General features: G+C 49.8%; 6 protein-coding genes and 1 non-coding gene across 20 annotated transcripts in view; 4 read left to right on the top strand and 3 right to left on the bottom strand.

Moving 5' to 3' along the window:
* The window catches only part of FAM227A (family with sequence similarity 227 member A), a 49,871-nt gene extending 6,572 nt beyond the window's left edge, over positions 1-43,299 (bottom strand). The window contains exons 1-13 of the mRNA XM_040233289.1: positions 43,023-43,299; positions 38,134-38,370; positions 35,971-36,053; positions 28,946-29,092; positions 25,290-25,391; positions 24,668-24,772; positions 20,604-20,727; positions 18,533-18,640; positions 17,340-17,419; positions 8,733-8,802; positions 6,087-6,181; positions 2,944-3,101; positions 976-1,128 (exon numbers count right to left, since the gene is read on the bottom strand). Coding sequence (XP_040089223.1) covers positions 976-1,128; positions 2,944-3,101; positions 6,087-6,181; positions 8,733-8,802; positions 17,340-17,419; positions 18,533-18,640; positions 20,604-20,727; positions 24,668-24,772; positions 25,290-25,391; positions 28,946-29,092; positions 35,971-36,053; positions 38,134-38,275 — 1,367 coding nt within the window. The 5' untranslated portion in view covers positions 38,276-38,370; positions 43,023-43,299. The remainder of the gene's footprint in view (positions 1-975; positions 1,129-2,943; positions 3,102-6,086; positions 6,182-8,732; positions 8,803-17,339; positions 17,420-18,532; positions 18,641-20,603; positions 20,728-24,667; positions 24,773-25,289; positions 25,392-28,945; positions 29,093-35,970; positions 36,054-38,133; positions 38,371-43,022) is intronic.
* LOC120859014 lies at positions 15,625-15,731 on the top strand. The gene has a single exon (XR_005720029.1). It is a non-coding gene; the product is annotated as a U6 spliceosomal RNA (small nuclear RNA).
* Positions 43,300-43,566: 267 nt separating the features above from the next.
* CBY1 (chibby family member 1, beta catenin antagonist) lies at positions 43,567-52,190 on the top strand. Of its 8 annotated transcripts, none has more exons than XM_040233331.1 (6): positions 43,567-43,696; positions 46,477-46,592; positions 48,784-48,868; positions 50,003-50,108; positions 50,196-50,314; positions 51,544-52,190. In XM_040233331.1, the coding sequence occupies exons 2-6, from the start codon at positions 46,579-46,581 to the stop codon at positions 51,622-51,624; spliced, it is 405 nt and encodes a 134-aa protein (XP_040089265.1). In that variant the 5' UTR covers positions 43,567-43,696; positions 46,477-46,578; the 3' UTR covers positions 51,625-52,190. The 8 variants fall into 8 exon arrangements, with proteins under 8 accessions (XP_040089265.1, XP_040089270.1, XP_040089267.1 ...); XM_040233332.1 differs by having other exon boundaries at positions 43,582-43,696; positions 48,693-48,868; XM_040233335.1 differs by having other exon boundaries at positions 43,582-43,696; positions 46,477-47,365.
* Positions 52,191-59,101: 6,911 nt separating this feature from the next.
* Positions 59,102-60,991, top strand: TOMM22 (translocase of outer mitochondrial membrane 22). The gene is made up of 4 exons (XM_040233337.1): positions 59,102-59,253; positions 59,478-59,596; positions 60,045-60,162; positions 60,402-60,991. Exons 1-4 carry the CDS (start codon positions 59,143-59,145, stop codon positions 60,474-60,476), a joined length of 423 nt encoding a protein of 140 aa, XP_040089271.1. The 5' UTR covers positions 59,102-59,142; the 3' UTR covers positions 60,477-60,991.
* Positions 60,574-76,823, bottom strand: JOSD1 (Josephin domain containing 1). 3 transcript variants are annotated; one of them, XM_040233321.1, is made up of 5 exons: positions 73,664-76,823; positions 72,448-73,258; positions 65,637-65,765; positions 65,311-65,505; positions 60,574-64,664 (listed from the first exon to the last, which is right to left on the bottom strand). In XM_040233321.1, exons 2-5 carry the CDS (start codon positions 72,630-72,632, stop codon positions 64,565-64,567), a joined length of 609 nt encoding a protein of 202 aa, XP_040089255.1. In that variant the 5' UTR covers positions 72,633-73,258; positions 73,664-76,823; the 3' UTR covers positions 60,574-64,564. The 3 variants fall into 3 exon arrangements, with proteins under 3 accessions (XP_040089255.1, XP_040089258.1, XP_040089257.1); XM_040233324.1 differs by lacking the exon at positions 73,664-76,823 and adding an exon at positions 73,586-73,642; XM_040233323.1 differs by lacking the exon at positions 73,664-76,823 and having other exon boundaries at positions 72,448-73,316.
* Positions 76,823-99,125, top strand: GTPBP1 (GTP binding protein 1). 2 transcript variants are annotated; one of them, XM_040233285.1, is made up of 12 exons: positions 76,823-77,540; positions 80,134-80,245; positions 86,285-86,465; positions 87,001-87,349; positions 90,191-90,314; positions 91,115-91,229; positions 93,047-93,191; positions 93,309-93,491; positions 94,272-94,407; positions 95,025-95,203; positions 96,413-96,613; positions 97,494-99,125. In XM_040233285.1, exons 1-12 carry the CDS (start codon positions 77,349-77,351, stop codon positions 97,584-97,586), a joined length of 2,010 nt encoding a protein of 669 aa, XP_040089219.1. In that variant the 5' UTR covers positions 76,823-77,348; the 3' UTR covers positions 97,587-99,125. The 2 variants fall into 2 exon arrangements, with proteins under 2 accessions (XP_040089219.1, XP_040089220.1); XM_040233286.1 differs by lacking the exons at positions 76,823-77,540; positions 80,134-80,245 and adding an exon at positions 85,989-86,182.
* Positions 99,126-101,355: 2,230 nt separating this feature from the next.
* SUN2 (Sad1 and UNC84 domain containing 2) lies at positions 101,356-119,622 on the bottom strand. 4 transcript variants are annotated; one of them, XM_040233281.1, is made up of 18 exons: positions 119,371-119,622; positions 115,435-115,603; positions 114,379-114,566; positions 113,857-113,994; positions 113,073-113,168; positions 112,627-112,720; positions 111,594-111,664; positions 109,673-109,800; positions 107,843-108,100; positions 107,296-107,373; positions 106,803-106,846; positions 106,082-106,247; positions 105,488-105,709; positions 105,084-105,168; positions 104,604-104,719; positions 104,314-104,481; positions 103,881-103,973; positions 101,356-102,976 (listed from the first exon to the last, which is right to left on the bottom strand). In XM_040233281.1, exons 2-18 carry the CDS (start codon positions 115,560-115,562, stop codon positions 102,863-102,865), a joined length of 2,187 nt encoding a protein of 728 aa, XP_040089215.1. In that variant the 5' UTR covers positions 115,563-115,603; positions 119,371-119,622; the 3' UTR covers positions 101,356-102,862. The 4 variants fall into 4 exon arrangements, with proteins under 4 accessions (XP_040089215.1, XP_040089218.1, XP_040089216.1 ...); XM_040233284.1 differs by having other exon boundaries at positions 105,084-105,165; positions 119,371-119,596; XM_040233282.1 differs by having other exon boundaries at positions 119,375-119,595.
* Between the last annotated feature and the right edge of the window lie 19,353 nt (positions 119,623-138,975).

The raw sequence follows: 138,975 nt of genomic DNA, 5'->3' as shown, positions 1-138,975 counted from the left end.
CACAAGGGAGGCACATTAGGGGAAGAAGTGGTAATTGACATCCCCGAAGAGTCCTAGCCCACCTACAACTAATATTCCACACGGGCATTTGTCATCTTCCATTATTGTTATGGAATAACAATAAAGACTGTTCAAAAATTTAAACATATATAAAAGTAAAGAAAGTTGTATAATTAATATCATTTACCCATTATCTTGCTTCAAAAGTTATCAATATGAAGTCAATCTTGATTCATCTATTATCTCCTTTGTTTCCCTGTCCCCATGCCAAATGGGTTAATTTAAGGCAAATCTTAGACACTGTGTCATTTCAGCCATAAATACTTCATGATATATCTAAGACACAACTCTTTAAAAAATAACTACAAAGTTATTGTAATATCTTTAAGAAAGGCACACTCTAATAAAAGAAATTTCTTAATATCACTTAAAACCGGGTCAATGTTCAAATTTCCCCAGTTATCTCATAATTGAGATAATTATCTCAACTGGTTGACTTAAGTCCAGATCCAAACAATGTTTTGATTAATATATCTCTCCAGTGTCTTCTAAACAACAACAGCTCCCCCTCCCTCCTCTTCTATTTTCCTTGCTTTTTATGTGTTGAGGAAACCAGTTTATCCAGTTTATTTGTCCTATAGAATTTCCTATTCTAGACTCACCAATTGCACCCCTGGAGATATAGATATATGTGCCCAGGAAAAAAGACTGGATGGATTTATAGAAAAATATTGGCAATGTGAATGTGTACCTGTAGGTGTTTTTCCAGGTTCTTTGTTTTCATTATGAATAAACGTTTTTGTAGTCAGGAAAAAAAATAACTTGTTAAAAAAAAGACCTGGTCTCTGTTATTGTGGAATTTACATTCTGAACGCACAGGTTACAGGGCTGGACCCCAGTTACAAATTAGCGTGACATGCTGCAATAGACAAACGCTGAAACCACGCCTCTTTCCCTCCAAGGCCCCTTAAATACCTGAGGAAGTTGTCCTGCAGCTCCTTAAGGTACTCGTCAAAATAATTCCACTCACTCCAGTGAAGCCAGTTCAGTTGGTGGAAGTTTTCCCTCCGCTTCTTCATGTTGCTCAGTGTCAAGTTGATGACCTCAGCATAGGTCAGGGTGGACTCAGTGGCTTTAATGTCAAGGAAAACCCCACACCGTCCGTTGGTATTGACTCAGCTTTGTTGGTGGGATATGTCCAGGGCATGGGGAGGAGGGAGGTGAGATGCCCGAGTAGGGAAACTGACCTGCTTCTAGAAATCTGAGCAGGAAACCCTCCATGGCCTTGATCGTGGCCTGCTTGGGAAAGAAAAAGCCTAACCTCGCCATGGCTCGGCCACTCTCCCATCTTTAATAAAGTCCTTCTCCCCTCCTGCTGATGGGAGGGCTCTGTGCTATGCTCAATCGGTAAGCTGTGTCCGATCCTTTGCAACCCCATGGACTGTAGCCCGCCAGGCTCCTCTGTTCATGGGATTTCCCAGGCAAGAATACTGGAGCAGGTTGCCATTTCCTTCTCCAGGGGATCTTCCTGACCCAGGGATTGAACCCACATCTCTTGCATCTCATGTATAGGCAGGCAGGTTTATTTTTTACCACTGCATCACCTAGGAAGCTCCTGGAAGGCCTAGAAGTGCTTATTTTAGACTACCACCTAAAATTCTTACTCTGTTATCAAAGTGGTGAATAGAAAGGGATTCCAACTTTCCTTTCCTTTCAGGCCCAATTCTGATTCCCTATCTCATGTTTGTATTAATATGGTGAAAAGTTCTCTCTACCTTCCCCTCCCTTCCACCCCTTCTGAACTGGTCAGAATCTCAGTTACACTCATCACGAGCTGTGGGACATCAGACAATGTATGTCACCCTCTGTGCCTCCATTGCCATATCTATAAAATAGGGATAATAATACCTACCTCAGATGCTGTTAATGATAATAATGATGGTTACTACTTTTTTTTAGTACCAGCTCTATGCCATTTAATCCTGGTCACAACACTATTGGTTTGGTGTGACTAGCCTCATTTTAGGAATGAGTTGATAAAGATACTGAGCTTAGAGTTGAAGGTGTGCACATGAGATCTTGAAGCCAGTGGGCTATTGAACTGGGACTCAAATCCAGGGGTGGGCATTCCCAACCTAGGCTCTTTCTACTACACTACACTGTCCTTACAGAACAATGAGGTGATATAAGGGAAAGCATTTTATAAATAACAAAGTACTGTGCTGACAAGTAACATTCATTCAATCACTTGTTACCTGCCAGGCGCTGTACCTGTTCTCTACATTACAACCCTATGAGGCAGGTACTGTTATCCCCATTTTATAGGTGAAAAAATGAGGCTCAGAGAGAAGCTGGAACTTGTCTAAGATCACTCAGCTGGTAAGAAGTTGAGTTGGTTCCTGAATCCGGGTCTATTTGATCCCATGTTCTGACCCTCTATGAACACATATCACACCTGTTTTCTAAAGATCTGGGTTTTGACCATATCTTTAGGATAAATGTCAATGGGGCCAGGAATTTGCTAATGGGTCTTGCGGAGGGGTGTGTGTGTGTGAGGAGGATGCTAGAAGAAACACACACCTAGACACCAAAATTCCTGATCAATATATACTGTGGGGTCAGTGGGCATCTGGGTGGCATTAGTAAATTGCAAAGTATGTTACAGTCCCTAAGTAGCCCATTCTTTATGGTAGATAGGAAGAGATTTTGCACACAGGGAAATCTGACTTGCCCAGGGTCCCACACAGCATGAGGCAGGTTTTGAATTAAAATGAGCAAGATTCTGACCCATAGGGATGTATCAATGGTCACCCTTGATAGGTCCCTACTGTGTGTCAGGTGCTGTGCTGAGGGTTAGATGTGTCTTTCTTCACCCTTACTTCGGGGAAGTTGGGAAGCAGGGATCTGGAGTGATGTGTGTCTAACCCACGGTGGAAAGGATATGGGATGGTCTTGGTTCTTTCTCTCCTGACCATCAACAGGTCTTGGCCATGCTGCTGCAGGGTGGAGTAATTCAGGAGGAAGTACACAATCAGAGGGCTCTTCCCGTAAATATTGAAGAGGTTTGGAGTCAGCGGAGGAGTTTTGCAGGCAGGGTAAGACTGAGTAGGAAAGAGAGAGGAGTAAAATAAAGGATATTGTCATTTTTACAGTATATATTAAGAAATGTAAAAGTACCCACATCTTTTATCTAGGAACTCATTTTAGGATGCTACCCTAAGGAAAATTACCCACAAGCAAAAAAGATTTAGGCACTATGATGTTTACTGCAGTGATAATTACTACAGCAGAAGACTGAATAATCTAAATGTTCAAGGAGATGTTGATATCTCTACCCAAAGGAATAGTATGCCACTATTAAAATATTTACTAAGAGCTGGTACTAAAATACAGTTTCAGATGCGATAGTGATTTTAAAAATCAAGATAAAAAATTAGGTAGATAATATTATGTATATTGTATAAAATAAATATAATTATATGAAATAAATCAAACAAAAAAAGACAGACGAGAGACTAGAAGCCTAGTTCCTAAAATGTCAGCAACTCACTCAGCAAATATATAATGGGTGACTACATGTATACACACTGATCTAGACACTGGCCTATCAGCCGATAATAGGACACATTCCAGCCCTAAAGGGCTTGTATCATAGTTGAGAGAAAAACAATAAACTAAACAACAAGTAAGAGAGTACATGACATTATGGAATAATAAGGGCTTCAGGTAAGAATCAAGCAGATCAAGGGGTGTGGGTGGTGGTATGGGAGACTGGGGAGGAGAGGAATCTTTGCCATGGAGTGGTCAGGGAGGGCTGCCTTGAGGAGGAGCGATCCTGGCAGACCCTGAACAATGGAAGGAAGATCTGTGCGATGTTCCAGGCAAGGGGGACAGCAAGTGCAAGAGAACCCCCAGACAGACAGGAGCTTGGTGTGGCTGAGGGATGGAAAACAGGCCCGAATGGCTCAAAAAAAGAACAAATGATGACACTGAAGAAGGAGTGGGGTCTCCGGGCCACAGAAAGGAGCTAGAATTTTCTAAGTGTGACTGAAGCCACCGGGAGGGTTTTGAGCTGGGTTACAACATGATCTGATTAATTTTTTTCTAAAGCTCCCTTTAACTGATGTGTGGAGAAATGACTGCAGTGGGTGAGCATGGAGACAAGAAGAGCACTTAGGAGGCCTCTACAGTGGTTTGGTTAGTGCTGGGGCTGGGGCTGGGTAGTTGGGAGGGAGGTGAGAAGTGATGGAATTTGTGATTATACTGTAAAAGCAGAATTGGCAGGATTTATTAATGGAGTCAAAGTAGGTGTGAGAAAGAGGGGAGTCAAGGATGACTCTAAAGGGTTCGGTGCCAGTTGCCCAGCAGGGAAAGTCTGGGGAAGAAAAGGTTGACAGAGTAGAACAATCAAAAGGTCTGTTTGGGATGTTCTGTATTTGAGATGCTGAATAGAGATCAGGAAAGAGAACTGGCAGGGGCTGACAGTGATTTGTTTTCTTTCTTTATATTCCTCTGCCTTTTCTCCAAAATGTCTGTAGTGATGGTGTACTACTTTTGTTATTTTTTTAAACAAGTTTTATTTTGAAGAAGTGGTTATAATTTAACCAGACAAAAATTCTGTCTCATGAATAAACGCTGTAGCAGCACCTAACCACGTTATTCTCTAATCCTATTTACTTTGTTTTATTTTACTTTATTTTTTAATTTAAAAAACACATGTATTTATTTACTAAATATTTATTTGGCTGCACCAGGTCTTAGTTGCGGCATGTTCTTTTAGTTTAGTTGCAGCATATGGGATCTTTTTTAGTGGTCGCATGTGGGAGTTCCCCAACTAGGGACCAGACCTGGCCCCCCCGCTCCCCCCGCCCCCACATTTGGAAGGTGGGAGTCTTAGCCACTGGACCACCACGGAAGTCCCTAATCCTATTCATTTCCATTGTTTAATGAGATTTCCTCTATCTATAGCAGGCTCTCTCCACCTTGGCACTTAGCCATTTGGGGCCAGATAATCCTTTTCTGTGGGAGACTGTCCTGGGCACTGTAGAAGGCTGAGCGGCATCCTTGGTCTCCATGGAATACATACTAGTAGTACTCTGCCCCCACACCCAGTTGTGACAATCAGAAATGCCTCCAGACATGGCCAAATGTCTCCTGGGGGGCAAAACTGCCCCCAGTTGGGAATCACTACTCTTTAGCAAGATCCTACTGGGATAACAGAAACTTGGAGTCAGAAGGGAACTCATAGATCATTTAGTCCCATAATTCCTAAAGCCCCATCTCCCAGTGAGGGCCAGTCTGTGCCATTATGAAATAGCAACCCAGTATTCCAGTAATCTTGCCTGGAGAATTCCATGGACAGAGGAACCTGGTGGGCGATAGTCCACAGGGTCACAAGCAACTTCACACACATGCACACTTATTTGGCTGTGCTGGGTCTTTGTTTCAGCATGCTCTGAGCATCAGTTTCCTCACTAATAAACTAAAGAATAGCAGGAATAATTGTTTCAAAGGATGGTGACAGTAAAATAAAATATACTGTATGCACAGGTTTAGTATGGTGGTGCCGGTGGCTTAGTTGCTAAGTCGCATCCGACTGCTGCAACCCCATGGACAGTAGCTTGCCAGGCACCTCTGTCCATGAGATTCTCCAAGCAGGAATACTGGAGCGGGTTGCCATTTCCTTCCCCATAGGTTTAGTATAATGCCTGACATATAGTAAGTGTTTATTACATGTTAATTATCATCACTACCTCAGATAAACCTCCTAAGACCACCAGGACCTAGGAATTATTGTCCACGTTTTATAGAGTAGGAAACGGAGGCCTCTTTCCGTTACACCCAGGCTCCTGAGTTTCAAGCAAATAATTTAAATCTGGAGAAATCCAGGCTAAATGCTCACTCAAACTTGTGCCCGCTTCAGTCAGTAATTATCTGCAGGAGATTTCCTTACTGTATTAACCAAGTCTACAATCAGAAACAGCCCAGTTTTTACTCTGCCATTTTCACAGACCTAAATTTTCTAGCCAGAACTCCTAGCACCTTTTAAGCCATCTCTACTATGAAACTTGCAATCACGTGCTCACCTGCTTAGGAAGCATATTCTCAAGTTCTCTTGCTGCTGATATCCTCTTGACTTGTTTTGTGGGTCTCCTCAAAACCGGAGTCTGATAGGTATGCTCTGTCAGTACAATATTAGCAAAAAATGATCAATAGAATTGTCAGCCAGGATGAGAAAAGGAAACAAGAATTTAAATGACTGTGGATTTTTTAATCAGACCATTGAGACCAGAGGCTGTGGAACAACATTGAAAAGTACAGAAAGAAAAGAACTGTCAACCCAGAATTCTATATCCAGAAAAAATATCCTTCAAAAATGAAGGTGAAATAAAGACATTATCAGAAGAAAGAAAACCAAGAGAACTAATTGCTAGCAGGCCTATTTTAAATGGAGGATTTTTTTGGTGGAGGGAGGGGATGTAAGAAGGAAAATGATTCCAGAGGGAAGCCTGGAACTTCAGAAATGAAGGAAAAGCAACAGAAACTGTAAATACCTAGTTATCTATCATAAGTACAATACATACAGTAATATAGAATATAAATAATAAATATATAATATATATCGTAAACCTATCTGGTTGTATATAGTAAATATAATACTGTATTTTTCTCCTCTTACATTCTTTAAAATATGTATGAGGATCACTTTGGAATGCTGTATGGCAGTTCCTCAAAATGTTAAACATATGACCCAGCAATTCCACCCTTGGTGTACATATATCCAAGAGAAATGAAAACATATATCTACACAAAACATTTGCATATGAATGTTCACAGCAGCATTATTTATAATAGTTACAAAGTACAAATAACTCAAACAGAAAAAAATAAAATCACTATAACAGTTGTGGAATGCTTAGTGTTCAGAAGAAACTCTATAACATTTTTCATATTAGAAAAAGGCGTTTCATTTCTACTCAGTTCAAAATATTTTCTAATTTCCTTTAATTCTTCCTCTTTGACTCATAAGTCTACATGAATTGAATATATATGTAGATTTGGGGGACTTGCAAAGTCTCCCATAAATATTTACCTCTATTTGGAACCCCCTCTATACCTCTCAATGAGTGGTCCCCAAGTTTGAGGGTTTTTTAAATGGTTTTACTGAGATATAATTTACATACCTCTTTGCACCTCCCTTTCTCCATCAAGAAAAGATTGCTTAACTTTTCAAATACTGATGATGTGTGAAATAATCTAGAATGATACTTAAGAGTTTATGTTCCAACACAGTCTTCTTAGGTTCTGTATTTGTCTATTTGGCATCCATTAATTACAGGGCCAAACTAATGACCAAAGTTGTTTACATCTCCCGCCATGAACCAGAGGCCATATCTGAATCACCTTCTTTATCTAACTCTCACAGTTCAGTTCAGTTCAGTCGCTCAAAAAGTCGTGTCCGACTTTTTGTGACCCCATGCATGCCAGGCTTCCCTGTCTATCACCAACTCCCAGAGCTTACTCAAATTCATGTCTATCAAGTCAGTGATGCCATCCAACCATCTCATCCTCCGTCATCCCCTTCTCTTCATGCTTTCAATCTTACCCAGCATCAGGGTCTTTTCCAATGAGTCAGTTCTTCGCATCAGATGGCCAAAGTATTGGAGTTTCAGCTTCAGCATCAATCCTTCCAATGAATATTCAGGACTGATTTCCTTTAGGATGGACTGGTTGGATCTCCTTGCAGTCCAAGGGACTTTCAAGAGTCTCCTCCAATACCACAGTTCAAAAGTGTCAATTCTTTGATGCTCAGCTTTCTTTATAGTCCAACTCTCACATCCATACATGACTACTGGAAAACCATAGCTTTGACGAGATGGACCTTTGTTGGCAAAGTAATGTCTCTGCTTTTTAATGTTGTCTAGGTTGGTCATAGCTTTTCTTCCAAGGAGCAAGCATCTAACTCTCACACCAAGCCAATATTTCTCCTGACTTAAATCATCCCGGTCCAGGTGTCAGACAACTAGAGACAGCCTTTATGCCCTAAAGCCCACCAGAATTATTCAATATAGCCAATCCTATGCTGTTTACACTGTCATATCTGGCCTTTCCTAAGGAAATTCCAGTAAAGGCTGTGGCCTATGCCTTCTCCTTACTCCCTTCTGCCTCCTGACAACACTGGAGCTTCCTCCTATAGCCCTGCATGGCAAGCTATGCCTCCCATTTCTAGAACTGAGAATATGAAGTGTCTTTTAATGGCACTGACCTATGTAGTCACTTAGTCACCTTTGTGTTGGGCTGGCCAAAAGGCTCATTTAGATTTTTCTACACTATCTTACAGAAAAACCCAAATGAACTTTTTGGCCCACTCAATAAATTAACACCCAAGCACAAACAGGTTTCTAATTCGATAAATTCTGTTTTCTGATGGGGGAGAGGAGCAGTAATCATCTCTTAGGTTTCTTTTTCCAGTGCTGTCAATCTCTCTTCCCCACAGATATCAACACTGTGAACTCATTATCACAAAAGTGGAACTTAATTAGTGATAACCGAACTGAAAAGACAGTTATGTCTTCTCATAAGATGTTACCTACTTCCAAGACCCAAGGCTAGAACCATAAGTGTAAATGAGGACAGCAGATTAGGCTTTTAAAAAAACAACAAGAAACTAGGGTTTTGAAGATAATAACTAAATCAAAAGCCTACATTTCCCCTTTGGGTGGTTAATGTACCTTTTGGGCCATCCACTGAATTTTTCTGGGCAGAACAGGCTCTCTCATTGGTTGAATTCATATCAGCAGACTCCAGGAGAGAGAAAACACACACAAAAATCACAGAAGAACAAATTTAGTAAAACTGGTAGTGAGAGGAATACAAAAAGTACACATGCAATTTCTTAGGTATCTTTCCTTGTTCTCAGCAAAGGTACGTAAGGGAGACCTTTCAGGCACAGCTCAACAACTCAGCCCTCCATCCTGGGAGCATGGGGGAAAGAGACGTAGAAAACATGTGAGCTGGGGCCTGAGGCAGGCTGGGGTTCTAGTCTCTGCCCTGTCACAGTGGCCTGTGATCTTGGGCAAGTCAATGAATGTCTTGATTGCCTGGTTTCCTCACGGGGTTCTTAAGGGGATTAAGTCAGCTAATGAATGCAGAGCGCAGTTGTTGCTCATGCTTGAAGTGCTCTCTGCAGACATTGCATGGTTGTTTATGCAATCACTCACCACACCTCCTTCAGAAGACATTTCATTGAGCAACTACTAATGTGTCTGGCATTGAGCCAAACCTGAAACCTAGTCCCTGCTGAGAGGAGCTATGAGTCTAGCCAGGACGATAATAGGAAACCACAATTATGCTAAGGTAATTGGAAAGTACCACATATTTGTTACAGAAGTAATATAACTCGGGATTAGGTTTGCACATGAGTGACAGAGACTTGAAATTAATAGTGATTCTATTAGTAGCAATGTCTCTCCCATGTAACAGTCTGAAGGTAGGCAATTCAGGGTTTATACATTATTTCTCCTGTGATAAATCTTAGGGACTCTGACTTCTTCTAGCTCTGTTCCACTTTTCCTAAGATAGGACCTTCATTCTTAGGGTCCAAGATGGCAACTAGAGCTCCAGTCATCACATTCGCATTCCAAGCAGCAGAACAGAGAAAAGGACAAAGAGATGAAGGAATCTTCCTTTTTTTCTAGGAAGACTCCCAGAAACTGCCACCTGGCACATCTGTTTATATCTCATTTACTGGATCTTAGTCATATGGCTACACATGGATGGAAGGAAGGTAAGGAAATGTAACCTTTCCTTTACAGGTTCTCTCTTTTTAAAAAATTATGTTATGTGTGTTACGTGTTTGACTGCACCTGTTCTTAGCTGCAGCATGTGGGATCTTTAGTTCCTGCATGTGGGATCTAGTTTCCTGATCAAGGATTGAAACCTGGCTCCCCTGCATTAGGAATGCAGAGTTTTAGCCACTGGACCACTTGGGAAGTCTCTCTCTTTTCTACAGGGGGAGGAAACAACAAATATTGGGAAACAGCTGATAATCTGTCACAAGCAATACCAGCAGAGTATTCTAGGAAGCCCCAGTGGGAATGCTTGATTCTGTTTGGGGCAGAGCTGGAGGGCTTCCAAGGAGAGAAGACATTTTCATTCTGTCTTTAAAGATGAGTAGGAGTTTGGCAGTCTTAAACAGATGGCCCACCAAGTGGCAGACAAACAGCCCTCCAGCCTCAACAATCATCACTTTGCTTTTACATAAATATGATATTTGAATGGGAAGAAGAAAGCTAAAAGGACTTCCCATCCACCATGCAGCTGGTTGTCCAACAGCAGCTGCGTTTTACAGTGTCGAAGTGGTTACTTGGATTTGTTAGAGAAAAGACACTCCCAGAGCTCAGTGAAGCATCACACTCATTGATTACAGGCTTCAGAGAGCTCTGTCATGGAGCGGACAGTAGTCACAAGGAGATGGACTTGGTTGAAGTCATTAGACCTTCGCATTTGTTGGAGAGGCAGTAGGATGATGCAGAAAGAGCTCAGATTAATAGCTTTCTATGTCAGCTGAAGTTAGTCATGTGGCCTGGGGCAAGTTTCACCAGTTTCAGTCTATTTCTCCTTTTGTTAGATAAAGATAATAACGACCTACCATGCAGGGATGCTGTAAACGCTAGGACAGGATACACACAAAGAAAATTTGCACCTGGTGGACTCTCCAAATTATCTTCCCACCCATTCTCATGTGTTCTGATCAGCAAACCCCTCTCTGAGCATGGGAGGCACTGTTGTTGGGATGGGGGCGTAAATTAAGACCCCTCTGGGACCCCCTTCCCACCGCAGCACAGTGGAGATGGGACCGTTCTGCCCTGTCACCCTGCCACTCAGATTCTGCACACTGAAGGCTTAGCTGTGATGGAATAGAGCAGCAGGGAGACCAGCTTTTGAGCCACTGTTGACACTCAATCTTGGGATGCCCAGAAACGTCTGCGAGAGACGTGGGCTTGGCAGATCTGGTATCAGCAGGTACAGGAATGAATGTCAGGAATTTGGGTCATTATTGTTAAATGACCCTTATGTACCTCTGCTCTGGAACTTGAGGAAATTCTGGTTAAAATGAGAAAACATTCTGACAGGACATGGCTAGACAACAATTTATGGGATGGCACCTCTCCCTGGATTGAATCTTTAAGAATTAGTACCAATCATGGGCTTCCCCGGTGGTCCAGTGGTGAAGAATCTGCCTGCCAATGCAAGGGACATGGGTTCGATCCCTGGTCCAGGAAGAACCCACATGCTGCAGAGCAACTACACCCGTGCGCCACAACTATTAAACCTGTGCTCTAGAGCCTGGGATCTGCAGCTATTGAAACCCTTGAGCCCGGAGCCATGCTCCACAACAAGAGGAGTCCCAGTTGGCAGCAATTAGAGAAAGACTGTGAGCAACAGAAACCCAATGCAGCCAAAAACAAAATTAATTAATTTTAAAAATACCAGCCATGATGCCCATTTCATAAACAAGAACACAAAGGCTCAGATTTGCTCTAGAACTGATAAAGCTATCTACCTGATAGATGGCCTCACCTAGATGAAAATTTAGCTCTTCTGAACCAAGCCTAGTATGTCTTCCTGCCTGGGCCTAGGGCTGCACAGTGGTCATGCACTCGTAGTTTCCATATTTTGTCACAAATATGTAAAACTTGGGAAGAAATTGTTTTTTTCTGTAACCCTGGCCTCTCTTTCAGTCTATGTTTCACTACCCATGTGACATCTCCACTTGCACCTCTCACAGGCATCTTAAAGTTAACAAGTTCAAAACTGAATTCTTGATAGTCTCCTACCCCAGATCTTACACTTTCCATCTCACAAACCCCGCACCCTGTTCAGCTGCGTAAGCCACACACTGGAACACATCCTTGACTCCTCTCTTTCCTTTTTATCCACCCCACTCCCAAAGCCATCCATTAGCACGTCCTGAAAGATCAATATCCCCAAAACACATTCTAGGCCTCTCTGCTTCTTGCTTCCTGCTGTCACTGCCTCTTCCTTGAAAGTCGCTCAGTTGTGTCTGACTCTTTGCGACCCCACGGACTAGTCCATGGAATTCTCCAGGCCAGAATCCTGGAGTGCGGAGCCTTTCCCATTTCCAGGGGATCTTCCCAACCCAGGGATCGAACCCAGGTCTCCCACATTGCAGGCGGATTCTTTACCACCAGAGCCACAAGGGAAGCCCTTAGACAACTACAAAAGCCTCCTAACTGGTGTCCTGTCTCCTCCCTTCATTATATTCTCCATCTTCAGAAAACAGTGGGATCTTTTAAAAATAGAAATCAGATGTCACTCCCCTATTTAAGCACATTCCTGTAGCACTGAAATTATATCCATACACCGTACTGTGGCCGAGCCAGAATATATTGCAGAATATATATTGCAAAATATATACTGCAGAATATAGCCCCTGCTGCTTTTCCAGGATCAATCCCTGCCCCTCTTCCATACTCACACTGGGCTACAGGATCACTGGCCTTCTCCCTGTTCCCTGAAAATATCAACTCCCCACTTTTGCTTCAGGGCCTTTGCACATGCTGTTCTCATTTCCTGGAAGGTTCTTTCATTCACTTTTCTAATGGCTGACTCCTTCTCGTCCTTTGGTTCTCAACTCATATGGCACATCGTGGAGGTGTTATTTGTCACACGTTCTCGATGTACTCCATGAGCTTCCCTGGTGGCTCAGACTGTAAAGAATATGCCTCAGTGAGGGAGACCCGGGTTTGATCCCTGGGTTGGATGATCTCCTGGAGAAGGGAATGCAACCCATTCCAGTATTCTTGCCTGAGAATTCCATGGACAGAGGAGCCTGGCAGGCTACTGTCCATAGAGTCGCAAAGAGTTAACTGGACACAGCTGAATCACTAACACTTTCTTTTTTTTTCCTCCATGTAGCTAAGACCCAGGCCCCAAAGTGACTGAAAGACTTCAGCTACTCTCCCAGCTTCTTCTGTGGCTGAGTGCAGACATTTTACCTAGGCTCTCGCCCTCAGATGCAATGCACCTGCCTGAGGATTTAAGATGGAAATAGGGAACGTGAGGAAGAGAGGAACCAAGCAGACTTTAGCTTCTGGAAAGACTGTAATAGGAGCAACTGGTTTTTCAAGGAAAGAAGAGTGGAGTTCTGAGCATTAGTCCCCACTACTATAGGTCAGTGCACAGCATTCTTGGTGGCACGGCCTCTGAAACTAATGCCCTGGCCCATCCTGGGGAACCACATACCACTAATACTCTTTATTATAGCACTAATACTAATTATAGGATTGGAGGTAGGAGGAGAAGGGGATGACAGGACGAGATGGCTGGATGGACATGAGTTTGGGTAAACTCCGGGAGTTGGTGATGGACAGGGAGGCCTGGTATGCTGCGATTCATGGGGTCACAAAGAGTTGGACATGACTGAGCGACTGAACTGAACTGAACTGAATACTATTTATATTACTATTATTCCACTAATACTAGTACCACTAATACTCTTTATTATAATATATTCTTCCTGTTTAAAGCAGCTGGATTAGCTTCTGTGTTTGCAAATAAAAACTACAATGATGATGACTCCTTATAAAGGTCTTATTTGACTGTTCTCCCGTATTTATTAAGTGAACAAGTGACTCAGTCTCTAATAGGTAGGAGCCCTTACTTATAGCTGAGCCTCACAGGGGAAGCCAGATACATAGTTGGATGCTTTTTTATTCCCACTCTGCAAATTCACAACATGAAGCTGGAATAGGGCATACCACAGGGTAAGACTTAAAACCTGCTGCTCGTCCGTTCAACTGTGGACTCCCAGACAGATTGCTGCCACTGAAAAGCACATTTTGAACACAGCCAACTGTCTCCCTGAGCAGATGGGAAAGCGTGTCTGCTAAAAACAAGAGAGAAGCTCTGTCCCCACCGTGGAATTCGATGACTCCCTCCATTCTGGTTTGCCCAGTAAAACTTCAGCTGCTTTTAAGGTTGGAAAGCTTTTGATTATTTCTATTCTGGGGCAGAAAATGGACTCTCTTAGCTGGGTTTCTGAAATAACTGTCGGAAGATTTTATGTATTCCAGTACAAAGAAAATACATTTGCTTGACACAGTTGTGACAGGCAGTGCAAAAACACTGAATAATATTTTGTTCTCGGTCTGGGAGTGACAGCTGTCCCTCCACAGTGACTGTTCTGTCTATACTTCTGGAGGCTGATATTTATACTGTGTGTGCATGCTCAGTGGTACTCTTTGTGACTTTTTGCAACGCCATGGACTGTAGCCTCCCAGGCTCCTCTGTCCATGGACTTTCCCGGGCCAGAATACTGGAGTGGGTTGTCATTTCCTACTCCAGGGGATCTTCCTAACTCAGGGACTGAACCTGAGTCTCCTGTGTCTCCCACATCGGCAGGCAGAGTCTTTACCACTGAGCCACCTGGGAAGCCTCCTGATATTTATAGAGCAGTGGGACACCTGGGTTCGACCCCTGGGTTGGGAAGAGTCCCTGGAGGAGGGCATGGCAATCCACTCCAGTATTCTTGCCTGGAGAATCCCCATGAACAGAGGAGTCTAGCGGGCTACAGTCCATGGGGTCGCAAAGAGTCAGACACAACTGAATGACTAAGCACATTATATGCTAAGCAGAGGGTGAAGAGTTGACATGATGACCTCCTCTGTGAAGTCAAGAGACAATTGTTGAGTATCTTTGTGCTCAGCCTATTGCAGGAGCTTGAGATAGAAGAGGGATAAAGGAAAAGAGGTCCTGTTCTCATAGAGTTCATATTCTAATAGGGGGAGACAGATACTGAACAATATATAAATCCTGCAGGAAGAATAGCAGGGGGCTTCCCTGGCAGTCCAGTGGTTAAGACTCTGCATTTCCAATGTAGGAGGTGTGAGTTCGATCCCTACTGGGGAACTAGGAATCACACATGTCATGTAGACAAGAAAAAAAATAAAAAGAATAGCAGGGAGCATGATATGTACTGTACGGGGAATCATAGGCAATATGATAACAGAGAGTGACTGGGGGGCCAGGGACATCACTAAGTAATGACAGAAAGTTGGAATCTGAAGGGCAAGAAGGAGCCAGCCTCTCCCTCAGGAACCCTCAGGGAAGCACGTTCCAGGTAAAGGTGACAGCTGATGACCCAACTGGACACAGGCCTGGAGTGTCCCAGAGGCAGAAGGAAGTGCAGCGAGGGAATGGAAGTGAGGAGGCAGGAGAGAGAGGTGGAGGTGGCTGAATTCTGCAGAGCAATTCAGGCTGGGTTCAGGGGACTGGGGGCACTGGAGAACTGGTGAGGTTTAAGCCAGGAACAACCTCAGCTAGTGTGTGTCTGAAAAAGGTCACTCTGTTGTTGTGTAGAGAGCAGCTAGGGCTAAGAGTCAAAGAACAGAGCTCACGAAGAGGCTACGGCCATGGGCCAGGAGAGGAGTGTCGCGCAGGTTGGGAGTCAGGGCTCGTCTCCCCACGCCCCTGCTTTGCTAAGTTGAGGGCCTCCTGGGAAAGCCAACAGGGCAGTTGGACAGACCAGATGAGTCCTGAGCGTGGCCAGGGTTTAGAGGGAGATTTGGGCGTTACTGGCATGCAGGAAACCAGCAGACCGTGCTCGCTTCGGCAGCATATACACTAAAGTTGGAACAATACAGAGAAGCTTAGCATGGGCCCTGTGCAAGGATGACATGCAAATTCATGAAGCATTCCATATTTTTCAGACATAAAGAACAGACTTTTGGACTCAGTGGGAGAAGAAGAGGGTGGGTGGGATGATTTGAGAGAATAGATAGCATTGAAACATATACATCACCATATGTAAAATAGATTGCCAGTGGGAGTTTGATGTATGACGCAGGGCACCCAAAGCTGGTGCTCTGTGACAGCCTGAAGGGATGGGGTGGGGAGGGAGGTGGGAGGAGGGTGTTCAGGATGGAGGGGACACATGAATGCCTATGGCCACTTCATATTGATGTATGGCAAAACCCATCACAATACTGTAAAGTAAGTATCGTCCAATTAAAATAAATAAATACATTTTAAAAAAAGAAAAGAAAGCCACTAGACCAGACGAAATCACCTGGAAAGGATATCTAGATAGAGAGGGAAGGGGCTAGGACAGAACTGACTGATGAGATGGGGAGCTAGCAAGAAAGATAAGAGGAGGGGCAGCCGGCCAGAAAGGAAGACACTCAAAAAGTCTGATAACAAAGAAGCTAAGAGTTAAAAAAGGATTTCAAGGAGATGAGAGCAACCAGCCATATGAAACAGACCAGAAGAGGGAACAGACTGGGGGCCAGGCCAAGTTGGCCAGAGCAGGTGCAGAGGAGCACAGCAGGCAGAAACCATAGGGTGGCTGAGGAAGAGATGTGGGGGCAGACAAGTCTTTCAGGAAATTCTGGGGGACAGGCAGCAAGAAACGAGGGTGCAGAGACAAAGTGGGTTTTCTCTGTAAAGGCAACAGATGCTAGAGGACTGTTCAACGATGGGAGTGAACCAACAGACCGCAGCGAGGGAGGTGGAGGAGCTGAGCGGGGAACGATGCTGCAAAAAAGATGGTGCCAAGTGCAGGAGTGGAAGCTGAGGGGTGAGGTCCAAGCACAAGGGCGAGGGCCCTTCCTCCTAGACAGCAGACTGCGAGGGTACAGACGGGGGCAGGTGGTCTCGGGGCAGGCAGGCGAGGGCCTTCCTACTGACTGCTTCTTCTTTGTTGTCTTTTTTTTTCTATTTCTCTGGTTAGGCCCTGTGGCAGGCATGCAGGATCTTAGTTCCCTGACCAGGGAACGAACCCCTGCCCCTTCTGAGGCCTGGAAGGCTGAGAGAGGGCCATGTTTAGGGTCGATGGGGACAGGATAATGTAATTAGATTTGTGTTTTGAAAAACTTGAAGGGATATGAGAGCCTGAGGCAGACGGGAGCCTCCTGCAGTAGCGAAGGGAGCTCAAAGTGGGGTGTTGGAAGTGGAAGGCAGAGGGGTGGTGGTGCCCGGCGCGACACAGGAGGGAAGATGAACCAGGAGGAGAGGAGCAAGGAGGTGTCGGGAGGATGTCCAGGCTATGGAATGAGATGAGGCTCACTGGGGAGGAGAAGATACAAAGATACGTGTGCTGCAGCTGACACTGGAAGATGGTTTCCTTTCCTCTCTCCTCCCAATCCCAGCACTTCCGGCTGCCCTTTAGCACCCTCACTCATCCCTGCAGACCTGAGGACCCAGATCCAGGGCCCCTCCCTGAGATGACGGCGCAAGGAGTGCAGAGATGTGCAACCAACCAGAAGTCACTGAAGCTTAGGGGGCTCCAAAGATCTGGGTGTGGGCCTCACACTTACATGATGGCAGCAGGTCCTCCTGTTCTGAGTGGCTTTCCAGACGGAGTACCTCTTAGCAGTGAGGAAAGACAAGTCTCTTCCTAGGGAAGAGGAAAGAAAGTAGTTCGTCAGTTCCTTCTTATCTTGAGGGTGACACCAGAGCAGTAACTCTGAGACGGCCCCTCCCTGGAGGCTATGAAAGTGAGAGTCACTCAGTCAGGTCCGACTCCTGTGACTTCATGGACTGTAGCCCGCCAGGCTCCTCTGTCCATGGGATTCTCCAGGCAAGAATACTGGAGTGGGTAGCCATTCCCTTCTCCAGGGATCTTCCCCACCCAGGGATCAAATCCTGGTCTCCCTCATTGCAGGAAGATTCTTTCTGAGCCATCAGGGAAGCCTGGAGGCTACAACAGCAAGACGACTGGCATCGGGCAACCCAGAGCCTCTCTGTCATTCTACCTGCTGAGTGACCTCGGGCAAATTACCTAACGTTTGATCCTGTGAAAGGGTGTGAATACTAACTACTTCAAAGGGCTGAGGAGCCAATTAAAGGAAATAATGTCTGCAGAGGGTAAACAGGGCAAGCACTCAACTCACAAGAAGAAAACAAAAAGCATTGGCTTTAAAAGACAAAAACTCAGAACCTTGCAAAACTGAAATAAGTAAATCTTGAACTAAACACTTAAAAGAGTAACAACCTATCAAATTCTTATGATGTTAAATTTAATATTCACTGAAATGTCATTAATTGTGAAGACAATTTCCAGGTGAGATTTTTTTTTTTCTTTTTACTTTGAAATTCCTGGGTGTCCATGATGTCTGCTGGAGGCTAGTTTAGGGTACGTGAGAGCTAGCCTTCAGAGAGAACCAGGTCAGAGGATTTCGGTATTAAGGTCCCTCCCTGCCCAGACTAGGGGCTTCCCAGGTGGCACTAGTGGTAAAGAACCTGCCTGCCAATGCAGGTTAGATGTAAGAGACAATGGTTTGATCCCTGGGTCAGGAAGATCCCTTGGAGAAGGGAATGGCAATCTGCTTCAGTAGTCTTGCCTGGAGAATCCCATGGACAGAGGAGACTGGAGGGCTACAGTCCATAGGGTTGCACAGAGCTGGGCCCGACTGAAGCGACTTAGCACAGCACAGCAAGTGCCTGGACCAGGTGGCAGGTGGATGTGGCAGTGGGCACTGGGGATGGTAGTCCCTAGCTGGCACCTTACCCTTCAGCAGTCTTCTTCTCTGCAACATTAATTCTTCTCTCCGGAACCTCTCTGGATCCAGTTTTGAGTAGTCCCAGCTGTTATAGCTGTGTGGGCAAGGATATATACCTGAGAAGGAGTTAAGAGCGGTCATGAAAACTGATGCAGAAGAGGAAGGGAGGCAGGGAACATATGCTGGTCCTGGGGGGCCTGGGCTTCCTGCATGAGCCCTCCCCCATGCTGGCCTTGTAGCCTGGCACGAGCCACTTCCTCTCCGTGAGACTGGTTTCTTCATTTGGAGAAGGGAGATGTGAGGCCAACCCTGCCCTCCCGACGGCGTGAGGGTCAGATCACACCACAGACGTGTGAACCTGCCGCGTGCTATGTAGGTGTGAAGGCACTGTCACTGTTTTTCCTGTCTATCTCCTCTGCTCTTACTGGAACTCCTTGAAGGCAGGGGCTGGGTCTGGTTCATCTCTGCACCTCCAGGGCTTAGTATTGGATCTGGCACATGATAAACAGGTTCTTAGTAAAGCTTTGTTCAACATATTATTATACTTGGTTCAGTACCAGAAATGGCTTTGCCTGAAATGTCAAATGGTGATGCTCAGGGGGCTGATACCTTTCTTTTAAGGAAACCATGTGTTTCAGAGTCTTGATTTCTTGGAATCTGAATCCTCAGACAGTACAGAAATTCCACTATCTCCTTCAGTTATTTGACGTAGGAAGGAAAAGCCCAAAGATTACTTAAAAAAATTCAAGCCCTTATACTAAGCTCCTGTCTCCACTGGACAAAGTAAGCAGGCAGGAGGCTTATTACTGGGGGTCAACTGGGGAAGGAGGCACAGCCTTGGACAAAAAAGGGAATAGGAAGAAAGAACAGAAAAGATAGAGTCAGAAGGGGAGGTGAGACGGTGCAGTGGTCAGACTTAGCTTCACAGTGGGGGCGCCTGGGTCTGAATGCCTGCTCTCAATGCTGCATGTGTTAAAAGGGCTGGGAATTATGTGAGGTGAAGGATGTGTTAACTAATCTGCTTGTGGTAAAAACTTCACAACATATATGTGCATCAAATATTCACACTGTACACCTTAGACTTCCACAATGTCATATGTCAATTCTATCTCAGTAAAGCTGGGGGAAATTTTCTTCCCTGACACAAATGATTCAGGGGGCCTAGACTGCTTATAAAACAACGTAGCTGATGCTAACCATCTGCTTCCCTGGAATTTTGGTACATGATAGACAGAGGTGCCTACATGAGCAGCCCCCAGTAAAAAACTTTGGGCACTGTTTCTCTAATGGACATCTGGGCAGAAACCATCACACACATGTGGCTACATGTTCATTGCATCGGGATGAGGGGCTCTACATCAATGGGAGGAGGAAGCCTGCACGTGAATTCCTTCAAACTCTGCCTGTCTGTCCCCTTAGGATCTGGTTATGTATCCTCACTCCATTGCAATAATAATTCTTAGTTATAAATACAACTGTATGCTGAGATCTGTGAGTTCGACCACATCTCCTGACGTGGAAGTGATCCTCAACACAGGAGGAAATGTAAAAAGTGCTTACTTAGCACAGGGCTCAGTCCACAGGGGACTTCTCAGCTTTCAGTGACTTTAGAAGATATCTGGGTTGAGATAGGGCGAGTGAGGAAGGAGACTGAAAAATAGTTGAAAAGCAAACATCAAACTGGCACTGTGGTGTGCTGCAGGGAGATAGAGAGACAACCCTGCGTCACACGGGGTCACACTGGGGGTGGAAGGTAGGACCACCTGGCCAGCACACGGCAGGGGGTCCTGGGTCCACCCACCTACAGCACATGGTTACCGGGCAGAACTGCTGAAACCTGCTCCCTGCAGATGCAGCCAGGGACAAAGGGGGACGAGGACTGTCTCAGACTGCTTGAGGAAGCAGGCTCATGGGTACTCCTTGGGATCTAACTGCACACTTTACTTTCCTGCTTGTCAAGGAGAGAAAAGGACAACTGCCTCAATGAGGAGGTGTGATGGCAAACAGGAACCTACCTGGGCTCTGGTGGAAGACGTGTATCTGGAATGGCTTTCCCAGGAGAAAGCAGCCCCCTCTCACCTGAAATCCACAGGCTCATCGTGTTGCAGATGTCAGACTTGAACTCGTGCGTGTTGAACCAGGACTGAGGGAAACAGCAGCAGAAGCTGGTGTACAGGGCTTTGCTCAGAAGCGATGGCAACCTCTAGGGGGCAAAAGGAGCCCGGGCAACGTTCTGGACATTTCCACACCCAGCAAAGAGCCCCTGACTTCAGAAAGGACCTGTGATAAAACGTTCTACCTGGCACTGGGCTACCTTCCTGATCACATGCTTAGCGTTCGCGCTCAGTCGCTTCAGTTATGTCTGACTCTCTGCGACCCCGTGGACTGTATCCTGCCAGGCTCCTCTGCCCATGGGATTCTCCAGGCAAGAATACTGGAGTGGACTGCCTTCTCCTTCCAGGGGTCTCCCTGCCCCCGGGATCGAATCCACACCTCTTTCGTCTTCTGCATTGGAAAGTGGGTTCTTTTTCACTAGTGCTACCTGGGAAGTCCACGAGGGGAGCAACTTCCATCTGCAGCTGCCACATATCTAGGTGGAGCCCTTATCCTATGTGGAGACCACACCTCGAACATCGTGCTGTGGTGGCCAACAACCTTCCCCTCCTCCGGTTCCTCTGCACATGGTCTGTGGCTCAGCCCTTTCTACCACCTGGTCAAAGAGTAGCTCAAAGATGACAAGTACATTTGACATACCCATCTTGCTCCATCCCAGAGATAATCTTAAGTCTTACTGAGTTTTTTCACACAGTGCACAAGTGGTACTTCTGTTTCTTTTCAGCTATGCTTAGGCTCTAATTATACATTTATATCTGGCTTTATTCATTTAACATCATAACATAAATACTTCCCCAGGTTATTATAAACTCTTTGGAACTTTTTTTCAAAAGTGACCTTCATAATATTGTGTGAGTGGCCATTTCAAAATTTACTTAAACATGACAAGATATTGTCATATTTCTAAGACTTTGCATTACAAATTATGCAGAGTAATTATATTTATTTATGAAGTTAGCTCAGTATCTGGCGCATATTAGGCAGTTAAAAATTTGTTGAATGCATGAATGAAAGCAGCTTTTACTATTTATTAGGTTACGACTTGCATTAGATGGTATGATAATAGTAATCATGGAAGCTGTTATATACTGGGGGCCCATCAAGTGCTGGGTGATGTCAGATGTCTTACAAACACAATCTCATTTAATCCTTAGGACAACTTGGTGAGAGAGGCAGTATTAATATTATCCCCATTTTATGGATGATGCAACTGAGACACAGACAGCCTAAGTGACTTGTTAAGCAGACGCTTTATCAGTATAAGTGCCTTTCAGCACATCTGTATCAATTCACTTTCCACTCAGACTGTCCAAGGGAAATTCCTATATCCTTCATAATCCTGGAAGTGATACTTTTTAATCTATGCAATCTAGCAGGTAAAAAGGAGAATTGAATGATTATTGCTTTAATTTAGATTTTTGATTGTTGTCAAAGATGAACTTTTTCCCCATTTGTATTTCTTCCCTAGTGAATTTCTGGCTTATGTACTTTGTCCATTGGTCCATTTTTCCTACCAATTTGTAAGACTTCTTTATGTTGTACGGCATATATGCTAACAGTATTTTTGCATTATTTCTCATTTGCCTCTTTGCAGTAATTTAAACAATTTATATACTAATAATTAAATCAGTCTTTTACGGTTATTCCCTTGGGGTCATATTTAGAAAGTCTTGCCCCATCCTCAAATCCTCAAATCATATAAATGTTCACTCATATTTTCTTCTAGCAACCCTTTTAGTGTGTATAAATATACATACACATATATGTATATACATGCTGTTGTTCAGTCACTAAGTCGTGTTCAACTCTTTGTGGCCCCATGGACTGTAGTCTACCAGTCTCCTCGGTTGATGGGATTACCCAGGCAAGAATACTGGAGTGACTTGCCATTTCCTTCTCCAGGGGATCTTGCTGACCCAGGAGCTGAACCCATGTCTTCTGCTTGGCAGGTGATTCTTTAACGCTGAGCCACCTGGAAAGCCCACATATATACATACACAGTGCTGCTAAGTTGCTTCAGTCGTGTCCAACTCTGTGCGACCCCAGAGACCGAAGCCCACCAGGCTCCCCCATCCCTGGGATTCTCCAGCCAAGGACACTGGAGTGGGTTGCCATTTCCTTCTCCAATGCATGAAAGTGAAAAGTGAAAGGGAAGACGCTCAGTCGTATCCGATTCTTAGCGACCCCATTGACTGCAGCCTACCAGGCTCCTCTGCCCATGGGATTTTCCAGGCAAGAGTACTGGAGTGGGGTGCCATTGCCTTCTCCATACATACACACATATATAAAAAGTATATATGTATATTCCTAATTTTGAAATCACATATTTAAATGCTATAAAAATAAATAAAATAGAGAAGGAAGTTTCTTATAATCTCATTTCCTGAGTTTTCCTGGATCAGGAAGATCCCCTGGAGAAGGGAATGGCAACCCACTCTAGTATTTTTGGCTAGAGAATCCCATGGACTGAGGAGCCTGGTGAGCGACAGTCCAAGGGGTCAAAAACAGTCAGATAGGACTGAGCAACTAACACTTTCACTTTCATTCCCTAGAGATGAGCATTGCTATGAGTTCAGCAAATATTTTTCCAGACTTTTTTTCCCACTCATAGGTACACATACATATATATATATACTTTTTATAATATGGAGTTGTATAAGTTGCTTTGTTTTTCACTTAAAATATATCACTATATCTTCCCAATCAGTATATAGAGAGCTACCTTATTTTTTGTAACTGCTGCATTCAGTTCAGTTCAGTCGCTCAGTCGTGTCCGACTCTTTGTGACTCCATGAGGTGCAGCATGCCAGGCCTCCCTGTCCATCACCAACTCCCAGAGCCGACCCAAACTCATGTCCATGGAGTCAGTGATGCCATCCAACCATCTCATCCTCTGTCGTCCCCTTCTCCTGCCCTCAATCTTTCCCAGCATCAGGGTCTTTTCAAATGAGTCAGCTCTTCCCACCAGGTGGCCAAAGTACTGGAGTTTCAGCTTCAACATCAGCCCTTCCAATGAACACCCAGGACTGATCTCCTTTAGGATGGACTGGTTTGATCTCCTCGCAGTACAAGGGACTCTCAAGAGTCTTCTCCAACACACAGTTCAAAAGCATCAATTCTTCTGCACTCAGCTTTCTTTAAGGAGAAGGCAATGGCACCCCACTCCAGTACTCTTGCCTGGAAAATCCCATGGACAGAGGAGCCTTGTAGGCTGCATTCCATGGGGTCGCTAAGAGTTGGACATGACTGAGCGACTTCACTTTCACTTTTCACTTTCATACATTAGAGAAGGAAATGGCAACCCACTCCAGTGTTCTTGCCTGGAGAATCCCAGGGATGGGGGGAGCCTGGTGGGCTGCCATCTATGGAGTCGCACAGAGTCAGACACGACTGAAGCGACTTAGCAGCAGCAGCAGCTTTCTTTATAGTCCAACTCTCACATCCATACATGACTACTGGAAAAACCATAGCCTTGACTAGACGGACCTTTGTTGGCAAAGTAATGTCTCTGCTTTTGAATATGCTACCTAGGTTGGTCATAACTTTCCTTCCAAGGAGTAAGCGTCTTTTAATTTTATGGCTGCAATCACCATCTGCAGTAATTTTGGAGCCCAAGAAAATAAAATCTCTCACTGCTGCATTACAAGTCAGTATATGAAACTATCAGGCTTCCCAGGTGGCTCAGTGGGTAAAGAATCTGCCTGCAGTGCAGGAGACGCAGGAGACGTGGGTTTAATCCCTGGGATGGAAAGATTCCCCTAGAGGAGGGCATGTCAATCCACTCCAGTATTCTTGCCTGGAGAATCCCAAGGACAGAGGAGCCTGGCAGGCTACAGTCCATAGAGTTACAAAGAGCCAGACTCAACTGAAGCAACTTAGCATGCAGCATGCATGCATATGAAGGAAGATACCACAACTTACTACTAATTACTTTCTTATGGGGAGAATGTTAAGGGCATTAACTTGGAATGGGCAGTGAATAATTGTCTAATATGATTTGGTTTTCCTAAATAGTGGTTGATGCTCACTTTTAAGAGAGCCTCTTCGTAATGGGTCCTGGATTCACAAAACAAAAGCAAAGCATAGTTCTGGGCTATCCGGTCGAACAGCTTGCTCTGGACCTCCTTCTTTGGCTACCAGGAATACAAATAGAGAAGGAATTACAAGAATTACTTGTTGAAACAGTCAAGGGCTGAGAACCTTAACTAAGTGTTTCTCTCATTTTTAGGAATCTTATTTGCAAGGTATTTAATCTCATATTATTTATGAAATGCTATACTAATTTGCTTTAGGACCTATAGAACATGTACAGAGAGGCAAGGTGTTGAGAAAAGCACCCAAAACTCTGAGCCAGGAGGTCCTGACTTTGCTCTCTGCCCTGCCCTTGACCAGCAACGTGACAGGGGCCAGTTCCTAAAGCTCAGGGGTGCTGCAGGCATGGTGCGATGCTTCCAGCCCAAGGTGTCTGGAGAAGGCATGGGTGGGAAAGGATGAGGGCAGCAGATGAGGCGCGGTCCATGGGTGGTCTGTGGAATCAGAGGGGCTGAGAACCCATGTTAAAGAGGCCGGGGTTTAAAAACAAAAAAAGAGGCTGGGGTTTGTCCCACAGAAAACTAAGCAAGGAAGAGAAGCAACCCAGTTTGCATTTACCTGGTACCTTTCGTGAAAGAGCCACCAGAAGCTATCCAGCCATATAGCTCTCACAGAAGGGGAAGAGAGAAACTTCTCTAATTCTCGACCTGAACAGAAAGACTGGAAGAGAAACACAATTCATGCTCTTGTTGCGTATTTATTTATTTATTCTTTGAAATTTACCTGGAGCTACAGCCAGATTCATAATCATCTCCACTCAAACCCTTCCTTTCCGCCCACATTCTATGGCTTGTTATTGTTATTAATCACACCACCTCCTCGCCAATCATCTTTGGAGTCAAAATACTTTGGGGTCAACTTAGAAAAAAAAAAAATCCTAGAGCCTGTTATACAGAGTAAAGTAAGTCAGCAAGAGAAAAACAAATATCATGTATTAATGCGTATGTATGGAATCTAGAAAAATGATCTTGATGAACCGATTTGCAGGGCAGGAATAGAGACACAGATGTACAGCACAGACTTGTGACACAGAGGGGCAGGGAGAAGAGAGTACGCACTGAGAGAGCAGCACTGATGTATATACACTCCCACGTGTAAAATAGGCAGTGGGGGGCTGCCGGATAACACAGGGAGCTCAGGTTGGTGCTCTGTGACTACCTGGAGAGGCGGGATGTGGGGAGGGGGAGGGAAGCTCAGGAAGGAGGGAACAGCTGCCATGTATCTCGCGCTATTCATTCCTTATCTCACTTTTTCACCATCTGTCTCTGTGGTTGCTGGTGAATGATGAAACTGTTATCCCCAATGTATTCAAGAGGGAAGTAAGGATTGAAAGGTTAGAATTCTTGCCTAAGCTTATACAGATGGGGAGCCTCCAAAGCAGGCAGCCTAGGACTTCCCTGGTGCTTCCAATACAGGGGGCGAGGGTTCAATCTCTGGTTGGGGAACTAAGAATCCCACACGCCACATATCGTGGCAAAAAAAAAAGCAAAAAGCAGGCAGTCTGGCCGCAGAGATACTGCATGGGCTGCCTCTCTTTTTACCATTTGGAGGAAGAGAGTGTGTCCCGGATGCAAAGGGAAAGACTTCTTGGCAGTCCCTTCAAGCCTACAGAAGCTGCGGGCAGAGTGCATAAGCAAGCCACCTTTGGTAGCAAAGAGCGCTCTGAGCCCTGCTCTCGGCTTAGTCCTCTCTACCACTCCTCATGTCTCCATGGAGAGGCAGGACAGTCAGAGGGGTGGAGGGCGCAGACTGACACCGTGCTGCCTGGATTCTCGTCCAGCCCTTGCACTAATTGGGTGCAGGGCCCTGACCATTACTGAATCTGTCTGCACTCATCTGGGAAATGGAGATGGTGACGACAGTCCTGACCTCCAGAACGGCTGTGAGGGTTCAACGAGTGAACTCACGGTCTAGGGGTGGCCCCCAGGTTCTCTGAGTCAGAGGCAAAGCTGGCTGCTGAGGGCATAGGGAGGGGATGGAGCAGAAGATTTGAGGAGGCAAATAAATTTGGCATGGCCCCCAAGCAGGATGGAAGAGGGTCCTTTTAAAGGCAGGGCACAAATCTGTCTTGGGTTTCCTGGGAGCCAAAGAAAAGCAGGAGCCAGCATCAGATAGAAGACTAAAAGCATTCCAGGAAATGCAGTTTTTCTTGGGATTAAGGTCTAAAGAAAACATTTCCCAGGGGACCTGAGAAATGGGACATTAGTTATCACAGCAGTCACCATCCTGGGGGCACCCACACAGCACGTGGAATGAGAGCTCAGGTTCCAGAGAGGGTCAGTGGGCCTGTCAAGGGTACAGGATGGGGAGAAGGTGGCACAGGAACAGTGGACCCATGAAACACACCATCCATTTTCCATGTCTTTCTTCCTCTTTTAAATTTTAGAAAAAGGAAGAAGAAAAAACTACAGTCTTGTATACCTGAAACTAACACAACATTGTAAATCAACTATATTGCAATAAAGAAAGAAAAAAACTACCATCTTATCACTCAGAGAATGCTGGTGATATCTCTGAATGGTTTCACCTCAGATATTCCTGTGTGCTGACATAACAACATTGTACTGCAGAGTTTCACATACTGATGTTTTTCATTTAACATCATTTAATGTCACAGCACAGTATGTTAAAATACACTCTTTATAAATACTCATTAGAGTGGCAAAGTAGTCCATGATATATAAACCAAAAATGATTGTACTGATGTTCTATCATTAAACTCTTCTAATAACATTGATAATAAAAATGATCATTTTTTGAGAAGTTATGCCTAAGTGCTGTGTTGTGTGCTTATGTACATTATTTAATTTTACAATAATACTTCAAGGTAGAGGCTACTGTATTGCTATTTACAGAAGAATAAATGAGAGTGCAGACAGCTACTTAATCTCAAAGATGTACTGCCTTCCAGGTCCTTGTTATCACAAAAACCATGTAGTGAACATCTTTTTTACGATGCTTTGAGTGCCTGCTGCTCCTTCACCTCTCTGCTAAAGAAGGCAGGGGGTCCAGGACCTGATCCCAGGGTGCCCACTGCCTGCCCTGGGCACCAGCACCCGGTGAAAGGCAGCCATCCGCTTAGTGACTACAGTCCATGCTGGAGCCTGGCGCTGGAAATCCAGCAGACACCACCATCATACTGGGCAGTGACTGGCCTAAACAGACCATTGCTCTTAGGAAGTCAGCTTGCAAGATGGAAGAGAGGGAGAGACACGGCCTGAAAAGAGGGCAGCAGGGAGAAAATCATGAAGAGGAGGAGAAGGCAGAGAAAGGATAGGAGGAGAGGGAGGCGGGACAGAGCGAGATGCGGGTGTGGTTTGAAGCAGTGAGAAGTACAGACGGAAGAGACTGAAAAGCTGGGTGCCAGGAATGGCGGGGGGAGCTAGTTAGGAGCTGAGGGGTCAATGGTCGCAGCTGTTTTGGGGACCCTGGGGCTGTGCAGTTGTGAGGGGCATTGAGGCACAGCTGGAAGATGGCTGAGACAATTTTCTGGGCCTCCTCCCCTTTCAATCCCTGCTCACAACTATCTTCCAGCTCCTGAGGGGCCAGCATTGTCTAACACACATACAAGCTCTTCTGGGCCTTAGAATACTCCCTTTCCTCCTTCCCTGTGGCTCAGCTGGGAAAGAATCTGCCTGCAATGCGGGAGACCTGGGTTCAATCCCTGGGTTGGGAAGATCCCCTGGAGAAGGGAATGGCTACCCAGTCCAGTATTCTGGCCTGGAGAATTCCATGGACTTTAGAGTCCGTGGGGTTGCAAAGAGTTGGACACGACTGAGTGACTTTCACTTTTACTTTTCTCCTTTCTAAGGAACCCGGCTCTCCAAGCTGGTGACTCACCACCCCAAGGGGTAACCGTGGGGCAAGTAAATATTCTAACTACTGTCTAATTAAGAAAAAAAATTAAGGTTACCCATATACAACCTAGTGACTGACAACAGAACAAACACACGCATCATTAATTAACATGTATCACAAGGCTGTGACCTCAAAATGCTACACTAATAGGTCACGCGATCAGCACGGTTAGGAGCCCAGAGCACTGGGAGAAAGGATTTCGGTTTCCTCATCGGTCAGTCTAATCTCAGCTCAGTCACTTGCAAACTGTGTGGCCCTCAGCAACTTCCCTGCCCGACTCAATTCCCTGGGGTGTAAGACTGGGACAGCGGTGCGTCCTGTGCAGGCGGGCGCCCCAGAGGGCTCTCTCTTCTTACCTTGCCACTAAGGGGGTTTTTCTCAGCCAGGATCACGTTGCCCACCAAGTCACAGAAGTCCACCCCGTTTGGAAGATTGTTTGGCCTAGAGTCGTCAAAGGATGGGTACTGGTAAAGCTCTGCCAGGAGATTTTTATCTGCTGTTTTCTAAAGACAAAAACAGAATATGAAATGGGGTCCCTCATTTTGACAGTTTAAAACAACACAATATCTTCTTTTTATCATGGAGATAATATTAACAATCTTCGAGAATGTTGAAGAGAATGAGAGTGCGTGCGTGATCCCAGCAGTTCTTATCCAACAGATATTTACATTATGTCTATTTTCCTTTCAGGCTTTGAGCACATGTATACAAATACATATGTGTTACTTCAATCATTTTACGATACATATATGCATACACACTTTTATATCTTGCTTTATCCCCTTAGATTTTTCACATTGTCTCACTGTCTTCAAATTTATCATATAAAGTAGTCTCTCTTGTTAAGATGTGCTATAATTTAAGTAACTACTCACAGATGAGTTCAGATTAGTATTATTACTAACTGGGACCACATGGTTCACCTCTTTGACGTTATTTACTTGGCATCAATTTCTCAAAAAAGGGCATGAATTTCTCAAAATGGCACTATTAGGGTCAAAGGATATGACCACCCCAGCTCTACGGTTCTTAACATATATCATTAAATGGATTTTAGGATAAAAGTATGACTATAAAAATGTAAAAATACAGAAAAGTAGGAAGAGGAGATCAATAACCACGACCCAAAGGCTCCTCCTGGAAACGTCCTGAGGGACTGAGTTCCTCAGTAACTGGGCGATGGCCTTGGCAATGGAGAACTGAGTGATCAACTGTGCTGACTCTGCGTCAGATGTCAGCTCCCCCACATACTGGCTCTGCCGCTCTGGACAGGACATTTAGACCTGCTCGGCCACCATCATGGGTCGTATGACAGTTTCGATGTAGACCCACAACCATCGGGCTCTATGCTGTGTGGGAATTTTCCAGGCTGTAAGGTGAAAAAGGGTAACATATTCTCTAGCATTTAAAGGCTTGAATACACACATGAGCTGGGTAGTTTAAAGAGGGAGCTTAGGAGGATCTTGCCTCCCAGAGGGCGCTAGTGGTAAAGAACCGGCCTGCCAATGCAGGAGTCAAGAGACAGGTTTGATCCTTGGGTCTGGAAGATCCCCTGGAGGAGGAAAAGACAACCGATTACAGTATTCTTGCCTGGGAATCCCAAGGACAGAGGAGCCTGGCAGGCTACAGGCTCACTGGGGTCGCAGAGAGTCGGACTCAACTGAAGGGACAGCACTTAGGAGGATCTTAACTGGGGCGGCTATGAGATGGGGTCAGAGCGCTACTGGAGAGGCCGCTGAGAGGGCAAGACCCCCTCTGAGCGAGAGGCAGGGGGCTCTGTCACCAGCAAGCTGCAGGGCGCTGGACGGGTCCTCTGACTGCTCCTGACTGTCAGCTCCCTGGGGTGTCTGCAGTGACCCACAAAACCCCCACTGCTGTGGGAATGCACCCCTGGGAGCTCTGCAGCACGGTGGCTCTGTGTGAACTGAAGCTGAACTCATTGTTTCTAAGGATAAACAGCTTCTAAGTTCTAAAAATAAACGGACAACTGACCTCTGGAATCCTCTTGATTCTACCTTTTTGAGGTGTTATGTGAAATTCTAAAGTTATTAAAATATATTGGTATTGTTCAATCACCAAGTTGTACGTGACTCTCTGTGATCCCATGGACTGCAGCATGCCAGGCCTCCCTGTCCCTCACCATCTCCTAGAGTTTGCCCAAGTTCACGTCCTTTGAATAGGATGTTAAGATTGGTTAAGATTTTCTAAAACAGGTACTCTGCCATTTTCCTACATAATTACCATCCAGGTGCCAAGGGGCCTTTCCTTGGGAATAAAATGTAGTTCAGGCCCAGTAGAAACCGACCCAGCAAGAGATCCCTTACCCTTTTGATAATGAAAGATTTGACATTCCTGAATTCTGAGCCCTTGCAAATATACTGTGATTTTCCTTCGCTCTTTTCTGCAGGAGAATGAAAGAAGAGAAATAGGATGTGAGTAATCACGGGGTCTGCCCACGGCTGTGTGGTAACCATACCTGTGATTTTTCATTCATCCTGAGCAGCTAGATGGCATACGCACTATTAGTTTGTCTGAGCTGCTGACTTGCTAAGACTCCCCTCCTTATTTGATCAGACTGCTTTTGAGCTCAGAGAAGCAGTCAGGATGAGCAGATTAAACATGGGTTTTGAAGTCAGTCTGGGGCAAATCTAAGACCTGCGGTGGACAAGCCTTATGATTCTTGGAAAGTGGTTCCCTTGCCTTCTCTCAAGTATAAAACACGTTCGAAGGCAGCTGCCTCACAGGTAGGGGGTCTTAGGAAGCTTTAACAAGGGGATCCGTATGAAAACACCTGGTGCAAGGTGTCCGCCAGCAGGTCATCTCGAAATAGCATTGTCCCTCCTTCCTTGCCTGATGCCAAGAAGTGAGATTAAAGGCTCTCTTGGAAGAGGCCAGAGATACTCTCACCTGAAACTCCGGATTCCTACTCAATTACATTTCAGACACTAAAAAAAATTCAAACCCCACAAAAACACCATCAAGTCTACAGGAAAGGAGTTTTGCCTCTGTCTGCCAAGCCGCCGCAACTTCGCTCTCTTTTTAAAGCCTTCTTCTCCATCTCATATTTCTCAATTGCCTTCAAAAACCAAAAAAGAAAAGGGGTTTTAGTGCAAATCTGAGGGGAGGGCAGGGGTCAGGAACTAGGCCATTTCTCCTGCCGGTGCACAAAAGGCCTGGAGCAAAGTTTGTGGCAGGGCCTTGCTGTCTCCCTGCTAGGTGGTAGGGCCTTGGTGCCCATGTGTGTCACTGACCTCATCCCCCTGAGGGTTACCACCACTACATCCCCCACCCCACCTTCTCCCACGCTGCCCCTCCTCCTGGCCACACTCCCGAGGAACACAGGATCTGGAGCAGGCTTCCGATCATGGCTCCACGGGTGACAAGCTGCTGTTTAACCTCTGAACAGAGGGATAACAACACCTACCTCCCAGTGCTCTCATAAGGCTGAGATACTACTATAAAGAATCTGATGCGTTTTAAAACACAAGCATTCCGTAGGCTTTCAGATAGGAGCTGATTAATAAAGAGTAACTATTATTATTATTATTAATCATCACCATATCCTGAGCTCTCAAGAGATTTCTCTTGATCTCTGATTCCTCCTCCCCACTCCCCCAGCCCTGATAAAACGGAGGAAAGAAAACCGAATGTCAGAGAGCCAACAAAGTGCACTGTCAACCAGGCCAGCGCTAAGCTGGAATAAAGAAGTTAACCAAGTATGATTCTGTGTCTTTGCCCTCAAGGAATTTTCAGTCTATTCAGAGAACCAAATCAACATACAGGGGACAATTAAGACTTAAACGTTTAGGATTCAAATGAGTGGGATCAGTATGGGCTGGAGCAGAGAGGACCGGCCAGAAAAGGTCGGGTACAAGTGTTGGGGATAAGGGAGGAGGCAGCTCTCCTTAGCTTGATAAACCGTGAAATGCTTCTCCAGCCTCCCGCTACCTTCCTCCTGAACTGGCAGCTCTGGCCTGCGAGATGAGCTAAAGGTACTGGAATGTGTGCAGGTGTGTGGGCCTGCCGGGGAAGGGTCACACTGATGTCTTTGCACCAACACTGTTGCCCCAATCACGTGCATCAGAGAAGGCACGATGGATGAATGAATCGGACGGGTGAGTGTCAACGTGACAATACAGCCATGCCCCTGCCACCCACCAGGACGTCACTGTAGCTGACACTGGCAGGGCCAAGAAGGGTGCGCACGATTTCCACAGAGAAAGAACAGAAAGGAACTTTGAATCCTGGAGGAAAAGTAAGTTTTAGGGCAAAAAATGATGAGACCTGAGTTTGCATTTGAGATGACAGAAGGACCTACAGGTAGGGCTGTTCCCTAGGAAGCAACTCCCAAACCTGCCTGGTGACCAGCCTTGCTAGGGAATTATGCAGATATACGGATTTATTAGAGATGTTTATTCAGTCCTGAAAATTCAGTGGAAGGACTGATGCTGAAGATGAAGCTCCAATACTTTGGCCACCTGATGAGAACTGACTCATTAGAAAAGACCCTGATGCTGGGAAAGACTGAAGGCAGGAGAAGGGGACGACAGAGGATGAGATGGTTGGATGGCATCTCTGACTCGACGGACATGAGTTTGAGCAGGCTCTAGGAGTTGGTGATGTACCGGGAAGCCTGGCGTGCTGCAGTCCACGGGGTCGCAAAGAGTTGGACACAGCTAAGCGACCGAACCGAACTGATTGCTTATTGGAATAAATATCATTCCTTATTGGGTTTTGAACTGTTTATTTATCGTGGCTCTGACTTGTTCTCTATTTAAATTTTTAAAACCATAAATATGTTACATGGTACAAAATCAAACACAGTAAGAAGTCTCCTTTCTACTGCTCACTCAAGATTCTTAGTATCTTGCATAGCTGTCTAGAGGTTTTCTAGAGGTATTCTGTACTGATTCAGATGAGAGATCCACGGCACACAGGTCTGCACCTGGCTCTTTTCACTTTTAGTTTTTCAGAAAGCTCCCAGGGGAGTCTGATGATGTTAGGTTTAGATATCACTGCTCTAGGTAACTAGGAATCTGAGACTGAAATACAGGTGAGCAGCTCAAATTTGCAAACATATCCTTCATTCCACAAATATTTCCTGAGCATCTGCTAAAAGTCAGACACTGGGCCAGTGTTGAAGACGCAGCCATGAGCATCAAAGCCCATCTCTGCCCTCCGAGGGCTCAGAGACTAGCGGGAAGAAGCCAGTGACTGCGAGGTGACCAAGGTAATCAGTGCTACCGAGGGTGTCAGGAGTGCACCCGGAAGGGGCACCTACACTGGTCTCGGGGTGGAGGGTGCAAGGAAGGCCTTTTCAGAGGCTGTGGCCTATAGGCAGAGGAAGGTATGCCCTACTCCCTACTGTGGGAGTGAATGGTGAAGCTGCAGTGGTGCGTGTCCAAGCTCCTGAGGGAAGGAGACTGGAAAGCAGAGCTAGGCAAGTTCATGGCCAGAGACTGGAGGAGAAACCCACACTCGGGGTGTGGGAGAAGGAACAGAAACAGGACATGGCTAGGGAGTAAAGCAGGCAGGGGCCTCTGACCTCAGAAGGAGATGGCTCACCCACTACACATCTACTGAACACTTTTATGCGTCTGGTGCTGTGCCAGATGCCCTCTGGTTGGGCAGCGTGGAGCCAAGAGACACCAGTCTGGCTCAGATGCTGACGTGGGAGGAGCAGTCCCGGGGTCAAGGCTGATGTATAAAGGTCAGGGCACACTTCGGTCAATGGAGGTTGGGCAGGGTCACCAGGGGAGGGCTCTGGGGGCAGCAGGCAGTCAGCACCTGCCAGGTCTGATAGGCTGCCTGGACAGAGGAGCAGGAAGGACAAAGCCCCCCTTCCTCCAGGTCACGTGAGGACCCATAGTTGCTCCTGCCAGCCCCGACCTGGCTCTGACTGGCAGTGAAGAACGCCGAGAAGCTGTGCCGATGCTGGGCAGCCTTGAAAAGTCACCAGATCCTGCTACTGGAAGGATAATATTCATTTTCCTGGCTCTAAAATTATCAGAACAACCCCACAGAACTGACATATAAATACAGGCTTGTTGTAAAATACCCAAACATTACCGACATACTTGGAGTAATAACTACTCATCTTCCATCCCATTCCCTTTCCAGAACTGACTCCATTTGGCATGTATCCTTCCAGACTCTTTCCCTACACATTCACATATATAACGTCCTTCCTGAGAGCCAGGCACCATCTAAGGGTTTTTGAGAGTCTTAACTCATCTATTAAGATGAGCCAGACCATAAAGAAAGCTGAGCGCTGAAGAATTGATGCTTTTGAACTGTGGCGTTGAAGAAGACTGACTCTTGAGAGTCCCTTGGACTGCAAGGAGATCCAGCCAGTCCATCCTAAAGGAGATCAGTCCTGAATATTCATTGGAAGGACTGATATTGAAGCTGAAACTCCAATACTTTGACCACTTGATACATTGGAAAAGACTTTGATGCTGGGGAAGATTGAAGGCAGGAGAAGGGGATGGCAGAGGATGAGATGGTTGGATGGCATCACCAACACAATGGACATGAGTTTGAGTAAACTCTGGGAATTGGTGATGGACAGGGAAGCCTGGTGTGCTGCAGTCCATCGGGTCACAAACAGCCAGACACGACTGAGCAACTGAACTTACTTACTTAATTCATCTAATTCTTGCATATATAATAATACATCTATGAAGTTGATATAGTATCAATGTTATCATCATTTTACAAGACACTGGGACTCATAGAGGCTCAATAGTTTACCGAATGTCAGAATGTGAGAGAACAGTACAGCAGCAGGAATTCAAACTCTGACAGTCTTATTCTAAGCCTCTGGAGCGACATACAACCCTCATGCACATGTACAGAGCATACATACAGAGACAGAGTGCTTTTGAACTTAAACAAAATTGTTCCAAATAGTGTGTGTGTGTGTATTTTGCTTTTATTCACAATTCAGTTCTAGGCTCTGCTCGACAGGGGGTAAGGGAGAACTAAAGCTCGTGATCTCCTTCCAGCTTCAGTAAAGAGTGGCTAAACCTCTGTGAAAGGCAACTTGATCGTATCCATCAAAATTTTAAATTTCACTTCCAGGGCTCTATCTGGCAGAAATACTTACAAATGAGTCCCAAGATACATGTACAAAAATATTCACATGTTTACTATGATGAAAATGCCACTGAAATAAGGAATAGGGAAGAGTCAAATTGATTTTGCTGTAGCCAAATCTGATATAAAAAAATAGGACTTTTATATAGATAAAAATAAAAGTTTATGAATTTAAAGAAACATGTCTTTAAGACTTCTATTGTGCAAATGTGCTTTCAAATTAATAAAAGGGTCCCTAGAATCCTTTCTTCCTGGAAGCCTTACCTTAGCACTCAAAACTCACCAGGCTGTGCACCAGCGGGTTGGGACTCAGATCTGCGTCAGCAATCATCTGGTTCACCTGCTGAATGGAGCCAACCAGGCACGCTGGGAGGTGGGCCTGTTAAGGAAACTTTCTGGGTGATGATTACACATAGACACAATAGGCTGAGGGAGCCCGGCCGGGACAGCAGCTCACTGCCTTCCTGTGCTTTCCCCCCACTCCATTGTTTTCTCTGCAAACATTCACACTTCTTTTATCTTGCCTTAAATGAGCTGCTTTAAAAATGGTAAACAAAAATTAACCGTATTCTAAACACCTTGAAAAGCAGAAAAAGAATCACCCATTATGCTACCAACCTAACAACTTCCTAGGATCTGGGGAGACTTCCTCCTAGCACTATTACATACATACCTTTTTATATAATTATAATATCAGTGTGTGCCTGTGTTAGTTACTACTCTGACTTCTCTCCCACTCATTATTACGATCATTTTCCATAATCTTTGTAATATTTTAAATGGCAGTATACAAATTCATTTAGAGAATGCATCTTAATAGACTTAACTGTCCCTTGGGTATTGAATATTTAAGCTGTTTATATTTTTTGCAACTATAAATCACGCTGTGATGCACACAGTCACACCGAGAGCTGTTTCCTTATTTGGGATTATTCCTTTAAGAGAGATTTTCAGGTGAAGGATGCCTGGGTCCAAGGGCATCTCGATCTTGTTTATCGCTGTTGAAATCTCTGCTCAGTTTGACGCCCCTCTTGTTACCCTCTCCACGCCTGCATTTCTTTCTGTCGTAGTCTCAAGTGGTCTAGGATACATCCTTTGTAAAAGCCCCATAATCCATCACTCCTCACAGCCTTCACGTAAAGCCAGGCTCACTGTTACTTCCATTACCCTCAGGTGTTCTTACAAGTTGGAGGACTCTTGACAAGTGAAGATGCCAAGGAGAGACATGACAAATCACAGGGAGTGAAATGGATTGCTTAGGTTGCGATGAGTGTGGGACTAAGGAGAGGGCACATTAGGAAAAGGCCCAGGAAAGTGAGACCTTGAAGCAGACCTTCATGGGATCATTTGTGCTCCTCTTGAGAAGGGTTTCGGAGAGGGCTGGAAAGTGAGGTGATGCAGAGAGATACATGCAGCTTGGCTGGCAGGAGCATGACTCGAAAGTAAGTGAGCTCTACAGAAAATGGACAGACTTATTTATAACCTAAGACGGTCTCTATTTGCTGCATGAGTTTTATGGTCCCCCAGAGAGGGGATTCTGTGAGTCCCTGAGACACAAGGTTCAGGGTCAGAAGTGAGATCCGGATCAGTGAGGCCAGAGTCAGAGAAAGAAGATTCTGGTAGCGTCTGGATGATGCCAGAAGGGGCAAAGTCTGGCCCAGGTAGAGGTGCTGCTAGGTTAGAGAGGTCAAATGGAGTTATTTTTTAAAATTCTTTATTGAATGTGCTGCAATATCGCTTCTGTGTTCTGTTTTTTGGCCCTGAGGCATGTGGGATTTTAGCTCCTCGACCAGGGATCGAACCACAACCCCTGCACTGAAAGGTAAAGTCTCAACCACTAGACCACCAGGGAAGTCCCTCAAATGGAGTTTTAAAAAGAAAGAAAGAAAGGGAGAGAAAGAAAGAAAGGGGATTCCTTAGCAGTCCAATGGTTAGGACTAGGCCCACTTTCACTGCTGTGTGTGCCTGCTTTCAATCCCTAGTCAGGGAACTAAGATCCTGCAAGTCACATGGCACAGCCAAAAACAGACAAACAAATAACATTTTTTTAAAAAGAAAAAAAAAAGTTGAGGACTCAGCTAACTCTTCTGAGGCTGGGACTATAACTTAGTTTTTATCTCTAAGTTTAATTCTTTGGAAGGTAGAAGGCAAAGGAGACAATGGGGGGAAAAGAGCATTTCTTTCCCTCTTCTTCCCCATCTTTTCAACAAATATTTCCAGCATGTCTTCCTTTGGTGCTCTTTCTGCTCTATCTTAGTAAAACCAACTCAAGTCAAACACTCCTTCACAGCCTCAAATTCTTTCAGAGGATAGGTGGGGCTTAAATCATTGAAGAAAATCAACAAACACATAAGAAACAAGTTAGTAAGTGGCGTATGATAGAGCCCACGTCACACCTCTGTGCAGGCGCGCTGTCTCCATTGCAGACGGCACCACAGAAGGATACAGGGCACATTGTCCTTCAGATTCTTCCTCGTGGCATCCTTTAGTGCATTCTGCACAATCAGGGAAACACCCAGGTGCTCATCCAGTGGCACCACTGGCAAAGCAGTGAAGTTGATGACATCCAACCTCCTGAAGTGAGCCATCGTCCGCTTCCTTGTACACTGATAACAGTTAAGTTTCCACTTTTAAGAGCCTCTCATTCCTCCGCTATGGTCTTTTTCTCTGTTCAGCCAGCCTCCTGGAAATCAGAAATAAGCACAGAACCAACTTAGAAAGCTCACCCATGTTCATCTCGCAAGCAGGGCTGATGGCGAGGCACACGCCGCATACAACATGGGGAATAAAGACTTGTTAGAGAAACCCATTCTTTTTATTTTTTCCTTTGCTTCTTTTGTTTTTATTGGAATAGAGTTGATTTACAATGTTGTGTTAGTTTCTGCCGTACAGCAAAGTGAATCGGTTTTATATCTGTTCTTTTTTAGATTCTTTTCTCATATAGGTCATTACAGAGTATTCAGTAGAGCTCCCTGTGCTACACAGTAGATCCCTATTAGTTCTCTATTTTACAGACGCGTATGTGCATGCTTCTCAAGAGATACACATAACCTTTGAGTTGTGCAGGAACTGAGGTGCCCACAACAGGTGCAGCATTGTAACCTCAGGCTGAACACAAGATGCCTGGAGCGTGCGTGCTAAGTCGCTTCAGTCACGTTTGACTCTTTGTGACCGCATGGACTAAGGCCTGCCAGGCTCCTCTGCCCATGGGATTCTCCAGGCAAGAATACTGGAGTGGGTTACCATTTCCTTTTCCAGGGGATCTTCCTGACCCAGGGATTGAACCTGAGTCTCCTGCATTTCCTGCCTTAGGGGGTGGATTCTCTACCACTGCGCCACCGTATTTTTTATATTAGGGGTGTCGTATATTCCACTGTATATATGTACCACGTTCCTAACTGAAAACTTCAAGGGATATACACTTTTGCTTTCTACCTGCCGATCTCCACCATCACCCTCTGATGAAAATTATCCTAATTTTAAAATAAAGAGACTAGGAAATTCCCTGGTGGTCCAGGGGTTAGGTCTCAATGCTCTCACTACCAGGGGCCCAAGTTCAACCCCTGGTTGGGGAACTAAGATCCTGAAAGCAACACAGCAAGGCCAAATAAATAAACAAAAAGAGACTGCTGTTGTTGTTTAGTCACTAAGTCATGCCAGACTCTTTTGTGACCCTATGAGTTGTAGCCTGCCAAGATCCTCTGTCCATGGGATTTCCCAGGCAAGAATACTGAAGTGGGTTGCCATTTTCTTCTCTAGGGGATCTTCCCAACCCAGGGGTCAAACCCTCGTCTCCTAGATTGGCAGGTGAATTCTTTACCACTGAGCCACCTGGGAAGCCCGAAGGAGACCAGAGTGCTGAAAAGACGGGCTCCAGACCACCCAGCAAGCCAGATTTCAAACTAGAAATGCAGTCAAATCTCTTTGCCTCTCTAAGCCTTGCCTATGAAGTCAGAGATGTGGATTAGGTTGCTAGGACCCTCTTCAGCTCTCAGATCCTGGGCTTCTATGACGCTGGGGTGGGCGGTCCATCCCCTCAGCATGAGGCTCCTGATTGACCTGAGGCTTTCTGCTCCCTCTCCAGTGGCCCCATCACTGCTTCTCCTCCTGGATTTGGAATATGCTGGCCAGACTGCTCTCCGGGGTCCTTGCTTACTGGCCAGGAGGAATTTATCACTACCATCTGTGGGTCCTCCCTGTCCAGAGCCTGGGGGTATAGGCCTGGTTATAATGAAATAAAAGATTCAGATCTGCCCTCAAGAAGCTCATACATAATGGAAAGAGAGAGAAAAGGTATAGTTCAATGAAAAAAAATTAACCAGTGCCCTTCACCAGTCTCCTTGCCTCTCTTTTGGTTCCTGCCTTCTGCTCTGCTCTGTCCCCGCAGCCAGCCATCCTATACGCCTGCTGCACTCAGCTTCTTCCTGGTCTCTGCTATGCTGTGTGCTCTATGCCTTTGTACATGCCGCTGCCCCCATTCAATCAGCCCAGGTGATATATCCTTTAGAAAACCTTGAATGACTCCAGGCCATTAGTACCACACCTTCTCGGTGAAGGCCAGGATTCTACCTTCAACTATTACAGCACTTTAATCCTGAACTAGAAGAATTTGCTTCCGCATCTTTCTTTATTAGGCAAATTACCCTCTAGGAAGTAGGTTCAGTCAATATTTGATTCCTTTTTTTTTTTTTTTACATTTACTTAGGTGCACTGGATCTTAGTTGTAGCATGCGGGAGGTTTTGGTCAAACTCTTAGCTGCAGTATGTGGGATCTAATTCTCCAACCAGAGATCGAACCCAGGCTCCCTCCATTGGGAGATCAGAGTTTTAGTCACCGGACCACCAGGGAAGTTCCCTGAGTCCCTTTCTAACTCATCACATTTCTTTTTGGGCCAAAGAGGTTATCCATTTGGGTTGCCCCAAGTCAGCTGGATTGTAGGAAAGGTTGGCCCAGGCCAATACTCTGCTCCTAGCCTTTAGCCATACAGCACTTCTGAGTTTTCTTCCATGCCCCTGCCCCAACATGAACTGGAAAATTAAACACATTCTCTGAAAAGCCAGGCTTAGGGGGGGCTCTGTTAAGAAGCCTCTTGCTTTTGTTTAACATTTCACTGGAAGGAGTGATGTTGAAGCTGAAACTCCAATACTTTGGCCACCTGATGCGAAGAGCTGACTCATTTGAAAAGACCCTGATGCTGGGAAGGATTGAGGGCAGGAGGAGAAGGGAACAACAGAGGATGAGATGGTTGCATGGCATCACTGACTCAATGGACATGAGTTTGGGTAGTCTCTGGGAGTTGGTGATGGACAGGGAGGCCTGGCGTGCTGCGGTTCATGGGGTCGAAGAGTTGGACACGACTGAGCGACTGAACTGACTCACATCTAATGAGAGAACTGAATATTATGCTTCTTAAGAGAAACATTTAAAAGTCTGTGTTCCTTTCTGAATCTTTCAGCATACTATTTTAGGATAAGTATTTTCTGAAGCATGATAAATTTTTACTGTCACTACCTGGGGAGAAAAAGAGGATGGGGAGAACACTAACTTCACTGAATATCTACCCTGTGTCCAGGACTGTGCTGTATATATTAGGGGCAGATGAGTGGAAGAATAGAAAAACATTCTGCCCTCATGGAGCACATATTCTTGCACATGAGATTTGAAAGTCCTTTATTTAAAGTTAAATGTTTTAACTTAAATATGTTAAGTTAAAACAACGCTGGGGTTGTAGTCAGGCAGACTTTTCTTCAGTTTAACCTTCAGTCATTAAATGACTACCTACTGACTGCCCAACAGAACCAGCAATTCATTCTTACTGGGGGACAGGATGGTGAACTAAACCAGACTTGATCCCTGACCTAACAGAGCTTATGTCAACTAGAGGTGACAAGTGCTAATTAATTATGTGCTAGTGCTAAGCTGCTTTCAGTCGTGTCTGACTCTTTGTGACCCCATGGACTGTAGCCCACCAGGCTCCTCCGTCCATGGGATTCTCCAGGCAGGAATACTGGAGTGGGTTGCCATTTCCTTCTCCAGGGGATCTTCCCGACCCAGGGATTGAACCCGCGTCTCTTTGGTCTCCTGCATTGGCAAGCAGGTTCTTTACCACTAGTGCCACTTGGGAAGCATGAATTATAACTGACCACTGTGTCAAATGGCACCCCACTCCAGTATTCTTGCCTGGAAAATCCCATGGACACAGGAACCTGGTGGGCTACAGCCCATGGGGTCACAAAGGAGTCAGACACGACTTAGCGGCTGAGCACACACGCTGTTTCAAAGGGAGGGACCCAGTGCTGTGAGAGATGACGTAAGAGTGGAGACCAACCTAGTCAAGGTGTCACAACTTGAAGGAAGAGCAGGAGCTACTTAGATAAATGAGGAAGGGAAATACCATCCAAGCAGAGGGGCATAGAGTACAAGGACAGGAAAAGTCTAGACCTGTGCATCACAGTAGCCACTAGCCACATGTGACAATTGAGTCCTTGGAATTTGGTTAGTGTGACCAAACTACTAAAATCTTTTAAAAAATTATTTTATTTATCTGGCTGTGCCGGGTTTTAGTTGCAGCCCACGGGATCTTTGATCTTCCTTGTGGCACGTGGGACCTTTTAGTTGCACCATGAGAACTCTTTGCTTCAGCCCATGGGATCTAATTCCCTGAACAGGGATCAAACCTGGGCCCCCTGGATTGGAAACATGGAGTCTTAGCCACTAGACCACCAGGGAAGTCCTAACATCTTAATTTTAGTTAATTAAAATTTAAAACCTAAAGCAGAATAAATTAAAAAAATATTGATTGTATGTTGATCACATTTGGGACATATGAGTGAAAATAAACATCATTCATAGTAATAGCACCTGATTTTCAAAAGAATCTTTTAAAAATATGGCTCTGAGAAAATTCTAAATTATGTATGTGGCCCACATTATGTTTCCATTGGATGGTGCTGGGTTAGACCAGGCAGTTTGGTTCCAGGACATGGAAATTTCCCCTTTTCAATGAAATAAGGTATAGTTGGAAGAAAATTGCACTTGGAGCCAGAGACCCATGGGTCCTATCCCTCATTGGTTGGATGACCTGGTGCATTCACTAGGTACCCAGTAAATATCCCTTGAATGAGCCCGAGTTTCTTCGTTTATCAAATGGAATGTTTATCAAACACACACTGTTAGGATTTTAGGAGATCTGGAGTCTTTTCTCGAGTAGTTCCCTGCACCGTGCTCACGGTGCGACCTTGGAGCTGTTCCTGGCCTCAGTCTCCCCCACCTGTCAAAGCCGACGAGAGATGGGGCGTGGGAAGGCAGGGTCATGGTGTGTCTGTTCATCTTACCTGAAGACGGCAGGCGGAATCCGCGGAACTCGGCGGTGCCGATTCCGCCACGGGGCCCTCAGGGGACCCTGTGAAGTTCTGGATGGGACACCCGAGACCTGTTGGCCCCCACATCCACCAGGAAGGGGTACCCTTTGTTTTGTGATCTGGGAAGAGGAAGAGGAGGAGGGACGTCTGGGAGAGGCCCATTTTGCTGCTATAAGTCCTGACGTTCTCCCGGCAACGCGGGCCACATACAGCCAGCACCTGCATCTTTTCTCACAACAATGGGGGGCATCGCGAGCTTCGCGTGCACGCCGTTACCATGGCGACGGTCCCCGTAGGCGGGGGAGAGACCAGACCAAGGGGTTTACGGGGAGAGTGAGTGTGGTTTCTCGACCTTGCCTATAGCCCAAGTGACTCCAGAAGACACTGCTTCTGTGGAGTCTATTAAGTATATCAAGAGCCGTCCTCATGAGTTTCTGGCGCTTCGCAAAGGGTCGCGATGGGGACCGCCCGGCGCCGGGTACCCCCAAATCTCTCGGTGGTAGAATCCGGCGGGGCTGCGCCCGCGCATGCGCGTGGCGGCCGGACGACACCCGCTGTTGCTCTGGCCGCGGTTGACTCGGCCTCTGGTGGGTACCAGGCGGGAGGTCGGGGGTTTGCTTGGAACCCCCGACTTTAGGGCACGTCAGGTACGTCTCTGAGCCCGGCATCGCCCGAGGGTCCGAGAAAGGGTGGGACACCGGCGTTCCCCAGGGCCTCCCGGCAGCTGGAGCGACCGGAGGGCGCGGAGCAGGGGGCGGGGGCCGGGTTCTCCGCAGGCGGTGCACCGCAGTTGTAGTGTGTTTCCTGGTTTGTAAATTGGGGTGGTAATTCCCCTCGTAGGTCAGCGATGAAGGTACTTAACGAGAGCGCGCGAATGAACGCTCTCTGCGGCTAGTTAACAGCCCTGCGAGGTGGCCACGTCCCTGCGTGGCACGTCCTTGCTTCGCTCTGAAGTCTTTTGAGATTCCGGTGAAAGCTGGAGACTTCTTTCTCACTTTCTTGTTAGATTAAAAGAAAATACTGTATTTTATGGCCCATTGCAAACGGTAGCATTGCATAGTGAAGAAGTGATTACTATCATCAGCGCAGAGGCGTAGACCTTATTTGAAGCCCAGTTTCATCGCCTTCCCACGGCGTGACTGGAGGCACATTACTTAACTTCTCTAAGCCTCAGTTTTCTGATCTGTAGATGGGAAAAAACCACTTGATCTTCTTCCGCCAGGCCGGAATACTGGAGTGGGTAGCCTGTCCCTTCTCCAGTGGATCTTACAAACCCAGGAATCCAACCGGAGTCTCCTGCTTTGCAGGCAGATTCTTTACCAACTGAGCTAATAGGGAAGCCCTGATTGTAAATAAAGAAGCCTGGGGCCCAGAGAAGTAAGTGCAGGGGCCCAGTTGGGGTGAACAGCAGAGCGACCGATGGAACCCAGATGCTCTCCATTCGCTTCCGTTGTGCTGAGCCCTCCCTCTCTCCAGGAAATTTCACTGGAAGAGGGCTGCCTGGGGCCAGGGGTAGAGCTGGTACCTCTTGGTTCACACTCATGTTCCAGAATCTCAGAGTCTCAGCCGGAGTTGTTTGTGGATGAGTGGATCTGACTTAAAAGTTAGTCCAGACCCTTCCTTTTCCTTGTCTGTAATATATTGATGATGGGCGTTGGCTTAAGTGTTATGAGAATTATTAAGATCATGGGTGAAGTGCCCTTGTGAACACCTTATTTACCAGAGAGGTTTTGTTTCCTGAATGTTATTGACCAGAGATGTATTCACTTACATAACAAATAGCCGGGCATAGGCATTAGATTCTGCAAAAGTCCACCCAGTTAGCAAAAAGTTAAAACCTGGAAGACTAAAGTAGCTTGGCCTAGGTTTAGCCGGCAACTGAGAGGCAAAACTGGGCCTAGAACTTGGCCTGTTGTGTCCAGGTACTGTGCTCAGTCTTAGTGTTCTTAGCACCACTGGGGGCTTTGCACAAACAACTTGGCTTATTTTTCCTTCTTCAGATGTCTCCAGGTGCTTGGAGGGGCAGGGACTGCTTCTTATCTGGTTTGTTATACATTAGTTTGGTTTGTTTTCCTAAGTTACATGTGACTATATTATCATTGTAATAATTCATTAAATCCACAAACATATTTCTTTACTATAACTTTATATTGTAACATGAAATTGCCACTATTTGGCTATTTGGGTTTTTTAACCTTTAGAATGGCAAATTCAGGGATTAGGTTGGCAGAACAGGGGTTAGGATTCCATGCTCTCACTGCCAGGGGCCCAGGTACTATCCCTGGTTGGGAAAGTAAGATCCCGACACAGCTAAAAAAATTAAAATTAAAAAAATCTGTTTAAAAATGGCAAATTCAGTTAAGTCAGCCATCCTACTTCCTTTCCCAGATTTAACCAGTGTGTGCAGTTTGGTGTTTATCCTTCCACATCTTTTTTATCTAGAGACCTATATTCTTGCTTTTTTTTTTCTTTTTGTCTTCTCATGTGGGATTATAATATATACATTGTTCTGTTGCTTGCTTGTTTTTTTTTGGTCATACCATTGGCATATGGAATCTTTGTTCCCCAATCAGGGATTGAACTCATGCCCCCTGAATTGGAAGTGTGTAGTCTTAACCACCAGACCACCAGGGAAGTCCCTATCACTTGTTTTCTTAATGATAGAGTGTGTTGGATGTCTTTTCAAGTAAGTACACAGATGACTGTCTCTTTGTTTTTACTTACGATCTAGTGTTCCCTTTTAATAATGTGCCATAATGTATTTGGCTATACCAACCATCAGCAGACCTTTTGCACTGTTTCTTATTTTTGACTGCTACCAACAACGGAGAATATTTGTGTGAATATGTCCAGTTCTTTCTGGAGGATCAATTTTTACAAGTAGATTTGCTGGCCAAAAACTATGCACCTGAAAAACTTTACTAGGTTTCGCCTAATGGAAAAAATGATAGCATCTTATATTTCCACCAAGAGTATCTTTGTCTCCATACCTTCACCAACATGGTATTATTGATCTCTTAAATGTTGCCAACATGATGGATGAAAATGCTTCTTTTTATGATGTACCCCACCAGTTATTAATATAAGGATAATTTGGTATACATGTTTAGCCAACTGATGATGGCTATGAACCTTGGGAAAACTGGATAACTTCTTTGAGCCCTAGTTTTCTCATTTCTGATATGGACAGGAAAATTACCTTATGGGATTCCTGCAAGGAATAAAAGAAATATATGAACTGTCCCCAGCACTGGGTCCAACCTCTCATGGATACTCAAGAAGTGATATTAGTTACTTTTTGTTATGACCTTTTCTTTTTTGGGTTAAAACCGTTCTCCCTGGATATTCCTATTTCATTCCTGTTCTGCCCTCTGTGGACATAAGAGTAATTGTCTTCCCTTTCCATGCTTTTTCTTTCCTCCTGCAGAAACAATGCCAGGGCCTTCCACGGTGTTCTGGATGACATAGTAGCACAGCTTCAAAGACCTTCAGCATCTCAGTCCCCACTGCTGTCCCACTCACCATCAAGATGGAAGCATTCTGGTTTGTCCAAGTCCTAAAGTGTTATGCCCCAGCCCAAATGCCATCTCTCAGGCTGTGGGTCTACCACTGTTTTTTGGAGGACTGTTGCTTTACAGTGTTGCGTTGGTTTCTGCACAACACTGTGAATCAGCCATAAGTATACACATGTTCCCCTCTCTCCTGAACCTCCCTCCCAGCCCCAACCCCATCTCAACCCTCTAGGTTGTCACAGAGCACTGGGTTGAGCTGTGTTATATAGCAACTTCCCACTAGTTATCTTTTTTATATATGGTGATGCGTATGTTTCATGCTACTCTCTCAGTTTGTCTCATCTCTTTCCTGCACTGTGTCCACAAGTCTGTTTTTCTGTCTGTGTTTTTAATCACAAACACACACCAGTAAAACTCATGAGCACACACCCCTAAATGTCTTATGTATTTTATTTGTAAGTCATATGTACATATACTTCTATACATATATGTATATCTATATTGTAAAGCTTCTAAAGAAGCTTCTAAACTTTTGTCATTAATTTTACTGCTATTAATTTCTACATCACTAAAAACGGTACGAAGTTTTTTCTTTGTGTTCTTATTGAATATATGTCTTGCTAATTGTGATGAAAACCTACTATGAGTTATTCTTTTAATAATAGTTTATCTAAAGCCTTGTTTCAAGTAGTCTTGAGAAGTTCCCTCTCTTTTTGGCCAGTTTCTTGCTAGATAGGATAAACTCATTACCGTTTTTATCTCATAATGTGGTGAAGGAAGAGTTTATCCCTGGGAGTAGGAAAGGTGAGAGCTCTGCTGCTCTCTTTTTGCTCCTTTGTGCCTTCATTATTGTTACCGTCATTCTACGGGTTCTTGGAAGGAATCTTGTTGAGCTCTCTGTGTATTATACATTAAAATTGGGCTTCTCTGGTAGCCCATACGGTATAGAGTCTGCCTGCAATGCAGGAGACCAGGGTTCGATCCCTGGGTTGGGAAGATCCCCTGGAGAAGAGAATGGCAACCCACTCCAGTATTCTTGCCTGGAGAATTCCATGGACAGAGGAGCCTGCTGGGATATAGTCTATGGGGCTGCAAAGAGCAAATCACACACTTGCAATACAGGGAGAGAAATGAAGCGTGGCCCTGTGTCTCACCACATACAAAAGTTAATTGCAGATGAGTGGCTGTCCTAAATGTGAAAGCTGAAAGAAGAAAACTTCCAAAAGTTAATGTGGGGAAATATCATGACCTTAGGATAGGCAAAAAATTCTGAAATAAAAACCACTAATCATTAAAAAGGATTTAATAAGTCAGATCCCATTAAGATTAAGAACTTCTTTAATCAAAAAGAAACCAATAAGAAAGCAAAAAGACAAGTTCTCAGAAAAAGGCTTGTGTAGATGCTGCTGCCCCAGTTGTGAGTCTTACCAGTGTCCAGGAGTAAGGATCTCACGCCTTTTGTTGTTGTTCGGTCGCTCAGTCGTGTCCCAACTCTTTGCGACCCCATGAACTATAGCACGCCAGGCTTCCCTGTCCTTCACTGTCTCCCAGAGTCTGCTCAAACTCATGTCCATTGAGTTGATGATGCCATCCAACCATCTTATCCTCTGTCACCCCCTTCTCTTCCTGCCCTCAATCTTTCCCAGCATGAGGGTCTTTTCCCAATGAATCGGCTCTTTGCATCAGGCGGCCAAAGTGTTGGAGCTTCATCGTCAGTCCTTCCAAGGAATATTTAGGGTTGATATCCTTTTAGGATTGACTGGTTTGATCTCCTTGCTGTCCAAAGGACTCTCTTGAGAGTCCCTCTAGTGCCTTGGTCTAGACTATAAATCTAGTGATGCCAGTTTTTAACGAAACTTAAGACCAGCCAGTTAGGCACTTGTCTGTGGTTGACATAGACTAGTCACACAGACCTGTGTTCAAATATCAGTTCCCACTTAGGCCCTTAGTCGTTCTAAACCTCATCTGGCAGGTATACTCAGAGGAGCTGAACCAAGGGCGATTTTAAGGACTGAGATGTTGCCAAGGTCTGGGCATGCTGCCTAGCACATCATGAGCGCTCAGCACAGGGGAGCTGTCGCCAGGATAGTTAGCGGTCACATGACAGAATGTGTGTTTTACATGATGGCAGGACAGGGGCACAAGGGCACTGATGCAACTCTTTGTACCCCTTGACTTTTTCTGACCCTGGGAGAAGGGAGCATTGACCTTTCCTTCATCAGGCTGAAGATGCCTCTCTTTGGAAGTACGTTTAGTCCGAAGAAGACGCCCCCTCGGAAGTCGGCCTCTCTCTCCAACCTGCATAATGTGAGTATCAACGGTGGTGTGCAGTGTGAACAGAGCCTCGAGCCTGACCTCTTATGGGAAGTGTGGTCCTCCAGAGGCATCCTCTTGGGAGGGTATCCTTTTAATTCATATGATTGCTATTGCTGAAAGCATGTCTTAACTCCTATTTGGAAATTATTATCAGAGCTGTTCAAGAACCTTAAAAAACAGTCGTTCTCATTATGATTTTGGGGACCAAACAATCTTATCCAGTTTGACTTCAGTTGATTCCCAAGACTTGGCCAGGAATCAGTTTTTTAGTCATGTCTGAGAACAAATTCATTCTCAAAGGATGATGTTTTGCCAACATTAAAAACGTTCAAAAGGATTTGCCACAGCTCCAAAGGCAGTTTCCAAGCTCCTCCAGGGTAAAGGGTTTGCATTCATTTCTGTATATCCAGTACCAGCCCTGGCCCACGGTGGGCGCTCAGTGAGCTGTAGAAACATCGAAAAACACATTAAAGAACAGCTGCTACCACTAATTGGGACTTAGCATTTTATGCCTTTTCCAGGACATATGTAGCTCCATAGGAACAAGTGATGGCTCAGGCTTACATTTAAAAAGGAATTTTCACTTGACGAAAAATTTACAGCGAGACTTCTTAAACTGCCAAGTGCCCTGTAGATATGAAATAATTCAGTTTGCAAATTTCAGCATATATAGATTTTCTGAAAAACACCTATTATATAAAGCAGTACTTTTCTTTTATAGTTTAAAAGTTTTTTGGTACCTTATTTGATTTTCTGACTTTATTTGAAAAAAAATTATTAAATGTGCCGAGTTATGATTAGAGAAAAAGAAATGAATTGTTGGGGGTCACATAGTCGGGGATTCCCACAGGGCACAGGGGTAAAGAACCCGCCTGCCAATTCAGGAGACCCAGGTTCTATCCCTGGGTCAGGAAGATCTCTGGAGGAGGAAATGGCAACCCACTCCAATATTTGCCAGGAAAATGCCATGGACAGAGGAGCCTGGGAGGCTACAGTTGGTGGGGTCGCAAAGAGTCTGATGCAACTCAGTGCATGCAGGGGGTCTCACAGCTAGCAGAAGAGGTGCTGGAGCACAAGCCCATGTACTCTGGCTGCCTGATGCCAGCATGAATGTCTCACCCACAGTTGGACCGGTCCACGCGGGAGGTGGAACTGGGCCTTGACTACGGAACCCCCACCATGAACCTGGCCGGGCAGAGCCTGAAGTTTGAAAATGGCCAGTGGATAGCAGGTGTGCTGTGCTTCCTGCCGTTTTGCCCCAGCAAGATGGTGGAGGGCAGCCTGCACTTGGTGACCGTTGGTTGTGCCCTTCTGCCAGAGACGGGGATTAGTGGAGGTGTGGACCGGAGGGAGGCCCAGCGCCTGCGGAGACGGAACCAGCAGCTGGAAGAAGAGAACAACCTCTTGCGGCTGAAGGTGGACATCCTGCTGGACATGGTGAGGAGGGCGGCCGGGAGGGCGATGCCTTGGCTTTCCCTGGGCGGCTTCACAACGAGTCATTTCAGCCAGCCCACACTCTCGAGTGCCAGCTTGCCCAGGCACATTGCTCTGAATCCAAAGATACGAAACCAAGGCAGACACAGTCGCCACCCTCCAGGGCTCAGAGTCTAACTGAGAGAAGGACATAAACATGGTGACGGTCCTCAGGGTAAGGACAGAGGTTAGAGTCTTGTCCAGGCCTGGCATCCGCAAAGGAGAGAGAGCTTCATTCTGTCCAGTCAGGAGCCCATCAAGGGAAGGGATATTTAAGGAAAGATAAAGGGAGGAATGGCGGTCGGAAGGCATTCAGGAGTGAAGGACAGTCTGCTCCTGGCTAGGCAGGGACCTGCAGCAAGCAGCCATTAGCCAGAGCCTGGCGAAGACCTACGGAGAGCCACACTGCCTCTTGGCATCGGTTTCTTGTGGCTTTTAAAACAGCCTGTTGAACCTAGAGGTGTATGTGAAGCTTCGCCGAGAGGCAGGAGAGCACCCTGTCATGGTTAAGAGCATGTGTCTGTAGCTAAGCTGCCCGGGTCCCTGACCCAGCTTCGCCCCTGGCTGTGTGACTTTAAACAAGTTACTTAACTACTCTGTGTGAAGAAGCTTAGTGTCTTCAACAGTAAAATGGGCCCGAAAAGAGGATCCACCTCATTACTGAGTTAATACAAGTAAAGCTCTGGGAATAGCATCTGGCTCGGGAAGTACAGCTCTTCTGTTTCACAGTCAGCTGACCTCTGGAGTCTGTGTCTCTCCATCCCTGTCTGCAGCGTCTTCCACCCTCTCCTCCAGAGACAATTGAGGGATCCTGATGAAGGGAGTGGCGTTCTTTTTCAGCGATTTTTATGTGAGCCATGACTCAGAGGCAACTTAGTCCTTTAGCATTGAAATCACCAATATCTGCTCTTTTCATCCCCTGAAACGTGGTGTCCTTAACACAGTGAGTGCCACACAATCCTAGGTGACAAAAGTGATGAGAGAATGGATGGTGAATGTTCCGCAAGCTCTTGAGGCCCTGGGTCATCAGGAGATTACTCTGCCCAGTTACAAAGGGGTTCCCATCGTGGAGGCGCTGGCAGCGTTAGAGAAATGCCAGGGGGCCTTGCCCAGCGCACAGGGCTGACCTTGCCACCCTGAGTCATGGCCGTGAAATGTCCCTGTTGCTTAACGCTTTGCCGCTCTTCTTCCAGCTCTCGGAGACCACTGCTGAATCCCACTTAATGGAGAAAGAGCTGGATGAACTGAAGAGCGTCAGCAGGCGGAGAAAATGAAGACCCCCAAAGACATCTGTTCAGAGAACGGGGAAACCCATTCATCAGAAGAGGGGAATGTGGTTGAGGGTATTTTTAGCCAAACGGAGGGATCAGGTCCCGGTAGAGAGCATCATATAATGGGGCCAGAAGGCACCGGCCCCCTTGGGTTGGGGGTAGGCAGGTGACTGCAGTGGATTCCAGGCCAGTCCTGTGCTTCACGGCAGGGGAGACCTCCCCAGGGAGGTCTGGTTGTGACGGAAGCCTTTGGGTTTTCTCCAGTCACTTAACACCCAGATTCCCATGGCCCAGGCTCATCCTCCTGGGACGGATCATCCCATGCCCTCACGTCGGTGTTTGAGGTATGGCGCCCTTTTGTTGGGGGGCTCAGATGAGGGGCTGTCCTGTCTCTCTTTCCTCCAGCCCATCCTCTCGCTCCTCCAAAGAACACTAATTTCCCCCAGATCCACAACCTCCTCTGGCTTCAGCATCTCGGCAGCCAGCGCCAGCCTTCTACGGCAACACTATATTTTTGCGCTACTTTCCTCTCTACCCTACTTTTTAAAATTAAATAATGTTATCTAATCTGTGGCCAAAGTGACTGAAAAAAAGAAGCCTCAGTTTTCGAGGAAGTGAGTTACGGAGGCTGGGTTCTAATCCTGGGATGCGCCATCCGCTAGGTGTGGGGGGGATGTCCCCATCACAGGAGAAGCATTCCAGCTTCCTGGGCATCAGCAGAGGCTGAGCTAGAGCAAAAACGGTCATTCTGCCCAGATCCCCTGCCTTCTTTCTGGGTATTGGGACTCGCCTGGACCTGGCAGGGACTGAGCGGTTGGGATAGAGGGCTGGCTTCCCCAAGTGGGAGTTTGTACCCTTAGAGGGAGCCGGGCTTCTCTGGCTGGTGGAGGGAGCCAGCCAAAGTCAGCAAGAGGAAGTCCAGCTTCCAAAGTCCAGGGTGAAGACCGTAGGGGCAGGACACGGAGCTCCAGGCTTTAGACTGGGGATGGCTGCTGAGGTCAGCTGTTTCTGGATGCCCGTTACCCGCCTGGGACAGGGCTTTGGATCTTGCTTAGATTCTCTTTTGCTCCTCAGCTCAGCCCTGCAGAGCAGGGCATATCAGTCTGCATGCCTGTTGGCAGATAAGGAACCAAACTCAAAAGCTGGTCTGGAATCAGAGCGGAAGTGTGAGAGCCTGTGATCCACAGCACACAGTGAAAGAGGGGAGCTGGTGAGTGGCTGCCTCCTATAGTCCATCCTCAGGGCCAGCTCCCTGTGGGGTAGATAGAGAAGCCCCAGCCCATAATCTTCCTTCCTGGTGCAGGAGAGACTAACTTAGAAGACACTGAGAAAGGATACTGGATGAGACTGCACGTTTTCACGTGCAAATAATAGGATCAATGGAGAGTTTGCCTATCCCTCAACCAGTGTCTTAAGCAACCATTTACCATGCATCCTGGATGCTAGACGCCTGTAGACAGTGGGTCAGTGGTCTTAGGATGGTTCAGCTTATAATGTTTTGACTTTAGAATGGTGCAAAAGTGATACACATTTAGTATAAACTATATTTTGACTTATGATAGTTTTCCAGGCTAGCAAAATGGATATTCATTGGAAGAACTGAAGGTGAAGCTCCAATACTTTGGCTACCTAATGCGAAGAGCCAACTGAATGGAAAAGACCCTGATAACCAGGAAAGACTGAAAGCAAAAGGAGAAGGAAGTGGCAGAGGATGAGAAGGATGAGATAGGTTTATTGGGACATAAACCAAAGAAGGGTTATGTTTCTAATTCTCATGAAAAATTTTCAAGTTTGTTATCATCCCCTGCTTTTAGATGAAGAAACAAGCCCAGCAAGATGACCCAGCTAGAAGGGAAGGATCCAGGACTGAAAGCTTTGGAATCAGGAGGGATGTGTTTCATGGTCCCAGTGATGTGGGTCCTGGTTTCCTCTGCACCACCACTGGCACCTGAGGGGGATTCAGCCATGTGGGACAGCTCTGCGGTGAGGAAGCGCTTGTATTTAGGGTGAGGAGGGAAGCAAACCATTGGTGAGTTTCACCAGAGGAACGCCAATTGACTTTCATTTGACAAAAAAAAAATCCCTCTGGCTTCCCTGTGTGTGAGAACAGATGGGAGGGGGCAAAGCTGGGACCAGAGAGGTGGCAGTTTAGAAGAAGTGGTCAGATTCTAGGCTGGAATTGAAGGTGGAGCCACCAGTGTTTGCTGATGGATGTGTTGTGTGAGCTGAGTCTAAGGATAAGTCAAGAAGATGAGGATTTAGCTCTTAGCCACTACCTTTTTCCATCTCCATTTTTCCAGTATTGTAATGACTTCACTTTCACTTTTCACTTTCATGCATTGGAGAAGGAAATGGCAACCCACTCCAGTGTTCTTGCCGGGAGAATCCCCGGGATGGGGAGCCTGGTGGGCTGCCGTCTATGGGGTCGCACAGAGTCGGACACGACTGAAGCGACTTAGCAGCAGCAGCAGCAATGTCACATTTGATTAAGCAGTATTCATTGTTCACATGATACATACCTTAATATTGTTATAGATGAGATTTGGACCGTACTGTTTATTATCTTTGGGCGCAAAGGATAAGTCAAGGATAATGAAAATCTGTAAGAAATGGGAAAAATAATCAGCCATATCTCACTACCATAAATCTCTTTGCACGCCCCCCCCCCCCCACACACACTGAAATGCTGTGGTTAGGGAGTTCCCTGGTGGTTCCATGGTTAGCACTCTGCATTCACTGCTGAGGGCCTGGGTTCAATCCCTGGTCAAGGAACTAAGATCTTCAAGCCATGCAGTGTGGCCAAAAAAAAAAAAATGCTATATACCTTCAAGATCTTACTTTTCTGTCAGATACATCTATCAGATGCTGGCTAAAATGCTTCCTCCTCCAAGCTTTATTGACTAAATCTACTACTTGGAGGGGGCACCCAAGTAAATAGTGCTGTCTACTTAATGTTTACTATCATTTGTAATCACTGCAACCGTCTTGTAAATTTGTGAGCTGAGTGTCATTAGGGAAGAACTGTTACTGAAGAGCTGAGATAGAAAGTTCTGTGGGTGTGAGGGAGGGAGAGCAAAAAACCAGAGAAGTGGTTTCCCTGGTGGTCAGTGGTTAAGAATCCACCTGCCAATGCTGGGGACACAGGTTTGATCTGTGCTCTGGGAGGATCCCATGTGTCTCATGGCAACTAAGCCAGCCTAGAGCCTGTGGTCCACACAAGAGAAGCTACCACAACAGGAAGCCCGCGCACCTCAACAGATAGTAGCCCACTCTCACTACAACTAGAGAAAGCCCCCAAGCAGCAATGAAGACCTGGCACAGCCAAAAATAAAGAAATGCTAAAAAAATTTACAGCTTGAGGCCTAATAAGGGGATCCATATGCATAACTGTACAGATATAGGCTGATGTGTATGGTTTCCTGGGAGAGGGTACTTAGAACTTTTGTAAAATTCTCAAAGGGATCTATGTCCCTCACTGACTGAACCAAACCAAATTAGGCACTACCGTATTGCCAGTTTCACATTTGGACACGAGAGAGAGAGGAAAGGTGGGAGCTATGGAGTTGAGGGATAGGGGATAAGAGGAGCTGGGGGCAGGGTTCTAGAACAGCTCAGCTCGATCCGGATGGCAGAGTCACCCTTGTACCCAGCATGGGCCATCACTCCTCACTTGATGGCACCCGCAGCTTGTCCCTCAGCGGAGGCTCTGGGCTGCCATCCGTCCTCATGTGTCCCCTTTGCTTCCACAGAGCCATTTCTCCTTAAGATAATCAATGACGCTTCCCCTCCGTCCTCCCCAGCAGCTCCTCCTCGAATTCACTCTTGGGTTGGGGTAAGAAGATGCCCTTCCCTACCCCCGACACTTCTAGGGAGATTTTTGGAGGATAGTTCTGATCTTTTTTGTTGTTGTTCTGACATTTTGGCTTTTAATTAAAAAGTTTTTATAGGTGGCAAAACACATAAAAATGACCATCTTTGTTAAAGCATACAGTTAAGTCGTATTAATACGTTCCTCCTATTGTACAACCATCACCACCATCAAGGATCGAACCTGTGCCCTGCCCCCTCGCAGTGGAAGCCCAGTCTTAACCACTGGACCACCTGGGAAGTCCCCTGTTATTGGGTTTTGTGGGGGTTTTTTTGTTTTTAGATTTTATTTTTATATATTTATTTATTTTGGCTGCATTGGGTCTTCATTGTGGTAGTCCAACTCAGTATTTGCAGTATGTGAGGTCTTAGTTCTCAGACCAGGGATCAAACCTTGGCTTCCTGTATTGGGAGCACAGAGTTGTATCCACTGGACCACTAAGGAAGTTCCATAAGGCCCAATTAGGGACAGTTTACACAATCCAGATCAATGGGTCATCATGGCATTTTACAAGATTAAGAAGGAAGGTTATTTAGACTTCCCTGGGGGTCCAGTGGTTAAGTCTTTGCTCTTCCACTGCAGAGGGTACAGGTTCGATCCCTGGTCTGGGAACTTAAGATCCCACGTGGCTCAAGGCCAAAAATAATAGAAACTTTTTTAAAAAAGGAAGGCTATCTCCTAAAGAGTTGTGACCCTTGATGAGATTAAGAAGGAATATCTAGGAGGTCCCCAGACAGTCTATCTATCTCCCAAGGAGGTCTCCCAAACCAGTCAGTCCTAAAAGAAATCAACTCTGAATATTCATTGCAAGGATTGATGCTGAAGCTGAAGCTCCAATATTTGGCCACCTGACTCGAAGGGCCAACTCTTTGGGAAAGACCCTGATGCTGGGAAAGATTGAGGGCAGGAGAAGAAGGGGACAACAGAGGATGAGATGGTTGGATGGCATCACCGACTCAATTGACATGAATTTGAGCAAACTCTAGGAGAGTGGAGGACAGAGAAGCCTAGTGTGCTGCAGACCATGGGGTCGGACACACAGAGTCAGACAGGACATAGCAACTAAGCAACAACAGCAACAAGGAGGTCTAGTTAAAACAGAGTCACAGTTCAGTTCAGTCGCTCAGTCGTGTCCGACTCTTTGCGACCCCATGAATCGCAGCACGCCAGGCCTCCCTGTCCATCAACAACTCTCGGAGTTCACCCAAACTCACGTCCATCGAGTCCGTGATGCCATCTAGCCATCTCGTCCTCTGTTGTCCCCTTCTCCTCCTGCCCCCAATCCCTCCCAGCATCAGAGTCTTTTCCAATGAGTCAACTCTTCCCATGAGGTGGCCAAAGTACTGGAGTTTCAGCTTTAGCATCATTCCTTCCAAAGAAATCCCAGGGCTGATCTCCTTCAGAATGGACTAGTTGGATCTCCTTGCAGTCCAAGGGACTCTAGAGAGTCTTCTCCAACACCACAGTTCAAAAGCATCAATTCTTCAGCACTCAGCCTTCTTCACAGTCCAACTCTCACATCCATACATGACTACTGGAAAAACCATAGCCTTGACTAGGCGGACCTTAGTCGGCAAAGTAATGTCTCTGCTTTACAATATGCTATCTAGGTTGGTCATAACTTTTCTTCCAAGGAGTAAGCGTCTTTTCATTGCATGGCTGCAATCACCATCTGCAGTGATTTTGGAGCCCAAAAAAGTAAAGTCTGACACTGTTTCCACTGTTTCCCCATCTATTTCCCATGAAGTGATGGGACTGGATGCCATGATCTTCGTTTTCTGAATGTTGAGGAGCTTTAAGCCAACTTTTTCACTCTCCTCTTTCACTTTCATCAGGAGGCTTTTTAGTTCCTCTTCACTTTCTGCCATAAGGGTGGTGTCATCTGCATATCTGAGGTTATTGATATTGCTCCTGGCAATCTTGATTCCAGCTTGTGCTTCTTCCAGTCCAGCATTTCTCATGATGTACTCTGCATATAAGTTAAATAAGTGAGATGAAGTCGCCCAGTCGTATCCGACTCTATGCGACCCCGTGGACTGTAGCCCACCAGGCTCCTCCGTCCATGGGATTCTCCAGACAAGAATACTGGAGTGGGTTGCCATTTCCTTCTCCAGGGGATCTTCCTGACCCAGGGACCGAACCCAGGTCTCCTTCATTGCAGGTAGATGTTTTAACCTCTGAACCACCAGGGAAGCCAGGAAGTTAAATAAGCAGGGTGACAATATACAGCCTTGACGTACTCTTTTTCCTATTTGAAACCAGTCTGTTCCATGTCCAGTTCTAACTGTTGCTTCCTGACCTGCATACAGATTTCTCAAGAGGCAGGTCAGGTGGTCTGGTATTCCCATCTCTTTCAGAATTTTCCACAGTTTATTGTGATCCACACAGTCAAAGGCTTTGGCATAGTCAGTAAAGCAGAAATAGATGTTTTTCGGGAACTCTCTTGCTTTTTCCATGATCCAGCGGATGTTGGCAATTTGATCTCTGGTTCCTCTGCCTTTTCTAAAACCAGCTTGAACATCTGGAAGTTCACAGTTCACGTATTGCTGAAGCCTGGCTTGGAGAATTTTGAGCATTACTTTACTAGCTTGTGAGATGAGTGCAACTGTGCGGTAGTTTGAGCATTCTTTGGCATTGCCTTTCTTTGGGATTGGAATGAAAACTGACCTTTTCCAGTCCTGTGGCCATTGCTGAGTTTTCCAAATGTGCTGGCATATTGAGTGCAGCACTTTCACAACATCATCTTTCAGGATTTGAAACAGCTCAACTGGAATTCCATCACCTCCACTAGCTTTGTTCATAGTGATGCTTTCTAAGGCCCGCTTGAGTTCACATTCCAGGATGTCTGGCTCTAGATGAGTGATCACACCATCGTGATTATCTGGGTCGTGAAGATCTTTTTTGTACAGTTCTGTGTGTTCTTGCCACCTCTTCTTAATATCTTCTGCTTCTGTTAGGTCCATACCATTTCTGTCCCTTATCAAGTCCATCTTTGCATGAAATGTTCCCTTGATATCTCTAATTTTCTTGAAGAGATCTCTAGTTTTTCCCATTCTGTTCTTTTCCTCTATTTCTTTGCATTGATCGCTGAAGAAGGGTTTCTTATCTCTCCTTGCTATTCTTTGGAACTCTGCATTCAGATGCTTATATCTTTCCTTTTCTCCTTTGCTTTTTGCCTCTCTTCTTTTCACAGCTATTTGTAAGGCCTCCCCAGACAGCCATTTTGCTTTCTAGTGTTGGCCTAAGTGTGATATACCGACTCGATGGACATGAGTTTGAGTGAACTCCGGGAGTTGGTGATGGACAGGGAGGTCTGGCGAGCTGCAATTCATGGGGTTGCAAAGAGTCGGACACGACTGAGCGACTGAACTGAAGTGTGATATTTGGGAGCCTTGTTATTAATAAAATGCAGATTTCCGGGCTCACCCTAAGCCCACTGAACAGAATTACCGCGGGCACAGCCCACTCTGCCTTAACAAGTTTTCCAGTTGTGTCAAGTTTCCGTCCGCCTTTTCAAGGCCGGTGAAGTCAATCGGCCAGAGGGCGGCGCTCTTCCCCAGTCCGCCAAGCTCCGGCTCCCGGAAGAGCTGCTCTAGCCGCCTTCGGCGCTGCACTCGCCTCTTCTCTTCCGATTCCGGTGTCCCCCTACAGCCATGGCTGCTGCCGCCGCCGGGCCTGGGGCGCCTCTGTCCCCAGACGAATTGCTTCCGAAAGGCGATGCCGAGAAGCCTGAGGAGGAGCTGGAGGAGGAAGACGACGAGGAGGTACTGAGCGCCGCAAAGCAGAGGGGCTGGGAGGTGTGGGCAGGGAGTGGGGGTGTGGGATCCGCGTGCTGCGGAATCTGGACGAAGGCGCCTCGCGGAGCCCGGAGAGGTCCCAGCGGAGGCGTCTCCGGGAGGCGGGGTGAGGCCCTGCTGGGACCGGGTGTCCCGGCGTTGGGGGGTGGTCGCCGCAGCTTCGGCCCATATCCACGCCTCCTCCACCACAGCTAGATGAAACCCTATCGGAGAGACTGTGGGGTCTGACGGAGATGTTCCCGGAGAGGGTCCGGTCCGCGGCTGGAGCCACTTTTGATCTCTCCCTCTTCGTGGCTCAAAAAATGTACAGGTAAGGGACAAGGGCCAAGACATTGGGATGTGCCTGGCGTGATCGAGGTGCCCTGAATGAACACGGGCTTTGGAAGCAGCAAACCTGGGCTGGAGGCCACCTAGATCACTGAGTGACCTTGGATTGGTGCCACCCTAACCTTTCTTGGTCTTGATTTTCTCTTCTGTAAAGTGAGGCTTCTTCTCGGGTGGGGGTCATTGTGAGGATCAGATTATGTGAGATAATGTGTAATAAAAGCAGCATTGTGAGAACTCAGTTCAGACTCTTATTAAACGTACAGCCCCCAGACCTGCTTCTCCTGTTTGTGGCAGGAGTACGGTGCAGGGGTTGGGTGGAACACGTTTATCAAAAACGTAGGTGTGTGCAGGGTGAGAGGTTTGGTTACTAGTCCGTGCTTGGGGGACATGTCTGTCTTTGTCTCGCCGTCACGCTCACGCTCCCTGTGCAGGTTTTCCAGGGCAGCCTTGTGGATTGGAACTACTTCCTTCATGATCCTGGTTCTTCCGGTCGTCTTTGAAACTGAGAAGTTGCAGATGGAGCAACAGCAGCAGCTGCAGCAACGGCAGGTGGGCCCAGACCCTGGGCTTTTTGCCAGCAGTGGTGACACAAGTTTGTTTATTCCTCCAGCACCTGGGTAGGGCAGTTAATGTGCCATGCAGGATTGGGATCTGGCCCAAGCCCTTTGGGTACCTGAGCATTGTTTTCGCAACACTGTTTTCGTAGACTTTGTCTGCCCAGACAGGTATGATGAAAATGAGACCCTTGGGTCTGTACAATGCCTTACACTACTCCTTTTCTTTTCCAGATACTTCTAGGGCCTAATACAGGGCTGTCAGGAGGAATGCCCGGGGCTCTACCTTCACTTCCTGGAAAAATCTAGATTGCTACTGCTATATTTGACCTGTCTTGGTGGGAAGAAGTTTGAAAATTCAATAGTGTTTGAACTGCTGATTATTGGATTTTTTTTTTTTTTTTTTAACTTTGGCACATTGCTGTATAAACCTGGTGGCAGGAATTATCCCCACATTGGCTCGTGGAGACTCCTCACTTGCAGCTGTGCCCTCCACTGTCCTGACTTATTTCTCTCCTCAATGCTGATATCAGAGTGCAGCAACGCAGACGGTTACTCCAGGTCTGGCCACCCACCCCCCTCACTAAATTACTCCTGGTGGAAGATCTCACTATTCCGTTGCTGGGGTGGGAACTGATGCCGTGAAGGATGTGCTCCTGACCGTTAATAGAATGGAGATGTTGGCGAGGGATGTGCACACAAGATAAAATACAAAATGCGTTAATTACAGCTCTGCTGCAAAGCAGCCACTGTGAATTTCTGTGTATGTTGGAAAGGATGGAGGGAGGGCTGGCAGCTTCAGCCACCAGATGGGGACTGGAGGACAGAGCAGGAGCTCATTTCCTCCAATATTTTGGCTGTTAGACTTGTGTGTATGTGTGTCTAAAAAGGAAAAAAAAGTCAGTGCTCACATTTTGTATTTAAATATTAAAAAAAAATGATTCCAACAAAAAAATGTCTTCCAAGTGCTTGTGATACATACCTGGAAGTTACTGGGACCATTTTAGCAGGACAAAGAAGCTGCCTCTCATGTTTTCTCATCTAAGCCAGCAGCACCATTTAATACTGACTGACTCCTTAAGGCCAAAAAGGTAAAAAATTCCTCTTTGTCCAAGAACCTGAGTTCCAGCAATCACTTTCGGGTCTGCCAACAGAGGATAGGGTTCATGTACTTGCAGTCTACAATGACGTCGTTTCAGTCACTAGGTCATGTTTGACTCTTTGCGACCCCATGGACTGTAGCCTGCCAGGCTCCTCTATTTATGGGATTTCCCAGGCAAGAATACTGGAGTGGGTTCCAGGATCTTCCTGACCCAGGGATCGTAACTGCACTGACAGGCGGATTCTTGACCACTGAGCCACCTGGCGAATGCTCTAGTGGTTCAGCAGTTACAACTCGGCACTTGCACTGCAAGGGGTACAGGTTTGATCCCTGGTCAGGAAACCAGGATTCCACATGGCCATGCAGCAAGTCCAGAAAAAGAGAAAGTTGCAAAGGACTTGTAAAGAATGACAGTATTGATTTCTAGTCCAGGGATAGGAAGGGAGCAAGTACAGCTTGGGTTGGTTCTTTTTTAAAAAATACAACTGACCCTTGAAAAATAAAGGGTTGGGGGGACTAACCCTCCATGCAGTCAAGTCTGTGCGTTTCTTTTTTCAGTGACCCTGTGTCTGCAGTTCAACCACAGGTTGTGGTACTGTAGCAGTCATGGAAAAAATTTCATGTATAGAGTCGACCCACTTAGTTCAAACCTGTGCTGTTTGAGGATCAACTGTAATTGCTGATGAGCTCTTAATAGTGAATCCAGCTGTAGCCCTGTCTTTGAAATCTGTAGTTTTTCCACTTAACATTTTTATTGGCATTGTGCTAGTAACAATACTAAGCCTTTCATGTGGGTGGCTGGAACCGTATTATACAATTTAGGAGGTGGTAGTATTCTCATTTTGCAGAAGAAAACAGTCCCAGAAAGGTTAAATGATCTGCTCCAGGCTGAACAGAAAATGCCTGATCTGAATTCAAATTGAGACAGCCCCACTTAGAATCCTGCAATGTACCTGATGCTGGGGCCTCCCAGGCCCTCTTGAAATACATGATCTACTTGTTAATCAGGGAAAAATATGACTTGTCAGTAAAGAAAACTTGTACTTAGATGAAGGTTAGGGTTCTTCATATTGTGGAGCCTAGTTTTTAAGTTAAATTGAGAAATGTCTTAGATTTCTTTTGAATCAAGTCGTACTTGGTGAATCTTCTGTCTGGATTTTTGAAGTGAGAGGTTTGACCAAAGCACAGTATGTCTCTGAAAGAGGACTTAGAGCAGTTGTGAATGCCTTTTAAAACTAAAGTTCACATTTTAAAATGTACATGGTTACAGGATTCAGACATATGAAATTTATGTATGGAGTTTTCCATTTTTAATATTTGGTTAAACAAAATACATCTTTTGTAAACAAACCCAGCACAAGGCCAACAAAAAGGAATAAAAGCAAGAAAAAACAAAAAGCCTAGGGTTGCCCCTTACTGGGCATCAGGGTCAGGCCTGCCCACTTCCTTAAAGGAAGTGGGGCTTTCTGCCCTTGGGCATCAGCATAGGTCCCTGTTCCTAAGCACCAGAATTGGATATGAACAGAGGAACCAGCCCTGAAATGGTTAAGCGTCTTTGCATATCCCATTGGCTTATGGCCTCCAAGTGCGAGGACTCCTTTGAAGTGCCTTCTGCACGGGCCCAAGCAGACTGGTGGCGAGTTCTCCTCCTCCTCCCAGGAAATGGCTTACATCACTGACAGTGCCAATGGACCCAAGGTCCTGCTTGTGACAGTCAGCAAGGTTGGCTGTAACTTCTGGCTGGTGGTGGTTGGAATGTCATTGTGCAGGGGTGACGAGCTCCCTGTGGTGCCAAGCAGGTCTGGTGTAGAAAATGGTGCAGAAGACACTGTGGCCACTTGCTGAGAGGGTGAAACGCAATAGCTGCTTGGTGGCCTCTGTTACTCAGCGTTAAAAAACTGGCCTTGTGGGATTGAAGATACATGTGCAGAAAAAGTGCTGGTGTAAACATGCACTCCAGTCAGTGAGGAGAAAGCCTCAGCTTCGTCCCGTTAAGCTTGCTCAGGCTGGACATGCAAGCCCCAGGCTGGCTCTGCTGCTGGAGAGGAGTCTGGCCAGTGGGGCAGCTCTCACCTGCCAAGACCACTGATCTGTGAAGGGCTGAACAGGCCACCTCTGCCTACCTCCTGCCTTGAGACCACCACGGCCCCTTTGGTGACAGGCGGTGTAGTCTAACACTTTTCCTTCCGTTTTCCAAAGTTACCAGGAGAAAAGTGGCCTATAGCTATTTAAAGAGGTTGAGGGGGGGTTCAATTCTCAGTTGATCTGTAAAGGAGACTCCAGAGAGATGACAAACCCAGGTCCTAAGCAGAATGCACATATCTACCCAATGTGAGGGCTCTGCTTCTGGTCACCAGAGTGAATCCAAGCCTAAGACTTCTACTAATTTGAGCTGCTCAAATCTCTGAGGGCTTAGCTTCACAATACTTCCCTTGCCCAACACTGTCTCAAACTAGTAGAATTTGATGGTGAAGGCAGTCTTATTTTTTTCTGATTTTGCCAGGGCGGGTCAGCTGGGAAAACTGCCCTTTGGCCTGTCTTGTGTCCCCAAACCTCCTAACCAGTGCAGTGAAGTGGCAGGGACGAAGCTGGAGTGAGGCAGACAGGCTGTCTGTGCCTGTCCCCAGCCTGGCTTTGGCCACATCCTCTTAGGTATCTAGCTCACCCTGTCATGTTAGAATATTGCAGGATTCAACCACCCAGCATGGAATATTAGAGAACTTTTCATTATCAGACTTCAAGGATGGCCATAAACCACTCTTAAAAACGGGGTCAGGGTGGCATTGAGGGCTGGAGATAGCATGCTGTGCGGCTGCTGCAGCTCTGGAGATGGTTTCCTGAGAGGCCTTTCTGCTCTGAGGCCTTCAAGCCAGTCCCATGGGCTTTGTCTGGACTGTGTTCAGACTCACTGGCTGCCAGGCAAGGGGACGGGGAGGCAGCGTCCCCCGGGGGTCAGAGCAGCAATGTACTCCAGCAGAGCCTCTGCCAAGCCCTCACAGAAACCGGGAGAGGCAGCTGAGACCCACCTTCCTTTCTCCTCTCTAAAATAAAACCAAGGTCTCCACAGCTCACCCTAAGCACACAGAGCTCCTGCTTTCCTTTTCCAGGAGCAAGTAACGCTGGTTGGTCCTTCTAACAGTCCCCATGTCTGTCCTATTGCACTGTCAAATCAGAGGGGAAAAAAAACCCGATGAGATGTTTGGGGAAGTGGCAAGGGCAGACCCACGGTAGAGGCCGCAGCACAGCACGGAGGGTTTCAGGGGGCTGAGGTGGCAGGAGGCTGGCTGGGGGTGCATCACACGTCAGCCCTCCAACTCTGATGGGCCTCCACCTCTTCTGGTACCACCAGCAGGAGTTCACAGTTCTTTCCTCGCAAATGATGTTTTAGAAATTTCCTACAGGAAAAAAAGGGTACATCAAAGAGAAAATGAAATGCTAGTAAAATTGCAAATGCCAGTCTTGGGGCCACATGTTCACTGCCAGGCAGTAACCTTGTTATTTATACCCTTGGCAGTCCTGAACACAGTCTAGTCGTGTTGGAGCACTCCAGGTTTGGTTACCTCTCAATCTTTCCAATTATATTTCCAATCTGAACTTTTGCTCATCCTCATGTATTACTGCCAACAGTAGCTAGTTCTGTGAGGAAGAGAGCCCCAAGTATTCTTAAGAACTTTTAATTGTAAAAAAAAAAAAAAAAAAAAGATTCTTTCTTTGGTCCTAAGAAAATTTAGCCCTCTGTGGCCCAAATGTCTGTCTTCGTTTCTCTGAACTGGCAGCTATACTGTTACAACTGTCTAAGTTGAAGAATGTTACAAGGGCAGTCCCACCAAACCAGAAAGCCAGCATCCAAGGTAATGGCACTTCTCTACGAGGGGACTTAACATCCTCTGGGGCCATGAAGATTCAGGTCTTTTAAATCTAAGACCCTATGATTCTAAGTAACAACAGGGAGAGAATCCACAGAGCTAGGAATTTTCACACTTGCCTTGTCAAATACCCAAAGGTAAGTTCAACCTGCCACTACACCAGCCACACAGGTACCTGAGCTCACTCTTGCCTCCAATCCATTCAGGCATCTTCAGTTTGGAGTCGAGGTTGTAGTAGGCACCTCCCACCTCTCGAACACAGATCCAGTGCTGCCTTTTGAGTGGCAGCTTCAGGGGACCCCAGCACAGGCTGGAGGGCAGGTTCATAATGAAGCCCATAACGTTTGTGAGAGCAATGGCGCCAACATCTCTGCAGAACAGAAACAGAGTCAGGCTCCACGGTGTCAGCCAGCTCCCCAGGATTCCCTGGCTGTAACCCCACCACTGGCTTCCTTTCCGGCTGAGTGTCAGATCCCTTCAAGTCAAGCCTGGTTCGATTACCTGCGCTTGTCCCACCAAACAGCTTCATAGCCTTTGGTCTGAAGTGCTGCCATAATGACGTTCACATCGTAGTTCCCATTTCCCAGCATGCTCTTCTTGTGGGGGGTCACCATGGTGTTTGGCGATAACCTGCAAATGCGACAGGAGGGAAGCTGAGATTGGCTGGCCAGCCCAAGCCCTCCTGGCCCCACACTGGCAGGGACAGAAGACACTTTACACCACTGCCCCTGGAAGCCTGTTGCCGTCCACTCAAGTTAGTGTAACCAGTTTTTTACTAAAGTATTTTGTAGTCTGGGCTCCTGCTGTCTAGGGATTTATCTTTCTTTTGATGCAAAACAATAATTCAGCAGTGGTGGCGCCTATCTGCCTGCCATTTAGAAAGTGTGTCTATAGTGAATTCAATGGATATAAAGAAAAATCTCTCATTTATGAAATCCCCAGACTTCCCTTTTCTGAAATCTTCTTTGCTGATCTTCCTGCTTTGATACAGCCTTTAACATTAGAAAATAGGATTTGATATTTTGATGTGCATGGGTAGTATCTGTCATTAGTTTTATTTTTTACAATTTAAATGCTTTCTATTTAAGGCCTGCATACTTGGTAATTATTAATTATTAAATACTCAAAGGCCTACACACAGGTAACATCAATGTATGAAATGGGGCCACAGGGAAAGTGACTAAAAACAGTATTAAACTGAAATGCATGAACCACCTAAAGGTATTCCAAATATACACGTGTGTGAAATACTGGAATTTGAAAGAAAATACACCAACTGAAAAATACTTTTGACACCAGACAAGCAAAACTCAACTGCAGTCTGGTTCGTCCGCTGGCTTTAAGCCATCTTTGAGTCAGGCCTCTTTAGCCACTCCTCCATCTTCAGATAAGGTCAGTTCTGGAGGCATTTCCGACCTTATTAATTTGCTTTCACCGGCTGCGCAGGCCAGGACCTGCAGAAAGGTGGGGCAGCACACATCTCACCCCAAGGAGACGTCGTCATACAGGTGGAGAGTGGCTATCTAGGAGGCTGCTAACTGCCATCTCCAGAAGAGAATCAGATCTTGCAGTCAACTCTAAAAACTTAAGAGATCTTAGACTCTACACACAGCAACCATACCGGTATTTTTCCAACATACTCTTGCCGATGCTTAAATCCTCCAAGGCTCCCAAAGCACTTAAATACGATCTAAATGACATTGGCAGGTCTGTAAGACCCTTAGGATTCTGCTGACCTCATCACTACCTCCCAGCACAAAGACCTTCTGTCTACTACCTGGACACACAAGCTCTCTCTTTCGGGCCTCTGCACTCACTGTCTCCGATGTCTGGAATGCTCTTCCCCTACATCTCCACTCGGCCTGCTCCTCATCACGTGGGTCTCAAGTGTTACTGCCCTAGAGACCTTTTCTCACCAGCCAACCTTAACTTTCTCCCAGTCATTTCCTCTTACATCCACCTGCTCCAATTTAATTACAGCCCAGGTTACTACTGGACATGTTTTCTGACTTGCCTGTGGGCTAATAAGAGGAAAGGCCAGCCAAGTCCCTTGGCTTGGGTCTAAAATGTACCTTGATAGGATAAAGGCTCTCAGTGCACTCTTGGGCACTTAGATTAAATGAGAAAGCCTATGGAAGAAAGCCTATCTCAGGATATATCGAGTTGCTTTCTTTCACCAACTTTTCAACAGTGTCTCGACCCCTTCAGTGAAGTCTCCAGCCAGTAGATGTACGAAGGTTCCAGTAGAGAAACTGCCAAGTCTTCCACCTCTTTTGCCACCTAACTCGCTACGAGGCTTGACCCTTAGTGCTGTCCCCTCAGTGTGTTCCCAAGGACCACAAAAGGTGCTCAGTACAGTAGCTGAATGAATCACGGAAACAGGTTTCCTGCAGGATTCCTTGAAACCCCTAAAACCAATATTTACCTTGAGTCTCCAGGAGACAGCGGTTGGGGGTGGGGTTTGGGGAGGCGGGGTAGTAAAAGGTTTCAGTTCCCAAACATCCTTGACTGCAGTTTTTTGAAGTGCATCTTTGAGGACTAGAGTTTCCAAGGGCGTCTTCCCCTTGTCCTACATGTTCTATCTCAGATTCAAACCCTTGCCTGTCTATTCCTACTCTCTCCCCCTAACTGGAGGCCCCTTATCTCACACCTGGATATTTTGAAACAGGTTCCCAAATTGACCTCCGTGCTTCCAAACACTCCTTCCACCTACTCAGCCTGTATGTTCCTGCCACATTCACCAAAGTGTCATTTCAGTTACTTACATAAGAGCTGCTGATGGAGCCAGCTGCCTCGTTGGCCAACTCCGGCCCTCGCAGCCTACTTGATGTGCTGTTTCCCTTTCACTGGGCTTAGTGTACTTCAGGTACCATGACCGTGTGGCCTCTTTTCTTTAGCCTAGTCCTTGTTCCAAGCTAAATCCTAAAGCTTTTTCAAGTTCCACCTAACACCCAACCTTTTCCATGAAACCCTTCTTGACTCAAAGTTGGAAAAAAGAGAGCGATCTAAGGACCACACATATTTGAGTTCACATCCAAGCAGCATCAGTATCAATTTTGAGATTTAATCTCCACGCCTGTTAGCTTACCTGTAAACATGGGAACTATTCCTATCTTATAGGACCACTTAAGAATTCAGTTATTTCACACTTGTCCAATGGAACAGCCGACGGAGGAGTGGCTAAATAAATGCCCAAAGTGAAGAGGTGACTGTATCTCTCATAGCTGGACACTAGCAACTGAATAACCATGTGTATGCCAAACCAATCAATATAGGAAAGGCCAAGAATGGTTTCCATCTCAATCCTAGAGGAGAAGTCATTTGACTAAGTGGAATCCAGGGACTTCCCTGGTGGTCCAGTGGTTCACACTCTGTGCTTGCTGTACAGGAGCATGGGTTCAACCCCTGGTTGGGAAACTAAGCTGCCGCAGGCTGGGTGCAGCCAAAAAAAAAAAAAAAGACAAAAAATTTTTTGAAGAAGTGGGATCTATCCACTGTGCCCATTAAACCAGTACTTGTTTTTACTTTAACAATAATCAGGTGCCCACTGTGTTAGCTACTTTTAAGAGATTTATCACGTAATCCTTCCAACAATCTTGAGATTAACCCCGCAGTGTAAACAAGGAAGCTGAGGTACAGAGGTCAGGGTGGCTTGAACAGTCATATACAGCTAGTAAGTAGCAGAGCTAGGAATCCACCTCTAAACCTAAAGCTACACTCAACAGTCTCCTGGATACCTCAATACAGCTCCCGCTGAATCCCATGGGAATCCTACTGTCTCAGTGGAATGTTTTCTTGAGATTCCGCAGCGATCTGTTAAAGACTGTCTTAATAATTTCCATAGAGATTCTGAACTATACACTAGCCTCTCATTTTTGTCACCAAGGCAGACGTAAGAGCCCTGAGACGTGAAGTCATCCACAAGTGAGAAGATGGGTTCCAGTTTTCCCCTGATGTCTGCGTCCTCAGTTAAGGCTCTGGTCCTCTCTTGTGGTTACCACTGTGTTTGTCTAAGGTGATGTTTGAGGTTTCAATGAAAAGGAGATGTGGAAACATTTCATCAAGATTCCTTTTCTTTCAATTTTTTCCTTTTTATCAGTTCTGAAGAGGTGTGACCTTAGAAAATATGGCTCGGGACCTCCTAACTGGTTTTTAAATTTTTAAATACATAAAGCACAGATTACAGGGCCAGGCACAACGAAGGATTCTGTAGGTGGTGGCGATGAGGAGTCTGCCTGACCCTTGGATAAGAAAATTTAAATCTCTAGAGGTTAACACTCAACAACACGTTTTCTCAGTTTACAACCACCACACCTTTAATGTGGCTCCTCCCTTTAAATGTGTGCTCAGGGACTTTTTAATGGGGGGTAGAAGGGCTGCTCTGTGGTAGAGGATGTTCACCAGTATCTATAATCCCTTATAGTTTGATCTTGTCTCCAATTTCAGTTGTTCATCCTTTCCAACCTCTCTGCTATTACTACAATCGTGACCACTATCTTCAAATCCTGGACTGAGCCTGTCACACCTGACTGTCTCTTCCCTGTTCCTGTGTTGCTGTCATTAGTTCAGTCCTTTCCAAATCCCTATTCATTTCCATTTCTACCATGAGTCATCTCATATCCACAACTGCACTGCAACTCCACCCTGCTTTTGTATTTCTTCTACCTGGCTAGAATTCAACTACAAGGATGAACTTCCTCTCAACAAATAGCATTAATCAAAAACTTTTCCCCATTTCTACCATTTATCAACATCTTCAAAACAGCACAGAACTTTAGATCTGGGTTAAAATTATCTAGTTAACATTACTGTCAACACTACTCTTTTCTGTTAAGATCCAGGCAGATTATCTTTTTCCCTTTAAACTGCTCTAAATTCCAAAGTTCTAATTCACTTAAATCTATTCTCAAGCTGGGTCAATGTACAGTTCTGAGCTGTATTACTTCTCTGTGGCTAAGTCTTCTTCAGCTTGCTTTCTTTACAGTGCTGAGTGGTGCCTGGCACACTGCAGGCAGCTAGTAAATGTTTGCTTAAAAAATTCCATCCTCTCTCCCTCACCTCTTCTCCCCCTTTTTTTTCCCCTCTGATTCCTTTCACACTTCTTTGTTTCTGGGTACTCACACAGAATCTTCCCATATTAAATACTCTGTACAGAATGCCACCTCTCGAGTGGTAGAGTACAAATATTCTCGTATTTACATGGACATTTACATCATGCTGACAGGTAACTGAAAAATGCAGTACAACTTGCTAAAGCTTCAAAAGCCAGGAACAGAACTTTGGTTCTATGTGAGTTTAGCAAATATTTAGCATTCTTTCAATCAGGGAAAACACAGCTGAAAGAGTCCTGATATTATCCATGAACAGCTTATAATCACAGTCCATATCTTCAGACCCAGGCCCAACTTCCTGGAAGGGTGAACAGCTACTGATGACATAATTGCTCTGACACCCCTTCCCAATATTCAGGAAGGAGCAAGGCAGTTAGGAAAGCAGGTCCTTCATTCACAAAGCTTGGGCCCAAATCCTGCGATTAATAGGTCTCTGTTCCCTCATCTGAAAAAATCAGAAGTAACAGGATCTACCTTGTAAGATGGGTGTCAGGAGCAAGTTAACACAAGGAAAGCACTCAGAACAGTGCTCTGCATGGAGTGAGTGCTCGTCTGTGTTAGTGATTATCATCATGTTGACCTGGGCCAAATTTATCGAAGTGAAAAACTTCTGAATGGACACACAGAATCTTGTACTTGACTTTTGCCAGTTGAGTGAAACTGGTAAATTGCTTAAGGTGAATTCTGGTTTCCTAGGATCCCTCCTAATAAGGTTGTAAGATTGTCAGAGTTCAAAGTAATAAGCACATTCAAGCACTCAGGGTCTTTTCCTTCTCCCTAGTCTTCAATTAGGAAATAATTTGCAAATATTCAATCAGGAGTAAAGATGTATTAATGGCTGGCCAAATGGAAGCAGTCTAAAGGACTGGCCTCCAACAATCTGAGACAAATTATCTCATCTCCCAGGGCCCTATTTCCTGAACAGAGTTCATTCAACTTGCCAGGTAATGGCTATGATGCAAAGGACACAATGCCTGCTAAGGCATTACTATGGTTATTATTGACCTTAGAAAATAATTACCCTCATTATAACTTTGTCAGCACAACAAGATTAACATTCTTTTAAAAGAGGGCCTATTGGTCTTTTAGGGTAAATGGTCCATACCTATACTTCAAAAATCGCCCCAGATAGGTTGCTCTCAACTGTAATTCAGGCCCTCCTGGGACCATAATTTCATCTCTGAATGGAGTCAGAGAAGGATCTTCTGTAACTGCCAACATGCACCGCTTGATGAATTCCTGAGCTTTCTCCGCACTTGAGAACTGAGCAGGATAACTCTTTAGAAGCTGGAGTAGTGAGACAGGCTCACTGCCAAAGTTGCTATGGACTGCAGACATGCTGCTCATCCAAACACTGCCGAACCATTTCTCAAACTCTTTGAGAGAAAAATTTTAAAACATCAAAGCTGAGAGAAAAAAGCTGAACTTCTATCAACCTGTCTGGTAGCACTTTGCAAACTAGATAAGCAAGGCCATCTGGAATGAAGTAGAAAGGGGAGGGGACCTAGAGTCAGCTTCAAATTATAGCTTTGCTCCTTCAAAGCTGTTTGGACATTACCTGACCTTTCCTTCTCTTTCTTTATCAGTAAAATAGAGATAGTAAATCGACTAAGAGAGCTAAACAAAACAACATATAAAAAGCACCAAGGCCAGCACATGGCTTCATAGAGAAGCTGAGTATTGTGCAAGAACTTTCTTATGGAACCCACAACATTTCAACTCTGATGACAGGTGATTGAGTGTGTACCTATCTGGTTCCCCTTCTAGGCTCTTAAAATGCCTGGAGGGCAGGACTTGAGCAGCATTAATATCACAGTGGTCAACAGCACAGCAACAAACCTGGATTTAACCTTGGCTTCATTTCTTGTTATGTTACCTTGGGCACATTACTGAACTTCTCTGAGCCCTGTCTTTATCCACAAAATGGAAACAATTACACATTCCAGTGGACTGTAGAGGGGATCCCTTGAGATACCACCACTAAGGCTCTTAGCACTGACCCTAGCCCACTGGAGGTGCTCAGTAAATGGTCCTGATTCTCTTTCCCATTCCTGTGTCCCTTACACCTGCTAACAGCATCTAGCTAATAAGACCTGTTAGTTTCCAGGTTTATGCAGCAGAGAAGTTGCCCCATGCACAGAAATTCAGAAAGAGCAAAAACTATATGTATAAAGACCCCAAAGAAAAGGGGAGTTTCCTACCTCTGGAAAATCTCTTGCAGCGTTTCCCGGGTGAAGGCATTGCTGTCCTGGAAGACGTTATTGAGGGCGTGCAGAGCACAGAGCTCCCTGCGCTGTTTCTCATGGTAGATTTGTGGGGGTGCTGCCTGGGGCAGCTCCAATGATTCAGATTTGACCTTGTCTCCTTTCCATGGCACGCAACTCATGTTTTTCCTTTTAGGTTCCAGAGAGGGCTAAAACCACCCCACCCTTCCCTCCCGAGGAGGAATGTAAGCTTCTCAGTCTTTTGAGAATTCCTGAGGTCCACCTTACTTTCTGGTGTCCATGATTTATGCTTTGTCACGGGGAGAAGAAAAGGTTGGACTCAAAAGGAAAAATAATCCCCCTCTTCTCAACAAAAAGATAACTTTTGGATTAGCGTATTTCACCGCCACTGTCAAAGTGCAGAAGTTTTAAAAAACCATGTAAAATCAAAGACCTTGTTTTCCTTCTTCCACCCCCTCCAAAAAAACCCAACGATTTTCTTGTTGTATTTTCTCTCTGCAAATGCCAACCAGGCCTCAAGGTAAGACGACCGAATGGAATCGGTCACATCGCTCCTTTTCTTCCATTTCTTTGGAACCACGAAGCCACTGGCTCGGGAGACAAGGCCTAAGCGGCGGATAAAACGCAAATTTCGAGCAGCTAACGAGGGCTGGCTGGCGTGGGTTCGCGGGCCCTGCTGCGGCCTCGGGGGAGGCTCTCCATCCTCTCGGGTGCGGCGGGACCTCGAGAGGCCGAGGCGGAGGCAGCTCCTTCGGAAAGCGCGAACTCTCACCCTCTCGACGCGGCCCTACGGAGAAGACAACTCCTGTCAGCTCCGGCGGTCGTGCGGGCCACCGCGGAGGACTGGGCTGCCCCGGGAAGCGGCGCGGCGGGTCCGGCCCCAGCCCCAGCCCCAGGGAAGGTCCTTCGCGGCGACGCGCAGGCCAGTCAGGGGTGGGGCCGGACAGCTCGCCTCGCTCTCGGGGGCCTGGGCCCACCCAGCTCGCAGCCCCCACCCCAACCTCCCCGCCCGTCACGTGAGTGCAAAAACCGAGCCGCCCTCCCGACGTTCCCCTAACCCCGGTCCCCGCGCCGCCCGGACAGCCTGCCGCCGCGCCGCCGCTCGCCCTCTCACCGCTGCGGGCAGCCACCTGGAGCTGCGGGCCGCCACCTGGGCCGCGCTCCGGGCGGGCGGGCAGGCGAGCGCACGCACCTGAGCCCGACGTCAGCGGTCCCCGCCCGGCGCGTGCTCCGGAAACGCCCTCCTGCGCCGTTTCCCCGCTCCCGCCCCATCGCCGCGTCACGTCTGACGTCAGCGTGACGTCAGCGGCGCCGGCTTCGGGGCGCGGCGGCGGTTCCGTTAACGGAGTGCGGGCTGCTTTGGGTCTCCTAGGGGTGCGGGGTTAGGAGTTCGGCGGCCGCGGCAGCAGCGGCGGCGGCGCTAGCTCGCCGTAGGAAGAGCTAAGTGCCGGATTCCTCAGCTCTGTTCCTTCCGGGGCTGGGTTGGCCAGGCGGCCCGGCGAGTCCCACCCCGGTGCCTGTTACGCCCTTCGCTTCCCCATCCCTCCCCTGGGCGTCGGCTCCGTTCCAGGGCGGCGACCCGGCCCGCGGCTGCACTTTAGCGGCTCTTCCCACCCGTCCGCTTTCTCTGACCGGGCTTTTGGGGCTGAGTGTTTGCGCGAACCTGGGCTAGTCTTCCTTGCGCCGACCGTTTTATGTTTATCTAGCACACCGTTTACCAGGTTATTTCATAGCACTTTACTGACGCGGTCGGGCGCAGATTTTCTTGGTTAGTGGGCCCGACCGCCGTCCCTTTTCAGGAGCTCCTGCGTGCTAAGTTCTTGCTGCAAGCCGAGTTTGAAGTGGTGTACAGCCCTATTTCAGTTCCTTGGTGCCGAATTTCGGCTTGCTACTCACAGACCACCGTCCTTTTGCCTTCAGGTTCCCGTCTGGTCCATGGTGGCGGCCATAGAATTTTCCTCTGAATTTTCTCTAGGTCTATCTTGAGAGCAGTGTGTGTGTCAGGAAGGTGAATTCAGTCTCGCATGAATCTCCGCCCCCCGCTTTTTTTTTTTCCTCTTGAATTTTTGTTCAGAAAGTTCGAAAAACAATAACGATTCAGTCATTTCTTTATCTGCTTCAACAGAACTCACTGTTAAAACACAAAGTTCAATTGAGTAAATTTGAAAATCTAATTGAGTTATTAAATAACTAATGTATCTGGCAGCACCCCAGCTAATAAATAGAAAGGTGCTCCTGGAAGTTTTGCAAAATGGAAGGTTTTTAATAGAAGAAAGTGGATTGTATCGCTGGAAGGGCACATCCCCTTATAGGAAGGCAAGGGTTTTATCAGGCAGATTAGCTCAGTAGTGATTAGTTAAAGATTCTACTCCTGATAGAGGCTGAAACTGCAATTTAGTTAGGTGTTAAATCTTGGCTGGGCTTAACACAAGTGATATCTTCCCAGATGGTTCGGTGGTAAAAAGTCTGCCTCCAGATTTTGGAGGCACTCCAAATTTGCACTCCAATGCAAGAGAGGCAAGAGGTCTGGGTGTTGAGCTCTGGGCTGGGAAGATTCCCTGGAGTAAAAAATGGCAACCCACTCCAGTATTCTTGCCTGGAAATTTTCGTGGACAGGAGCCTGGTGGGCTACAGTTCATAGGGTCGCAAAGAGACGTGACTGAGCATGCACCAACAAGTGACTGTACAGACTAGCACTTAGCAGGTTGTGTGCCTACCTGTGTGATTGGCAGTCCTCTGCCCTGATTGACACAACTTTTGAATTTTTTATAATTTGTAAGCCACCTAAGGATTAAAGTTATATTTGCAAAAGATTCGTTACTGAGGCTTGCATGCATTGTTCTAAGTGGTTTACTTATATTAGCTGATTTACTGTGAACTATCCTGTTAAGTTCATACTTCTCCTTGTGCTGACAACTGAAGCACAGATTAATTTGTTTGAGGTCACATAGCTAGTAAGTAGTGGACCTAGCATTTGAACCTAGGTTCTAACCTGTCTTCAGAAAAAGGGTGTAAACATGATAAGGAATTCCTTAGCTAAAATGTGATTTCAGATTCTTAAAGAAGTACCTTCTCGGACTTCCCTGGTGATCCAATGGTTAAGAATTTGGCTTGCAATGCAGGGGACACCAGTTCGATCCCTGGTCTGGGAAGAGCCCATGTGCCACAGGGCAGATAAGTCCGTGAGTTGCAACTACTGCAGCTGGTGCTCCACATCAAGAGAAGCCAAGGCAATGGGAAGCCTGAGCACTGCAACTAGAGAAAGCCTGAGAGCAGCAATGAAGACACAGCACAGCCACAAATAAATCAACAAACAAAGATCAAAAAAATTTTTAAGATTTCTTAAAAAAACACAAGTACCCTCTCTGATAATATATATATATTTTTTCTGGGTAAAGCCCTGTAGTGAGAAGGGCATTTTTTTTAACGCATACCATCAGGTGTAAGCACATTCTGAACTTGAACTCCTTCTGGGGGAGCCAGTTGGTAAGAGTCTAAATATCAATATTATTCTAGAATATAATGCCATAATTGGCTCTTCCGACAAACTGGAATTTTAATATTTTTATCTAATGGAGATATATGTAGGATAATGGTGAGCAATTTCTCCAGAAGAAAAAAACTGAACTATTATCAAAACCTTTGGAGTTGGATGACTTCTTGTTCCAGATTCCCAGCTGTATTTGTACAAATTTGGTTGCAAACAGGAACAAGAAGTTGTCGCTTAACTCAAGTAGATCCTTGGAACTGAAGGCTCTTTGGCACTCTGCCTCTTGCTCACTAAACTTTGTTTTCAGACCCCTAAACCTGGCTATGTTATCTTCTCAACTCAAACGGCTGCTCTTGCTTGCTTGCTGCCTGGGACGAGTGGCCATGGCCAGCATTGTTAGTTTGACTAATCCCTAACTTCAAGCTCTTCAGTCTTTTGGAAGAAGAATTCAAGACAGTAGAACTGGTGTTGATAGTGTTTTGGGTTGGGGTTTTCCACAGCTGATGACACTGGAAGAATCTCCCATAGGAAGCTACCTTAGCAGACACTAGAGTTTCGCCTTTCAGTTTACAAATGTGGTGAGGTACTTTTGGCTTCTGTTTGAGCTGGTTGCCTCATTTTGGTCGTGTAATTGCTTTCTCAGCAGAGACAATGAATGGGGAATTCTCCCTAAGGTCAGCGTTTAATTAATTGCCGCGCTCCGGCTGCTATAGTACTCCAGGCATCGATCCTATTAAAATTGCCTGGAGATTGCCAGCAGGTTGAAAATCTGTCTTCTGTGACAGCCCGGAGTCATTGAGTTGAGTGGGAGGTGCCTTGCGCAGTTTACAATCTCCGTGGGCGGTGGCCCGAGGCGCGGGACTTATCCGAAGACTGGATTGGGCCTTTCCCCTGTCTATCATCGGAAGGCTCCCCGCCCCCGACAATCTTGCTGCAGGATTTGGAAGCTGAGCACCGCCTCTGAAAACTAGGGGAGTGATGGGCGGTAAGGGTAAACTCGGTGTGTATTTCTCTTCTTATTGGTTGGCTGGTGTGTCAGTCGTACTCCGCTCTGCTCCCATTGGCGGGAAGGCTCCAGGCTGGTAGCGTGGACCCTGTGCTGCCCACTTGAAAGCTACGATCAAGGCGCGTGACGTCCCAGACTTTTGTTGTTGGGCTTTGGGCCTCATTAATTATTCATTAGGTACTTGAACGAGCTGTCGCGATTGGTGGCCGAGAGGGCCGGTGGATTGTTTCTTAGCTAGACATACGTGTCACTCTCTACGCGGCGGGAGAAGTTTCGCATAAATTATTCTGATAAGGTTTGGGGGCGTGACCGCGCATAGATTAGGCAAATAAGCTGAGGAGGGAGGGGAGGCCGGCTACGAATTAGCCTAAGTTATTAAAGATGGCGGCGGAGCGGAGTCGCTCTCCGATGGAGTCGCCGGTCCCGGCCTCTATGTTCGCCCCCGAGCCCAGCTCTCCGGGGGCGGCCAGAGCCGCGGCGGCTGCCGCCCGGCTCCACGGCGGCTTCGACTCGGACTGCAGCGAGGACGGCGAGGCGCTCAACGGCGAACCGGAGCTGGACCTCACCAGCAAGGTAGGCCCTGGGCGCCGGCGACTGAGGGCACCGGGCACTGAGGGGGAACCGGGCGGTGGGCCGAGCCGTCTCTGGGGCGACGGCGGGGACGGGAGGGGCCGAGCCCGCCCACCTGTAAGTGCGGGACGCGCGGCGGGCTCGCGGGCGAGGGGCGGCTCCGGCTGCCCGCGGGCACCGCCGTCCTTCTCTGGTGGCGCCCACCCGGCCTCCCCGCCGTCGGGCTCCCGCCGAGATCACAACCCCTCGGCTCCGCCACGTGGAACGCGGGCTCCCGACGCCGGCAGCTGCCCGCGCAGTGGCAGTCCCCACGCGGTGCCTTCTCCCCGGGAGATCGAGAGAGACTCTCTCCGTGGACTGTCCACGGCAGCCGAGGGTCGAAGGTGGCTCTGGCACGGCGAGCGCGGGAGGATCTGGTAGTCCGAGGGGGAGCCGGGAGGCAGCTGCGGCTCTTCCTGGTGTCGAGAAAGGCAATATTAAGTAGTCACTCAGTCAAGAATGTCTCCTTTAGAAATCCACCCAAAACAAAAGTGAAAGATGGGCATGACCCATAGTTTCGTCTTCTGGGAAAGAAACCTTATCTTGTATGACTGGAATAATGAAGGACGTTTTATTTAGATCGTGTTTTCTTAGCGTTTGCAAAGGTGGGCAGGATTTTAAGGGCTCAACCTTCTGCCTGGCGTTGGTGGGGGCGGGGATAAATAATTAAGTATAATTTGGGACTGGCATTTTGAAGGTTCCTAACGTTGCTAAAGGAAAGAATGCCAGCTTGGGAGTCGGACTGGGTTGGGTTCCCTTTCCTGCCCTGCCAGTTAAAAAGGCTCTGTGACCTTGGGAAAATGTCTTAACCTCTCAGTGCTCCAGCTTCATCATCTTATTTAGTACAAATATGTAGTAAAAATGAGAAACGTATGTAAGAAATCTACTACACTGTCGGTTACTTACTACTCAGTAAATGTTTGAAGGGGATTGAAGGAACTGATGATTCTCTGTGCAGATTAAATAGCAGGTGATGCAAGACAGCACACCCATCCCACCTCCTACCTGTTGTTGGATACTTACAATAGAGATGTTTAATTAGTTTTGAAAACATTTGTGATTTTTTTAGTCTGTGGTAACAAAACTGCACGAAACTTGATCTAAACTGGAGAGAACTTTCTTGAAACCAACAGCTCTCTCCCTCTAGTCTCCACTGAGCACTTAGAAGCCAGCACTCCACCTTAGCACAGGGTCCTCTCTGGTGCCTCTAATGCCATAATGAGGCTGGCCAGGTTCAAAGAGAGGATGATCAGGGGAAGTATATGAGGCAGTGGGACACAATGCAGAAGACCCAGCACCTAGGTTCAAAGTACAGGCTCTGATGAGTCAACTCAGGAAATTGTAAGAGATGCACTTGACTCGGAAGCAGATGAACTAGATGTCAGTTCATGGCCAGGGTGCTGAAGAAGCCTGAAAACAGTGGGAAATGGCCCAGCAGAGTTGCAAACAGATTTATTTCCTGACCAACTTATTTATTGTTCCAGGGTAGGGAGGTGTGTCTTCGTCATGAAGCTGAGGAAGTCCTTCTCATTATTTTAAAGATGCTATATGTAAATTAATATTGATGATATTGAAAAAAACTGATGTGATGAGAGAGAAGAGAGGGGTTAAATAGACTGATTCCTGAGGGAAAGGTTAGAAGCTGTAAGTGTATATACTTGCTATAGTTAAATGTGGGGATGGACATAAGACTCTGAGAGCTTCCAAAGAGAGAGAATTAGTGAATTGCGGTATCTAGTTTCATTTAGGAATGACTGGGTGGGGAAAACTGTAATTACCACTTATTGAGCTGTGGAGTGGATGCTTTACATGTTATCTTATTTGGTCTTTACAGTGGTCTTAGGAGGTAGGTAATAGTATCTCCATTTTGTAGACTAAAAAAACTGAGACTCAGAGGTTAAGTTCTTTATCCAAGGTCACATATGACAGTTAGAGAATGGGATTTGACATGTCTGTTGGTAAACAGCCTCCCCAAATAAGTGGTTGATATTTTAATATTATTGGAAGAAATTCACAAAATGACAGTGTTGATACCCATCTTAGAGGTAAGGGTGTTTTGTTGATAAAGATAAATCTTGCAGCAGTTTTTACTGCTGATTCCTAAATAATCAAGATAGCCAAGGCAAGATGGAACAGAATTCTTATGTTGTTATGGGAACCATTGGCCTTGGATGGAGAGCATGGCAGTATATGAGATCCCTGTCCTGTGAGTGGCAAGCTGCAGGTAGAAGACCTTGGCATTTAGGTGTAAAGCACTGCTCATTAGTTTTTACCTACAATGCCACATTGTCAGTCCCGGTGGGTCCTGCCCGTCCTGTTAAGCAGCAGGAGGCAGGCTGCTCATACCCTCTTTTCTGTGGGTGGGGGTTCGAACATACTCATAAGGCCTTGAGCCCAAAGGCTATTTGAGGAGAGGCAAAGAGGCAATGAGAGGGCTGTCAAGCTAGTTTAGGTCAGGGCGCAGTGGGGTTCAGTCAGGGTCTTTGGCTATTGATCTGCTTTGGCTGTGGTGCTCTTCTAGTAAGTGTGGTCCTAAGGCTGTTGGTTTCTCTTCTAGCTGGTTCTAGTGAGCCCTACATCAGAGCAGTATGACAGCCTACTTCGGCAAATGTGGGAGAGGATGGACGAGGGATGCGGAGAGACCATATATGTCATTGGGCAGGGATCAGGTGAGCATAGTTTTCCTTTCACTTTATTTTTAAAAACATTATTTAGAGCACATTTTCCCTCTTTTATCAACTTTTCTTGTTCGTGTGTCTCAGTTGCAGTGATTCTTTAGTGTCTGCAGAACTGTTTGGGAGAATGTGAAAGTACGTGATAATGTTAATTCCCACCTTAGTGGTCCTAATGTGCTTGACTTTAAAGATTCACTTTACAAGAGATTTTACAGAAGCTTCATTTCTGCTTCCAGTACCCTGCATTTACATAAGGTGTAATGAAGCACAGAGCAAGGAAACTTCTTGTCTGAGATAATAGAGTAAGTCACAATTAGGTCTAGAATTAGTCTTCTCTAGGTAGTTCGAGGTCTTCCCCTCCAAGTCCGAGTTACCAATCCCGTTGCTACTTGTTGCGTGCTTAGCAGAGAACCTCTGTGATACTTCTTGATGTCAGCAAGAAAAGGACATCCAGAATTCTCTCTTCAGCAAGGCTACCTTGCCCTGGTCCACGCTGACCATTCAATGGGAATAGCTGTGAGATCCTATCACATATGTAGGCTTGTTGCCATTCTGGAAGGGACTTGTTATTGCCCTCCAACCCTCTTATTCCACTTTAGGGGCCCATTGTTTTAGAGGAAAGCCATCCCCCTGACAGAATCCCAGATTATATCCTGGGCTTCCCACCCCCGGTCATTCCTAGTTTATACTCTCAGTGCAAAGCCTGCTTACTCTTATCTTCATTTAGACATTATCTTTGCTAAAATGGCAGCTGGGCTTGTTTAACAGTTATCAATTTAGCCTGTACTAGATCTTGTCTGTCGTCTTTGCGAGTTTAAGTAGGCCTCCATGCATCATTAAAGGACTAGTTCTTTCTACTGAATGTAGCTTTTTATAAAGACAGGTAATAATTCTTTTACAGTGTGAGTCTAAGATGGTAGAAATCTCAAAATCAGTTTTGAACTGTTTGACAAATATCTATTAAGTATCCTTCTAAGGTCTTGATACTGTTGCAAAACACTGGATACTTAAAATCTACTCTCTGTCCTGAGAAGGAAAGATGGTATATACATAATTAACTTCAGTAGAAAACAACACTTAGAAATGCTGCAAAATTGACACAAGGAAGAAGGGTTTGATCTCCCAATACTGCTCTGCCTTCCTTTGAAATGTTTCTCTTGTTTATCCTTTCCTTTCTGTCTTTGCTGCCACCTCCCCAGTTTCAGGTCATATCACTTTAAAGAAGGCGTGGTGAGAGAGATAGGCAAAGCAGGAGGTTCATGTCGAGAGAGAGATGGTCAGCATTGCCAAGTGTTACAGAGACAGCAGGGAGAGTCAGGTTCAGAAGAAGCAATTCCATTTGGTGACTAGGGGTTCATTGGTAGCCTTTTGAAAAGCCTTTGTGTCACATCTGGCCTGCTGTAATAGGATGAACCATTCAAAGGTCACTTCAAACATAAAATTTAAGAAAACCACATCTAGGTCAACTCTGACAAGTCTTGGGACTGTTTGTTGAAGATGCAGATTCTTAAAGCTCAGTTGAGTTCGACTCTGTGACCCATGGACGCTAGCCAGCCAGGCGCCTCTGTCCATCAAATTCTCCAGGCTAGAATACTGGAGTGGGTGACCATTCCCTACTCCAGAGGATCTTCCCAACCCAGGGATTGAACCCTGGTCTCCTGCATTGCAGGCGGATTCTTTACAGTTGGAGCCACCAGGGAAGCCCCGTAAAGCCCCCACTGCTCCCTTATTCTTTAATATGAACTCTTAGTGAACTTTACCAAACCTTGATGGCTCACAGTTAATTAACCCTCCCATGGCAAAGCATAAGAACAAACATTCAGTAATATGTATCTTACACACCCAAGCATTATCTTGGCATCTACCAATTGGATACTATTAGATTCATAGTGACTCCTTCTTGCTGGAATTCTTTAGAGGTAGAAAAAGATTGCAACTAGTTAAACAAGTTCAACTTCAAATGGAAGACTGAATTAGATGCAAAGCCCCCAGGGGTCAACTTCATCATTGACTTCGTGTGTATTTGGTGCTTCCCCTCTGTTTACTGCTTCCTTCATCTGTAAAATGGGGCTAATGGTATCCCCCCCCCCCCGGCCCCCGGCCCCCCCCCCCCCCCCCGCCAGAGAAATTTGTATAGATAAATTAGGTTTTTAAAAAATTCTAAGCAGGGCGGAGGATTGTGCTCTTTAAATATACATTCTTAAGATTGATATTAAAAGGAGGCACCGTGATTAGTTAGTTCAAGTTCTGTAGTTAGGTCAGGTTCTAGAACCTGGCAGGCCTGAGTTTGCCTTACGGGTTCTTTCCCTTGCCTTAAAACGGAGACAATAATAGAATCTAGCCCGTGGTATCATGAGGAGGATTAACACTTGGCATATAGTAAGCACTATATAAATGCTTAGCTAGTATTAGTAGTTAGTCATTTTTTAAAGGTTCCAGGTTATAATTGATTTACCATGAGATCTCTTTCAAAAAGAACCTTGTTCATTCCTCAAATATTAAATCATGACTTTCTAAGAACTAGGTACTACATTAAAAGTTCAGGGAATGTGGGAGGAGTATTATAACTTTGTGGCAGGGTCAGAGAAGCCTTAAAAGTCTTTCTAAAGGAGGAGCTGCCCGATGAGTGAATTCTAAAGGATGAGTAGGAGTTTCCTAGATGAGTGGAGGCAGTAGTTAGTGAGCCGAGAAAGCCACAAGCACAGAGGCATGGAGGCATTGTGATTGTGGAATTTTTGGTGGATCAGAGGTGATTCAGTCAAGTGGGAATAAGGGTGAGATTGGGAGTGTCAGGAAGGGAGACTGGACAGGTAGTCAGGGCCCAGCTCTGAGAGTCTTTGAATGCCATACCAAAGCGTTTAGACTTGTATCCTAAAGGTTTGGGGACCCCCTGCTGCATGTTGAGCAGGAGGGTGAGTCAGGAGGCAGGACCGAAATCTGACTAGCTTCCCATGTGGCTTAATATGTGGCCCTTAGTGACTGGACCTCTGACTTTTCTTCTTGGCTTTTTTTCCACTCCTACCAAGTGAGGACATGCTGGAGAAGGCTGATGTGACTGGGGGTATTTTCAGTCACAGAATACTGGGAACCCTGGATGGATAGGTGACACTGTTGATTGCCCCCTGGTGTGAGATAGAACCTGAAAGCATTGCTTTTCAATGTAACAGAAGCAGAAAAGGTTGGATAGAGTTTGGGGATCTGCCCAGAATGGCAAGGCAGCCTCAGGAACAGTTCCAAGCCCTTCTCTAATCCAGAAGATTTCCAGAGCTCAGTTGGCCATGCATTTAGAAGCTCCTTGACCCAACTGCTTCCTCTTTGTTCATTGTTTTAGCATTTTGCAGACATTTGCGGACTCACTATAAAAAAGGCACCCCTCATGGAGTGTCCAGGGACATTTGAGATATGGTCCTTACCCTCGAGATGCTTGCATATAGTGGGTGAAGACGCATCCCAAACACTATCCATGGTAAATTTCACAAGGAAGCACAGTGGGTAGGCTTTTGGCAAGTGGAGATGTGCCAATTGGCTTTCCAGGGTAGGAAATACATGAGCAAAGGTATAGAGTGTCAGAGTGCAGAGAACATGGGGGATGGTGACTGGGCCATCTGCACTGGAACAGAATTTAGGAGGGGAGGATGGGGAAGGGGTGGAGTAAATGGTGGACACCTCGAAGGAATTAGAACTGGACGCTGCTGGGCCTGGGGAGCCCTTCCAAGGTTTTGACTCGAAAGTGACAACGTCAGAGCTGTGCGTTGTTTAGGGACTCGAGCTTGTGCATCTATGCAGGATGGGTCAGAGGAAACAGATGGGATTTGTTAAGACCAGTTAGGGTTCTTGTGGTGATTCAGGTAAGTAAGGGCCTGAATCAGGCTGGTGACATTGGACTGGCGAAGAAAGGAGAGTAGGAACAAGGAAAGCTAGACTTGGCAGGACTAGAGTGATGAGTATTAATCTTGGGTGACTGGAAGGATAGTGGTGTCATGAGAAACAGGCAAGGCAGGAGGAGGAACTGGTCTGGCATTAAGGGAAGCCGTTGCCAAAGGAAAAGGCTCTAGGTGTGGAATCAGAAGACCCGTGGCCCCTCTGCTCCCTCCCAGCTCTGAGACCTCTGGGTTCTGTGTACCCCAGAACTAAATGGGAGCAGTAGTATCTAACTCATAGGGCTACAGGGAGGACTGAAATGCTTTGTTAATGCTGTTAGTTTTTGTGCTGTTGTTTAAAAAGGGAGTGGATAGAGCTCTGGGAAGAGGACTAGTTCCGAATGTTTTTGTAGTTTTCAAATGACAGTGGAAGCCATAGGATATTCAGGTAGTTGAGGGGAATGTTCAAGGATAGAGAAGAGGGCCAACTACTGAAAAAGGCTGGCATCTAGGGGCTGGAGCAGGAAGAACCAGGAGAGGAGACAGAAGGAGGAACTAGAGGGCGGGAGGTGAAGCAGAAGAATCTGGGGGACTTCCCTGGTGATCTAGTGGTCCAGGCTCCGAGCTCCCAGTGCAGGGGCCACTGGTTCAATCCCTGGTTGGGAAACTAATCCCACATGTGGCAAGGCATGGCCAAAGGTAAATAAATAAAAAGAAAAACAGAATTCAGGTTATAGGCAAGCAGAGTGGGAGTGAGATGCTTCAGTCAACAGAGGGACGGTGGCCAGTGGCGTTGACTCTGCAGGGCTTGAGAAAAGGACTTTGGATGAGGGGGTAGAAGGCCTCTGATGACTTGAAAGCCAGTTTTTTTCCAGAGGCATCAGATCAGTGAGTAGGTGGTGAGGAAGTACAGTCACCAAGTGTCCTCTGGCGGAGATGGTAGCACAGTACATTCGCTGGGGCACAGGAAGAGAGGTTGGGTCTCCTTTAGTTTAGGAATGACTTGGACTTGTTTGTAAGGGGAGAAGTGGAAGCGGATGAGAGGAGCTGCAGGGTCTTGGGAGGCAGAAAAGGAAAGAGGTGGGGCACATGCTGGGGATGAGCCCAGGGAAGAGGCAGGGGTGCTCTCGGGGAGACAGGCTGGAGGAAAGCGGAGGCAGCTACTGTGGGAATTAAATATGACTCTGTGCGGGAAGCACCTGACCAGGTTGTCAGACAGTAGGCACTCCATAAATTACTGGTTGATTGGTCCTTCCTCCCTCATCCTAAGCTCAGACTCAGTTTTTCCAGCTCCTTGCTGGACATTTCACCTGAGCCACCTCCGTGAGAAATCTGTCCCTAAAGCCATTCGTAAATTCTCTCCCCATTTGCCTTTGTCTCCTGTCCTTGTTATCTCTTGACTGTATTATTAGAATTCCTTCCTAAACTTGGCTCCCCGTTCCTGGTCTCTCGCTTGCCAGCACACGCTTTATTTACACTGCTGCTCAAGAGATCTTTCTGTCCTGCAGCGGTCTGATCACGTCACTCCCCCGTGTAACCACCGAGGCTTCCCTCCCTGGTATGTGTGTGTGTTCACCTGCCTAACCATTTCCACCTGTCACGTGGTCTTCCGCCACTTGACACCCTGCTCCCCAGCACACCAAGTTGCTTCTTGATCCCTGAATGTGCCATGATCTGCCAGGCTCCATGCTTTGCTCTGCTGCCTATCATGTCTTCCCTGCTTTCTCTGCAGGCCTGTTTCTCATGTTCAGAGTCCCAGCTTGGAGTCAGCACCCTGCAAAGCTGTGTTCAGCTTCCCTAGGCAATGCTAGTTGCTCATGCTTTACATTCTCTTTGTACCGTTCTGTAGTACAGCACTCAAGCTGTATGGCAGTTAATTAATTTCCTGTGTCTCCCGCTGGGCTGTGAACCCGCCAAGGGCACCTGTATTCCCAGTACCCAGCATGAGACTTGGCATGAAACCTGGGCGAGTCTCCGTGATTACCATTGAAGGGATTAATGACTGCCCTGCTTAATGGGGAAGCCCTGTTCCTTATGAACTCCACACGTGCCTGAGTGTTGGAAGTGTCAGGTAGAGACAGCCATGTTCTGCAGTGCCCAGGGTGGGGCCCTGGTGAGGGCTGGTTAACTGGCTGACTTGGTGGCAGGCTGATGTGTGGACTCTTGTCACCAGATGGGACTGAGTACGGGCTGAGTGAAGCTGACATGGAGGCCTCCTACGCCACTGTGAAGAGCATGGCAGAGCAGATAGAGGCTGATGTCATCCTCCTGCGGGAGCGGCAAGAGGCCGGGGGCCGTGTGCGCGACTACCTGGTCCGAAAACGAGTAGGGGACAATGACTTCCTGGAGGTCAGGTGAGGGGCCCCTGACCGGCGCCAGGTCCCCTGCAGCATGGCCTTGGGGCCCCGGGCACCCCAGAGAGCGGTGGTTGAGCCTTTGACACCGGGCACACTCACTTCGTCCTTCTGCTTCCCGAGGCCTGAAAAGAGGGTCCAGTGACATCAATGGCTCATTCTCTGTCTCCATACTTTGTCATCTTTCAACCCTCCCATTTGGAAAGATGGGAGGGAGGCCAGCCCTGTCTTCTGGGGCCACTTTGGGGGGGCACTTGCTCTCCCCTCAGCCTGGGTGGCTAGAAACCAGGGTCATAGAGGAGAGCGTCGTGGTCCCCGCTTGGCTTTAGGGCTCCTGTTGGGGAGCTCAGTTCATCCTGAGTAATGTTCTAGTCCCTGGGTACAGCTCCAAGAGCATTCCCAACGTGCTTACCCATGACTCAAAAGAGCAGAGAACTGGAGAGGCTCAGGGGTGAGCCCGTCCCTGCAGATCCAGTTGCTGGAGTTCACTCACCTACCAACTCTCACACAAATGTATGGGTTTGTGTACACACAGGGTAGCGGTCGTGGGCAACGTGGATGCTGGCAAAAGCACGCTTCTGGGGGTCCTGACTCACGGGGAGCTGGACAATGGGCGAGGTTTCGCCCGCCAGAAACTCTTCCGCCACAAACATGAGATTGAGTCAGGCCGTACCAGCAGTGTGGGCAACGACATTCTGGGCTTTGACAGTGAAGGAAACGTGGTAAACAAGCCAGACAGCCACGGCGGCAGCCTGGAGTGGACAAAGATCTGTGAGAAGTCCACTAAGGTGATTACCTTCATCGACTTGGCCGGCCATGAGAAGTACCTGAAGACCACTGTGTTTGGCATGACCGGCCACTTGCCTGACTTCTGCATGCTCATGGTAAGTGAGGTGCTGCTGAGAAGGACGGGGGCCTCGGCTCAGCTCCTGGGATGTGGTGGTATGCAAGTGTTTACCATTGTTCTGAGGCAGGAGCCTTTGGGTTTAGGGCTTTGAAACCGGATAAGGATGACAAGTGTTGCAAGGGTGCCTGGTCTTCTCAAGGGTGTACCTTGATCTTTCTCTTAGCTGAGGCCAGGAAGAGATCCTCGAAAGGAAACCAAGGTGCCATTTGCAGAGCTCTCTCATTTTTCAGAGAGGTGTAGAGGAGGGTTCTCCTGGGGCGTTTCTTACTACTTTCTGAAAGGAAACACCTCTGAAAGGTGTTTCCTCCTGGGGTCGGTCTATTTTGAGGTGACATTGGGCAGCACCCTCAGAGATGGGGCAGCCTGGGGACGAAGTGGAGGCGAGAGCACAGACAGCCACTGAGGGGCTAGAAGGTGGTCTCTTCTGAAGCCTGGGACTGGTGTCCGCCTCTCACAGCTACGTGTTGAGAGGTTTCTGTGTGCCTGGCACTGTGCCAGGCCTGAAAATAGAGCCGTGAACAGGCTGTCCTGCGCACCCATAGAGCTCACAGTCTGGTGGGAATAGACTTTTCAGCACCTCACCACGTGGATAAACTGAAGAGGGAAGGGAGCAGAGGCTTCTGGGCTGGATCACATTGTGAATCCCACAGTTGGGTCTCTTGGATCTTCCTGGCCAGAGGGTAGGAGTCTGTGAGGCCCACAGCCTTGGTCATGACTTCACAGCTTTCACGGAGTGCAAACAAGCTGGTTTTCCTTTGGCAAATCCTTCTCAAAGCCCTTCCCCATTTCCCAGTCCCTCCAGCTGCCTGTATTAATAAGTGTAGTAAATGAAAGCATCTGTTCAGCACAAACTTGATCAAGTTGCCCAACGAACAGGTTCTCCGCCAAATTCTCTCCAGACTGGAGAGCAAAGAGGCAGAGCATATGTGTGAACACTCGTCAGCTCTCTGCCCAAGGTTCTTAGGATCTCAGTGTGGTTTCATCTCCTGTATCTTTGGACGTTGCAAAGGACCCTTACCAACCTTGACTGGCCAAGGAAAGCTGCTCTTCCCGAAGGGGTTTTAGAGGAAGAGCGTAGAGTGTATTTGTGGCAGTTGTTGGATTAAAATTAAGAAGGGTATAGAAATCAGTTTAAAATGAGCATTTTTCTAACTGAGCTGCAGTTAGTTCGTGTCAGTCACTTTGCGACCCTATGGGCTATAGCCCTCCAGGCTCCTCTGTCCGTGGGATTTTCTGGACAGGAATACTGGAGTGGGTTGCCATTTCCTTCTCCAGGGGATCTCCCCAACCCAGGAATCAAACCTGGGTCTCCCACATGGCTACAGTGATCAATGGACATGTCTTCACCCCAGATGAGATGTTATATGTTATTTGACTTTTAGGTCAAGAGCTAAATACTAAAAATCTCTGTAGAAAACAATGAAATACTTGATTATTGTTTCATGGCAATCAATTAAAAAAAAAAAAAACCTTGAAAATATAGAGACAGCAGAGAGAGCATTCTCTTATCCCTCCTGGAAGAAGAGAAGCAGGTCTGGGTAGGTTAGGAAAGGTGGTGGGAGGGATGGGAAGATTTAGGAGGAAGATGGTAGAGGGGTCGTGGTGCAGGCAGAGGGAACATGTGTGGGACTTCTGTGTGGGTGGGGTGATCGCTCCCCTGGGAACCGTGATGACCAGTGGGAGCATCACTTGAAAACACTCTGGAATGTATGAAGCCCTGTATAAATACGTCATGGCAATTTTAACCTTATTTTGTTTTAGTGAGTAATACATGCATATCGTACAAAAATTAAAAGGTACCTAAGGACTTTAGAGACTTTCCACTTCAGAGTGAGAAGTCTCTCTCCTGCCTCTTCCGTTTTCTCCGGAGGCAACCAGTACTGCCAGTCTCCTATACATCCTCTAGAGATATGTTGTAATCGTACCAGCAAGCGTGTGTATATTGAAAGTAGATTATATTATAGACATTGTGACTCTTCACCCGAAATGCCTCTCACAGGTCCTGAAATACTTCAGCGCACAGTCTGCTACTGTTTCTGCACCCAAGAAGATGAACGAGAGTTCACTAATATCATACAGTATCTAGTCTAAAAGTATTTACATTATCTCAGATGTTCCCCTGGATGTCTGACAGCTGCTTTTTTTCAAACAGTGATCTAATCGCCACTCTTCATGGTAGCACGCTGTATACCACCTTGCTTTTCTCCCCTTCAGACATATCTTAGAGAGTACCCCATATCAGTGAAGGAGCATTTCCTCTTTCTTTTGCAGGCACACTTGTACATGTGCAGAAATTCACGTAATTGGCCTTTATGAGATTTGAAAATGCTTATTGTTACAGGAAGGAATAACAGTAGTAACAGCGGCTCTTGCTTGAAGACCTAATTCCTGCTGGTTCCGTGTGGACCTTTGACACAGGCTTGCTTATTTAAACCTCAAGTGAACCCTTTAAAGTGATCATTATTATCCTCCCATTTTATAGATAGGGTAACTGGGGGCCAGGGATGTTAAACTGAATCTACTTTGATGACTCTGGACAGTTCTTTTCTCAGACTGAGTTTGTCTTTTTTTTTATTGCCTCTGAGTCTCCTCAGATTTTGATAGGCCGTCTTGTTGTACGGGAGGTTAAAGCTGTCTGTGCCCGGCCTAGCCCAGCTTTCAGCTACAGCTGTTTGGTTTCGTGCCCACTGTGTTCTGTTCCTATAGTGGCCCCAAAGATGAGAGTGCTCTCTTCCCTCAGCCTTCTTTGAGCCCCTGTGCCCACCCAGCAGCACTGTCTGTGCCCCTTGTCCTGATGGTCCTTTCTGTGTTGGGGCAGGTGGGCAGCAACGCTGGCATCGTAGGGATGACCAAGGAGCACCTAGGCTTGGCGTTGGCCCTCAACGTGCCTGTGTTTGTGGTGGTCACCAAGATTGACATGTGTCCTGCCAACATCCTACAAGGTAAGTGCAGGCGGCAGCAGTCTGTGGCACAGTCACCCACGGTGGCTCCTTGGTGATCTGCCGCCAGGGCGGCAGCCTGGGACCTTCTGCTTCCTTGGATTGTGCGTAGACCTTGGCCTGAGACTTCTGCTTCCTCCCTGTTTGGCTCTTGGTCTGAGTACAGCCTAGAGTTACCTCCTGCTCATTGTTCCTTCTGGTTACAAATGCAGGATCCTTGAAGGCCCTAATCTGGCATCTCTTTTCAGATGGTTCTAGGCAGAAGGGGTTGGGTTTTACCATCTAAGCTGGGCATATATGGAGACATTTGGGCAGAGAGTCTGGCCTTTTGCAACCAAAGGCTTCAAAGCAGAGTTGCAAGACTAGGCTAGAGATGGTGGGAGAGAATTAGAGAAGGATCCTTCTGGAGGGCCTCCTAAGGGCTTCTGTAGGTGTCTAAACATCCTAGAGATCCTCTTGTCAGATGAATTTTTTCCCAGGAAACAGAGCATTCTGGGAACAACACTGTCCTTCTCATGGACCCCCAAGTCACTTGCGTATAGGATGTGAGTCTTCTAGAGACTCTGGAGAAACCTGACAGGTCTCAGACCTGTGGCCTGAGCACACACTCCCCATCAGTCTCCTCCTCCTCTGGCAAGCGTTCACCCAGTGTCGGCCCTCCTTCTCTTCTCCAGGCATTATGGCATTTAGCACTGTGCGTCTGTCTCCTGCTGCGTCAGTAACGAGTGGACCTGTCTTGCCTTGGAAGCCTGGCCAAAGAGAAGGCTGTGTCCCCCTAATTTTGTTCCATTTCACCCTTTAAGAAACCCTGAAGCTGTTGCAGCGCCTGCTGAAGTCACCAGGCTGCCGGAAGATCCCTGTGCTGGTGCAGAGCAAGGATGATGTGATTGTTACAGCCTCCAACTTCAGCTCTGAGAGGTAATGGGTAGGGAGCAGTCACTTGGGCACAAGCACAGAGATTGGTTGAAATAGATGATTCTGCTCTCAGCGATGTTGCTCAGGGGCTGTATGAGGTGACCCGGATTGTGAGGTGCTGGCCTCACTGAAGTTGGAGCTCAGTGTCCATATCTGTGAAATGGGTATTATCGTCTTCACAGGGCTCTTGTAAGTCTTGGCAATGATCTATGTAAAGCGCTTAGCACTGTGCGTGGCTGCTGTTTGATAGATATACAGCCATTTTTATAACTGTTTCTATTGACTTGTAAAATGAATGTATTTTATTTATTTGGCTGCACTGGATCTTAGTTGCGGCATTCCGGATCTAGTTCCCTGACCAGAGATCAAACCCAGGCCCCCTGTATTGGGAGTGCAGAGTCTTAGCCACTGGACCACCAGGGAAGTCCCTAATTTTTTTTATACTGTTGTTTCTCAAAAGCTCTTTAATCACAGATGAGTTTTAGCATTTACTCATTAGCATGTCCTTTGATTCTGTAAGTATATATATTTTTTTGGCCGTGCTAGATGACTTTTGGGCTCTTAGTTCCCTGACCACAATTGAACCCAGGCCAGGAGTGAAAGTGGTTGACTGCCAGGGAATTCCTTGATTCCATAAATATTCATTGGATGTTTGTTCTGTGCTGGGCTTTTCATCTAGGCATTGAGGACTCAGAGTTGACTTGGGCACAGTCCTTGTCTTCAGGGTGGTCGGCTCCTTGGTCAAAGATAGTCTCTTGGTAGTAATGAGTTTTGTTGACTCCGCTGCCCCTCCCATAGTCTTGGGGCTGTTTGCTACAGGACCCAGAGCAGCCCGACTTTGGGCCTGTCTCTCCGCCCTAGCACTGTCTTTAGTACCACCAGTTGGCCAGCAGAGGGGGTACGTTTCAGTTGGCCCCATTTCAATTCATTCATTTTGTTGAGTTCCTGTTCTATACATTCCTTATTCAAGATGTAGCAAACGTGTAATTCCTGATCCTGAGAAGTTTGATTAACCATGGAGAGCAGATAGGCAGGAAACTATTATATATAGAATGGATAAATAGCAAGGTTCTACTGTGTAGCATATTCAGTATCCTATGACAAATCATAATGGAAAAGAATATATATATTGAATATATATGTATGTGTATAACTGAGTCACTTTACAGAAGAATTTAGCACCGTAAATCAACTGCTATACTTAAGTGTTTTTTTTTTTTTTAAAGTTTTCTGAAAACTCGGAGTCAAGGGTACCGATCTGGGAAGGATTCTCTGTAAGGAGGCGGCATTAGAGATGGGCTATTCATACGGAATACAGTTCCCTGATGAGAGGATTTAGTAGTTGGATAAGAGGGAAGGAGTCCAGGCAGGCAGATTAGAGTGAACAAGTGCATGGGAATGAAAAAAGCTTTGAGGAGAAGGGAGGATTCGCCAGTCCAGCTGGAATACAGGACTCTGGGAGAAATAAACTGGTAGGGGTGTTGGGAGGAGGGTTCTGGCTGCTATTTCATCAGTGGAGAGTTGGTTAAGGGTTTAAGGATGTATGCGCTGTAAGAAGAAGGGGTACTCACAAGCGCCCGGAATAGGGCAGTGGTGCCAAGACAAGAGAGGAGGGGACAGATTTCAGGGACAAAATGGTGTAAGGAGAGGAGGCCTTAGGCACGGGATGGTGGGCTAGGCGGGGCCTGGGAGGCCAGTGGCGGGGGCACCCTCAGTCACAGCAGCCGTGCCTGAGGCTTCCTGCTGCTCCTCCCTGCTCAGGCAGGCGCTCGCCACGGGCGCGCCTTTCTTCCTCTGTCTCCACACCGCCCCCCCACCAGGATGTGCCCGATATTCCAGATCTCCAACGTCACAGGCGAGAACCTTGACCTACTCAAGATGTTCCTCAACCTGCTCTCCCCTCGCACCAGCTACCGGGAGGAGGAGCCTGCCGAGTTTCAGATTGATGACACCTACTCCGTCCCGGTGCGTGCGTTTCAGTGGGCTGAACCAGGGTTGGGGCACTGAGCGGTGCTTCCTCCCGGGATGTTGGGGCCAGCCTGTGCTGCGGATGGACTCACTGGGCCGGGGTCTTCTCTGCAGGGTGTGGGGACCGTGGTGTCTGGGACAACACTGAGGGGCCTGATCAAGCTGAACGACACGCTGCTGCTGGGCCCAGATCCCTTGGGTAACTTCCTGTCGATTGCTGTCAAATCCATCCATCGCAAGCGCATGCCTGTCAAGGAGGTGCGCGGGGGCCAGACTGCCTCCTTCGCCCTGAAGAAGGTGAGTGTGAAGAAAGCTACCAGCTCCCTCGGGCTTTGCGTCGCGCTGGGCTCTGACTCATCTCCAGCTCTCAACAGCTGATCTGCAAGGCAGGGAGTGCTTACCTCACTTTTACAGATGAGGGAGCTGAAGCTCAGAGAGCCCGAGTGACGTGTCAAGCTCTCGGGGAGCATACCGGGACCTGAACCCAGGCCTGCGGCCTCCTGAGCTCCGTTCCTCCACACAGTGTCTGGCCGTGGTACCCTGCACCCGGGGTGAGGTCACCTGGGGGCCTGCCTGCTCTGCAGAGGGTCTTTCTACCTGGGGCTATTGAGGTCTCTTGCAGATTCTCTTGCCACTCAGCTTTCAGTTCCTGGGGCAGGAGACTGGGGTGACTGCTGGGTCCTGGGTCACCCACTTTTCCCACCAAACAAATTAGCCAGCAACGCCAAACTTTCTACTTTCCATCAGTCGTATTGTGCTTACCCTATTTCTCCCACTTGAGTACTTGCCTGCCTTTGTCCTTTCGCCACTCACTTAATTCTAGCCTATCCACAAGGTCTGGTTGAAATGACACTTCTGACTGAAGTCTTTCCTGACCCCCCAGTAACTACCGGTAACCTGACGGAGCCCTAAAGTCTGCCTGGGACAGTCTGCCCTAGAAAGCTGGTGGTCCAGCGCAATGAGAGGTCAAGGCCCTGTTGGTCCTGGTTCCCAGAGGGACTCCTGCCCTGCTATACCAGGGCATGAAGCCGGACGGCATTACTGTCCCTGAGGTCTGGGGTTTCCTCTTGTTTTCAGATTAAGCGCTCGTCCATCCGGAAGGGCATGGTGATGGTTTCTCCACGCCTGAATCCCCAAGCTTCCTGGGAGTTTGAGGCCGAGATCCTGGTCCTTCACCACCCCACCACAATCAGCCCACGGTACCAGGCCATGGGTAGGTGTCAAAGGGCACTGCCAGCTGGAAGTCCCTGGCTCCAGCAGCCCTCACCCCAAAGTTTCAGCTGCAGCCAAGAGTCGGGTCTCTGTCCTGTTTAGTGACGCTGTCCCCTCTGTTCCACCTACAAGCTGCAGCCTGTGGTCTGTTCATTCTTGTAAACACTAACCGAGCGCTGGCTCTGTGCCGGGCACTGGAAACTCAGACTTGCCCTCAGGGACCTCACGCTCAGTCCTTCAGCGGACGTCTGCAAGCACTGCTGTGTGCCAGGCAGTGATGCTAAGGTGCTGGGGGACAAAGACAAGATGGGTGAGGGTACTGCCCTCAAGAAGCCCAAAGTCCAGAGAAGGCACATATTCCAGCAGAGTGCCTGTGTTCAAGAATTAGGACGGTGGGTCCAGGGACTAGCAGGGTCTGTTAACTGGAGGACAGAGTGGGAGAGTGTGATGCAGGATCAATCTGAGAGGAGGCCTCCAGCTCACATAGCCACACTTGGCCCCTCCAGGTTTAGCCTGCCACATAGCTCAAGCACGGTTCATGCTTTCACTCGCTGCCTCCCCTGCCCTGAGGCCCCTGGGCGGTTCAGGCCTCTGCTGACCTCCTGGCTCCCTTGGCAGTGCACTGTGGGAGCATCAGGCAGACGGCCACCATCCTGAGCATGGATAAGGACTGTCTGCGCACTGGGGACAAGGCCACTGTTCATTTCCGCTTCATCAAGACGCCTGAGTACCTGCACATAGACCAGCGGCTGGTGTTTCGGGAAGGCCGCACCAAGGCCGTGGGCACCATCACTAAGGTATGGCTGGGCAGACCACCTTGCCTGCCTGCAGGAAGTACCAGGGGCTTCCAGTTCTAGCCTGTGAGCACAGCACGCTCTTCTTGAGAAGCCCTGTGAAATCTTACCAAGTGCCATCTGCTCTGCTGCCCTGAGAGGCATCCCTTGACCTCCTGTCCTTCTGGGCTTTGGTGGCGACCACGGTGGAGAGAAGGTTGGGGTTGAGGCATGGCAGTCGTCAGTAGGAGAGAATGGTGGGAGAATTTCCTGGCCTAGGCGGGGTCAGCTTCTGAGAAGCTGGGCACAGGCTCCAGTGGCCTGGCTGGGGCAGTGCCCTCACAGTAGTAGGTCCAGCTGGAGCGAGTGCTGGCCAGCAGTGGGGCACAGGCTCGACGAGCTCTTTGTGTCCTGGAGCCTGCCTCACGCCCTCTGCAGACTTCATCTGTTGCCTCGAGTAGGGGCCCTTGAGAGAGTGGTCTGACCCCTGCTCCATACATCCTGTCTGAGATCTTGGAATAAGGCTCAGGCTCGCTTTCTCTCCAGAATGGCCTTAGGCCCATCCGCGACCCTGGGCCTGCAGTGTGTGTTGGGGAGAGGGGAGGATCGTGTCCTTGAAGGCCCCCTTGCTTCAGACTGGCTGAGGGTTTGACTGAAGCTACTAGCACGTGCTCTAGAACCCTTGGGGATGCAGCAGGGCCTGTTCCCTGCTTTGAGATTGAACTGGGATCATCAGGGAAGGCTCTGAGTCAGTCCTTCCTGGGTGGTAGCTCTTAAGAATTCTGATGGCAGCACTCCAAAGGCTTCCACCTCCTGGGAGACTCACTTGGTCTCTTTGGGAAGCCTGAAATGAAAACTTGCCCCAGACTCTTGTTCCATGGGCAGCAGGAGGTACAGTTGATGCTCAGGGCAGGCTGGACCCCCAGCCTGGGAGCTAAGCTGAGTAGCAGATGCTGGGGTTCACAGATTGTGGGAAGAGCAGCCGGGGTGGGGAACAGCCTGGAACCCTTCTGGGCTGGGCGGAGACCGGTGAGACCTTGGCCCCGACCATGGCAGCCCGAGTGCACTGAGTGGAGAGGGCATCTCGCCACCCTCCGGCCCCCGCCTGCCTCGCCTAGGCCCAGCCAGGCCCGGGGTGGGAGGTCCCTGAGACCTCAGGCTGGGGCGGGGACAGCTGAGCCCGTGTCACGGCTAGCAACTCCAGGCTCACCCCCACCTGCTTGGTTCTGGCAGCTCCTGCAGACCACCAACAACTCCCCAATGAACTCCAAGCCCCAGCAGATTAAAATGCAATCGACGAAAAAGGGTCCCCCACCCAAAAGAGAAGAGGGGGGCCCCTCTGGAGGGCCCATAGTGGGGGGCCCCCCACAAGGAGATGAAGCTTGCTCCCTAGGGGCCACCCAGCTGGCTGCATCCAGCAGTCTCCAGCCACAGGTGAGTGCTTCCCCGGCCAGATCAGGCGGGGAGGGGGCGAGAGTGGGGGGAGGAGGTGACTCACAGAAGAGCCCAGGCAGCTTTGCCAGCCTGCCGTGTCCTTGCGTTCCTCGGTGGGTGTCTCCCACGCTCCAGGCCTGTAAGTGTTCTCCAAGTGGGAGCTTTTGGTCTCTTAAAGCAGTGGTTTTCAAGCTTGAGATGTTGCGATGTGGCCTATGTAAAGTCAACTTAATGAGTCAGACCAGCATTTAGTTTTAATGAACTAGAATTAAAAAATGTCAGTTTCCCTGTCACAATAAGAGCAAGTGATGTGTGTGTGTGTAAGAATACAAGTGATGTGTGATGTGTGCACACTGCAGCCCCAGGTGTCCGAAAGATGCTGCCTTCAAGGGTCCTTCTGGGCCCCTTCCCCGACGTGATGTGAAGGGTGGGTGGCCTCCAGCCCCGGTCAGTGTGGCTCTCTCTCAGAACCTCCAGGCAGCTCTGCGCCCTGGAGTCCTCTCCTGGCACCCCGACATTGCTCCTTTCCAGAGTCTTCCCTGACTCCTCTCTGGAGAGAGAGCTTCTGCCTAGACCCCTCCTTCCTGCTCTCCCCCCGGCCTCCTGTCGAGTCTCCCCTCTGCTGCCTCTGCACGCTTTCCCTTTGCACCTGTCAGCAGTGGCACCTGTTCGCTCCCACCCCCTGTGTGCCCCCTGAACTGCTCCTCACACCCTGATCACTGGGACCCACCGCCTGCGAGGAAGGCAGGGTGGGCGCTGTCTCCATCCCAGACAGCCGCTCACTCATGGGCAGCCCCCGCTTCCCAAGGCCCCTCTGTGCCCTGTGCTGCCCCAGGCCCAGCAGGCCACTGCTTCTCAAGCTCTTCCTTCTCTCTTTCAGCCCAAGCCCAGCAGTGGGGGCCGGCGACGGGGGGGCCAGCGTCACAAGGTGAAGTCCCAGGGGGCCTGCATGACTCCTGCCAGCGGCTGCTGAGTCTCCCCGGCCCACCTCCGCCACCTGAGGGATCCTACTGCTCTGGCCCCGGCTCCGCCAGAGGGACCAGAGCAGCCCTGGCGCCACTCGCCTTCCCCCCGGCTGAACCCGGAGCCTCATCATTCCCCCCACCCCCATTTTCCAGGGGGGCTGTAATTTATAAGCTGAGGAAGGTGGCCAGACTTCCAGAGAGGACTGACCATCTCCCACCCTCCTCCCTGCCTTCTTCCTCACTCACACCTTTTTTGTACATCCGGGCCCTTAGTTTTTATTCTTTTTATTATATATCTATCTCTCTATCTAGTGTGCGTGTGGTCGTGTGTGGGGCTGTGTGTCTGAGGTGCAGGAGTGCGGCCAATCAGGGCCCTGGGCGTCTTTCTCCTTTTTCCTCTGTGGCTGGCCACCGGCCTCCAGGAGCTAGCTGGCTGCCTGTCTGTGCGTCCGTCTGTGTGTGTCTGTGCGAACCTTCCGGGGCTGTCGGACTGACATGACCCCCCCCCCCAACCCCGTGTCCATTCTCTGCGCCTGGAGCCGCCGGCTGTGGGCGTCCAGGTGGGAGTGTCTGCTGGTACTGGAATCCTCCTTCCGGCACTTGGGGATCTTAGCAGAGCCGAGAGTGGTGGTTCCCTAGTCTCTTTGTCCCTCTTGTTCCCCTTGAAGCCCCCAAACAGTTAATGCCAAAAGCTCTTAAGCTGTAACCTGTAGATGCGTGGAGGGTATTGGCGATTGGATTGTAGGATCCTCCTTCCCCCATCTCTGACCCTCAGGCTTGACCTAGAGACAGCTGATGGCTTTTCTTGCCCCTCTGAGACAATCTTCTGTTTGCCTAGCTGACTGGGGTGACCCCTCCTCAGCCGATTCTGTCACTGTGGAGGCTCTCGCCTTGCCCTTCCCAGGGCTGCCTCCTGCTGACTTGGATTCTGAGTCTTGTTGGGCCTCGGGCCACTGAGGACCAGGACTGGGGGCTGCCCACTCAGGCTCACGCTCAACAGCCCATCTTTTTGGTGGGGGTGCTGGCTGTTCCTCTGAGCGAGGCAGGGACAGAACCCCTCCTTGCCTACATCGCCCCAGCATGGCTGCTGCAGGAGCACAGGAGTGAAGGGCCGGAGCCCCAACTGGGAAGCTCTAATTGGAGTACAGGGAGGGCAGGTAGGAGGTATTAGCAAGACTCTTCCAGACCCATCTCAAGAGTATTAAGCCCTCAGGAAGAATCATTGCCTGGGTTGGGGGTGGTGGTGCCCAGGCCAGAGAGGGCAACGTGGGCCCCAAACCAGCCTGGGCTGAGCTGTGGACTAAGCCCTCACTTCAGGGTGGACTGGTGGGCAGAGCTGTGTTCTTTCTCTAGCCTGGGACACCTACCTACCTGGCTGGGTCCTTCCTCAGCCTCACCTCCCCTCCATCCCCAACCCTTCACCACTCCTCCTGCGTCCAGACCCCTGGTCCCCTCTCCTCCCTTCCTTCTAACTATTTCTAGTTACCACTTACCTGTGGCCATGGACTGACCAGACCAGCACACAAAATAAAAGTTTGTTCCAAGTTGATGGTGTCGTGTTCCCTGCCCAGCACCTCCAGGTGGAGGTGCTGCCTCGAGGACCTCCATTGCTCTGCCCACCCTGGAGCCCCGGCCGCAGGCGGGGCCTGCAGGAGCCCAGCCTCTCCTGCCAGGCAGGCGTGGCTTCAAGAACCCAGGCTTCTCGGCCAGTGGTGACCCAGGGACCAGCTGGCATCTTCTGAACCTCAGCTTCCTCATCCACAGCAAGAGAGGTGAATTCCTGCATCAGGTTGTGAGGATTCAGCGAGAGAAGGAGCGTGAGGTCCTGATGTGCCCAGCATGTGGGGGGTACCTGCTGAGTGGTCACCACGTGGCTTCTCACCCACGGTGGCTCCCAAGTCCACAGCAGAGGCCACAAGCCGGGGCACAGGCTCCAAAGGAGAAATGTGGCACGGACTCGGTTCTGCTGTGCAGCTGGGACCGTGCCAGGCATTTCCCTTGCTTCATGTTCTTTGACACTCGCAGCTACCATCTGTGAGGGAGGTGGCATTAGTGATGTCTTTCCAGTTAAGGAGCAGTGCCCCAGCCCCCAGGCGTTCCGGTCACTCACTCCAGCACACCCTCCAGCCGGCCCTGGTTCCTTTGTCTGCTGGCTGTTTCCCCTTTGCTTTTTTGACTCTAGTTCTGCTTAGAGGGGCTGCTGCCCAGTGGTGCCTTCATAGTGGGAGTTCCGGGTGGAATCGCAGCGCCTGCTCTCAGTTCCCATGGCAGGTGCTGTGGAATTTCATGTGGGACCTTGAAACAGGCAGAACCACATTTGGTTGGCAGTCTCTTGCCTCTGTGAACATGACCACTTCCTTACATTTAGAAGCTATGGCTTCCACCCTGGCCTCTGCCTTCAATCACTCAGGTCAGCCTCACCTCTGTGGCCACCAGGCCTCCCGCCAGCCAGGGGACTGATGGCAGCATTTTACTGTCATTGGCTGGGACTGCAAAGGTCCTGTATGAGTCTCAGCCCTACCCACTGTCTATTTGGAACAAACCACCAGCCCTTTAATAGTTGATGAAGACAAGTTGTTAATCCAGTCATCTTAAATGCAAATCCTGACCTGCAATGTCGTTAGCATGTATGGCCTTTTTGAATTCATCCAGGCCCGCTGTTCAGGCCTCCTGACTTCCCCAGCACCAGAATAAGGTAACAGGAACATGCCATGGTGCAGGGAAGAGCAGGTTTAACTGGGGTCATGAGACGGACCATGGAGAAGATGGCTGGGTGCCATGGTCAGGATGAGGCGTATGTTGAGTCCAGATGGGGGACCACCCCTAGCAGGTTGTACCATGAAGGACTCATCAGATTTGAATATGTACAGACAGGCCCCAGAGGGCATGAGCAGAGGCCCTGAGCTCTGATTGTATGTGGTCGGTTCCAGAGACCGTTTACTGGTGCTGCTTAGGGATGTGGCCTTTGTTGAAAAATGGTGGTAAATACGGTGCCGGTGTTAAGTGAGACGGGAGGCAATGAAGCAAGCAGCTGCTGAGCAGTGCGCCCTGGGACTGGCTCTGTCCTGGTGTGGAGAGCTGAGGGCTTGAGCAGCTGGCCCAAAGCCTTGGGCCTGGCTGTGGATCCCACCCAGCACCCTCTCCTGTAGCAGTTCCCCCCCAGCTCCTCCCTGATGACTTGTTCCTGCCTTTATTTTCTCAGCTGTGATGGGGCCCAGCCCTGGGCCAGGTGCCATGGTCAGGATGAGGCGTATGTTGAGTCCAGATGGGGAACCACCCCTGTCACCTGGAGCTGCTCATTGGAGGCACTGAATCTGGGGAGATACATGCAGGGAAGGGCCAGGACCTGCTCCCTGGAACTGGCAAGAGTTTGACTCTTCAGGGGACCCACCTCGTCCCATCCCAACACAGGTACAAGGGACAAGGGTCTAACTCCTGTGGAGGGGGATTGCGACACTGACGTAGACAAGCTGAGAGTCAGGTGGGTCACTCCTATTTCCTGCTCCACTGAGAGAGGCAGGACAAGCCTCCTGCTTCCCAGTGGACATCAGTGGTGGCTAATAAAGCCACCTCCCTTTCTCCTGCCACCATCAAACCCAGGAGTCAACAGAACAGGGCCAGCCTCAGGTCCCATCTCCCATCACAGCTGAGAAGCCTGGGTTTCTAAAGCTTAGGAGGTAAGCCTGTGTGACGTTGTTTAGGCTAAGAATCCTTTCCCTTTTTCCCAAGAGCAGAGTCCCATGCAATGGCCAGATAAAAACCACACCACATACTCTATTAACCCTGGGCATAATTTATTTTTTGCATAGGCATAAATTAGAATCTGGAGATAAAAAAAATTAAGAACCAATAGTGCAGCATTTGTGACAGGAGAGCGCAAACAAAACCTGGTTGTCTGGAGGCAGGGGCTGGTGCTGGAACAGCACAGGGGGTCCGTGGGGCCTCACCTTTGTTCCAGCCCCATCTTCTAGGAACTCTTTCAAGGGCGCCCACCTATGCTGTAGCCCTTCCTGCCCCCTCCCCACAGGCCACAATGAACCACAAAGTCAGAACCAGTGCCCCAAACCCCTCTTGGCAGCCAGGTTACAAGGAACTGCATTCACCCAAGGCCCCACAGAACGGGGCTAGAAATCAAGCCCTTAGCTTCTCAGTTAAAAAAACAAGACCTTGAAAAATATATACACAATAGAGCAGGGCCTGCCGGGTCCAAAAGCTCCCACCTCAGCCCCCCATCCTTAACCACCCCCCCCACCCCCACCCCTGACTGCTCCCCATAGAAAATGAGTCAGAATAGAAACAAGGAAGCAAGAGCTGAATGAGCCCCCAGGGATGGCTTAGGATCAGGGGCCTCAGAGGGTGGGGCAGGGCCAACAGTCTACACCCCCCGCCCCAGCGGCACCCTGAATGTCCCTCTCATCCTGTCACTGGGCCACCACAAGAGCCCAGGGAGCTCCATCAACACTGCTGGCTGCCCCCAAAGACAGGTCTGGACACCTGCAGCCTGGGGGAAGGTGGCAAGCTTGCTCTGGGGACCAGGCGGGCCCGAGCAGGACAGGGGAGCAGAGCGGGCCCTAGTCCCAGATCAGGAGAGAGAAGACAACTGCTGTTCCCAGCAGAGGGGCTCCTATCGGCTCCCAGGAGGCAGACCCTCCAGGGTACAAGAAGCCCCTGGCCCACCCTGACCCAGGACACACACAGTGTACAGAAGCCCTTAAGGAATGCTGTGGGCCTCAGCTGATGGCACTGGTGTCTGGAGGAGCCCAGCCGCCTTCTTCCAGGAGCTTCATGCCTGGGGACGAGTCCCGACCTGCACCCTGAGCACCCCCCTCCCCGATGGAGGGGGCACAGCCCAGCTGCCCCAGGCCCTAGCCTGTCTCCCCCACAGCTTTGGCACCTGCTTCCTCTGCGCAGCTCCCGAGGTGTCAGTCCCTCCACATAGGCCAGGGGCAGGCAGGTCTGGTCCACCTTTGCTGGACCACGGGCATCACCCGCTCTTCCCACCTCAGTCCCCACGACATGCTACATATATACACCCTCCCAGGAGGGAGAAGATGCCCAGTGCTTGGCACGCGGAGAGCGGAGAAGGAAGAGAGAGAATGGAGCCTGCTGACCGCTCGAGCCGCCCGTTGCACAGGAAAAGCCCGCGTGTTCTTTCATCCCCACTGTGCCAGGGCTCCTTTCTTGCTCCTGGAAGTCAGTGCGCTTCAAGCATGTGCGGGGAGTCGGGGGTGCTGCGCACCTAACCCCAGGGAGGGGGCGTGGCCGGCAGCAGCACAGAGAAGGCCTAGTGGGCGGGCTCCCCGTGCACCCTGAAGCGGTAGATGCAGGTGTACTCGGGGTGGCCCCAGTTAGTCAGGACGCGCAGCTCCACCACCTGGTACGTGGCCATTTTAGGGTCCTGCAGAGAGAGGAGGGAGGGCTGAGAGTCCACAGACTGGAGAGGAGACGGCCACACCCAGGGCCAGACACCCCCTCTGTCAGGCCTCTGCAGAGAAACCAGACCAAAAATTCTGTCTTCAGGCTCTGGAACAGAGTTTCCAGCTGGTGGGCCAAGAAGCCCCAGAGGCTTCTGAGGTCCTGCAGGGGCCGAGAACGCACCGTTAAGGCTGCGTGAGGCACCCACAGCCACAGAAATACGACCTTATAACTGAACATGAGCACGATGCATCCTGAACTGGGAAAAATTCACAGGAGCTCCTTTTGACCATGAGCAGGACTACCTTGTAGGAGGTCTGATATATGCTGATGTTGAAAAAGAATTCCTTCACCATGAATTAAGCAGAGTTTCTTTTTTTTGTCAAGTTCCCATCAAGCCTTGGTCCTGTGCACTCGTTTTCGGCTGCGAGCTGAAGTGCTCTGGCCCGGCAGCCAGGCCTGCCTCTCCTCCCGCCTCGGCCCCTCCCCCATCTCACCCAGTTTCCCACACTTGGACTCCTGTGGGGTGGCTCTCAGGTCACCTGGGCTGGAGAGTGGGAAGCTATTTCTGACAAGGGCCTAGGAAACCGATGTCCACTCAGGTTGAGGCAAGAGGCCCCTGTCTGAGGCCCAGCCAGGCTGTGCTGCGTGACACCCTGCCGGGCCACAGCCTCACTCACGACACCTGCCCTCACAGCTTCCCCAACATCCCCCACACCGCTTGGACAGTTTTCTCTCTTTCCTATTTCAAGCTGTGGGTGGGCTGGGCTGTGGCTTCTCACTTGGGACTCCCAGTGCCTGGCACAGGGTAAGTACTAAGAGAACATCTGACGAATGGATGGGAAAGTAAGTATACCACCTCTGCAAGCAGACCCGAAGTTCCTTACCTGAAAATAAAACGTCTGAATGGGCTCCCCATCCTGGTCATAGGTGAACTGGCCAAGGAGTGTCCCTTCCTGCTGCAGGTCCTCATCGAAGCCCTGAGGATGGAGGGAGGACCCTGCCCTTAGCCACGGGCCCCCAGGGGGTAAGGCTTTCCCTCCTGGCTTCCCCTGGTCCTCTACCATCTGGCAGGGCAGGGACTGGCCTCCTTGGGGACTGCAGGGGTCCTGAGCTCTGGACACAGGGTTGCTGTGTGACCTGTGACGAGTCACTTAATGTCTTAGGCCTCCCGTTTTTTTTCCTCTGCAGCCTGGGGCAGCCAACATGGAACTGCCGTTTCCCGCCTTGGTACTGTCTTCCACATCTATGCCCTGTCCCCCAGCCAAAGAATGACCTCTGTCCTTGATAGGACCCCCAGCCCCCAGGAGGGATACTCACAAAGATGGCAAAGTCCTTGGGGGCACTGGAGATGGTGCTGTTGGGCGACAAGGACTTGGGCACATGCTCTAAGGTAACAGCAGTCGGGCGGATGCGGGCAGAAAGGCGAACCACAGCAAAGCCCTGGGGCCCCTGGAAGGCCCAGCAGTTGCCCGGGTGCACGTCTGGCTGGAGGGGAAAAAGGCGGGTCAGCACATGGCAGCTGGCAAAGACAGCCTGCCCCGAGCGCAGCTCTTTATGACCCAGGGTAGGACAGCCACGGAGGCGACACGGGGCGCTCAGGGGCCCACCTGGAGAATGACTCGGGGAGACTGGGAGTGGTACCACAGGGGGATGCCGAAGAGGCTGAGGAGGGCCGTCTTGGTCTCGTAGGTCTCGGAGCATCGAGTACTGATGACACTGGCCCCTGAGACAGGAAAGAAAAGCAGGGTGGGCGCCTGGGGCTGGACACCAGCAGGGGAGGGAGACCCGGGCAACAGGCTTAGCTGCCAGCCAAGGGAGGCTGAAGAGGGACTGCTGTCCCTCGGGACAGGTCTTTACATCTGACCCAGACCACGGAGCAGAGTAAGCATCAGCCCCGCCTGGTGAAAGATGGCGCGCTATATCCTGCCTTCTCCCACAGCCACTCGCCTTTATGGTGAGTTCTGGGTTGGCTGATTTCTGCTGACCTCAAGCCCTGCTTGCTAAGCACACGGCTGCCCCAGCAGATGCCAGGGGGCCTGCCAGTGTGGGGCAAGGGGGCCCAGCAAAGGGAGGCGAGCTAGACACACCTCCAGACTCCAGAGCGTAGTCCACCATCCCGATGCGGTCCTCGCTGTAGCGCTTCAGAGCCTGGTTTACGATACGGTGCACCTGCTAAAACACAGGCGCCAGAGCAGCTGTGATGGGGAAGCCGACTCATCCATCTCTGCCCCACTGTCAGGGGCCAGAGACCCGCAGACTGAGCCCCCTGATGCCTGCGCCACCCTGGTGTCCAGACACGTGTGGCACTTCCCCAGGCGCACCCCGCCCCCTCACACCAGCCCCAAAACAAACATCGGAGGCTTCTGCATGTTACTTAGGTCCTGGAACCTGCCAGGGAGCTGGCTGGGTGGGACTGTGCAGCTCTATGACTGCCAAGAGGAGAGCACTGTGTGTGTGGGGGGGAGGCGGGGTCCAGGGACAGAGTCCTCACCTCCTCAGTCACCCCAATCACGCCTTCCCTCTGCAGCGTCAGCCCCAGACTGGCCACGGCCTCCCTTGCCGACTTGCCCTGCATCTCGGCCACGTGGGTGAGGATCTTGCTCTCCAGGTCCCGCAGCTGAGCTTCCATCTCCTCTCGCTGAAGGAGCCCAGTGCGGGTTCCCCCACCTCGAAGAAGGAACTGACTGACCCAGGCAGGGAACTGAGACTCCACCTAGAGACCAAAACACGGTCTCACTCTGGGAGGCTCACCAGGAAGGTGGAAGCTGCCACCGCAGGGCCCTAGCCTGCCTGGAGTGAGGGGTTGGGGGCGGCGCCTGGCTTTCGTTGAGAGGCCAGGCAGTGAGTACAGACAGGTCCCTCTGTAGTCACTCCAGCAAGGGGAGGGCCGGCACGTGCCTGCTTAGGCCGCAGGGGGAAAGAGGAACAACCCTCCATATTATCAGTGAGGAAACGGAAAGAACTTCCATCAGAGAAAGCCAGCATCTGTGCCCAGAGCAGGGACAGGAGGCACTCTCCGTCGCAGACTCCCAGGACCGGTGCAGAGGAGGGGTATTCCCGGGGAACCCAGAGGGTTCCAACTCACGTCGTCCCGTACGGCCTGGAGCTGCTGGGGCAGCAGCCCCACCTGGTCCTCCACCGAGCTCTGCTTCAGGGTCAGGGCTGCCAGCTCCTGCCGCAGGCCTGCCAGCTGGCCCTCCAGCCGCCCCAGCTCCTTCATGGCGTTCTCCCGGAAGGACTCCTGGGTCATCCTACTCCCAAACAGAAGAGTAAGCTGTGGGTCTCCAGTGAGGGGTAAGGATATGCTGAGGCAAACGAGAGGATCCCCTAGTTGGCACCTGATATACATGAGTGCGAGGCCTGCTCTCAGGGGTTCTAAACTGAGGCTGTAGAACACAGCTCTGGTGCCTACACTTGGCCTGCATATCCCAAGGAGCTAGTTATTATCCTGCTTCCCTCCTAAGCCCAGATCCAGAATTCACTGCCTCAGCTCTCAGATCCTCCACCAGTATGGGCATCTGGGACACGGGGAGGCAGCCGGCATGAGGCTGCACAGAAAGGAAGGTGCACCTATAAATGAACCCAGGAATCCCGATTATCCGGCAGTGCCCGCGATCCCCTGCCCCGACCACCACAGCAACAAGGACAGACTCTGAGCAGATGGTCCTGAGCCAGGTTTCCATCATCTCCTTCTCAGCCTGGGACACAGAACTCTGCTCTGGGTTTCTGCCCCCTACTCCTGTCTGGAGGTGGGAATGGGGAGGCTGGAGATGAGCAAGCCTAGGACAGACGGCAGCGCCCATTACCTTTGCCACTCTGACTTCAGCTGCTGGAGTCGAGCCTCAGATTCCTATGAGCAGGAAAAAGGCACCAATTCAAGGACTGTCGGGCTCACCCCAATCAGTTTCCCAGAGCAGGATCTGCTCCTTTTGGGGTCTCTCTGCTTAACCACATCCCCTCCCCAGGGCCTCCTGGCTGTTCCAGCAAATGTCAAGCTGGCCTCCCAGTTGATGTCCTGATGCGAGTCTCACTCCATAACTATTGTGCTCAGGCGTTCAGCCATTCACTCATTCATTCAGCCTGTTATACTTAGGCCACTTGAAAGTAGCCCTTCCTGTCCTCTGGCACACTCCCAGGGCGTCTTTGCAGAGTGTTCCAGCCCAGGGGGATTCGGTTTAAGCAGAAGTCAGGAGACTACACATCCTTCTCCCCATTCTATGTCTAAGCAGACCCTTTGGGGCCAAGGTGTCTCAGCCCAAGAAGAGATGATGAATTGGATCAAGCCCCAAGCTCACCAACCTGTGAGGCCTGGACAATCTTCTTGAAAAGGTCTTCTGAGTCTTGCTGATGCTCTGATCTCAGGGTGACCAGCTCTTCCTATCAGGTATAGGAGAGGAGCTGAGGATTCTACTGAGCCATGCTCAGAGGGCCACTTAAAACCAGTAAGTGGTGTAACTGGAATTCAAACCAGGCCTGTTTGATTGCAAACTTCCGCTCCTAGCCTTTCTGCTACAGTGCCTTTCTGGAAACATGTAAGACTCCTCTCGGTCTTAACTGCACACCTGCATGGTATGTGACACCTCCATGGGCACTGTGCCAGATGCACTAAAACCTCTTGTTCTCAAGACCAGGGACGGGGCAGACAGGAGAGCCTCCGTTGCAAAGAGGAGGAAAGGAAGGCTTAGAGAAGGTAACTGCCAAGTGGCAGAGCCATCTGACCCTGAAATGGCAACACAGTGCAGTCTCTCTCATGTCAGGGAGTGTGGGGCCTCACCACCTCCACCCTACACACCCAGGGTGTCACCCACACAGAGGGCTGAAAGGCCCCTCAGCTCCTGTCCCCCACCTGGATCCAAGCAGCAGTGTCCCTGCGGAGGTCCTCCTTCAGGGCAGCCTCGCGGCGGCTCACCAGCCCCTCCAGGAGTGCCAGGGTGTCCTCGTGGCTCAGGCCACCGCCTCCACCTCCCTGCCCGCTGGCCCCCTGCTGCAGCTCCAGGCGCTCCAGCCGCATGGCCTCCTTTTGCCAGCTGGACGAGAACTCGGCAGCAAGAGCGTCCAGGCGCCGCTCCAGCGAGTGTACCCGGGACAGAATGCGCTGCTCGGCCTGGCAGGGTGGGGAGGGAAAAGCCACAGAGGTGAGGGACTCATGACAACAGAGCTTCCTAAAGAGAAATGGAAGGGAGTCCCAGAACAGCCTGTCGACTCGATTAAAAGGTAGGAGCCTACTGGGAACAGAGGTTGGGTTTTCAACTTTCAAAAATTCCATTTTCAAACTAGGCAGTATTTGCATGACTCAAGAAGCAAGCAGTAAAGTCAAGGTCCTAACCTCTGCCCCATCTACCCAGAGCCCTGACCACCAACCCTTCCTAGGCAACTATTTTTTAATGCAGATGAAAGTAAATACAAAGATAGGTTCATCCTTTACTTCCCCTATTTTACAGAAAAGCTGGTCCTGAAACTGAACTGTCTTTACTAGTAATTAAAAAAAAGTTAAAGATGCCACAACACATTATTTTGTGAAATAATAACATCACAGTCAGGGAAGTACTATCCACCAAAATAAATGGTTAAAAATGTGCTGCCAAATTAAATTCAGCAGGATGCAAACAAAGTTCACATAACAGTAATTAGAGGACAAAGAGTTTTACATCTTTATCGCAGAGCCCAGAACCTGTACACACACACTGCTGCTGTCTGTGCACTCATCACCCCTCCCGCCCTGGACCGCAGGCCTCTTGAGGGCATGGCCTGGGCTTGGTCCATCTTTAGTCTCTGACAGGATGCAGAAAATGGCCACTGTCCTGCCCTCCCTACACCTGCACCCTCTGCAGTATGGCTTCCCAGCTGCTCCCATGAGAGGTGGAGTCTCTCCCCTCTCCTTGAATCTGGCCAACAGCATGTGGCAGAAGCGAATCTAGTCCTTGAAGTCTGGCCTGACTCCACCCTCCTGGAACCCTGCCCGGTTGCTGTGAGAGCAAGCCCAGACTAGCTGGCCGGACATCGAAGGTACAGCCCGGCCAGGCCTAGACCAGCCACCCCTGCAGACCCGCCAGTCCACCAGGGGTGCCCTAGTCGAGGGGGCCTACCCAAGGTCAGCTGCCCTTGCTCAGGCCAGAACAGCTGCCTAGAGGCCCTGTGCGTTCACAAGCTAGTCCAGTGCTGGCCCTTTTCTTTTTGGCCACACTGTGCCACTTGCAGGCTCTTGATTCCTTGAGGAGGGGATCAACCCCGTGTCCCCTGCAGTGGAAGCGCAGAGTCTTAACCACTGGACTGCTGCAGGTGACCCTCCAGTGCTGGTAATCTTAAGGCACTGATTTTGGTGCTAGTAGGTAACAGACCAGGATATTACCTGACTCCCAGAAGATACTCAGTAAATATTTGTGATACTGTATTAAAAAGGAAGAAAGCAATTTGTCTGATTTCTTTTCCTTCTGCTTTCTGTGCTTCTTAGGATGGAAACTAACTTTAGGACAGGTCTGAGTCACATTTAAGTGCAGGCAAAACTCCCCCGCCGCCCAGCCCCTGCACCACGAACAGTAGAGAAAGGAAAGTGTCCTAGGAGACAGGCAGCATCTCATCCACTGGGAGTGTGAGGAGTGAGGGTAAGGAATGTAATGGCACATGCAGGCCGACGGCGGTGTGGAGGGGGCAGGTGCTGCGACCCTAAGATGCTCACCTGGAAATGTGGGGATGAGTCTCTGGACTCCCACACCTCACGCTGCCCAATACTCCCCTTTGAGGCCCACCAGGAGACCACAGCGGGGTGGAGCGTCTGCAGCCCGAAGGGATAGAAGTACCAGGCTCCTGCACACAGAGGAGAGGATAGTTACTGGGGCCGGGGCCCAGGAGGCACACACCGGGGAGCATGGCAGGTTCACAAGCAGCGCTCGTCACTAGCCTGTCTCATTCATGGGAGCCTCGCTCCTGTCGAAGGTGGTGTGAGGGACGGAGATTCCCCCACTGAGGCAGCAACCTCTACCTGATGATCACAGAATATAAGCATTCTCACATCCCCTCAGGAATCCTCATCTTTCCACAGATGGTAAGGCTTGCAGGAAATCACTGGAAGCTGAGGACTGTCCAGGGATGGAACCCAGAGGCCCTGAAGGTGCTTCTCAGTTCAGACTGTACAGCAGAATCACTTAGGGAACTTCTCCAACAGCGTCTGGCCCCACCTAGCAGGGAGTGAGCTTGCTGGCCTGGGCGGATCCCCCTGCAGTGAGTTTTAAAAGCTCCCCAGGTGACTCTAATGGTTGGCCATAGTTGAGCCATCACTGGAACAGAATCCACCCGCTCAGAGAGGCTGCCTGCGGCCCCAGAACAGAGCACTAGGCTGCCACACAGACATCCTGCTTTAGGGGCCACCTGTTTTTACTCCTGAGTTATGCATGTGCGTGTGTGTGTGTGTACAAGTAGGCATGGTCGTGACGGCGCCTGGAGAAGTCATACTAGCTGTGGGGTCTCCAGCCTGGTAAGATGCCACGCTTGCCACACAACTGTTGGCCTCAAGCAGGTGCAACGGGAAGCACGTGACCACAGGGCTTTAAGTCAGACCCTCCGGACAGACCTTTGCTTACTGCCCTCCCTGAGCTGATCACTCCACCCCTCTGCCTTTCAGACTTCCTATGTGCATCTCCTCATGAGGCCATGATGACCTTGGCTCCGCCAACCCCATGAGGAGATGGCGAAACAAACTGAGATAACACGAGGGAATGTGCTTCCTGAACATAATGCTATATGATCGTAAAGTCATTGTTATTGTTTTAAGAGTGACACCCAGTTTCCACTGAATAGGAACAAGCTGTTCTTATAACAGCAAGGGAATCAACACTTGGAAAGATGTCCTACTGTGGTATAAATTAAAGAAATACAACTTCAGTAGATGCTAAAAAAACAACTCTAAAAAAATAATAATAATAAAGCATGGTCTTTAGTTACAAATTGGTAACTTTGAGCCTGGGGGCCACAGGGGACGCTCATAGGAAAGTGTTATGATTATAACTGTAAAAAAATGTGAAAGTTCAATGATAGAGATTAGGACAACATGGAGCATCTTGCAAACAAAATGTAATTTAGTATCTTGGTGCAAAAAAGTGCTCTTACTTCTCTTTCCTACTTCATTGTTTTGATCTTAAAGACAGCTGAAGCCTTGATGGAGTAAGAATTTACTAACCCACGTAACATCCTGATTTGGAATGGAGGGAAAGTGAGTGCTAATGACAGTGTCAGAGTCCCTGCCTTTTACCCCAGCACTCCTGTAATGGGGCATCTTCTGGCCCCATGGCTTCCAAGGATACTCTTGACATTCCAGGCAGTCCAACAGAGCCACCCAAACCAACAACAAGATCGGCGGGTTGGGGCACTGCTCGTTCCATCCGCTGATCACCAGCGGGCCCAGGAGAGCCAGACAGGATGTCGCCCAGGCTTGATCCGACCCCGCCTTGTCTTTCTGCTTACTGTAGCTTTTCAGTGTCCCTCCAGTTTTCACATTTCTGCTTAGCACCACCCTCGGTGCACGCTCTGCCTGCCCCCTTTGGCTCACCAGCGCTGTTTCCACATGGAGAGTCCTCCCTTCCCAGTGACAGTGGGCGACTCACCATAGGTCAGGCCGGTCAGAAGCAGCAGCAGCAAGAGGAACCACAGGAATGTCTTCAGGGATGAGAAGCGTCTGGATCACAGGAGGGGAGAGAGGGCGGGCGGAGGGGTCAAGAGGCCTCCAGGGCCTCTGGGTGTCCTCAGGGAGTCCCTAGAGTGCTGAGCTACAGTTGGAGGGGACACCCTCAAGCCTCTCATCTTGCCAGGGCCAGACTGGATGCTGAGAGCTTTACCTGCAGAGCTTGGAGTGATGGGGATAGTTCTGACTCTGAATTGTAGTGATGTTATTAAAAATAAATCCCGGGGTCCTTGAATAACCTAAAACTGTTATACATAGAGGTCTTATAGGCAACCAAATATAGAATTTAAAAAAAGTTTATTCCTTAAACAGTAATATTTCTTTTAGAAAAACGAGGAGCCTTTTTTGGTGACATGAATTCATCCTTGCTCATCTTTTCAGCATAGTTGGCTGCCCACTCCAACCAGGTTTAGGGCCAGAGGGACCCTAACCTCCTGGTTCAGTGTTCCTTCCTCTGCCCAAGGCCCAGCTCCCCAAATCTGGCTCTGCTGGGTCAGGGACTTGGGGAGCAGACCCACAGCATCTTCAGGCCGCACCCGTTTGTGGCTTCTGAACACAACACGGGAAACACTGGGGGCCGAGAGTACCACGCCCTCGATGCTGGGAAGCACCACCAGCCGGCTAGAGCCTCAGGCCTGGCCCGTGGGAGTAAGGCTGAGCTTGTCTGAGACTCCGAAGTGGCTGGGCTGGTGTTTAGCAGAAGTACCCAAGAAGAAACAAGAACCCGTGTTCCGGAACACTCCCTGATGAGCTATCAATTCAAGGAGCAAAACCTGACCCTGCGTCCCACCCTCTATCAGGCAGAGCCAAGCTTTGGGCGTCCACTCCACGCTCTCTAATACAAGCAGCAAGTACTGGGGAAAAACCCTTCAGAGAAACGATCGCGTACAGGTTTAGATGCTTTACTGGCCACCCCCCTGCCCAAGGCCTTCTGATTCCTTGTCAGTTTCGCTCACCTGGTTAAAACAAAGACGTCAAGGAGGGAGGCGGCTGTGGTCAGGCGGTACCAGGTGGTGCCAATCCACCAGTAGAGGAGCCCAAAGAGCCGGCCTGGAAGAGGGCCCATGGAGCCCAAGTGCCACCCTGAACCATCGGCTTGCGGGTCTCTCCCCGCGGCCCTCCCTGCCCTGACCCCAACCCTGACAGCTAGTGCACCTCTGTCCTCCCACGCCTCCCAGTTCCCATCATCCCACCCGCCACCCGTGCAGCCAACGTCCTCCATCCCGCTCCCAAGCAAGGGTGCTCCTGCGGCTCTCGGCTCCCAGCGATTATTCTGGAACAAGCTTCTCCCAGTGGCGCTACAGTCTCTGTAACGGAGTTGGATGCCCAACCGCAGAAAGACGGGCAAAAGTAACTGCTGGAGAAAACGGACACGATCACGCACAGAGCGGTCCGCACCCACCTGGAGAGGTGACCACCATCCAGAGCAGACAGCCCGCCCGGGAGACAGCATTCCGTAGTCGCGATCCTGAACCCCGGTGGTCTGTCTCCGAGTAGCCTGTGGGGTGGCAGGGGAAGAGGGAATAGTTCAGTTGTCTTCATGCTTTCTTTCTTTCTTTTTTTTTTTGGCTGCACCACGTGGCATGTGGGATCTTAACTTCCCCAACCAAGGGTGGAACCCACACCCACTGCAGTGGAAGCAGAGAGTCCTAACCACTGTCCTCCTTCTTAAGAGCCCTGGAATATGGAAGACGGTGACTGTCTGCTCCTCTGGCTTGTGAGCTGAGACCGTGTGTCACTCTCCTTCGTGTCCCCAACTGACTCAGGCTGGCAGGCAGCAGGTCAGTAAACGCTGTTGGCGTGACGTGCTCGGCTCCCAACATTCTATTTCCCTCAAACTCCTGTCTGCTTCCCTCTGCTTCCCAGCAGTCCCTCAAGCCACTCAGAACTGAACTAAGGAATCAAGCACCTCCTGTGTGTGAAGGCTCATGCTAAACACTTGCTGAAAACATCAAAACAAGGGGACTGGCCACAGGCTGCTCAGGGCCTCGTGGAGCCTGGCCATCGCAGCCCAGCATATCCAGGACCACCCCCGGCCTGGCTCGGGTACCACGGTGGCCCAGCAGCGGCGCCCAGCCAGACACAGGTGCTCTCCCAAGCCATCAGGGCACCCTCCCTGGCTTCCCATAGGCCCGGGAACCTGGCGGAGCGTCTCCCCGAGCCTGGGGAAGGAGGACGTCGCCTACCTACGTAGTCATCCTCGGAGGAGTAGCCCGAGGAGGACCCGAGGAAGTCCTCGGAGAGCTTGTTCTCCGGGAGCCCGTTGACCTTGCTGCTATCGGTGCCGCCTGTGCCTCTCCTCCTCCTCACCCGCAGGTCCTCACCTGCGGAGGGAAGAACTTGGGGTTCTCCTGGGGCAGATGCTCCAAGGGGGGAGGTGGTGTTCTTGGGGACACCCTGAGGAGCATCTCTGATGGGCAGATGGAATCTACTCTGAGCCCCTCCTGAGCTCCCTTGAGTCCAAGGAAGGGTGAACCAGGACCCACCCCTCTGGCTCCCAAGTCTGGAGCAGACACGTGGCTTCTTCATCATCTAAAAGAACCTGGGAGTTCAGACATCTGGCTGCTCTCCCCAGGATTTCCAAAGGTGGGGCGCCCCTCTTCTGGCCCAGCAGTGGTTAGGAAACCCCCTGTGGGGGTGGGGGTGGATTTCGAACCATAAATTTCCAAAGGAAGCCAAGGCCCTGGAGGAGGGTTGCGGATACTCACTCCAGTAGGGGTCGTCGAGGAGGGAGTTCCTGGTGAGGGAGGCGGCGATGGAGGCGGCCCGCGGGCTGCCGATGTAGGACTCCCTGACCACGGACTCACTGTAGTAGGAGGTGTGTGTGTCCGAGGAGGGGCCCAGCTGTGGCGCTGGGGAGAGGCGCTTCGAGTTGTTGGATTTCTTCTTCAAGGTCCTGTGGGAGGTCAGCCAGGAGGGGAGAGGCCGGAGCAGGCAGGTGAGCCAACCTGGAATGCTCTGCCCTCCTACAGTGAGTAGCGTGGGGAGGTGGGGGTTGGGTGGGTAGCTGTGTTGCTAGGTAACTAACAACCCCCATCTGCTGACTGTCTGCCACGCAAAGCAGGTACTTTCCGTGCTCCCATTATCTCTAAATCTCACAAGCAGTTAGGTAAGATCAGTGAGGGAGTCAGGATTCAAATCCAGGTCTCGAACTTCAAAGCCCCAGCATTCTTTCATGCTTCCTGATGGATTAGTCGTTTCTGCCACCCACTGAAAACCCAGACAAAGATGACCTGGCCTCGGAGAGCTACTCAAAGCCTCCTCGGGGGGCTGTCATCCGGGCCTTGCGCCTGCCAGGGGGCAGGATGCGAGGGGGGGGACGCCTGCCTTAGCTCACGTCCCAGGTGCCCTTGAACTTGTTCATGTCCTCAGCTGCTTCACTGGCCTTGCTGAGGCCCTACAGACGGATGGATGGGGAGGCAGGCGGCTATGGGTCTGGCACAGCCATCCACAGCAGAAGGGGTTCCTGTGAGCCCAGCACTCGGTTTTGGGGTTTCCGGCCTAGCTTGTGCTTGAAACTGCCTCTCTCCACTTCCTGTTCTCTGAATATGAGACAGCCCAGCTTATAGAGAAGAAACAGCTCTGGGCCCTGGCATCCTCAGAGATGTGGCTGTCCCCCTTGGTGTGGCTGACCAGACATGGGCAAGGTCTAGTCTCTGCTCACGGAAGTCACAACGGGAAGAGGCAGCACGGTGAAGGGTCCAAGATATCTGCTCGGTGGGTCGGGGGACCCATGCGGGCTGGGGGTGGAGGTGAGCCCCTACCTGAGAGGGCTGTCCTTAAACAGGGTGCTCTGACTCCCCATCACTGAGCTCCCTCCGCTGCTGCTGCTGCCGCCGTCATCGTCACCCTGGGAGGAGTAGCGCGTTAGGCGCTGGCTTCGCCGAGACATGATGAGGTGGGCGGGGGGGGGACCCTTCCCCTGAAGGGAGTCTGGGGAGAGAAAGGCGGCCAGGTGAGGCTCGGGGCTGCTTTCAGCCCCTCCCTGGGGCCGGGGTGGCAGGGGCGGGAAGGAGAGACAAGACACAGCCTCCCAGCGAACACACACCCCTGTGCATTCAACCAAAGAGCTTGACACGTGGGCGAGCCCCGGCGCTGATAAGCATCCCCGCCCCACCCACCTGCAGCCCTCTGCACTCTGCCAGCCCCTTTTAAACCAGGTTCACAGGATTTCCAAACTTTCAAATTATTGGATGCTGAGCTCCGAGATCCAGAATCGGGCCTTCCGCAACCTCTGACACGAGGCGGAGCCTGTGTCACCTGCCAGGTAGGCTACAGGTGCTAAATAAATGCCGCTCATCACTGTTGCCCTGCAGACTCTCCAGTCCAGCCGTCTTCCTGGGCTGCCCAGTCCCTAAAGCTGTGCCCATTCTTGTTCTAGCTTGTTTCCTTAAGTGGGACATGCATTCCTTCCTTTGTAGCTGTATCCATTGATTCAGAGCCCCAGTCAAACTCTGACTCCAGAAAACCTTTCCGCCGTAACCCCCGCCTACATTCTGCTGGAGCCTGCGTGCCTAGCCCATTAGTGCTTACTGGCCTGCAACATCAGTGCCTCTTGATATGATGCTGATGGTGGTGATAAAACACTCGGTTAAACGCCTCCTGGGTACAGGGCTCCTGACATACTCATTTCTGATCCTTATGATCAAGGGAGGTATCACCGCTCCCACTATACAGGGAGAACCTGGGGGCACTGAGAGGATCAGTAACCTGCCCAAAGATCAGTAACCCAGGCTGTAAGTGACAGAGGCAGAGTGTGTGCCGCGCTGGGGCCTGGGTCTTTCCACTCTGCCAGGAAGTTTTCAGGTTGTTTCAGAAAGGTGTTGCTGTGTCCCCACCGAGTCTTATATAGCCTCCATTATGTTCAGAAGGCTTCCCTGATAGCTCAGTTGGTAAAGGATCCGCCTGCAGTGCAGGAGACCCTGGTTCGATTCCTGGGTCAGGAAGATCTGCTGGAGAAGGGATAGGCTACCTACTCCAGTATTCTTGGGCTTCCCTGGTGGCTCAGCTGGTAAAGAATCCGCCCGCAATGCGGGAGACTTGGGTTCGACCCCTGGGTTGGGAAGATCCCCCGGAGAAGGGAAAGGCTACCCACTCCAGTGTTCTGGCCTGGAGAATTCCACGGACTGTATAGTTCATGCGGTTGCAAAGAGTCGGACACGACTGAGTGACTTTTAAAAAAAAATTATGTTCAGAACAGGCCGTGGACAGAGCTGTTACATTACAAATATTGCTTAACAACCTACCAAAACAGGCCGGTGGAGCAGCTGTGCGAGAATACTGTCAGCCTCTACCAGCCAGACCAGTCACCACAGTGGGGGGAAACCAAGGCTCTGGGATGAGGCCAAGGTGAAAAGACCTGTCAAAAGGCGGCATTCTATAACACAGGGGGGATTAATAAACCTTTCAGCTCTAGAAACCCGAATTCAGAATCTCTGATAACCAGCGTGATCACTCTAAACATGGTGCCTTTGTTGGCCTGTGTTACAAAGTCTCTGCTACACTTTGGCCCTAGTAGTACTTGTGACTTGTTATCACTTCTAATATTCCTGGTTGATACTTTTTTTTAAGCTGTGCTCCCTCTCTGTTGCTGCGCCGGGCGGGCTTCTCATTGCAGTGGCGTCTCTTGTGGCACTGGCTGGCTCAATAATTGTGGCGCACGGGCTTAGCTGCTCTGTGGCATGTGGAATCTTCCTGGATCAGGAATAGAACCCATGTCTCCTGCCTTGGCAGGTGGATGCTTCGCTCCTGAGCCACCATGGAAGCCCCTCCTGGTTGATACTTAAATTACTCCTCCTCTGGGTTGTGTAGGGGCCATAAGCTCTAACACATCCCAACTCACACTATGGAAACCAGGATCTAGTTGGCCTGGCTAGAGAATTCTACAAAGTTCTCTTCTGGAATATAAGCAGTCTCATGTCTTGGGACTTACTGGTGTCCTCACAGGTAGGATGCTCACCTGGCATCGTCCCTGGTTTAAGCCACGGTTGGTAAAGGGACCGACTGGTAGTAGCCACAGCAGGAAGTTGGCCTGGGTACTTTTCTATATTCAACTCCTTATAAGGTAATTCCACCCCTACTACTACCCTCCCTACCTGAAGGCTCCAGAAGCCCACACAGGCACAGGCTCCTCCTCTTAACCCTGCCCTGATAAAGTTGATGAAGCTTTTGCCCTGGGGCAGGAACAAAACAAAAGTGTTTATACAGAACTCAGGCTGCTGTTGGCAAGAATATAAAGAAATATATAGATGGAGAGGTGTGTGTGTGTGTGTGTGTGTGTGTGTGTGTGTCGGGGCTGGGGGAGGGGTTGCTGAAAACCATCAGCAGTACACACCCTCCCAGAGGGGTGCCTTTTCGTCTTTCTCCTAGGGTTCTGCTATCACAAAACAGTTTGTGGTAACTGCTAACACAAAACTGAGCCTGGGTTTCACAAGATGAAAAAGGTCAAGGCTCTGTCCTTCAAAACAAGAGGTGAGTCTCTAGGAGCTCAAATTTTTTGCATATCGGAATAGACACCGCCCCCCCCCCACCCCCGCAACACACACAGTTAAGATACCCTCAAATAAAACATCTCTCCCCACTTTTGGAGAAGGCAATGACACCCCACTCCAGTACTCTTGCCTGGAAAATCCCATGGACAGAGGAGCCTGAAAGGCTGCAGTCCATGGGGTCTACGAGCGACTTCACTTTCACTTTCATGCATTGGAGAAGGAAACGGCAACCCACTCCAGTGTTCTTGCCTAGAGAATCCCAGGGACGGGCCAGCCTAGTGGGCTGCCGTCTCTGGGGTCGCACAGAGTCGGACACAACTGAAGCGACTTAGCAGCAGCAGCAGCAGTAGCCCCACTTTTGAGCTGACCACATCCTTTTTTCAACTCCACCTTCCTGCCCTCATCACAAACTTATATGGCAGTATCCAGCCACTCTTCCGACTTAACCTAGATCTTGGCATCCTCCGCCTGACGTTTTCACACCGCATTCCCTCGTGGGACGGGCAAACCGCTCCAGGTGCTAACTCTCTTCTCCCTTCATGCCCTACTGGCTGAACCTGCGGGAGATTTTTCTTTCTCTCTCTCGCTCTCTTTTTTTTTTTTTTTTATCAACCACGCGCCTGTCCCTGCCTCTCTGCTCTAAGTAACACTCCCGCCCCCTATTTGTTTGCCCCCCCCCCCTTTTTTTTTTAGAACTGAACAAAATGGGCCTCCTCCCTATTCCCAGAGTTCTGACAGGCGGCGGCAGAAGCAGAGAACTGCCAGTCCCTAGAAACTGCCGAACTGGCACGAAAACGCAGGCACCGGCCTGGGCCGGTTTGGACAGCCAGGTCTCCGCTCCCCTCCTCCCGGGGAGGTTCGGCCCGGGGAAGTCCCGCCCGGAGACATCCGCCCTTTGGACCGACCAGTGGGGCGGCCAGTCCCGGAGGCGGGGGCCCGGCGGCGGCGGCGGCGGCGGCGATGAGTCAGGACGGCCTTGGCGCCTGGCCCTTCTCGACTGGCCCAGGGGCGTGCTCCGGGCGGGGCTGGAGCCTGGCCCAGCTTGGCTGGAGAGGAAGAACCAGGCCTGGGCAGCTCGGCTCTGGCCGGTGCGGCCTGACGATGACCCCGGGGTCAGGCCGGCCCGGGACCCGCGGGGAAGGGGGCGAGGCCGGCCCATCACCCTCGCCCGGCGCGTCCGCCCGCCAGAGGCCCACGGCCGGCTGTTACCTGCCTTTGCCGCTGCTCAGTACAAGGCCGGGGGCTTCCGAGGCCCGCCGCGCCGCCCGGGCGCGCCGCCCCCCCTTACCGCGTCGGAATCCGGGGAGCGGCGGTCGGCGCGGGGACCCGGGGTGCGCGGGGAGAGGAGGCAGGCGAGCTGGCAGGCGGACAATGCGGCCCGCGCTGAACTGCGCTGCGCGAGTGGGGCCGGACGGCGCGCGCGTGGCCGAGTGTGTATGTGTGCGCCTGTCAGTCAACGCTGACAGGCCACAACCCATTGGCCAGACTCCGCCCGCGTCACCGCCCACTGCCACCGCCCATTGGGCGGTTTGAACACAAAGGCCCCCGGCTCGCCCCGCCCGCCGCGTGGGCCCAGCGGGAGGGTCAAGACCAGACCAGAATCCGCGCGTGGGAGGCGCGGGTGAGGGGGGTGCGATCCCTCCCTGCTGGGGTACTCGGCTGAAGCCGGCCTGACTGCGCACTTGACTCTGGGTCTGGTGGCTGAAAACACCTGAGTCCTCTCCTAGCACCGCCTCACGCGCCTCACCCCACCCGCGATCTTCTGGGTCCCAGTGCTCCGCAAGCATAGGGCCGGGGTTCCAGGACATTAAAGGCATTGAGGAGGGCACGAGGAAGTGGAGAGGAGGGGACACTGACGACCCCTGATGGCCTAGAGCCCACCTGGAGGGGTAGCACGTAGTTAACCCTTAGGAGACCTCCCCCTCCCCTAAAAAAATAATTGTCGGAGGCTTATGCGTAATTGTTCTCTTAGGTATCACACTTTAAAAAAAAAGCACGTCTGGAAACAGGTTCGTAGAGTTTTTAAGTGATTTGCTTAAAGTCACACAGCTTGAAAAAGGCAAAATTGAGATTAGAAGATTCTCTGAAATTTCATGGCAGAAGCTTTTTTTTTTTTCCATTTTAAGGAGGACACTTGCCCCAGTTGGTGCTGAGAAGGCAAGACTGGCTATCCATTCCTATGCCTTACTCAGATCTGCTTGTGGAATAAGTGCTTGATAGATACTGAGTGAATAATAAATATACTGCCTGACTCCAAGGGTCCAGGGCCCTGGTTCCCCACGAGCCAGCTCTACAGGCACAGAAAGGGCCCCACTTGGGAGAAGCACTTCCTGTGCTAAGAGAAGGTGAAACGGTGTTATTTCACTTTTAAAGCACCAAGAGGAAGAGACTCAAAGTGACAGGAAGATGCTGGGGGCAGAGGACTGAGGAAATGGGAAGCCCTGTGCTTAACCGTCTCCAGGCCAAGATGACCCCCCCCCCGCCCCTCCACCCACCCATCCCTGGGTCTTCATTGCCCCACCTGGAAAAGTGTCACCTGCACTAACAGCCAATTGAAGACCACAGTGCTTACTTCTGGGGTTAAGACTTCGAGCTTCCTGAAGACAAGGGCTGGCTCCGGTCTGAGTATCTGGTGAACATGGGATGAGTTAAATGAGAATTCAAATCAGATTTAGAGTCAGCATCCAAGTAGGGGAGGGGGCCCTCTTGACACCTTGTCCTCCCCAAAGTGCTTAACTCCTCCATTCTGTCCTAGCCAATTCCAATGGAGTTTCCATATCCTGCCACCTCCATTGCACACCCTGCTTCACTTCTCTCCAGGGATCCTGGCAGAAGGACTCCCTTCCCAGGATATGCTGGTTTGTAAAGCGAGAGGCCGTGTGCCTTCCACTGGCCACAAGATAGGGCCATGCCCACAGGCTGGCTGGAGGCGGCCCTGACTAAATTATGTTGACTCTATGGGCCTGTAGTAGGTGAACCATGGGCCCCAAAGATATTAGGTTCTAATCCTTAGCTCCTGTGAATGTTACCGCACATGGATAGTCTTTGCAGATGCAATTAAATGGAAGGATTTTGAGATGGGGAGATTATCCTGGATTATCAAGGTGAATCCTAAATGCAATCACCAGTGTCCTTTGAAGAGAGAGGCAGAGGAGAAGAGGAGAGGGCCGTGCTGCCACAGAAGCAGAAATTGGAGTGTGTGGCTACAAGACAAGGAATGCTGGCAGATACCAGACGCTGGGAGAAGCCAGGGACGGAATCGCTCCTCGAGCCTCCAAAGGGAACAAGGCCCTACTGCTCATGACTTCGGTCCAGTGATTTTTTTTTAATTAATCGATTTGGCTGAGCCAGGCCTTAGTTGCGGCACTCAAGACCTCGACCTTCACTGGGACACATGGATGTTTAGTTGCAGCATGAAAACTGTTAGTTGCAGCATATGCGATCTATTAATATTTCCCTGACCACGGATGGAACCCAGGCCCCCTGCTCAGAGAGCACGAAGTTTTAGCCACTGTGGTCCAGTAATCTTGATTTTGGACTTCTGGTTTTCTCAACTATGAGAGGACAAATCTCTATTGCTTTAAGTCACCGAATTTGTGGTCGTTTGTTACAGCAGGAACAGAAATGTAATCAGGGCCCCTGGAAAACCCCTGGGCTTGTCATTCAAGGCTCTCATGGTTGTGCCAGGCTCCTCGCTCGGCCCTGACCATCCTCTCTGGTGGGATCTGTTCAGACTTGGGCAGTCACACACAGCCCTGTCTCCCTGTTTCTGCTGCCCCTGCCTCTCTGCTCTCTTCTTCAGCAATGCTCTGCCCTTTCAGACTCCCCTCTCTGTCCAGCGGCCACTCATTTGTCCAGTCTTCTCCCAGCACCCTTCTCTCTTTTTCACGGCTCTCTTCTTGTTCCTCCTTTCTCCATCATCATTTCACAAACAGTGGCAGGGTGGAAGTGGCTGGCTTTGCCCCAGCTGGAACAGGTTCTTGGCGGCTGACAAATGTGGGCTGCTACCATGGGGCCATGTGGTGGCTTTCTCCATTGCCAGCCACTTCTGCTTCAGTGGCCCCTTCCTTCATTAAAAAAAAATAAATTATATTTTACAACCACATGGGTAGAAAGATGACTGTAATCTAGACTTGATGCATTAGTCATTATTATTATATTCAATTTTTCTTCTGGTTTTCAAAGAAATGAAAACATTTCTGTGGGCCCCCGAAGGACCTTGTATCCTGGGCGTTGAGCCTGCTCTTCTTCTTGGGGAAGTTGGTTCTGTGCTGAGGAATAGCTCAGTGAGAGGGGCCCAGACCCCCCACCTCTGCCTGACAGGATCTCCTTCTCCAGGGGATCTTCCCGACCCAGGATTGAACCCCAGGTCTCCTACATTGCAGGCGGATTCTTTACCATCTGAGTTACCAGGGAAACTGCACTGGACTAGGCTCTGGCCAAAGCAGCAGGTAGGCACGATCTACAGCCCTGGGTCTAGGCTGGGTTCACCGCTTGCCTGCTCTGTGTCTGCTCTGTGAACCACTTCACCTCTTCTTCGTAAAATGCAAATAACTGTCCTGTCTGTCATGTCTGGCTGTGTGACCCAGGACAAATCACCAAGGTTCCCTGGCCCCTGTTTCCTCAGGTGTGAGGTCAGGCAAGGAGAGGTGCTGCTTCAGCATAAAGGGCTTTTGCCATGATGGTCTTTGGGAGATGAAGGAAGAAGGGTTGGTCCTGGACTCAGAGTCAAATTGGGCTTCCCCGATGGCTCAGCGGTAAAGAATCCACCTGCAATGAGGAGATGCAGGAGACTCAGGTTTGATCCCTGGGTCAGGAAGATCCCCTGGAGGAAGAAATGGCAACCCACTCCAGTATTCTTACCTGGAGAATCCCATGGACAGAGGGATGGGGTGGGCTCACAGCCCATGAGGTCACAAAGAGTCAGATGCAACTGAGCTTGCTTGCTTGCAAAGTCAAATCAGGTAGCTTTCCTGTGCGTCCAGAAGCCTGGCTTCCCCCTTGTACCCCAACATGACGGCTGGATGAACCCTCTCCCTGTCTGCCTCCCACTGGACTCCTGACCCTTGGGCCAGGATGGGTGCTGGTAGGCGCTCATACGTTTGTGTCAGACTCACGCACTTCAGCCACCTCCCTGCAGCCAAGGCTCCTCCACACCTTCCTCCCGGCCATCACACCCATCAGCTGCCAAGGCGGTGGCGTCTGTCATTTAAGCATCACAGGCAGAGTGGCCTCAGTAGGGGCGGGGGCCGGGCAGGGGGACTTTAATGTCAGGCTTGCTGACTTTAGGAATACGTTTGACAACCATCAAGAGACGGTAACCTCAGAGGATCTTGGTGCCCCCTCGGCACCCCCAGGGGCTGTTTCTCTGCCTCCTGAGGATCTGATGTGGGCTCCCTACTCCGCTCCACCCAGTCTGACGACCGGGCTCTATATTTACAGGATCTTTTATCCAGGGAGCTCAAAGAGCTCCGTCACCAGGTGGCAGGTGCAGTTAAGCCTGTTTTATGGAAGGAGAAGTCCAGTCAGAGGAGGGAAAGATGATGGATCCAGGTTATTGGAACCAGTGGGGCGCCAGAGACAGACTGTGGGTGCCCCCCCGAGAGGGACTCTCCCAGGCAGGTCTAGCGGGTCATCGCTGCTCCCCCACGCCTATTACAGTACTCCACTCCTCATGAATGCCCAATAAACGTGCACCAAGTACCTGCCTGACCGCACCTCCCCAGTCTTCAAACAGCCCACTCCCCTGCATGGCCTCCGAAGGCAGCAGCTGGAGACCTCCTGTGGCCTGGCTTGCAGTCCGAGCTGAGCCTCCAACAGCCTTGCCCCGGGGCCCCTTTGCTCAGGCTGTGCCTGGGCCTGGAACGTCCTTCTTTCTCTGCCCGATGAAATTATAATCTTTCATGGAGGGGCTCACAGGTCTCTTGTCTCATGAAGGCTTGCTTCTCTGCCTTCAAGTTCCCAAGGCAGAAGCAATGGATCCCACCTCCCTCTCTCTGCGTACTTCTCATGCTGGGTTCTGGAACGAGAATAAGAATCCCCTATGGCCCTCAGGGATGCCATGAAGATTGGATGGGCTGGTGCCTGGCGTTCAGTGCCTGTGAGCTGCAGTCATCATTTATCATCCCCCGGTTCCCCTGGCACAGCACCTGGTTATGGGCTGTGCGGTCTGGAGGAAGGTCAGGGCGGCACTGGGGCCTTCGAGAGCACTGGCCCGTGGGTCAGGACTCACAGGCTGACATCAGAGGCTTGCCTGATGTCTGTGTGAGGTTGTCCCTCCTGGAAACGACACATCCATCAGCTGCTCCACCTCCTGTGGGGATGTGGCTGGGGCCATGGTGCAGGCTTGACACTCGGGCTCCCCTGGTGAACAGCTCGGGCCAGTCCTGCAGCCTTTCTCAGCCTCCTCATCTGTAAAATGGGCATGAGAGTAATGTGTCTGCCTCACAGGAGCTGAGCACAGTGTCTGGCACAGGGCAGTCCATGTAAACCACTTTTCTGTTTACAGCTTGTCTTTATTCACCCAGTGCCTACTGCGAGCCTGCTCTGACAGTAAGACGTGACCCTTGCTGGAGGAGGCAATTGAGTGAGCAGCCCCACAGTGAGGCCTTGGGAGGCACACAGGCCTCTAAGGGGGCCCCAGGACCAGGATCTCAGTGTGACTTTCATGGGCACCTTCTTCCAGGAAAAAAAAAAAAGAGGATAGAATCCAGGATGGGTTATATCCATTCCTCCCACTTTTTTTTTTTTTTTCTGAGTTCTTTTCCTTCCTTAAAATTTCAGTCCCCTCTTCTAACTGATCAAAAGAATCAAAGCATTTCCGTGGCCCTGTAAGCGCAGCAGGTGCTGACATCGTGCCTGCTGTGTGTCAGTGTCTGCCTGTGACTCCTCACCCAGATTTGGGGAGTCAGAGAGGCCTCCAGAGACAGTGACCGGAAGGGCAGGAGGAGTATCCGGGGGACAGAGGGGACAGCAGGGAGAGCACCCAGCTTGTGGGGACATCGCAGGATCGATTATGCCCACGGCACGGTCCCTGGATCCTTCACCCTTGTCCACTGGGCTAACCTGAGATGTTAGGGAAGATTCTTCTGGAAGCTTTGTAGAGGCTGGGGTGTGAATGGGTTGTAGGGGAGTGGGGGGCAAAAGGTGGCTCAACCCCAGCCGAACCCCCATCACTTGCCCAGCCCCACCCCCATCACTAGTCCAGCCCCCTCCTCCGCTCCCCAGCCTTAGCTTTCCCACCTGCGCTAAGGGAATGTCTTTGCCACCCTTCCCCACTCTCCAAGGCCTGGGGACAAGGGACTGCACAAGGATTCACGAGGCGGCCAGGCTTTGCCTCCGAGTTATTGTTGGTGTGGTCGGCCTGCCTCTCCCACACAGGACTGACCTCAGACGGGCCCTCGTCACTCCACACCCGGCCATCAGCAATGCAGCCCGCCTGGGGAGGAATGCTCCATCGCACGGTGCTCAGTGTGGCCCCAGAGAGGGTGCAGGACGGGTGGGCCTGGGTCATGGCTGAGGGTGTTTCAATCTGGGGGCCCCAGTTCATTCAGTCCTCCTTCTGTGCCCACCACCTCCCACACTGCCCGTTTCCTGAAGGCTCTGCTTTCTGAGAGCTCAAGCCCTCCGTGTATGAGGAATCTTGTGTGACCGGCTTTGGTAGCACACAGGTGGGGCGAGACAGGGCTGCAGAGATTAAACGTGGTCGCCTGCCAGGCTCAGGCCTACTGTCTGGCAAGCTCTCCCCCAACACATTTGAAGGCCCCCAACCCGTTCCCCTGGGCATCATACCAGCATGGCTGCACCTGCCAGCCCGGGGCCTCCAGATGCTCACAGATTCTCACGTGCCATCCCTCGGGTTGTAGGACCTGGTGGTCAGGAGCCGTGGGCTCAAGAAGATTGACAATCAAGATTGTCTTCTTGATGCTGAAGAATGAGGCGGGGAGGGGAGGACGGGATCAATGAAGGATGGCCTGGGTCTGCCTCTCCACCCCACTGGTCCAAGACCAGACTTGCCTTTAGCAGCTGGGGTGTGTGTATGCCTATGTGCATGCCTGTGTGTGTGCAAAACATGGATGGTAGATATGGGCTACCACTTGGGAGTGAGGTGACCTCGGGCAAGCCTCAGTCTGCCCACCCAGGGGTTGAACGAACTGCCTCTGGGGTCCTTTCCAGAGCCCACCCAGAGCTCAGCCCTCCCACTCTGATCACCCTCCCAGAACCTTCCCAGCCCCCAGGATGTGTGGGAGAGTGAGTTATCTGCCTCCACACCCAGCACAGTGCCTGCGGCTCAGTCAGGGTATTTATTTTAAATTTTTTGGCCACAAAGGGTCTTAGCTGCAGCACTTGGGATCTCTGGTGTTGACCTCGGGCTCTGTAGTTGTGGCATGTGGGATCTTTAGTTGGGGCATACAAGCTCTTACTTGCACCACGTGGGATCTAGTTCCCTGACCAGGGATTGAACCCTGGGAATCTTGCATTGGGAGTGTGGAGTCTTAAGCACTGGACCACCAGGGAAGTCCCCCTGTTCTGTTCTCTGTCTGAAGTGCTCCAAGCACTCATGTCCGGCCCCCTGCTTCTCTGTTACTCCATCTTCCTGTGTTTATCCTCAACAGCTTCACCCTAGGACCCAAGGAGGCTCAGGTTATTTGTAATTCAGGCAATTTCTCAGCCTTCTTCTTCTGGCCTGTCCCCAGCTCCCAGCCCAGATGCTCCAGAGCTGGGTCCCTGCCAACCCTGTGGCCTACCCCTAACAGCCAGTCTCCCTGCCAGGACAGGTTCCTTGGAACCTGAGCCACCCTCTGCCCCCGACTCCCCTACAACCCATTCTCACCCCAGCCTCTACAAAGCTTCCAGAAGGATCTTCCCTAGGCTCAGGCTGGGACCTTGTGACCTGCCTCCAGCTTATCACCTGTCAGTGGCTCCATCACCCCCACTCTCAAGTCCAGCCCGGCCTCAAAGGCCCTCGGTGACGTGGCCTGCACTGCCCCCCACCCAGCCCCTATCTCCCTCCCCGCCTCCACTCTAACCGTGCAGAAAACAAGGAGCACAGCAGGCCTGAGACAAAGGCCTGCTCGCAAGGCTGGACCTGGGCTGGCATCTGGACACTTGGATTTCAGGAAGTTCCCATCACTCCTTGATGAGAGAGGCCGCTGGGGGTAAACTGCTGGTGAAGCCAGCGTGGTTTATGCTGAACCCCTGCTTTCTTTCTGGGAGTCTGGATTTTGGGTACATGCCAGGCAGAGGGTACCTCCATGACCAGCCCCCAGTGAAAACCTTGAGCCTTGGGTCTCTAACAAGCTTCCCCAGCTGACGACTCTTCACATGCGTGGTCATAGCTCGTTGCTGAAGACGTTAAGCACGGGTGACTCCACTGGGAGGGACTCTCCTGAGGCCTGAGCCTGCTGCCTCCAGTACGGCCCTTGTGCCCTTTCCCTTTGCTGATTTCTGGTTTGTTTTTTTTTTTGGCCATGTGACATATGAGATCTTAGTTCCTGGACTAGGGATCAAACCTGCACCCCCTGCACTGGAAGCAGTCTTAACCACTGGACCACCAGTGAAGTCACTCCCTTTGCTGGTTAAGCTCCATATCCTTTTGAGAAATAGCCATGAGCACGACCCTGGGCCATGCCCCGTGAGTCCTCCTAGCCGATCATGGGATCTGGGCTGTCCTGGGGGCCGCCAGCTCACTGATCCTTTCTCAAATACTCTGAGGGTGTTTGGCCTCCATGCCTTTGCTCCCGCTGCTCCTGCTTCGTAAGCTGATCTCCCCATGTCACTTGGCGGGCCCGTCTGCACCTGCATGTCCAGGACACAGGCGACCTCCTCCAAGGTCCCCCTGCCCTCCGCTGTACGTGTGTGACCCGGTGCTCTGGGCACTGCCCGCCCTTGTGCTGGCTGATTCGAGGACCCCTAAGAAGTCAGGGGGTGGTTATTCCTTTCTCTAGAGCTTCTTGGCTTGACCAGGGGAGGTGAAGGAGGATCCCTCCTCTTCTCAAATATTTTGTCACTAACAAGCCTCTTGCATGCATTATCAATGAAAGACTGGGTTATTTGTACAAAGCTTTTTAGGGGACCTGCCAGGCTGTGAAGCGTGGTGAGCCTGAGGGTCAGGCTCGTGACAGTTGGCAGGACACCTGACTTGATTCGTGTCTTGATAACAACACTCCTTGCCGGGCAGGGGCTCCGGCTGCCCCCTCGTACCGTGGTCTGAAGTGGCTGGCAAAGATGCCTGGCTGGGGACTTCCCTGGCGGTTCAGGGGTTAAGACTCTGCACTCCGACTGCAGGAGGTGCGAGTTCAGTCCCCGGCTGGTTGGTCAGTTGGTCGGGGAACTAACGTCTTGCATGCTGCATGGTGCAGCCAAAAAATAAAACACTCTGGGCAGCAGGGAAAGAGCTCGAGAAGGAGAGAGAATCAACCCCAGCTTTGGCTGTTAGAAATGCTCCACCCTCTTAGCTCTTGGGGCTCTGGGGCCCATCCTGAGGCCATCACAGTTGTCCCAAACATGAGGAGGGAGGTCAGGTCACCAAGGGCCACGAGGCTCTCTGAATGGAGCTACTCTGGCCTCAGGCCCAGGAGGGAACCAGGAGGAGACTGTCAACACAGCCCACTCAGCCACGGCCTCAGACGGGGTTGGGGGGTGGGGTGTGCGGGGGCAAGGCCACGATGAACCCACGATGAACCAGGAGCAGCTGTTAGTGGCAGCAGCCAGGAGCAGGGGCTGTGGAACCCTCGAAGCTGCCTCTCTGGGGACAATAGTGCTTCATGGGGTTGTGGTGAGGGTTACATGAAATGACCTTTATCTCAAATGAATTTCTTCAAAAAATTGTTTGAAATATTATGACTGAATGAATGAATCTGTGTTACACATTTCAGGATAAAGAGGATATCCTCTGGGTCTCTCCCCGGGCCTGAAACTCAGTGTCCGTGTCTGACCCTCACCTATGGTGGTTCATGGATGTCTTCAAAGCTTGGGTAGCATCACCCCCTCTCTGGGGCAGCCTCCCTTGCTCTCTTAGCACTTAGAAACATAGAGGGAAATTTGTGGTCACTTCCAAACACACTAACACACACACAGACACACAAATACACAAAAACACATACAGACAACCCAGGAGGCACACACAGGCACACGTACATCAGGGACACAGATACACAGAGACATACTAAGACACACACACACACTCCCAAGGAGCCCCTGCTGGTCCTGGCCTAACCTCCAGTTGTTGTCCAGGTGTAGCAGGAAGTTGTCATTGCCGATATTTCGGCATCTCTCCTAACAGTAGTGGTGCAGGTTCCCTCGGGAGGGACTAAGGCAGAGAGGGGAGAGAGAGCCTGGCAAGGGCTCCTTCAGGGGCATTCCCAGGTAAAGGCAGGAGGGTCTGCGGGGTCACTGGGTAACACTGAGGGGGTTGCCCACTAAAGACTCCGAGCGGGGACCTCCCTGGGGGTCTGGTGGCTAAGACTCTGTGCTCCCAATGCAGGGGTCCCCAGTTCAATCCCCAGTCAGGGAACTAGATTCCACATGCCACAGCTAAAGGTTTCACGTGCTGAAGTAAGACCTGATGCAGCTAACACCGGAGACACACAGAGGCACACAGAGACACACAGAGACACAGAGACACAGAGAGGCACACACATCAGGTACACAGAGACACAGAGACACACAGAGGCACACACATGAGGCACACAGAGACACAGAGACACACAGAGGCACACACACGCACACACACACTCCAAGGAGCGCCTGGGAGCCCCTAGATATATGTATCTCAGATACTGACTGTGTGTATGTATGTATATATGACTGCAGCTATGAGTCATATATATATGACATATATATGTGACTGTATATGTGTGTATGTATATGACTTACAGCTACTGTCACCCTAGAAATGCTCAGGTCGGGAGGGCCACCTAAAGCCGGTTGAGGGGAGCCAGAGGGGGCTGCAGGGAGGCCGCTGGGACCCAGGCGTGGGGAGGCTGCAGACTGCAGGGCCCACCCAGCTTCAGAGGACAGGCCTGGTGGGAGGGGCCCAGGCAGCCAGACGGACCAGCTGCTCAGAGCTCAGACCTCTGAGGCCCACTGGCCCATGGTTGTGGGGGATGAGCAGGTGGCCAAGACAGCAGCTCACCCAGTGTTGCCTCAGATCTGAGGGGGCTCAGGGGCTCCTGGAAGCCAGGCTTCCCCCATCCCCTCAGCCAGAGCCATTCTGTACTGTCTGTTCTCCACACGGGGGTTCCCTGGGCAAAGTAGTTTGCAAAAAGGATTCTGCTGCCAGAAAACAAACCAAGCAAACGAAAAGGACAACTGGCTTGGCTGACTTCCCAGAGCCCATGTCTCACTCAGGAGGAAGTCCAGGATGGCCAGGGAGCAGGTGGGAGGCCCTTGGACCTGGTACAGGAGTCCAGGTTCCCCTTCTGCCTGAGAGGCCCGGAAATGGGGTGCAGCTTGGCTCAGCAGCACTGGGCAGCCCACGCTGACCCAGTGATGGGGAAATAGCCAGGCCAGGCTGGGTTAAGGGAGGAGGGCAGTGGCCGAGACAGCACAGGGTGTCCTGTGAAGGGCCTGGGGGCTGCTGGCAGACGGGGCCCTAATACCACATGTGCCCTTAGCTCAGGGAAGGAGCTTGGCTCAGATGCTATTCTGTTCCGGGCCTCGGTTTTCTCTAGTAAACGATGTGACCACTGATGAATTCATCTGACACGTGCCAGGCCTGCGGGTCCTGGTGAGCCAGACCACGATGCTTGTCCTCCAGGGGCCTGATTCCTGGTGGGGAGAAGAGTCAGTGCCTGGACCATGCCAGGGGCTGCACCCACGTGACTCTCAACCCCACCTCAACTTTGGCTCTGCGGCTCCCCTGCCTGGAGCCTGTTCCTGCGATGGCCACTTGGCTCATTCTCCATCCTCCCAGTAAGGCCCTGTTTTCAAACCACCCTGTTGAGAACTGTGACACCACCTCCTCCCTCCAGTCCCCCTTCCCTGCTTCATCGTCCCACGAGGTCACCATTGAACACACCCTACATTTTACTTAGCTGTGGTTGTTATTTATTGCTAGTACTTTTCCACTTAAAAGTACTCTGAAGGCAGGGATTTGACCCATTTTGTTCACTGCCATACCCTCGGTCCCTAATCGAACATCAGGCACATAGTAGGTGTTCAGTAAATAGCTGTAGAATAAATGAGTAACAACCATCCCCACTGTTGTCTCCATTTTACAGATAAGAAAACTGAGGCTCAGAGACGTGATTTATCCAAAGTCACACAGCCAGTGCCTAACAAAGCCAGGGCCTTCTGATTCCTAAAGCACATTTCTCTTTCCCTTTGACCAGAGACTGCCTTAGACCTCAGAGGAGAAGCCAGGGAATGGTGCTAGGCAATGAGAAGAAGGCTCATGGCCTTGACCAGAGCCGTTCTAGAGCAGAGGTTTGCCCTGACTCACTTGGCCTTCTTGCTCTTGCTGTGGGAGCATCCGTGGGCGCTGTACCAGCTGCGGCATGTAGCCAGGGTGGCTTTGGGCAGGAAGGGGACTTCAGGGCCCTCCAACGTGTGGGACCATCGCACAGCATGGGCTCCCTACAGCAGGAGGGGGCGTATACACAGTTGTTAGCTGCAGGAGATGGGAGGCCGCAGGCAGTGCTGTATGGGGCACGTCTGGGGTCCCTCACCAGGCTCCTCCAGGCTCAGCCCAGGCAAGGCCCTGGCCCCTCCCCAAGCTGGGGGTGGGATGAGGGGACAGAAGGACCCCTGCTCCATTCTGCCAGGAAGAGGTGACTCCCTTGGGCTCTGACTCTGCTTTGGCTGATGTGATCTCTGCCACTTTCCCCAGATCCCAGCAACACCTGTGCCTAGATTCTGACAACTGTGCCCTCTTGTAGCCAGCCTGGGGTAGGAGAGAGAGCGCGGGCCTGGGATCAGCAGGCTGATCCACGAGCCAGAGATGCTCGGTCAGGCACTCCACTTCTCCAAACTTGGTCCCCAGTCTGTTCCTTTCTTTCCTCAAATTCCAATAACAGAGACTTCCCTGGTGGTCCAGTGGCTAAGACGCCACACTCCCAATGCAGGGAGCCCGGGTTTCGTCCTTGGTAGGGAAAATGGATCCCACTTGTTGCAACTAAGACCTGGGGCAGCCAAATTAATATTTAAAAAATTCGGCAATGCTTTCCTCACCTGTCAAGCTGTTCCCAGGCTCCATCCCTCTGTTGGTGCTGTGACCTCCACCTGGCAGCCCATCTCACCTTTCCTCTCTCCACTAACTCTCATCTAACTCACACACACACACTGACACACACACACACAAACACTCATAAATCTTTCAAATCCTAGTGACAAGAGCCTCTCCTCCAGGAAGTCTCTCTGGACCCCAGGGTGGTCTATGCACCCTTCACTGCACCCTATAAATCCTGTTGCCTTGGTCATCAGCACTGCCTTCCTGCCCCCTGCCAGACACAGGCCAGCGTATGAGCTCCATCTCTGCGGCTGCCCAGGAGTGTATAGACTGAGTGGCTGGAGTCCAGAGGACCGCCTTGGCATCTACGCTGGACGCAGGGTGCCCAGGGAGATTCACTAGGGTGTGGCTGGTGTGGGAAGACAATCTGGGGGTGAGGAAGGTCTCAGTGGGTGTCTCAACGTGAGGAGGGCTCTCAATTTACTGCCTCCCTGGGCCTGGGACTCTGGAGAAGCGGGCCCTGTCATCGGGGGATGTGAGGAAGGTTTTGCAGGGCTCTCTTATCAGCAGTGACATCTCGGATCTCCTTGACACTATTCACCTTTCAGTTCATGACCGAGAGGACCCTCCTGAAATGCGGGATTTGGCCCCAGAATAAAGGGAAGGGGAGGAAACTGCCTGTACTTCGTGCCTAGTGGTCAGGCTCCCCTGGCGGCTCAGCTGGTAAAGAACCCGCCTGCGGTGCAGGAGACCTGGGTTCGATCCCTGGGTCAGGAAGATCCCCTGGAGAAGGGCATGGCAACCCACTCCAGTATTCTTGCCTGGAGAATCCCATGGGCAGAGGAGCCTGGCGGGCTACAGGCCACGGGATCGCAAAGAGTCGACACGACTGAGTGACCAACACTTTCCTTCCCTTTCAGTCAGGCCTCTGGCACTTCTTACCTCCTAGTAGTTCACTAAAATCTTTGAAAAGTGGGACGTAGGGTGATGGTCACCTTTATAGGAAGCTGGGCTTGGAGAAATTACGGGGCTTGTCCAAGGTGAGCATCTGGTGGATGGTGAGGCCAGAGTGTCTGACACACGGTGACGCCCTCTCTCACCCCCAAGTGGCCCCCAGGATTGGGCCAAATGTCAGGGGAAGAAATCTGTCCCCGGAGCGGGGAGGTGGGGCAGGGAACCCCAGGGCTGCGAGAAGCTGGAGGAGACCAGAAGACCTGTCTCTGCTCTCAAGGGGCCTAGGGCTACCGGGAACCTGGCCAGAGGAGGTGAAAAGAGAAAGGCCGTGAGTTCTGAATTATGTTGCTCAAAGTTGGAAACTGGCAGGGGGCTCCTGGTCTTGGGTCAGCTTGACATCGGATGGAAAGGCCCCCTGACCACTCCCTGCCTGGCCCTCCACCCCTGAGCCCAGAGGTCGGACTCCTCACTGGAGGCAAGAGACCTCCCTGTCCTGGTAGAGGGGATGTCCCAGCTTCCTGCCCACAGTGTCAGGGACCAAGTCCAGCCCCTGTGAGAGATCTGCGTGACTGTGGGAGTGGCCTTGCATCCCTGGGCCTTGGTTTCTGCATTTTGTCAAAAGTGGAATAGTGGGGCTTCCCTCGTGGTCCAGTGGTTAAGAGTCCGCCTTGCAATGCAGAGGACACGGGTTTGATCCCTGGTCCAGGAAGATCCCACTTGCCACTGGGCAACTAAGACTGTGCTCCACAACTACTGAGGCTGCGCTTGAGAGTTGGGGCTCTGCAACAAGAGAAGCCTCCACTCACAGTAGCCAGAGAAAGCTTGTGCACAGTCAGGAAGACCTATCACAGCCAAAAATAAAATTAACTAATTAAATTTAAAAAAAAAGTGGAATGGCGCATCTGTCTTGAGGGACCACAGTGAGGATGAAATGAGGACTGACATGGAGCCTCTCACTTAACTCACTGGCTCCCTGACTTCCTTCCCAAACTGGTCCACAGGCAGGCAAGGCAGGTCTATCTGAAATTGAGCCAGATGGTCCAGGAAAACAGGTCTGGGGTCTCTGAAGAGCCCTGAACTTGCAGTCTTCTCTGGATTCCGCCCTCTGCACAGTTCCTGTGGCTGTGTGGCCCTGGGCAGGGTACTAAACCTCTCTGTGCTTCAGCGTCCTCACCAGGTAAATCACAGATGTGTGAGTGGCTGGGTTTTTTGTTTTGTTTTTCCTTTTTTAGGGTGAAATGTGGAGCATGGTAAGAGTCCCTCCCCAGGGTGACTGTAGTCTTGGGATGCAGGGCTCTGCACCAGAGGTACACACCCAGCCACAGAATGAAGTGCGAGGGTCTGCCTTCCTGCTTTCTGAGAGGGCTCCCTGGTGGCTGCGAGGGGCTGGCCCAGCCTGTGTTTCCCTCCAGGGCCTGGGGTGACAGCTCCAAGGCTCACATGCTCTGGCCTGGCTTGGCCATCAGAGTGGGGAGAGGCTCAGTACCGCCTTGCTTGAAGCGAACCCACTGAACAGAAAATTCCAAAGGGTCCCGAAAGGCAAATTTTAGAGTGCTCCCTCACTCTCTGAGAGGATCTTCATTGTTTTGAAAAGTTCCCCAATCAGATTCCATTAACGGGACCCCTTCCCTGGACAGTGGGGGTGGGGGGTAAGTCTTGCAAGGTGGGGACTGTGGAGCTGAGTTACAGGAGGAGTGTGGGGTTCAGAGTGTGAAGTGGAGGCCCTGGGGTCTGGCTGGACCATAACTTCAGCGACGGTGGGGACCCACCTGCTCTTAGGTGGCTGCCTCGGTACCCACACCGGCAAGGCACACAGTAGGTGCTCAATAAATGTTTGTGAGTGAAGAGCCAAAGGAATTCAGGTCCAAATGACTCATGACTTTTCCCACGTGGGATTGATGAACCTGAGGAGGTGGCTGTGGTCCCCACCCTCCCCAGGCCTGGGAGGAGGGCGGGGTGTGGACAGAGCCCGGCGAGTTCCCCCCAGCCCCAGCGCCGTCCTGCGGTCCCAGAGCGGGCCGTCGCCAGGGAGCCTTGTTATGCGCACATGTGGCCACGAGAGGCCGCCCCGCACCGTCAGCCGCTGTGAATCCAGCCTCCCAGAGGACCCCTAGCGGTGCAGAAAGGAACTCACCTTGCAGAAAGCAGGATGCGTTGGAGAAAGACCATCTGGAGGGTCAGCTGAGGAACACTGTGAAAGGGACCCTTGGGGCACAGGAAGAAATGGGCCCAGAGAGGGGTGGCTGGTCCCGGGGACACACGGCTAGTCCTCGGCCACCCCCAGAGGACCCCTCCGAGGTCCTCATCACATGGATTTGAAGAGGGCCTCCTGTTGTTGGGGCCGCTTGGCTGGGTTCCCCCAGACTTCTGGACTGCAAGGTGGAGATGGGGGTCAGGAAGGGCAGGGCTGGTGGGCGAGGAGGATGGGGGTGGGACCATGGGGTGCACTTGGCTTACCCAAGGCCACCACCTTCTTGGTAGCCATCTCCTCCTGCCGGGAGGGCTCAACCAGTCATGCTGCGGGTACAACTCGTCTCCATTGATGTGGAAGCATCACCAAATGAGGCGGGTGCCCCAGGGGCTCTGGCTTGGCCCTCACTAACCCTGGAACCCCTGAGGAGCAGGCCTGGCCCTGGGCACCCAGGCAATTGGTCCTCCTGAGAGGCAGAGAGGCTAGGCCATGCTGCACCTTGCAGGCCAGGTGAGGAGCTGGGTTTGTCCTGTGCCATTGGGGAATCTATCAGGCGGGGGTTAAACCGGGGAGCACATGGCCCTTCTAGTTCAGTTCAGTAGCTCAGTCGTGTCCAACTCTTTGCGACCCCATGGATTGCAGCTTCCATGGAGGCCAGGCTTCCTCGTCCAACACCAATTCCCAGAGCTTGCTCAAACTCATGTCCATTGAGTCGGTGATGCCATTCAAGCATCTCATCCTCTGTCGTCCCCTTCTCCTCCAGCCTTCAATCTTTCCCAGCATCAGAGTCTTTTCCAATGCATCCAGTGGCCAAAGTATTAGAGTTTCAGCTTCAGCATCAATCCTTCCAATGAATATTCAGGACTGATTTCCTTTAGGATGGACTGGTTGGATCTCCTTGAAGTCCAAGGGACTCTCAAGAGTCTTCTCGAACACCACAGTTCAAAAGTATCAATTCTTTGGCCCTCACCTTTGTTTATAGTCCAACTCTCACATCCATACATGACTACTGGAAAAATCATAGCTTGGACTAGACGGACCTTTGTTGGCAAAGCAATGTCTCTGCTTTTTAATATGCTGTCTAGGTTGGTCTGGGTTAGTAAGATGTGGGTGGGGAGCTGGGTTAGGAGGCTGTGGTCACCTGCACCTACGACACAGCTCACAGCCCAGCTCACACTGACTTGCAGGGCAGGTGACTGGCCCTCTCTGGCTGTCCCCCTTTAGCCCTCCAAGCTGGGAGAGGAGGCCTTTCTCCTGGCTGTCTGGACACCCTCCCTGGCTCCCCAAGGCTGGTCCGAAGGCAGGTGGACACCTCCCCCAGCCCCGTCCTCAGCTCTGCCCACTCCCACCCACAGAGACTTCAGCCGCAGTGCTCTGACTCCTCCTCATCTCCCTGGGACCTGCAGAAATCCCTTCTGGGCCCAGTTCAAATATTGCCTCCTCGGAGAGGACCTCCTGGCCAGTTTGGGCATCGAGGCCTCTCCCTGGCACCCCCATCCCTTGGGAGTTCCGCGCTCACCATGCAAGTGGGGTTGTTGGCCTAGGCCCAGACACCTGAATGCAGGGACTGGCCCAGTGGCAGGTATATCATCCAGCGAGAGGAATGTGGGGAGAGAGGACAGAGGGGTCCAGGGAGGCTGAGCCCCACTCTTGAGCCCCTGAACTTGAGTTCGATACTCTCACTTGTTGGTCAGCGAACTTCTCTGCTGGGAGCCAGCGTGAGGAATTCCACCCGTGACAAGGTCATGCGGCAGAGCTCTGATGGCAAGGCTAATCAGACCTCAGGTTTTCCCCCTGGAATTTCCTGAGCATCCACCCCCGAAAAAATAAGAATCTGCCTGCTTTTCCACTCTTCTAATATTCTCTGGAAAAAGTCAAATCAGGGCTTTAGTCTTCTGCATTTGAAAGGGATGTTTCAGTTAAAACCCCTCTGATAGCTCTCTAGCTTGCCTAACAGGTTCCCCCGGACCTCTTACAGCTTGTGAATTGCTTACAGCCCCCCAACCGCGAGAGGCACAGAGCTTAAAGCATCTTAAGATACAGAGCCTTTTCTAAGAGCTAAAAATCATATAGGTGACGGGTTTTCACTGTTGACTCAATGACTGCTGCCAGGCCTCCATATTCTTTATCTTTTAGGCACCTGGGAGGATGTTAATCAATGTAAACAGGATATGGAAAAAGATATATAGTAGTTTTGATGTTAGCAACACTAGACTTTTGAGTTAATTACTTTTCTCTTTGTTATATATCACTGCACTTCTTTTGTGTCCTTGCTATGTAAGAATGTAACTTTATTTAGTGCTTTCTGAGAGGGGCACCAGACTCTGGGAAAATCAACACAAATAAGTCTTCTGGTTGACAAACCCTTATCAGAAAAAAGGCTGTAAAATGTTAATTGGCCTTTTTGGCCAGAAGATGATGTAAATCACCTAAGACTTGTGTATACAATTAGGTATGCAGAGAGAAAAGCCTGGTTTTGATAAGAGTCTGGGCTGCTAACGCTGCATAACTTTGTGTTACCCATTGATCTCCATGTTTTATCAAAAGTATAAAAGACCTTCTGAACAATAGGGGCCGGAGCCAGTTGCTGGACTGGTTTCCCCCGTGTCTCCTCTCTAATTTCTGGCTGAATTCCCATCTGGGGCATGGAGGCTCACCATGTCTACTTACTTGTCCCGGCTTTTAAGATCCACGCGAGGGGGAGCCCAAGGCGGGGCACCCCCTGATATTCAAGAGGACGCCGGTGGCCCAACGTAGATGGTGCAAGCTCCTTGTCTGGAACTTTATTGGCCTTCCCTGTAAGCCAAGTTATTCAGCCTTCTTTCTCCACTTAATTTTCCTACTACACTATTTCTCCCTAATCTAATCTTATATTAATAAGTAAATAAGTCTTTCCTCACCAACGCCATCCCCGCTTCAAATTCCCTGGACCCACCGCGGCTGGACCCTGGCACTTCTCCTAGAGGTGACACAGAAGAGCTTGTCCTTCTGCCCCGGTGTTGACGTGGCTGTGTACATGGGGTGGGCAGAGGACTCGCCCTGTTTGCCCTGGCCCGGCTGCCAGGTTGTGGCCCCAGGCTCTGTTGGGCAACACCCACTTCTCCAAGGATCCCTTGCCACCCTTGAAATCCTATGGCTCCTGAAGCCCCCATGGCTTCTGGCCAAGCTGTGGGCAGGGGGAGGGGGTCAGGCATGGGCTGCCCTGGCTGTGACAAGGCCATGTAAGGGGGCCCAAGAGGAGGGAGAAGCCAAGAGTAGCAGCAGGGCCACCGAGAAGAGTCCCAGGAGCTGGAGGGGGCACTGTGGCCACTATTCAAGCAGCTGCAAGGCCAGGGAGCCGGACTGCACAGGCATTCTCTAAGGGGATGCTAATATTGTGAGGCTCGTCAGAGGTGGCACCTCCTGGACTCAGCCATGGAGGAAGGGCATCTCCCGGAGGGCTGTCCAGAGATGGAGTCCAGAGAGTGCCCAAGGCCCTGGGGATGCCACAGAGGCAGCC

Source organism: Oryx dammah, unplaced genomic scaffold (genome assembly GCF_014754425.2).
Source record: "Oryx dammah isolate SB20612 unplaced genomic scaffold, SCBI_Odam_1.1 HiC_scaffold_29, whole genome shotgun sequence".
NCBI classification, from domain to species: Eukaryota; Metazoa; Chordata; class Mammalia; order Artiodactyla; family Bovidae; genus Oryx; species Oryx dammah.
The sequence above is the reverse complement of the archived record's forward strand: the minus strand, read 5'-3'. Positions and strand labels throughout refer to the sequence as shown.

What these genes read in the sequence shown, in the direction of transcription:
- SUN2 (XM_040233281.1), bottom strand. Translation starts at nt 115,562, where the DNA reads ATGTCTCGGCGAAGCCAGCGCCTAACGCGCTACTCCTCCCAGGGTGAC. An exon ending in CCTCGACGACCCCTACTGGA is followed by an intron (nt 113,995 to 114,378) that starts GTGAGTATCCGC and finishes TTCCCTCCGCAG; the next exon opens with GTGAGGACCTGCGGGTGAGG. An exon ending in CTCCGAGGATGACTACGTAG is followed by an intron (nt 113,169 to 113,856) that starts GTAGGCGACGTC and finishes GCCACCCCACAG; the next exon opens with GCTACTCGGAGACAGACCAC.
- TOMM22 (XM_040233337.1), top strand. Translation starts at nt 59,143, where the DNA reads ATGGCTGCTGCCGCCGCCGGGCCTGGGGCGCCTCTGTCCCCAGACGAA. An exon ending in GTGGCTCAAAAAATGTACAG is followed by an intron (nt 59,597 to 60,044) that starts GTAAGGGACAAG and finishes CTCCCTGTGCAG; the next exon opens with GTTTTCCAGGGCAGCCTTGT. An exon ending in AGCAGCTGCAGCAACGGCAG is followed by an intron (nt 60,163 to 60,401) that starts GTGGGCCCAGAC and finishes TTTCTTTTCCAG; the next exon opens with ATACTTCTAGGGCCTAATAC.
- CBY1 (XM_040233328.1), top strand. An exon ending in CTCTCTCCAACCTGCATAAT is followed by an intron (nt 48,869 to 50,002) that starts GTGAGTATCAAC and finishes TCTCACCCACAG; the next exon opens with TTGGACCGGTCCACGCGGGA. An exon ending in TGGACATCCTGCTGGACATG is followed by an intron (nt 50,315 to 51,543) that starts GTGAGGAGGGCG and finishes CTCTTCTTCCAG; the next exon opens with CTCTCGGAGACCACTGCTGA.
- JOSD1 (XM_040233321.1), bottom strand. Translation starts at nt 72,632, where the DNA reads ATGAGTTGCGTGCCATGGAAAGGAGACAAGGTCAAATCTGAATCATTG. An exon ending in CTGCAAGAGATTTTCCAGAG is followed by an intron (nt 65,766 to 72,447) that starts GTAGGAAACTCC and finishes TCGCATTTGCAG; the next exon opens with GTTATCGCCAAACACCATGG. An exon ending in GTTTGGTGGGACAAGCGCAG is followed by an intron (nt 65,506 to 65,636) that starts GTAATCGAACCA and finishes TCTGTTCTGCAG; the next exon opens with AGATGTTGGCGCCATTGCTC.
- GTPBP1 (XM_040233285.1), top strand. Translation starts at nt 77,349, where the DNA reads ATGGCGGCGGAGCGGAGTCGCTCTCCGATGGAGTCGCCGGTCCCGGCC. An exon ending in CTGACTTCTGCATGCTCATG is followed by an intron (nt 87,350 to 90,190) that starts GTAAGTGAGGTG and finishes GTGTTGGGGCAG; the next exon opens with GTGGGCAGCAACGCTGGCAT. An exon ending in CCCACGGTACCAGGCCATGG is followed by an intron (nt 94,408 to 95,024) that starts GTAGGTGTCAAA and finishes CTCCCTTGGCAG; the next exon opens with TGCACTGTGGGAGCATCAGG.